Source organism: Oreochromis niloticus, linkage group LG14 (genome assembly GCF_001858045.2).
Source record: "Oreochromis niloticus isolate F11D_XX linkage group LG14, O_niloticus_UMD_NMBU, whole genome shotgun sequence".
In the NCBI taxonomy this organism is placed as follows: Eukaryota; Metazoa; Chordata; class Actinopteri; order Cichliformes; family Cichlidae; genus Oreochromis; species Oreochromis niloticus.
The window spans coordinates 2,127,757-2,271,935 of record NC_031979.2 but is presented as its reverse complement, the minus strand read 5'-3'; the positions used below and the strand labels follow the sequence as shown (position 1 = coordinate 2,271,935).

General features: G+C 43.0%; 1 protein-coding gene and 1 long non-coding RNA gene across 3 annotated transcripts; one reads left to right on the top strand and one right to left on the bottom strand.

The window, feature by feature from the left end:
• Positions 1 to 43,744: 43,744 nt before the first annotated feature.
• LOC106098842 (uncharacterized) lies at positions 43,745 to 49,196 on the top strand. The gene is made up of 3 exons (XR_001225156.3): positions 43,745 to 43,872; positions 44,685 to 44,749; positions 47,092 to 49,196. It is a non-coding gene; the product is annotated as an uncharacterized LOC106098842 (long non-coding RNA).
• Positions 49,029 to 139,557, bottom strand: sorl1 (sortilin-related receptor, L(DLR class) A repeats containing). Of its 2 annotated transcripts, none has more exons than XM_005474413.4 (48): positions 138,956 to 139,557; positions 117,044 to 117,160; positions 114,121 to 114,255; positions 109,297 to 109,458; positions 108,308 to 108,375; positions 100,568 to 100,748; positions 86,214 to 86,315; positions 84,671 to 84,840; positions 82,540 to 82,732; positions 81,149 to 81,266; positions 75,954 to 76,027; positions 75,304 to 75,392; positions 74,475 to 74,653; positions 72,530 to 72,716; positions 71,972 to 72,100; positions 71,303 to 71,388; positions 70,439 to 70,611; positions 70,151 to 70,282; positions 69,867 to 69,958; positions 68,978 to 69,224; positions 68,751 to 68,889; positions 68,495 to 68,668; positions 68,272 to 68,385; positions 68,057 to 68,179; positions 67,755 to 67,874; positions 66,447 to 66,572; positions 66,257 to 66,367; positions 65,958 to 66,089; positions 65,341 to 65,472; positions 64,971 to 65,105; positions 63,991 to 64,143; positions 63,471 to 63,638; positions 62,568 to 62,696; positions 62,270 to 62,396; positions 61,976 to 62,145; positions 61,242 to 61,357; positions 58,925 to 59,029; positions 58,779 to 58,845; positions 58,336 to 58,418; positions 58,167 to 58,257; positions 57,900 to 58,090; positions 55,266 to 55,385; positions 53,844 to 54,008; positions 52,687 to 52,861; positions 51,772 to 51,878; positions 51,406 to 51,595; positions 50,814 to 51,026; positions 49,029 to 50,301 (listed from the first exon to the last, which is right to left on the bottom strand). In XM_005474413.4, the coding sequence occupies exons 1-48, from the start codon at positions 139,274 to 139,276 to the stop codon at positions 50,234 to 50,236; spliced, it is 6,699 nt and encodes a 2,232-aa protein (XP_005474470.1). In that variant the 5' UTR covers positions 139,277 to 139,557; the 3' UTR covers positions 49,029 to 50,233. The 2 variants fall into 2 exon arrangements, with proteins under 2 accessions (XP_005474470.1, XP_005474469.1); XM_005474412.4 differs by having other exon boundaries at positions 63,471 to 63,641; positions 138,956 to 139,548.
• Between the last annotated feature and the right edge of the window lie 4,622 nt (positions 139,558 to 144,179).

Genomic DNA, 144,179 nt, shown 5'->3' with positions numbered 1-144,179 from the left:
GTAGTGGATACTACCAAATTTCCATTGCAGAAGAGGACAAGGAGAAAACCGCTTTCATATGTCCTTTGGGATTCTTTCAATTTAAGAGGATGCCCCAGGGAATCACAGGAGCTCCCACAACCTTTCAAAGAGTAATGGAGAAAGCGGCGGGATACATGTACATGATTGAGGTCATAGTGTACGTTGATGATTTGATCATGTTCCGAAGAACTTTGGCAGAACATGAACAGAGACTAATCAAGGTTCTTGACAGACTGGAAGAGACTGGCCTAAAGTTATCCATCGACAAGTGTCAGTTCTGTAGGCCACAAGTGACCTATGTTGGAAACATAGTGTCTGAGAAAGTTATTGCCACTGACCCAAGCAAAGTCAAGGCAGTAGCTCGCTGGAAGCAACCCACTGATCTTCCATCACTGCAGTCTTTCCTAGGGTTCTGTGGGTATTACCGTTGCTTCATAAAGGACTACTCCATCATTGTCAAGCCCTTAACCGAACTATGTAAAGGTTTCATCAACTCAGAAAAAGAAGAGAACTTTCAAAGTCCCAGAAAAGACCTACCATCGGGTAAATGAACTGTCAGGTGGGATGCTCCATGTACAGGAGCTTTCCAGAACATTATACGTTCTCTTACAAATAAACCTGTTTGGGCATTTGCAGCCAAGCCCTATGTGTTACACATAGATGCTAGCCTTCAGGGGTTGGGTGCTGTTTTTAATCAAGAACACCCATAAGGGCTGCGACCAGTTGCCTATGCTAGCCGAAAGCTGATCTCATCAGAGAAAAACTACCCCGTGCACCAGCTCTAATTTTTAGCGTTAAAGTGGGCTGTAGTTCACAGGTTTCATGACTACCTGCATGGAGCACAAATCACTGTGAGGACAGATAACAATCCTCTCACATATATCCTCACCACAGCCAAGCTCAACGCCACTGGTCATTTTCAGGCCCCTCTTCTGTGGAACCAGCTTCCAGTTTGGATTCGGGAGACAGACACTATCTCTACTTTCAAGATTAGGCTTCAAACTTTCCTTTTTGCTAAAGCATATAGTTAGGGCTGGACCAGGTGACCCTGAATCCTCCCTTAGTTATGCTGCAATAGACGTAGGCTGCCGGGGATTCCCATGATGCATTGAGTTTTTCCTTTCCAGTCACCTTTCTCACTCACTATGTGGTAACAGACCTCTCTGCATCGAATCATATCTGTTATTAATCTCTGTCTCTCTTCCGCTGCATGTCTTTATCCTGTTTTCCTTCTCTCACCCCAACCGGTCGCAGCAGATGGCCCCGCCCCTCCCTGAGCCTGGTTCTGCCGGAGGTTTCTTCCTGTTAAAAGGGAGTTTTTCCTTTTTCCTTCCCACTGTCGCCAAAGTGCTTGCTCATAGGGGGTCATATGATTGTTGGGTTTTTCTCTGTATGTATTATTGTGCGATCTACTGTACAATATAAAGCACCTTGAGGCGACTTCTGTTGTGATTTGGTGCTATATAAATAAAATTGAATTGAATTGAATTGAATTGGTGGTTAGCTGCTCTTGCAACATACGACTTCACTCTCTAGTATCAACCTGGAAGCAGCAGCATTGATGCTGACGCATTATCACGCAATCCCTTATTAACTGAGAACACTGATTGGCAAACCCTGCCCTTTGACAGTGTCAAAGCTCTGTGTAAGCAGATCTCCTGTAGGAAGTCAGCAGGAGGAGGGGTATTCAGCTTTCCTGAGTCTTTAGGGGTTTCCCCTGAGGCACTCCCAGAGTGTTTTGTTTTCCCCACTCATCTTGACTATGGGTGATTGACCCAGATATGCAAAGCCGAGCTTATCAAAGCACAAGACCATGATCCAGTGACTGCTCCAGTAAAGAAATCCATGAATGGAGAGATTCCCTTTTGTTTCGACAAAGACTCTAATCCAGAAGCCACGTTGCTTCACAGGGAGGCAAACAAGTTAGTAATCACTGATGGAGTACTCTATAGTATAGTACAGAGACAACTTGGAAAGGAAATACATCAACTTGTACTACCCCGAGAGCATGTTGCCATGGTGCTTAGATCGCTTCATGACGAGTCAGGTCACCTGGGGGTGGACAAGACTGTGGAGCTCATACGAGACGGATTTTGCTGGCCTAGGATGACTGCAGAAGATGAGCAGCACATCAGGAAATGTGTTTCAAAGCACCCAAACAGCGAGCTCCACCACTGAACCAAATTTACCAGCAGTGGGCCACTAGATCTCGTGTGTATCGATTTTCTGTCCCTAGACCCAGACTCCCAGGGATATGCTAACATTCTGGTAGTGACTAATCACTTTACCAGGTATGCACAAGCTTTTCCAGCTAAAGACCAAAAAGCCTCTACAGTAGCCAAGATTCTGGGTGAGCAGTACTTTGTGCGTTATGGACTTCCAGCACGGATACATTTCGACCAGGGACATGATTTTGAGAGTAAGCTGGTCCAAGATCTTCTAAGAGTGTTAGGGATCTGGAAGTCCAGGACAATCCCTTATCATCCCAGAGGAGATCCACAGCCGGAGAGATTTAACCGGATGTTACTTTCCATGCTGGGAACATTGGATCCCAAGAAGAAACATACGTGGAATCAATCCATCAGTCATTTTATACACTTATACAATTACACACAGAACAAAGCAACCGGTTACTTACCCTACCTGCTTATGTTTGGCAGGGAGGCCCAGCTGCCTGTGGACATCTGTTTCGGAATCAAGGATGAGACACAAAGCAGTCTGACGCATCCCCAGTACATAGCTAAGCTGAAAGCTGATTTGTAACAAGCTTACCACCTAGAGAGACTGCTGACAAAAGTCATCAGAGAAACAAGAAAGCACATGACAACCATATGAAAGAACAGAGCTTGGCACCAGGAGACCGAGTGCTGCTGAAGTATTTTGGTGTTACTGGAAAGCACAAGCTGAAGAATAAGTGGAGAACTGCACCTTACGTTGTGCTTGACAAATTGCCCCATCTACCAGTATACAGAGTGAAACCTGGAGAAAATGGTGCATCGTAACCACTTGCTACCCATTGGGTATCTAGTGAGACTACCAAATGATAGTGAACCAGAGTCGTTTGCTAGACCTGTCACTCGATCCCAAAGGGGATTTGCCAAGGCTACACCAGTTAAAAGTCAGGGAGATGCAATATCTTCTTCAGAGTCTGAATCCGAAGATGCATGTCTGACACGAGTCTCAAACATGGATAGTGAAAACCTTCCGTTACTGTCAGAACAGTTTTTGAGGCACCGAGGTCAAAAGCCAAATGCGTTGCATCTTGAGAGTTCAACCACTGATTTGGCAGATGTTGAAAGAAATCCAGATGATCATAACCCTCCAGATCTCCATCTGGACTCTGAGGCAGTTACAGTGACTGGCCCTGAGGAGGGAGCCAAAGAGAGTGGGATGTCACTGGAAGCGGAGGAGCATCTGGTGGGCCAGCCACAGAGACTAAAGAGGCCTGTGGTGAGACTGAGTTATGATGAACTCGGACAATCATCTGATCAGCCTGTAGTGGTTTTGAGCCGTGGGGTTTTGGTGGGAAGTGGTACTTGTAGAGATTCACGAGTTCACACTTGCCAGACTTCATGGTGTCACCCGCTAGCACTATGCCCTTCCTGTGTTAAGTTAGAGCTTGATGTACAGAGCACAGATTTTCATGTTATCAAATCTGTGGGGTTTGATAGGGGCATCAAACACGTCTAGAGTGGGGAAGGTGTAGTCCAGATGGGAATTCAGGAGTAGATACTCATAATTCCCATGGACTTAAATGCCACAGTAACATAAGGTCTTCACAATTAATTTCATGTGATGTAAATGTACCCTGAATGTAATTCGCCCTGTAATATGTCACAAGGTAATTGTAGGTAGAGCAACAAAAACTATGATGTTAATCATAAATTATGATTTCCTGGCATGCAACTCTGAAGGGAGTAGAAATAATGTTCAGAGTTCGAACTTTCCAGAGGGCCGTAAAGGTAGCATAGGACGGACCATGTGTATCTGTGGTATGGGGGAGGAGGACAAGAGAACGGTATGGAGAGATGCGCGGGGATTAGCATAATACGAGGGAGGCTCAACTAGTTTTTACTGAGATTAACTAGCAAAAACAGTGTGTGAGTAGAAAGTAACTGTGTAAAAGCTTAGCAGCAGAGTGTGGGTGAAGTAACTTTTCCCGATGCTCGCATCACCGTGGCAGACTGTGTTCCCAGCTACAGCCGCTGAGGCTAAAGGTTAGCCCAGACTCCTTGGCTGCACAACGGAGGCGACTATTATGGTAGGTCAGAGAGCTGTACAGTGACTGGCTAACGCACTGTAGCAGAGACACTTTTGTGTCTGCAGGGAGAGCGGGTTTCAGTTTGGGACTGATGAGCAGCAACCTACCGAGCAACTGGACTGTAAGTCACATTGTTTGTGCTCTTACTGGGGAGAAGAGGATGTCTCGCCATCGTCCAACATGAGCAACAATCAGGCCTGCAACAAGTGTGAATGTGAGTGAGTTTCCCTGATTCCTGTGTATACCAGAACCATTTGTGGTGTCTGGGCTGTAATGAACCTAGGGGGTTGAAACTGAGGTGAGTGGGTTTAGACTCAGTATAACCGGTGGGGTGCTACACAAACGAACACTGTGGCATCACTGAGAGTTAAAAACTATCTAAATTCTTTCATCTTTAACAAAATGATCAGCGTTGCTGCTTTATCAGGTGTAACAATTAAGTTTAACATCCAGGCAAGCGGAAAATGGATGGATGGATCCAGGCATCCATGAAAACAGAACTTATGAAGTTTAACGGAGTTAAAAGCTAGCAGGAAATTAGCTGTCTAGTTTCCTTCTAGACATGATATACCATGTTCTGACAGGGATTTCTGAAAAACTAAAATGTACAGCTCTGCTATCACTTCCAACATAAATGAAGACAGGAAACTAAACACCAGTGACTTTTGTAGGGGTAGTGAAGTTGGGCTAGTATGTGTATAATGATGTGCTACGTGGAGGCTAGCTAGTGAAGCTCGAGGATGAACGCTAACTTTTTTCCACTCAATTAAAGTTAACATTCCCGATGGTTAGGAACAAATGCAATGGCATGGCAGGATGCTGTGAACGGACCAAACGTCAGCCAAAACAACTGAGATAATCCATTCACAATACGAGGTTAGTCATTAATATACTGCTGCATGGGCTGGGCTGTAGTTACATCATAAGCTTTTAAAAACTGAGCTTTAAAATGAATAGTTTTATTAAAAACCGAGAGAGGCTGACAGTGATCACTGACTGTTTTTAGGGGCTTGATCAGATTAAACAGAACAAGATTCAAAGCATTAAAATATGACAGCCTTAATAAACGCAGAGTAATTGGACCCAGAAGCAGGGTTTATATATCATCAGTTAAAGACCGGATACTAACAGTCCATCCAGGAAGTCTGTACTCCAACTTCAGTGAGTGAACTTCTAGTATTTTATTGGTCTTAAGGTAAAGAGTAAAGCACTGTCTGAATATCTGGGTAAAAATGTGACTTGTAGTCTAAAGTGCTTTGAATGGTTGCCAAAGCTGTGTAAAGACTGAGAGTAATTAATTCACTGCACATCGGTTTGAAGCTGGTGACTGGTCACTTGCAGATATCCCAGGCTCTAGTTGCCTAGGTAACCCTCTAGTGTTTTTACTACCAGATCATGTCAGTTGCAGGTATTCTTCACTTTCACTTGTTAGTTGCTACAGTCACTCGCTTCGAAGTTGAGAAAGGTTTATTCTGGCTCCCTTACAACATTACCAATGATTATTTAGCCCATCATAATTGTAGAATGTCATTCACTTCATATGGTCTCTGATAACCACACTCCTGTGAATAACTTCCAGTAGGAGTTACAAGTTAGTTCAGTTAGCACTAATTATCAGATATCCATGTCTATACAATGGACCCATACACTTCGTTGGCCAAGCTCACGTAATTCTAACTAATAAAAAACTTTTTTAAAAAACCCACCAAGATGGCAAACACCATAAATGAGGGTCCATAAACCATGGATTGGACGGTAGAAGTAGAATTTTGTTTTTTACAGCCAGTAGAGATGACCGTTTTCGCCTCTTGTGTTTATTCTGTAGTTAGGGGCGTGGCTACTTTGACTGGCAGATGTTGCTACCTTTGGCATACAGTCTCTAATTGTTGAACACCAAAGTTACACCAAAGTATGTAACACTCATAGAGTCATAGTAACATGTAATAAAGGCTCTCTTGCTTTCTTGCTCTTCAACAAATGCACTGTATGCAAAACTGCTTTGAACAAAAGACCACCGACTTACTTCACGCCATTTATGACATCATCCCCTTTTCTGGCCAGATCAGTCATGATCAGTCAGTCCGACTGGTGGACTAGGGTAAGTTCTTGGGATCCTGGGTGGTTCTTTCTCGCCTCTTCAGCACTTATTATCTTTCATCACTCCTACTCTGTATTTATCTTTCGGTCCTCTCTCTATTCTGTCTAACCAAATCAGAAGAACACAGGCACTACTACTTATCACCCACACTGTTTGGCTTCTCTGACTGGTGTGCTTAGTCTGACCTCCAAAAAGAAAAAAATATTCTTCTTCACACTTGTGAGAAAATTTCCAGTTTATTTTAATTAGAATTTCAGTTTCAGGTAATAATTCAGCTTAGGAGCAACGTATAGAGGAGTGTATTTGATCGATAAAGTCAAGTTGAATAGTGTAACAAGAACACAAGATTATTATGTTAAAAAATAATAATCTTGAAAACAGAGTTAGAGTTTGAAGAATAAGATTAGGGTTAAGAATTACACAGTATACCTTAACATCATACCTGCGAAGACTCATTTATCAATGTAGCACTTACAATGTTATTAATGGTGATTTGATAAAAAGCACACTTTCAAACAACAAAGCTATTAACCTGATTGTCATGATCACAAACTCTTCTTTCGTGTATGATTATCCAACATACACAGTATATATATAAGGGCAATAGCTACTATTACAAAAGACCAGTGCTGTGGCGTGTCCAGCGGGGTGGCCTGGGGGGGCACAGGCCACCCCCCCAACCAGACTGGCCACCCCAGGTGCCACCCCAAAGCGAAAACAATAAAAGTCAATGAAATATCAAATATACGATTATGTTTTCACAGTGAAGCTCAGATATCCGAGTGTAAGTGAATGCAGCATCGGCTTCTGCGCTATGAGCGTCATGTTACCAAAGGTAGGAGAGCCAAGCATGAAAGACAGCATTGCAGAAAACAGTTTTTCGGCGAAAGATTAACAGGTTAACATAGCTAGGTTTTTTTTTTTTAACATTATCTGCAAATTACATCTGCCACCCTTCTCCAAATCTGTGCCCCTACCTGCCCCCCCCAACAAAAATTTTCTAGACACGCCACTGAACCAGTGTTGGGCAAGTTACTTTGAAAAAGTAATTAATTATAGTTACTAGTTACTTCTTCAAAAAAGTAACTGAGTTAGTTACTGAGTTACATGATTCTAAAAGTAATTACTTACTTGAAAAGTAACTATTGCGTTATTTTAAAAAAAAATGTTTAACCATAGGGTCCAGGGTATAATTGGCCGTTTTTAACCACTTTTGATTTTACCTCTACATTTCACCTTTAAAAACTATTTACTTTGCCTTGTTTGGTATCATCCTTTTCAGCACAACCTCACATGCCTGAATTTACAGTTATGTTTTTATTTTGACATACTGTATTAACACAATTGATCTAAAATCAGGCAAAAAACATAAAATCCGAGTAGAAAAAGTTATATTTTTTACTGTAACAACCACAAACATGTTTATTGAGTCATATTTCATAACTTTAAATGCAAATATAAATTGTCAATTTTAAAATCATATGCACAAGTTTTGCAAACAACAAAGTTTTTTTTTTTTTTTATAACCATTTCAAACTATTTATATAACAATCAGGGGTTCTGCATTAAATATGTACGTACTCGCTCTCTCTCTTTTTCTGCTGTCTTTCTCTCTCGCCATCACTCCTAAAACTTCCCCCTCTTCCTAAACAACTAAATGTCATGTTGCCATATCATTTTTTGATTGGTCGACATGGTGCATTATTCCACCAACACGAAAAGGTGGTTTTTTGTTTCGTTTTTTTATTTTTTGCTCATAAGCAGAGTGCTTGCTTGTGCTGTCCTTAGATGTTAAACAAGACGAAACGCAGCATATATCTTGTTTATCATCTACATCATGGTTTTACGTGGCCTATCAGCACAATTTATAAACTGGTATATGTCACCTTGTTGCTTTGTCATCTTGAAGTGGTCATGTGATTGGCTTACCACGACTACTTTATTCTTCCTCAGTCAAACAGCAGCACTCATGCGATTGTTTTGCCCCCTTAGCTCCAGGTGTTGTGCCAAAAAGTAATCGTCGGCCAGAAAGTGATTACCGTCCGCGGGAGCGCGCTCAGCTGCTTAAAGCTGTAGCGCCCAGATTACTTACAGCTACTTCCGTGCAATTGATATAAGATGCGGTAAGCTGAACACAGCTTCAACCGTCTGTTTGTTGAAAAAATGTAACGCAACCGCACCGCATTTTCCTGTTAGTAACGGTAACGGCGTTGTAACAATAGGAATAGTAATTACTTAGATTACTCGTTACTGAAAAAAGTAACGCTGTTACTTGTAACGCCGTTATTCCCATCACTGCAAAAGACCTTATATAGAAGTCTATTAGAAAGCCTGATGACAGTAAACATTTTTCTGATGACTTTATGGCATTTTGTATCACGTCACAAGCACGTCATTGTGCTAATTTTGTCAAATTTGGTCATTCTAAGAGTCAATAAGGACTCTTGTGGTTTATGACTGGGTGATATCACCGTGGTTACATCCACCTCTTTTACTCTGTATGATATCCAGTTGCTAGCTCGATAAATATTCTGTCCCTTCTGTCTTGTTTAAGCGCCTTGAGGTGTCTGTTGTTGTAATTTGGTGCTAGATAACTAAACTTGAAGTGAATGAAATTGTTTGCATGTACAGGCACAAAGTCAAGCTCAGCCACTTTCCTACCAGATCAGCAGGTTACAGTGCCACCCTGATGCCTACATGTATATTGGCTGTTTAAACCAACGGTCTGTCAGATTGGGTCCACTTTAGCCTGCCCACAGTCGCTGCTCATCTGCGAGCTGCTCTGAAACCACCCTCAGCCTTTCCCTCACCTATTTTCATGCTTTTTCTGACTTAATGTCATATCTGTCAGTTGGGTCTGCTCCATCCTGTGCTGGGATCTCGCTGCTGCTCTTTCCACCTCCAGCTTTCTAGATTTGCATACGGAAGGGTGAAGAGTCCCCGGGACAGACCCACAACACCACCGGCAATAAATGACTGTACACAGATATATCAGTATTCTTCTGAATAGAGGGACCCAAACTGAAGCGTGGCTTTGGTGTTAACATCATACTTTATTAAGATTTTCATCATATTCAAAGAAAGACACCACAAACTGAGCCGTATGGCATTTAACAAGTTTTTCAGTCAGTGCAGGTATCACCAAACACTAGAGCAGCTTTTCCTATCAACTGCGAATGTGGCAGTTCAGCAGCCTCTCTTCAGCTAAGACAGATTACAGTATCTCTGCACCTCTCTTTGAGGTATCCATGTTAAGTCATGTGCTCCATAAGCCTGTTTTTGGCACAGCAAATGAGGTGTGGGGTACTCTCAAAACCACAGAGTGCCTATTCAAATGTCAGTGGGAAAAGCCAACAGAAGGCTTCCATCTGTATCCTTTCATCTATATCCCATAAGCCTTAAAACTAATCACATCAACTCAAGCATGATGTGTCTGAGGAGACGCTTCCGAGAAAGTCCTGTGAGAACAAAAGAGGAAGAGATGAGCTAGAGCTAACTCTTTAAAACACAGACAGAGTGTCACATCGCTGCCACCAGGCAGAAACTAAATATTTAAACTGCACATTTAGATCAGCTCTGTTTTTATATACTATATTGCCACAGGTATGTTCAAAGGAAAAAGGATTTCACTGGCTCAGTTATTCTTTTTAGCTTTGCGCCTTACATCGCGTTGCATCCGGTGAAGATCAGCGTTGACTATAACACAGTACAAGAAGCGCTCGTGATTAACAAATACTCAGTATTTAGTAACTTTTCCAACAAAACAATATTGCTAAACACATCTGCCCGAGTCCCTGTTTCCTCTGTTGTGACAAAAGAAGAAAAAAACAGTCCTCAGTATTTGCAATTTTTGTCTGCCTCCAGCAAACAAAGCAGTCTGCTCAGCTAGCCTGATGGCAGAGAGTGCAGTTGTTACACCAGGAAAGTATTTGTATTGTTTTGTGTGCAAAGGGAAATTAACAGGCTTGTTGCTGGTTAAGTGGTAGAGGAAACTCTACCAATACGGTAAAGCCAGTACACTCAAAGCTAAATATACGATAGGCCAAGCAGCTTCTAGTGTTTGTTTTTGGCAAAGCAAAAGTGCTTTAACCAGGTTCTTTTCAAGGTTGGTAAGACCAGACCTGTGGGCTGTGTGGTGGTTAGCGCCACAACATTCTTTGTTATGGTCGCAGTGAGAAGGTGCTGGATTCAAATCCAGTTTGGGAGCCTTTGTGTGCAGTATTGGCATGTTTCTCTCCAACTACTCTGGCTTCCTCCCACAGTCCAAAGACATGCAGTTAGTGGGGTTAGGTTAACTGGTCATCGCCCATGAGTGTGAATGGTCTCTGTGTGCTAAGCCTGTCCAGGGCAACCTGTTCAGGGTGTGCTGCAAGGATAGGCTCCAGCCCCCACGCAACCCTGAATTAGACAAGCAGAATACAATGGATGGATATGAACCAGGTAACAAACGCTGTTAATTATTATTTTATTGTTTGTCATTGCAAAAACAAAAAAAAACCTGTAATAAAAATAAATGTCTAATTGTCTATTGGCCGACCCTTAAATAACAATGGTTACAATAAAGTGTTATCCTAAAATGTCAGTACTGTACTGCCACAACAAACAGTGTTCAGAGGCAGTCCATAGCATACTCAGCCCAGTGCTGGACGCTCAGACCACTGTTTGTTAGTTTTAACATCTAAAGGAAGTTCTTGCTCTGCAAAGGAAACAGTTTTCTTTTGTCCCATAAAGCAGACATCTTCACATAAATACAGGTGATAGTCATGCAACATATAATTAACTTTTTGAACCAAACAAAGTCACAATCATTAACAGATGCTAAAATCTGTGTTTGTACCACATCTAACTTCTAAATGTTACTGCTGAGTAAATGAGTGTGTGTGTGTGTGTGTGTGTGTGTGTGTGTGTGTGTACTAGCTGACTGGTGTATGTGCATGGGGAGAAATGTGCGTAGTGTTGTTGTGTTTGTGTGTGTCCGCGTCTGTCTGTCTGAATGTGCTGTGTTCCAGTAATGACATCGGAAGCTGGCAGGGCTTCGTGTCTCCCAGGCTGTATTCAGGCACTAGGCAGCCTCCCCAGACCAGGCTGCTGGGGAAAATAGACCGAACTACTGGATCGGCAAACACAGGGGGTAAAAAAAAAGGGGGGGGGGCAAAAGAATGAAAGGGTGAAAAGAGATAGGGAAGGATAAAGAGAGGAATGGTGGCAGGGATGAAGCAACGGGGAGAACAAAGATGAACGCAGCCAATAAGGAGAGTGGGGTGAGGGGGTGTCAGGAGAAAAGTAAATGGACTTCAGGAGATGTGGGGTTGGAGGGCCATAAATTGAAAACAAATTGAGGCTTGGGTAGGGGGCAGAATTTTGTCAGATGAGGGATGGGAGAGCCTAAGGAGGAGTGAGAAAGTGAAAGACAAGTGAATGGAGGCTGAGGAGTGATGGGGAGATAGAAGAAGCCCAGCGGATATAGAGGCGGGGAGCAGAATAGGTTTGGCTGGCATTCAGGCATGCGGAGGGCCGGGGGGGTGACAGGAGAGCATTGTAAATGAGGCAAGGGAGAGACAGAGTGGCGGGGAACAGAGGGGGCAGTTTGGGTGAGAGAGCAGGGGGAGGGCCAGCAGTTGATTTGGCTGGTATGACTGGGAGATGATAGGGATTTTGCCTGGATGGGGAAAACAGTCTGTTATGCTTTCATTAACCACAGGAGATTGTCAGCGAGGTGGGGCAGCGGTCACAGAGAGGGTCTAAAATTAAATGGATGAGGGTTTATCACTGGGGAGAACTGACACGGGCGGATCCATTGTTCTCTGGCATCTACTCCTGCAAGAGTATAAGAAGAAAAGTTGCTATTGAGACAAGCTGCTAAGTATTTACATAATTTTGGTTATTCGTTATGAACTCAAAGGAGAATATAAAAAAACAATACACCGTATGCTTTTGTTTAATCAGCCACGATACCTGACCCCACTGTCTACTATATGTCACTTTAGTTTAGACTATATCAAGTACTGGGATGGCTGGGTGACTTTTTTCCAGGTCCAAAACTCTAGATGTAATATTCCAGATATTTAAAGAATCTTCAATATTTGGAGTAGGAGTTGTAGCATAGCATTCAGGTCAAAGAGTTCAGGTCATATGAAATTCACGTCCTAATTATCCTCCCAAAACATCAGGCTGATCGCCCATTGTTTGAAAACTGAGCTTGTGAATTCTGACTCAGGAGTTTCCATGGCAAATACTTTAAAGGTACAGTGTGTAAAATCTAATTGCCAGCTATCAGTAGACTGACGATTGCAGTCAGCTGAATTCTGTTTGTTTACTTCTCCCAATTCAAGTGCATAAACCCAGCTGTGGTGGCCGAGTAGGACGAATACATTTGGCAGGCGTGTCTGGCCATTTCAAAAACATAGCACTAAACACTTAAATCAATAAATCAGAAATTAAAAACAGATATATGTGAAATATGTTGCCGTACTTTGGCCGCCGTTCATCTGTAGTGGGTGTTTCCGACATGCCAGGAGTGAAGCGTCCACGACTCTTTATCCCTGTGTCAGATTGACAATCAGTCCAGGGTGTACGCTGCCTCACGCCCTGTGGTAGCTGGGATAGGCTCCAGCTCCCCCGTGACCCCAATAACGTTAAACAGAAGTTAGTGAAACTCACTCCTGGGGACAACAGCGATACTAAGGTGAGCTCTTCCAGATATCTGAACTCTTCTGGTGGTGAGCTGTTTTTTTGATGCTGTTAGTAAAAATACATTTTAGAGGTGGATCAAACATTGATGATCTTGGTCTACGGAAGAGGATTAGGGCCACTGGAAAAAACAAAAGTGGGCACGTCTTTTTTTTCTTCTTTTCCAGAATTCTGAGATTAAAGTCAGAATTCTGGAAAAGAAAAAAAAAAAGACGTGCCCACTTTTGTTTTTTCCAGTGGCCCTAATCCTCTTCCGTACTTGGACACTTAGTAAACAGAAATGATTTTTAGGACACGCAAGCCCTACACAGCTCAGACAGACTCTGTCCACATTCTCTGAGACTGCAGGATTGTGGATCCTCGAGTTTCCAAACATAGGATGCAGGCTGAACCTTCAGCTGTCAGGCTCACAGTGAAGGCACGTTTGCCCAAAATTGGAATACACCTGTACAACAGTGCTGAATTTAGTTACTCACTAATTAATGTTGGCTATGATCCCAAATATGGACACAGTTTATTGAAATTTGATTGTGTTTTGGAATATAGCTCCCACCTGATGGTTCATTGAAGATGATTTCCTCACAAAGAAATATTATCCAAAGCTGATAGCAAGGAATTTCAGCAAACATTAAGCTTCTAAAACCATAAAAATAATACTTAATGTTATGTGGTGTAGGAAATTGCTGGGCTGTTATTTTGATAACTGCTAATTGTTCATAACCTCAACCGTACTATTTAAACGATTTAACTGTCAGCTGGCTGAACTGAGTGGACAGTGCTATAGCATAAAGTTTCAAAGGGAGCAACCACATCATTTCGATTCTTACTCGGGCATATAAGGATGATCCTACGGTCAGGTACATCAGAATGAAACTCCTGGCTGCTGAGTAATGTTGATTTCCAAACTAAGCTGCTATGTTAGGTGGATGCTTTCTTTTGTCACTGTGATATGAACGGGGTTGCTGACAAACATGAAGTTAGAGGGAACATTTCCTTTTATACAGAAACCACAAAACAATTATTTTCTGTTCAGTTCATTCTGAAAAGGCTTAGTGAGTATTACTCAGATTAGACAAGTATAAACCAGAATTTCATTACGGGATAACACACACGCACATTTTTATTACACAGCACCTGAGTTCCCATGTTTTTGGCTTTAGCTCCAAACTGCTGTCTAAACACTGCAGCGTTCCAATTACACAGCAAAACAATTGAAGCTTTGTTTTAGTGTAGTTTAGTTTTGTAAATGGTAAAGATGGAAATTCAGATGCAGGGGGAGCAGCAGCGAGACCCCAGCACAGAGTAGAGCAAGCACCACCTACAACACATTTAACATTAGATCAGAAACATCACAAAAAAGGAGGACTTTGGGTGGAGCAATGTGACTGCAGCCTTACTGTTGTGCCTAATATGACAATAGGTGTAGGTTTAGCTGAGCTATTGACTGATGTCAACTGTGGAATTAGGGCTATTTATCACAAAAATTAATTTGTATTTTTGTTTTTACGTTGTGAAGAACAGACCCGACACACACAGTGTTTCTTTGTTCAAGCGCGCGTTATTAAACACTCAGCAGCTGATTCTGTTGTTTTGGTACTGGGTACTCAGGAAACAGGCACTCCTTAGCTGCTGCAACCAACTGCTCCTCTGACTCCACCATCACTGCACAGAGAGGGGAAAAGGATCTTTAGGCTGAGCACACGCACCTGCCTCTTTGGCACGCCTTTGTGCCGCCCTGAGAGCTCACAATGCCACCCCTCTCCTGCAGCAGGCCAGAGACCACACCCCGGTCGCACACCCCCACCGCCCAATTGAGGATGGGGCTACATGCGGCCGAACCACACAACCATCGGCCATCGACCATCTGTGTCCCCGGCCTATGGATCACCTTGATCTTAAAGGGCTGTAAAGCCAGATACCACCGGGTGATCCAGGCGTTGGCATCCTTTATGTGGTGGAGCCACTGCAGCGGGGTGTGGTCTGAGCAGAGCGTGAATGAGCATCCCAGGAGGCAATAGCGAAAAGAGTCGACCACCCACCACCCAGGCACTCCTTCTCGACCTTACTGTACCTGGTCTCCCAGTCAGTCAGCTTCCACCTGATGTACATAATCGTCCGGTCGACTCCCCTTACCTGCGGGACAAAACGGCCCCCAGCTCTCTGTTTGAGGTCTATGTCTGCAGAAGAAAAAGGAGGGCAAAGTTAGGTGTGGGGAGCCGCTGCTGTATACGCCTAACTTTGCCCTCCTTTTTCTTCTGCAGACATATAATTCCAGCCCCTTGGCGGATCTCACCTTTCGGATGAGATCGTTTAAGGGGCTGGTCAGGTCCGCAAACCCAGGCACAAACTGGCGATTATAGCCGGCCAGCCCCAGGAACCGTCTCACCTCCTTCTTGGTCTTGGGGTCGAGGAGGATGCGATCACCGCCATTTTTACCTGCCCACTCCCCAAGTAGTACCCCAAATACTAATGGTAAATGGGCTGATTCTTATATAGCACTTTTCTACTCTTCCGGAGTACTCAAAGCGCTCTATACATGCCACATTCACCCAATCAAACCCATTCACACAAGCACTTTCTTCTAAACTTCTGAGTGCTTCCTAACTACATTCATATACATTCATACTCCGATGGATGCATCAGAGAGCAACTTGGGGTTAGTATCTTTACCAAGGATACTTGACATGCAGGCTGGAGGAGCCAGGGATTGAACCACTAACCTTCCAACCTTCCCCAGTAGATGATCTGCTCTACCTCCTGAGCTACAGCTATTAGCTGTATTACTGTACTTCCCTCTGTCCAACTGCGCACTTCTTCGGGTCGGCTGTGAGCCCCGCCTGCCTCAGGAACTCCAGAACCGCAGCCACCTGCTGCACATGCTCCGCCCAGGTGTCACTGTAGATAATAACATCAACCAAGTAGGCAGCAGCATACGCAGCCTACGGCCATTGCAGCCAATCCATGAGGTGCTGGAAGGTGGCTGGCCCAAACAAGCTTAACGGAAGTGTGACAAATTGGTACAAACCATACAGGGTGGAGAAAGCTGTTTTTCCCTGGACTCTGCAGACAAGGGAATCTGACAGTAGCCCTTGTTCAAATCCAGTGTCGTGAAAAAGTGGACAGTGCCTAACTGGTCCAAGAGCTCGTCGACCTGGGGCATGGGGTAAGCATCAAACTGTGACACCTCATTCACCTTGCGATAGTCAACACAGAACCGTATAAACCAGGGGTCGGCAACCTGCAGCTCTTTAGTCCTTATACTGCGGCTCCACGTGGTTTGGGGAAAAAAAATGATAAGTATTTAACTAAGGTGTATTTTATTTGTGTTAGTTCTTTTTTAACTTGTAGTTCTAAATTGGAAAATTATTGTGATCTTGAAATATAAAAATAAAATTATGTTATTCTTTTTCATCACTCAAATTAAGCGTCACACTCGCATAAACTATACCCGCCGAAATGCTGTGCATTTATCGAGACTTTCAACCCCAGACAGCCCAAGTATGGATCTTTGGATCCACATACGTATGTGAGCAGCTATTCTCCACCATGAACTGGTAAAAACAAACACCGCTCACGCCTCACAAATGACAGGAGCAGAAGTCCCATTGTAAACATACCACGGCAGACCCGACAACGCTTTTTAGCATTTCTTCATTGACCACTTTTCACACATGGTTGCTGTACCCACACAGCCGGCTGTAGCTTTTCAGCTCACAGCCTGACACACACCAACACAACAGCAGAGACAGCACAGACTTTAAGCCGGCAAGGCGTGATTGCGGATGCAGCTCAGGTGGGTCCGCCTCCCCTGCAGCAGCACTGCAGACCACGCCCCGACACACACATTAACCAGGTAAAATAAATATTTATGCAGACATTTTGCAAATATTTATTTTTCATTTTTTAGCAGCATAGTGCTTTTTTCCAATTATTTTTAAAATTCAGGTCAAGGCTCCGCTACAGGCTGCGAAATGGATAATTTAAGTTCAGCTTTTTAATTCATTTAAAAAAGATTTTCAACTGGGTGTCGTTCCTTTTTGTTATATTTTTGAAGAGTTCAAAATGTGTTCATTACATAAATAAAATTTAATTAATTTAATTTTCTCTGTAGCACTTCATGGATTTCATAAGCAACACACTTTAGTTGTTTATACAAAGCATAAAGGTAAAAAACAATAACAGCGTTATCTTCATTTTAGATGTCAAAAAGTATTTGGGTGTTAAAGGTTACTGACCCCTGGTATAGACCCATCTTTCTTCACAACCAGAACTATGGGGCTACACCAAGCACTGTGCGACTCTTCTATCACTCCCAGCTTCAGCATCTCAGCCAATTCTGTTCAAACTGGCTTATTCGCTTTAGTGCTGATTTTATCTGTTGTCAAGTTCTGTTTTGCAATTTTAACTTGTTTTATGTATTTTATGATTATTGCTCATTTTACTAATTTTGTTCTTTGTAAGGTGACCTTGGGTTTTTGAAAGGCGCACTCAAATAAAATGTATTATTATTATTATTATTATTAATTCCCTCTGAACCACTTGTCTCTTATGTTCAGGGAGCCTGTAGGGCCGTGAACGCACCACCACGCCAGGCTGCGTTTCAAAATGGTGCTCAATGAGCGAAGCGCGGCCAGGAAGGGGGGAGAACACATCTGCAAAACGCTGTTGCAATGCAGCAACATCCACTTTCTGTGCCTGTGTGAGATGGTCATCACAATGGAGGGAGGCGGGAATGCTGAATTTGGCACCTCTGGCCTCAACTCCTCTCTCTCCTTAACCAGGCTCACCAGAGAAACTGTTTCACCCTCTCTCCATGCTTTAAGGAGGTTAAGGTGGTATATCTGCATGGCTCCTCCCCTGTCTGACTGCACCACCTCATAGTCAATGTCGCCCACTCGCCATGTGACCACGAAGGGCCCTTGCCAGTAATTTTGAGCTAGAAGAAGGCAGTGATACAAGCACTTTGTCTCCCGGTGAAAATTGGCTGAGTCTGGCCCCTCTGTTATACAGATGCTGCTGATGTTGCTGAGCCTGGAGCAAATTCTCGCGTGACAACCTCCCCAAAGTGTGTAGCTTTGCTCTCAGCTCCAGCACGTACTGAATTTCATTTTTTGCGGGGCTTGGACCTTCCTCCCAGTTTTCTTTAATTCAAAGGGAGAAAATCCCTTGGAGGCCTGGGGCACATCCCGCACTGCAAACAACAGAGGGTCTAACCAGCGATCCCAATTGCGTTCATCCTCATGAATGAACTTCCGAATCATGGACTTTAAAGTCTTATTCAGCGCTCCACCAACCCGTCAGTCTGAGGGTTGTAGACGATGGTCTGAACAGATTTAATGCCCAGTAATTCATACAGCTCCTTTAGTGTGCGAGACATGAACGACGTGCCCTGGTCAGTCAGTATTTCTTTCGGAAAACCAACTCAACGACCTGAAACATTGCCTGAGCCACACTCTTTGCAGAGATGGCGCACAGCGGCACTGCTTCCAGGTATCATATTGCATAATCCACCAGAACTAATACAAAGTGATAGCAGTGTGCACTCCGGTGAAATGGCCCGATGAGGTCCATAGCAATGCGATCGAAAGAGACCTCCATTAATGGTAACAGGCGCAATGACGCTTTTGGAATGGCCGGCTGGTTAACCAGCTAACACTCCGGGGAGGACGCGCCCCAGATGCCTGGCCAATAAAATCAGGCCATTATTCTCCCCAGAGTTTTATCGCATCCCATATAGGGGTGGGTTTTTATAATCGATTTATCGATTAAAGTCGATTCTGGCTTGGATAACGTGAAATCGATTCATTAAAATCCTGAATCGATTTTTTAATATAAATTTATTTTGCCGGAAACACCAGAATCTCAGGTGAAATCTCACAAAATTTCAACAACCACCAAACAGCTAAGACAGTAAATGAGAGCAGGTACACGGATTCTGCACAAAGACGTAAACACACAGCGCGGACCCGCGGATCAGAATCAGTGAGATGTCGCCTTTCTCACCCGACGGCACGGACACAGTCAGGGCTGAAAGCCGACAGCTCGCTGATTTCCTTTTTGCGCTGATTCTAAAGCTGTTAGTTTTATCTCTCTCCAAACAATATTGACCGAACCAGCAGCAAAAGAAGATCCAAACTACGCTTCACATAAACATCGTCATGAATTCCCTCTGACTTTTGTTGTTTTGCTTCCACCACGATAAAATCACACTTCATGCACAGCTCTCTCTCTCTCTCTCTCTCTCTCTCTGTACTTCAAGAACAGTTTCCCGTCTAAAAATCTGTTTTCTGCATTATTTGCTTGCATGTTACGCACAAGTCTACTGTTGTTTACAGCGCTGTCAGCCGCTGTTTCTTTTTTTTCCTTTTACATACTTCCGAAAAGAAAACCTAATTTCTGCCGTTCAATACTGAACAAATTTAAACTTTTTAAAATTATACAAAACGCTCAGCCGTGTCTCTAACAAAACCGCTGTAACGTCAGAGGTAATGTTCATATGTTGATTAATGGTTTTCTTTCGTTTTTGATGTACTGCAGATACATATTTTTATAAAATCCCAGGCCAGGAAAACCACCTTCATGTTTTTCTGTGTTTTATCTTCAGCTACTTTGACACAAAGGCATCTGCTGTGACGCTCACACCTTTGATAAAGTCTTGCGTGTGTCAGCTTCCTTTTTATAGATACAAAAACATGTAAATGTACTGATCTGAATTATAATATTTCTGACTGTCAAAATTTCCCAGATTCAAATTGAATTGAATTGAATCGAATCGAATTGAATTGAATCGAATTGAATCGAATCGTGGATCGAATCGATTCGGGACTTTGTGAATCGGAATCGAATCGATTCTAGAAATCAGTGACGATACTCAGCCCTAATCCCATATGCCCTGCCATGGGGTTGCAATGAGCCTCCTGGAAAATCATTTCTCGACATCTTTGTGGCACCAACAACTGGGTGTGTATTTCCTCAGTGCAAATGTCATGACTCACTCCATACAGCCTATCATTCTGTAATTGGAAATGCAAGTAAGTCCGCGCAGCTTCAGGGCGCACCAAATGGCCATCAATATCTATCACTTGGTCATCGGCTGACCGTAGGGTGCCATCACGAGATTGCTCCAGTGGAAAATCTTCTGTGGGGCAAACCATCGGGGACGGCAAGCCCTCCATAGAAGGCTCTGCCGTCTCCTCCCCCCCCAGAGTCAGTGTCGGACAACCCCGCGTCACCGCTGAGTGCCGCACAAACATTACACACATCTAATGGTCGCAATCGCATCCCCACATACTGCCAGATTATGAAACCCCGGCCAATTAGTACCCAAAATCAGGGGATGCGACAGGCACGGGCTAACTACAGCCTTGGTCTTATGAAGTTTTGCCCCGCAACTTTAGATGCAACGGCACTACGGGATACTTGTGAATGTCCCCATGCACGCATTTCACCTCCACCCACTCAGCCTCCAACAATGCTCCAGGGCGACCCAAGCTTTGGTGGACAAGGGTCAGCATGCAGTCCGTGTCCACCAAAGCCACCGGCCAGCGGCGTATACCCCCTTGACACCTTATCGGAATGTGTCCCCTAACCCGAGTCCAGAGACAGAAAACAGTCCAAAAGACAAAATCCCCAGCGCAAGAGGCCAAAATGAAAGCAAAACAGTCCAGGGACTAGCCATGAGGCCAGAAGATCAGTCCAAAACTCACACTGTGAGTATGGCCGGCCAAGTGACCAGGGTAGTGATGCGTCCAAAGCTGAGTCCAACTTCACCAGTTCAGGGGGTCGACCAGGAGGCCAGTGACAGTGATGGAGTTCAGGAGTGCTGTCCGCGCAGTTGGCAACGGCGGCGACAGAGCAGTTCAGGTGGCCGGCCGCGTGGAAGGAAGTGGCAGTGGCGGAGGCGACAAAGCAGGTCCGGAGGCCGGCCGCACGGAAGGCAGCAGCGGCGGTGGCAAAGCAGATCTGCAGGCCTCCCACGACAGCGACGATGAATCAGCCAGCGGCCTGGAAACTGGCCAGTAATGTTGAGGTGGAGAGGCAGGACCGCAGAGGCAGGACCAGATGAGGAAGGACCAGACGGCAGCATGGCAGCTGAAGAACCAGACAGCAGCGTGACAGCCGAAGGACAGACGGCAGCGTGGCAGCTGCAGGCGACAGTGTGGTAGCCGCAGGTGGTGACCCTGCAGTGGCCCCTCGGGCCGTCCAGCGGGAGCAGCAGAAGGCTGGACGGGCCCCTCGGACCCTCCAGCAGAGACAGACGACGGCCCGGGAGCCGTGGAGTGTTGGATAGGCTCAGTCGAGACTCCAGCAGGAGCTGATGCAGGGCCAGAAGGCGTTAGGACCCCTGGCTGAGTGTGTAGCTGACCAGGTGGTTGAGTGGCTGACGGGGCTGAAGACTGAGCTACAGGTAGCGGGGTTGAAGACTGAGCTACAATTGAGCGGGGACACTGGAGACTGAGCTACAGGTATCGGTGACACTGGAGACTTAGCTACAGCTAGCGGGGACACTGGAGACTGAGCTACGGCTAGGGGGGATACTGGAGACTGAGCTGTAGTTGGCGGAGCTAATGGCTGAGCTGCAGTTGGCAGAGCTAATGGCTGACCTGTACACTGGGGAGAAGGTTGAGCTGCACACTGGGGAGCAGGCAGCGCTAATGGTTAAACTGCAAACAGGGCAGGTAACTGAGCTAAGGGCGACTGAGCAGGTGACTGAGCTAAGGGCGACTGAGCAGGAGACTGACCTACTGATGGAGCTGGTGAAACAGTTAATGATGAAACTATCTCCTGAGCAGAATACTGAACAGCTAATAGCTGAGAAGCAGGCTTTGCTAATGGCTGAGCTACGAGCTGAGCTACAGGCTGAGGGAGTGACTGAACGGAAGCTTGAGTGACCGAGTGTAGTGATGGTGGCAGTGGAAGTGAAGCAGATCGTTGAGTGGGTGGCAGAGCTAACGGCTGTGCTGCAGGCAGCTGAGCAGCTGACTGAGCTGGAGACTGGGCTAAGGACTGAAGTAAGGGTTGAGGTGAGAATGGAGCTGGTGGTGGAGTAGATGACTGGGCTTCAGGCCGGGCGGCTAACTGACCTTCAGGCCGGGCGGCTAACTAAGCTGAAGGCCGGGCGGCTAACTGAAGTGGTGGTTGTAGTAGAAGCAGAAGGGGGACACAGCTGGGGGAAATCAGGACTGACAAGACAAGCAAAGCAAAACTAGAAACACTATACACAGGCCAGGGACTATCAAAGAAAAACAGGAAACAAGAAACAATTCACGAAGGTGCAGACTTGACACTACACTAAACACGAGGGCACAAGAACAACCTAAGAACCAAACCCTTAACTAGAATACTGAAACATAGAAGTATAGGGGTTCGACATCCTATGTGGGTTTTGGCAACACTGTGAAGAACGGACCCGACACACACAGTGTTTCTGTGTTAAAGTGGGCTTTATTTAACACTCAACAGCTGATTCAGTTGTTTTGGTACTGGGTACTACCTTAGCTGCTGCAACCAACCGCTCCTCCGACTCTGCCGTCACTAAGGCTACGTTCACACTGCAGGTCTTAATGCTCAATTCCGATTTTTTGATCAAATCCGATTTTTTTGTCTGCTTGTTCACACTACAAATAAAATGCGACACCAAACGCGCTCTAGTGTGAACGCTCAAAGCGGCCCGCATGCGCAAAAGAAGACGTCACACACAACGCGCTCTGTTTAGACCCAGACCAACAGTATTGTTTGACTGATGGCCCTTAATATAAAGACTTCAGACTTTACGTTTCCCAATTTTTGCTTTAAGTTATTTTGTTATTTACATAATAATGTAAATAACCTAATAATGATCCTTATTGCTGTTTTAGAGGAGCGGTGCTTCAAAGGATAGCTGCAGATTATACAGTACAAATAAAATGTTCACGTTTCTCCAACGTTGTCTTCCCAACAGTTTCACTAACATCTACACTGGATGGCCAGGAAGCGTTCGCGATGTCTTCTCGGGCGCTTCTCCGGCGCTGATAATTGGCGTCTGTCTTGTGTCAGTGACGTAAAAGACGGATTTAATGCGACATGACCGTTCAAACAGCAGTCGCTTTCTAAAACATCGGATATGTATCGGATTCAGTACCACATACGAAAGTGACCCAGATCGGATTTGAAAATATCGGATTTGTGCCGTTCACACTGTCATACCATGATCGGATATGGGTCGCATAGGGTCAAAAAAATCGGATTTGATGCACTTTCGCCTGCAGTGTGAACGTAGCCTAAATGCACAGAGAGTGGAAAAGGATCATTAGGCTGAGCACACACCGCTGCCTCTCCGGCACGCCTTCACGCCGCCCTGAGCAGGCCAGATATGCCAAATAAAGGATAGTGCACGCCAGCTAATCAAAGGTAAAAACCAGCTTTAAACTTGAAGTTGTGAATCTTGCAACAGTACTACATTAAACCTCCATTAAACCTCTCTATAAAGACAATAAAGGGGACACAGATGCAAAAAATGACAGCCTCAACATGGCATTTAATCTGTTATTAGACTCAATTGGCTTCTCTCAAAATGTAAAAGAACCCACCCAGCACTTTAATCACACTCTAGATCTTGTTTTAACATATGGCATAGAAACTGAACATTTAACAGTGTTTCCTGAAAACCCTCTGCTGTCTGATCATTTCCTAATAATTGAATTACAAGTATTTACAGCATATAGCTCAATTATTTTCTTTACAATGGATCATAATTTAAAGAGTAAGTTGCTAAATCTGATAGTCTGACTACACTATACTACCACCATTTAATGCAGTGATCTGGCAGTGACTGAGAGAACTCTTTAGCCTTAAGAAGCCTGGTGAGTAATCAAGCAGATTGCACACAGGTGGGTCATTACCAGCTGCCTCCAGGTGTGCAGGGAGGGAAGGTGCCGCCTCTTAAACACACAAAGTTAATTCACACACACAGAGGAGAAAGAGAGAGATAGAGTGAAGAAAAGATAGAAAATATATGTTGGACCAGGAAGACCAGGAAACCCTGACAGAGCTGATGCTTGCATTAATGATAATATCCAAGACCAAAGGATCTGGAATTTCCAGTAAAGTAAAATCTAAGAAAAAAATGAGTAAAATATGCAACTGAAGAAGAGCCTGTGTGAGATCTGTCTCTGCTGAAAATGAACAAAACCTTCATATTCTTTTCAAGCTTGAGATCACATGACAGTATATGAAGGGTGCAGCTCTCTCTGCAACCTTTAGTCACCTCTTGTTTTTGATCTGAGAACATATTAGACAGGAGATGGCCATGTTGTTGGTTTTCTCTTCATACCTAATGCTTTGATCTTGTTCTATGTTTCCCTTTTACAACACTATTGGTAAATGTGCCTTTTCTCCTCTGCAGGAGCCGTAGCATTGCTGAACCTGAATCCCACTTTCTGCATCTTAAAAGAGCGATGACAAGACTTACTGATGAGATGACCGTGTTACTTCAGACCCTTTGCTGTGGGTCGGTCATCTAATCACTCTGTCATGTTTCTCACTCATGAGAAACGTGGTGTAGAGAAGCTGTAGACAACATGTTTATTATCCGTCAGAGTTGGGAGGTAACAAAGTTGAAGTACTTTCATACTGTATTTAAACACAATTTTCAGGTGCCTGTACTTGAGTACTTTTTCCCCCCGACTACGTTTTAAACTGTTAAATCCAGAATTGAATTCAAAATCCTGCTCCTCACATACAAGGTCTTAAATAATCAGGCCCCATCTTATCTTAATGACCTTGTAGTACCATATCACCCTATTAGAGCACTTCGCTCTCACACTGCAGGCCTACTTGTTGTTCCTAGAGTATTTAAAAGTAGAATGGGAGGGAGAGCCTTCAGTTTTCAGGCCCCTCTTCTGTGGAACCAGCTTCCAGTTTGGATTCAGGAGACAGACACTATCTCTACTTTCAAGATTAGGCTTCAAACTTTCCTTTTTGCTAAAGCATATAGTTAGGGCTGGACCAGGTGACCCTGAATCCTCCCTTAGTTATGCTGCAATAGATGTAGGCTGCCGGGGATTCCCATGATGCATTGAGTTTTTCCTTTCCAGTCACCTTTCTCACTCACTATGTGTTAACAGACCTCTCTGCATCGAATCATATCTGTTATTAATCTCTGTCTCTCTTCCACAGCATGTCTTTATCCTGTCTTCCTTCTCTCACCCCAACCAATCACAGCAGATGGCCCCGCCCCTCCCTGAGCCTGGTTCTGCCGGAGGTTTCTTCCTGTTAAAAGGGAGTTTTTCCTTCCCACTGTCACCAAAGTGCTTGCTCATAGGGGGTCATATGATTGTTAGGTTTTTCTCTGTATGTATTATTGTGCGATCTATTGTACAATATAAAGCGCCTTGAGGCGACTTCTGTTGTGATTTGGTGCTATATAAATAAAATTGAATTAAACAAATATCTGTACTTTCTACTTCTTGCATTTTTAAAACACCCTTGCTACTTTTGCTTTAACACATTTGGTTCGAGTTACTCTTTCGTCACTGCGAGCCTCCAAACATCAAACTGATCTGAGCCTGAACAGAAACACATGATTGGCACTCCTGTTCATTTATTAATCACCAGGGAATGTTGCATAAAAAGAGATGACGTGTGCCAAAGTCAGGGATTAAAAGTGGGACGGTGGTGTTTGTTGTTGTTGTTGTTGTTGTTATGTTTTTGCCAAAACAACAGAACCACTGCAGGTGTCCCAAAGTTGCAGTACTTCAGTACTTCAGCATCTAGCTAGCCCTACAGAGGAGGAGCGAGCATAAAGGGAGTAATGTTTTTAAGTGTCAGGTCGGTTCAAATGTAACGTTTCTTTCAGCTCTACAAACATCAGCAAACACACAAACTGTTTGTGTGCAGTTTGTCTCACAGTGTGTTGCAGCTAAAGTCCAGCTGCTGGATTTCACAGGGAGAGAAAAGACAGAGCGCTAACTTCACTCAGAGATGGAGAAAGATAAGAAAGACAGGCAGACTAACTGTGTTATTTAAAGACTGCATGGAAACCCTCTGCAGGTCAGTGCAGGATAAACAGGCGTGTTTGTTGCACTGTGATGGATTTGGAGTAAAGAACAGTGTGTGACTGCTGCACAGTGGCTGTGTTTCATGGTCACAGTTAGCTCACAGTGTAGCAGAGATTCATTCACTGAACTCCACCTTCACACCAACTTTATCCAGTCTAATGTAAAGGCAGCATAAACAGTTTACTGTCAGTGCAGAGGATGGAAATCATCCAGGACCACTCAGGAAACATCTGCTCACATCTGGTTGAATCCAGGTGTGTCAGCAGGTCAGCTGATCACAGCCTGTACACTAAGAACATCTACTGGAAATTAATGCGAGTTTGATTCTCTTCCCCACACTGAACCATTACAACCAGTTTAGTTTCCCCCACCTGCTGAATCCCCTTCAACCCCTGACTGTGCACACTTCCCTGTTGAGACACGAAGTCACCCTCTGTGTGGGCAACAGAACATTTCTGTTTATTTTCCTTCTTTTTCTTCAGATTCAGAGTATAATTAGTTTTTTTCTTAAAAGTTTATATTCCCATCTACTGATATTATTTTAATATTATGTTAATATAGCACAAGGTTCAGCAAAAATAGAAACATCCTCCAAGGAGTTATTTTTACTTTCTTACATTGAGTATATTTCAGTATTTTTTTACTTTTACTTGAGTACAAAACTGGACTGGAGTAATCCTGGAGTATTTTTTAACAGTAGTATTTGTACTTCTACTTAAGTACAGAATGTTGGTACTTTTGCCAACACTGCCGTCACAGCAAGTAAGAAATAAATGTGTTATGAGCGTCATAATTCTCCGACATCCCAACCAGGCAGGGCTCAGCTTTCCTCCGTCCAAGCAATGGATCCTGAACCCTTTATCAGGCACATATTTTGTGTTTTTGTTTGTTTGTTAAAAAAACCTTATTAGTATGTTACAAACCACATTGCTGGTTTCCACCATGCTTGTTCAGTTGGGTGTAGTTTATGTGGTAGATAAATTTGATAGATTTGAAATGTCAAATCAAATCGGAGAGTTCAGCCTCCGAGCTCATCACAACCTGTAAACATGCTACACAGAGAGACTCTGGAGCAATGAGTAAACACTCCCCCTGAGCCAGGAGATGGGTGCTGGGGCGGTGGAGCCAGCGAAGCAAGGCAGCAGTGGTTCTAAGGTGGCGCCTGTGGAGCAGGATCCCTGTCTGTCATAGTATCTTTGAGCAAGATGTTGAATCCCAACCATGCTGAGTGTGAAATATACCAACAGCTGTAAGGACTTGTAAGTGTCCTGTGTAGTAAACACTGTTGTGGATGCCGTAATGAGACAGTGTGATTCCCTTACAGTTGGCCACATTCACATCATCACATCTCTTTTTTTTTATTTCAAAAACTTTTTCCAGCTCTTCCTGCATATTTATTGCCATTTAAGTGTGACACGCATCACTAAGCTGAGAAGCTTTGTGCGCCGTGCCCACTGACTTTGAGAGATGTCTTAAAACAAAACCTACGTTTTCCCAACACAACGTTGTAATTTAGTGGTGATTTGCTGAAAAGAGATTCCTCGTAGGTGGCTTTTTTTTCTTCGTTTGACCTTAATCGCGACACAGTGTGAAATAATATATAGATCACAGGAAGGACATGTAGACCCACCGCATCCACTCATCCTTTCTAAATCCCGTCAGCTAAATCATGCCACTTCCTCTCAACCTTTGTTTGTTTAATTCTGTTTGCGGCATCCATCCCACGCAGCACAACATCAGACTGATCAATCACCACGCTCCCTCACACTGCTGCCATTGTCAGCACTCTCCCAGAGTCGAGGAACACACTGGCAAGCTCTGTTTGCATCCTTTCTCCGGGCCTCGAGCAGACTATATAGCCCTCTCTTTGTTTGCCCCACCCATATTGATGGAATCTGAAAGTAAGCAGATTTGCAACGGATATTAACAGTAGGCCTGCAGAACAATAGTGCAGAGAAGTGTGGCACAAGGTTGAGAACAAATGCGCCCTTTATGCCGAGTGGGGGCCGTGTTCGGCGACAGGAGGGGAGGAGATGCATGAGGAGGGGTGTCTTCTCACACTGCAGATGGAAATGAGTTTGTAGTGATGGTCGGACTCACTGAAGGCCTGTCATGATATACAACCATATACACACAGACACAAGCAGCTGGGGAGTCTGTGCTGTACGTCTGTATCTTCAGCTTCAGCAGTCTTCCCCTCCTCACTGCCAATAAGGGCGCCTTTACACCTCCTTCGATGGCTCCATCCTTCCATCCCTCTGACAGCGTCGCGGGGGGCATTATTGGTTGTAGCTGCAGGGAGTCTTTTCACACACATGCTGTCTTTCTAGTCTGCAGTAAGGCACCTCCATAGGGTCAAAGGAAAGTTGCGCTGACATGTTTCTATGTCTTTGTTTCCCATGCAGCAGCAGAGGGTTCAGTCAGAATTTCATTTTGGGTTTGAATGCATCTTTATCTGTGATGTAGGTGAAAAACGTAGCCTAAAAACATTCATGGACATGTTTGCTGTGTTTTGTTGCTCCACAGACACCAATCTGCAGATTCCACACTAAACCATATTTAGGTAGCTGAAAATGTATTCTGCATACTGTCTTTGGTATGTATTGTGTAGTAGGACGGTGAATTTGCAACTGTTTATTAAAATGTTTCACTATGAACACATTCATATGTATGTCTGAAACCAATTCAATTTGTTATTTATTTACAGTACGTAGGAATAACGAAAAAATCTGTTAAATCAGTTAAAAGAAGGATTATAAGAAATCATAGCAGACATTTTCATTGCCACACAGATGACACCAAGCTTTACCTGTCCATCAAGCCAAATAATTTTAGCATCGAGAACGTTCCTGTTCTCGATGCTAAAAATCTGAGAAATACGGTGCTAATCTTGGCCTCCAGTACTTCCTGTACAAAAGCAAGTAAAACTCCCTGAAAAGCCTTCGGTTGATTCAAAATGCTGCAGCAAGAGTCCTGACAGGGACTAGAAAGACACAGCATATTTCTCCCATATTGGCTTCTCTTTGTTGGCTTTGTTTTAAATCCAGAATCAAATTTAAAATGCTTCTCTTCCCATATAATTTCTTATCTTGAAGACCTCACAGAACCACATCAGAGCACTTCTGAGGTGAGGCCAGTCGAGTTCTTCCACACCAAACTGGCACATCCATGTCTTTAAGGACAAACTGTTCCTGAAGCTTTAAGAGTTCCTTTCACTGGAACTAAGGGCCTGACTCCTGAAAAACAGCCCCACAGTAAGTACTGTTCTCCTGGCAGCCACCAAACCCAGACTCATCCATCGGATTGCAGACAAAGAGGCGCTGTTCTTGAGCTAATCTGAAGGCCAGATGAATTAGTTGTGACGAATTTCACTGCTGGGCTTGTTGCACAGGTAGCATCTTATCACAGTACCACTGGATTCACGGAGCTCCTGAGAGAGACCCATTCTTTCACAAATATTCAAAGAAGCAGTCTCCATGCTTAGCTGTTTGATTTTATACACCTGCGCGCATGGAAATGACTGTAACACCTGAGTTCAATGACTTGGATGGCTGATGAAGACAATATAGTGTAGTTAGGGCTGAATCAGGTGGTCCTGGTGTTTCTTCCCAGGCTGCCGGGGGCTTCCCATGATGAAGTGTTTCCTCTTCACCTCTTTTCACTCTCTATATGTTTATACAACACTGCCTTTTGTGCCTTTTGTCCTTTCTTCCTCCCCTCACCCCGACCGGTCGCAGCAGATGGCCCCGCCCCTCCCTGAGCCTGGTTCTGCCGGAGGTTTCTTCCTGTTAAAAGGGACTTTTTCCTTTCCACTGTTTCCAAGAGCTTCCTCAAAGGGGTCATCTGAGGGTCATCTGTAGAGTTACAATTTAAACCACCTTTAAGTGACTGTTGTTGTGACTTTGCACTATTTAAGTAAAACTGAACTGAATATTTCCATAAAAAGCTTTCTGTTTAATTTTTGGTGCTTATCTGCTTAAATGTAATGTAAACAAGGGAGGAGGCCACACCTGAAATTATTGACCAGTCAACTGATGCGTTACTGTAGGCTCTGCCATGAGGCGGCTGTTGTTGTGATTTAGTGCTGTATAAATAAAAGTGAATTGAATCAACTGCCCAATTATGTGAAAACACTTGAAAACATAATTTCCTTGGGGATTAATAAAGCATGCTGATTCTGATTCTGAAAACATCTGAAAATATCTTGATTACGTCATTTAAAATCTACTGTGGTGTTGTACAGAGGGTATATACATAGCTGCAGCCGTGTGTATAGCTGTGCAATACATGGAACAAAGTTGCCTAAGGAACGCAACCAGATGACTTAATTGTTTTAGTTCTGTTGCATTTGCGGTAATTGTTGCTTACAAGCATCCTCACTGATGAATACATGGACGGTTTGTGGGATGGAAGCCTCCCAAATGTCTCAATAAATCCCAGAAGAAGCTGGCATTTATGGCAAACTAACATGTGTAGCTTGTTGCAACAAACAGAAGCATATTTTGGTTTGTGATTAAAACATAGACTTTATTCAAATAAGAAAAATAGTGTACAAAAAAGCCAAAATACTATACTATGTACAGATCGTTACTATGTACAGTCAAATACACCAAGATTTGATTTGTTTTTTATACATACATAAAGTACAGTGGGAATGATAATAATATACATGTGTGGGTAAAATACCCACACAGGATACCCACACTGAAGGAGCTGCTCAGGGCCTCCACAGTCTCTTGCAGGGGGTGGGAGGTGTTGTCCATGACAGACATTAGCTTGGCTAACATCCTCCTCTCAGCCACCTCCTCTGTGGAGTCTAGGGGACTGGCCAGGACAGAGCTGGCCCTTTTCACCAGTCTATTAAGCCGTTTCCTGTCCCTCTCCATGCTGCCACCTCTCCAACAGACATAACCTGTTGTTTGTAAAGGTGTATCAGCAGGTGTTGACATGAGGATTATATTTCTCTTTAGATATTAATGTTTATTTTCAAAGGAGGAGTGTGTGGGTGTTTACCGGCGTGATCTCTAAAACGACTACAAAAATCCTTTCTATGAATAAACAGTAAAGTTGGAAACAAACAGAGATTCCAAAACACAGGTAAGGCCAGTGGCTTCTGCCTCTTCAGATAACCAACTGAGGGGAAACTTGTGTATTTTGACAGGCAATTTTCTCCTTCAGTGTTGTTGCTGAAGAGGTGAAAATGATGCATCAGTTTGCCAAGAGCCCTCTTTGAATATTTACCATCATTAAAAAGTGCTACACGCAGACCTTTTAACCATGACTGCAGCTTGACGAGGTGTCTGCAGAATGAACACGCCGCAGAGTCGGGAGAAACTACGGGAGCTCCACCTGCATTTTGGTGAAGAGGCTGTAAATATAAATCAGAAGCATACAAACACCAGATGTAATGGACCATCCAGGGAGAGCAATGCACACTTACCGACACTTCCTGTGAGAGCAGTGAGTGCATGCTATCTGAGTGTGTGTTTGATGATAAGGATGGTGTGATGGTCAAGTACCGACACCTCAGCACAGACAGATGGTGAGCTCTCCCTAATTTATTTACCAGCCAGGGAAAGAAAGTCAGAGAGTGGAAGCTCAGTATTGCATACACTCTAAAATCAGTTGTGCTCTCAAAAGAAACAAAGTTTATATTAAATTAGGTGAGATTAGAAAAAAGTAATGTGTCGTGAAGCGCAGATGGTTTTCCTGGATATGCAGAAAATGGTCAGCTGGTATGTTATAAAGAAAAACTGGAAGCAAAAAACCTCCCATTTGGACATCAGATTAAGTTTCCACTGGCCCAAATCTATTCCAGAATGACTGCAGTGTGGCTGTTGTCTCCGAGAGGTGTAGAAGTGACTGTGTAATCACACCTGATGGCTCTTCTTCCTCTCTCCCCGGAGCACACAATAAAGAAACACACAGATGGGGCAGATCCTCTCACTCTCAGATTTCTTTTATTTGGACATTCAAAAATTACTTGGACAGGTTTTGGTAATTCAACTACAGTTTGTACCAGGAGTGCCAGTTTCACCTGCAAAGAGGTTGGTGATATTGCAGAACGCTGGCACTTGTTGCAGCAGGGGTGCGCAGGGAGCGACTGCTGCATGGAGTAAAAGGGATTAGATAAGGACTTGGTGCAGGTGGTGACTCTTGCTGCAGAGGTCTGAATAACGGTCCAAGAAGAAGCCACAGTATCAGTGTGCTCTTTAAACATCTTTGTGTCTCTGTCACCAAAAACACTACAACTGATGGCTGAGTGAGGGTAATAATAAGATTCATTTATAACGACTTACAACCAGTGTTGGGGTTGTTACTCAAAAAAGTAAAGCATACTTATTACAGTACTATTCATTACAGTACTTGCTACACTTTGTCGTTACACCATAAAATTACCTGAATTAGCAGTTAACAATATAAATCCCAAGCTACAGTCCCGCACACCAACACAAATCCCTGTCCTAATGAGGATCTTTCTCTTATGAACACAAAGCAAAGATGAAAAACAGCACAAAGAGACTTCAAAGCGATCACATCACAGTGATGCTCCTGTAGAAACACGAACAGGTAAAGCGGGCGGCTGCAGACTGACTGATCATCACTTTGTTACCTGTTGAAGTTCTGGCTGCTGGGCTGAGGGCAGCATTCACACTAGCTTAGTGTTAGCATGCTACCTGTGCAGGTGTTTACAAAGAGCCAAAGTTGTTAGCAATATAATGCAGTTGTCTTTGTCCTGGGCGCAGTTTGTGCTTTACTGTGGTAGCCTGTTCCATCATTGTCCTTTTAAAGAGTCAGTGAGGAAGAAAATAGCATGTTTGGGGTTTTTTCTTCTTTCTATCCGGCCAGCACGCAGATAACTAAAGTGCCTTTGCAAGTAACAGAGTAATTGTAACTGTAATGTAATAACTGAATTAGTATAAAAAAATACAATCCACTGAAATGTTCAGATTTTGCAAAGCCCTCCAACAGCAGGCTGAAATCTTCTATACAGCACAATCTGATATATTTATGAAAACTGATGAGAGAAGTACAATTAAAGGAAAATGCACATAGAGACAATGCACAGATAGACTACATAGTAACATGTGTTTGAACTTAGCTTTTATCTCAGCAGAGGAAGAGAATATCTTTCATTTTCAGCAGCACTCCGAGTGCTGACAAGGTTAATGAGCTAACATCAGTGAAATGAGAAATGAGGATATTTATATACGGTGAAAGAAGAAAAGCCACCTCAGTAAAGAGCATGTGTCCCACACATTTTCTCTGCTGGCTTAGACAAATTAAGGCACATATTACCCACTAGTGACTATAATCTCAAAAACATAATCAATGTTAATGTCTGGGTTTGACTTATCTGGGAGCCAGTCTGAGCTGAGCTCCCTTGAACACGAGTCTCAGTTCGTCCTCTGTCAAGCACTTTATCTCTTTTCCCTCTTATTAAGACGACCGTATTTTGACTGGCTGCTCCTCGTAAATTGAAGGTGTGGACAGCGATGTATGTGGTGCACAGTCGAATCATTATCCAAATATGTTTGTTAAAAGCACTGAAGCTTGGGTAGCTTGGAAGAAGCTTGTGCAAACCTTGTAAAAAGCCTTACAGGTCAGACTGAGTTTGGCTTAGAAGTATTCTTGTTTCATTTATCCATGAAAAAATATCTCAACTGATAGCCATCAGCACTGATTTTATTTGGTTGTATTTGGTGTATAGAGGGTGAGTGTTGCTGGTTCATGATAAAAAAGAGAGGGGGCTTCTGCCTAATAAGCAGTGAACACTCATAATAAGCACACCTTAGCTTATTATTTATTTATTAATCTGTACTCGTACTCACAAACCCAGGTTAGCATCACCACGCTGATGAAAGAAATAGCTTTTTAAATGGTTTCTCTTCTCTTGTTTTCAGTTATCCAGTGGCAATATACAGCTGCTGAACCTTGTTGCTAGGAGAGATGGAACTCCAATCACCGCTATTGGCCAGAAAGGCCAGGATGTTCATCCAATAAAAGCCCCGCAGCAGCAGGACAGTGATCGCCACCCAGACACAATTATTATGGTGCCCTGACTGCTGCTGTTGAAGTACCTGTTGGAAAGGTCAACACTCAAATTGTTGGTGGATGTCAGCTGATGGAGAAGAGAGCACGAGGGCATATGTACCCACACATGTACTGTAGCTGTGCTCGTATTAGTCAGTATACAAACCCTGTGTATAGGGAGAGTGTGGGTAACACTAGTAATTGAAAATAAATATACAATAATGTAAAAATTATATTTAGTCTTGCTGGTAAAGAGAGAAATATGTCCTTTTTAAAAGAGACGTGGTGTTAATCACCTCAGTCTAGTCCAGGCTCTACATCCACTGATAAAACTTATGATTGTAAATCACTGTCAATAATAAGGAATCTGAGAAGACTGTAAAGAATCTAACTGAATAAACAGTGCAACCATCCATCACTAAACTCCCAGACACCACAAAACCAGTCAGTTCATCAACTAACAAAATCAGTTCAATAGAATTAAAGCTCAAAAGTCAAAATGCAGACATCTTTCTTCTTCTGTAGGAATGAGCAGAGTGAGCAGCAGCCACATGCTGCTAATCAAATACAACTAATCAACAGTTATCAGCAAACGTGAGCACTGCCAACGAGAAACGTCATAATCAATGTTTACAGAGAAGCAATTGTTACTGCCAATCAATCAGGGAAACATTATATAACTATTTCCACACAATTTCAAGTCTGTGATTCTACAGCGAGAAAGATTATTCACAGGTGGAAACTGTTCATGTTATCAATCTTCCCAGGAGTGGATGTCCTAGAAAATTCACCAACAGGGTTAGACAATCCAGTGCTCAGAGAAACTACAAGAAACTGTACTCCCAAAAGCTGCTTCCAGTCTACAGGCCCCAGTTAAATGTTAAAGTTCATGACAGCACAAAAAGGACTGAACAAGTATGGCTTCTTTGGAGGGGTTGGCACGAGAAAGTATCTTCTCTCTAAAAAGAACATGGCAACGCAGCTGAGGTTTGCAAACTTGCATCTAAACAAACCACAAGACAGCATATCAACACGAATGCTTTAAACCAGCTGTGAAGAGCAGCGGTGAACGGGTGATGATTTGGGCTTGTTTTGCAGCCTTGACATCTTGCAGTCATTGAGTAGACCACAAACACCTCTGTATGCCAAAATATTGTAGAGCTAGATCATGCAAAAGGACAACAATCCCAAGCACAGCAGCAAAACTACAATAAAACATCTGAAAAGGAAAAGAATCAAAGTGCTGCCTTCAGTAAATGGAGAAAACTTTTATTAACAGCAAATATTAAATCTGTCTGAAAGCTGTGCAGGAACTAAATGTGACACCAATGTCACCATCATGCACCAGGCCATCAGCGACTCGGTTGGGATTTGTTTTAGCCAAATGATTAATGGATAGCATTTTGAGTTAAATTTTCAGTAACTAGTAGACTTTAAAGTTATTATGTTTGGTGCTCCAAAATGGTTAAAAACGATGAAAACAGCAGCTGACATTGACCAAACCGTACCCGGCGCTCTCACATTAGTCCTCGGTCATCAGTGATCTTATGGATGCTAAGAGGCTAACTGTAAAATGCTAACAGTATGTGACAGAGGATTTACACAGCATGGGGGTAATGCGTTCTAAAATTCTGTAATCACTTTACTGTTCTAAATTCAGTAATCAGATTACAGTTATAAACCAATGAATATTGTCATTACTTACACTGCACAAGAAGCCTCATGCGGAGGCACAAGGAAAATGGCAGAGCACTCTGCAGCTATGGAGAAGTAGCCATATAAACATTACATTCATGCTTATTACACAAAAAAACAAGAATGCGACCTTGAAGTGCAAAATATTCCCAGGCCAGAAGCTGCTAAAATGGTATCAACACATCACCTACAAAGACAGCATGCTAATGAATAGCATCAGTACAGACCACATGCTAACACTTAGCTAGTAGTGAAGACCCTAGAATGATGCTAAAGCTGACTGTATGCTGACCCTGCCAAATAGTTAAAGGTTCATTTTCAGCAGGTACCAAAAGAAGAGATAAGCAGTCAGGCACATGCAGTGTGTAGGGACGGTACCGGTGCTCAGGGGTACCTCAGGGGAGCCGTTCAGTGGATTAGAACCCCCGACTTTCCGATCATGGGGCAACCGCTCTACCTACTGAGCTATCCCTTCAGAATCATTCCTTCTTTTTTAGGAATGATGAAATCCACCCCAATTGGTCAGGCAGCTGAATCTTAACTCCTTTGTGCAGTACACTGCCCTGTCTGCGCCAAGCAAATGATGTTTACATCCTAAAACCTCTCTCCAAAGTCTTTTTCTTCATTTCCATTTATTGTGGCAGCAAACAGTTCTGTTTTAACTACAGTCCTCACCAACAGAGTAGACTCTCTGGACCTTAATTACATGTAAGTTCTTATCGTAATTTTCAAAGTTTTCCTTGAGGTTTTAGAAAAGACTGTTTCTGAAGAATAATTTTTTTAAAACAAACCATAGGTCAGAGACATCACTGCTCAGAGTGATACGTGATGTCCTTTCAGGCCTCTCTTCTGGAACCAATTTGGATTCGTGAGCCAGACACCATCTCTACCTTTAAGTTGAGAAATTTTCCTTTTTGATAAAGTATATATTTACAGTTGGGTCAGGTGATCCTGAATCCTCCTTTAGTTACTCTGCAATGGGTCTAGGCTGCTGGAGGATTCCCATGATGCACTGAGTCTTCTTCTTTACTCACCTTTTCTACTCACTCTGTAATTATACACCTCTCTGCATTCAGTCATTGGTTATTGTTAATCTCTGGCTCTCTTCCATGGCGTGCCTTCGTCCTGTCTTCCTTCCATCGCCCCCAGCTGTCAGGTGGCCGCCCCTCCCTGAGTCTTGTTCTTCCTGTTTAAAGGGAGTTTTTCCTTCCAACTGTCACCAAAGCGCTTAGTTATGTCATTTCTGGGGTTTTCTCTGTTTGTCTTTACCTTACAGTATAAAGCATCTTGAGGCAACCGTTGTGATTTGGTGCTATATAAATATAGTTGAATTGGATTGAAGTGACCAGTTGGCTGTCACTTACTCATAGTTGCTTCTCACCATCAGCCTGCCTGAGTCTTCTCACAGGGTTTGTTGACAGTAAAAACCATCTTGAGGAACAACATACATCTTTTTTACTAAAATGTTGGTGATTCTCCTTCAGTCCATAGATCCTGAACACCACATTGCTGTTATGAATGTGATGTGTAATGACCACTTTGATTGCTCATCAGAGCATCAAACACTAGATAAATACTAGTCTATTTATCCTCTTTATTATTCAGCACCCTGAAGTCTTACTTTATTCATGACAGTGTTATCCACTGTTATTTTAGCACAGTTCTATGATCAGTCTTTTAACAATATGGAAAATATGAAGGAGGTAGTAACTGGAATGTCACAAACCCATTTGCCATTAGATTTAGTTAAATAACCTCAAAATGTGAATGTCGTAGCAACGTTGCGTTTTCAAATGTGTCATGTAAGCAGAAACATTTTAGACAAGTGTGAAGCAGTAAGCTGTCATGACATGGAATCAATCTCAGCAGTATTTGGATTTCATTATTATTATAACATTATTGCAAAGAGAATAATATGCACACTGCTACCTAAAATAAACCGGTGGTATAATGTGCTATAATCTGTTTTTATGTTTATGTCTTTTGTCTTTTTCCTGTTTTGCAAGTATCAGTGATCTTAATTTTCAGTCTTTGAATCAGTTGTCTATGGAGGAGCCCATGGTCATTGGGTCTAACCACAAGGTTTGAGGAAAGACAAAAACTCTTGAACTGTCAAACTTTGAGACTTTACATGTACTAGTACAGCGGTCCCCAACCTTTTTTGTGCCATGGACCAGTTTATGGACCGGCCTTTAAGGTATCCCGGATAAATATAACAAAATAAAACCAGTACCAGTATCAAAAAACAGAAGAATTATTCATAACACAGGGGAAAAGACGCAGGGAAACTGAGTTAATGCTGAAAATGATTTAAAAAACCTAAAAAACCGTTAAAATCCACAAATTTCACACCCGAGCCTCAACTCTCGCAGCCCGGTACCAAATGACTCACAGACCGGTAGCGGTCCGTGGCCCAGGGGTTGGGGACCGCTGTACTAGGGTACACAAGGTTTACACATGAAACAATAAATTGGACTCGGTCATCACCACTATAGTGAAAATAATTTTCCCTTCACTTCCACACAGAGAGGTGATGGCATAAAGCAGCAGCAGCAAAACCTCCATACTGAACAGAAGACATCAGTGACCACAGATATAGAACAGTTCCTGTGGCCAGGCGACAGCAGCTGAAATATTATGCCCTATATCAGATCTGACAATATGCATGGAAGCATTTAAGGTAATATGAGCGGGCATCGTGAGATCAGCTGACCTGCTTGGGATTATTCCTGATAATGAATTCACAGCCCGTCTGAAATATTGGCGTGTTTGATTTTTTCATAAAATAGTAAAATAAAAATGTCTGTTTGCTTCAGACTATAGAGGGTGGCTGTAGCTCAGAAGGTAAAACAGCTCAACTATTAATGGGAAGATTGGTGGTTTACTCCGTGGCTGCTCCCAGTCTGCATGCCACATATCCTTGGGCAAGACACTGATACCAAGTTGCTCTCCAGTGCATCCATCGGATTGTGAATGTGTGTGAATGTTAAATAGAAAGCAGTTGTGTGTGCTTGTGTAAATGAGGCAAGTTGCGTAAAGTTTTGGAGTGCTCTGGTAAAGTAGATAAGCACTTTAGAAGAACCAGTCCATTTACCATTCAGGAGCTAATATCTTAACATTTTATTGTCCACAGCTTGAACTGAACCTTGAGGCAGACTGGCTACAGCAGCAGCAGCAGACCACATCAGGACTTCTGTGAGCTAAGAACAAGAAACTTATGACACATTTCACCTTGTCTCACCAAAACTGGAAAATAGAAGATTGGGAAAAGATGGTACGACCATGCAGCAGTTGATGGAAAAGATGGTTAAGTCAGAATTTGGTTTAAAAAAAACCCTGAAAGCATGGATACAGCCTGTCTCGTATCAACATTTCAGGTTGGTGGTGGTGATGTAAGGGTGGAGGGTGGAGGTCTCACATCCCACATAAGTCCTACATAAGTACTGCTGCTCACCGTGTCCGTTCCTTTATGACTATAATGTACCCAACCTCTGATGGCTGCTTCCAGCAGGAAAACACCGCCACAGCTGAAAGTATTGTTAACCTGATTAGTTAATATGTTTCCATTTCAGCTGCTGATTGGCTCTTTAGGGAGCACACTTTACCATTAGAGAATTCTCCAATGGAGAAACTCTGGGAGCCACGCCTCCTCTTTAGGCTCTCTGTGGCGTGATAGCATCGCTCACTGAGGTGTTTTGGCAGAGAAGTGTTTTCTTTACAAATAAACTTAGCAGTTTCAATTTGATCTAATCATATTTTGCTCACATGATCTCCTTCAGGTCAAACCAGTGTCATTCTGCTTTACTTTAACTCTAACTGCTCTTCAGTGGAGCACGATGCTCCAAGGACCAGGAATCTCTGCTTTGTTCACCTCTCTCCTGTGCTGTACTGTTGTTCTCTCTCGTAGCCATCCACCTGTTCTTGACCCCATGCTGTTGGCCTCCAGTCTGATGAACTTTGACCCTGGTCAATCAGTAACAGTCAGGAACCTCTTGACCACCTCTTGACCTCGAGAGTGAAATTGGTAATTTATTTTAATGTGTGTGTGTGTGTGTGTGTAAGTTTGTATTTATGCTACAGTCTGACCCTATCTGACCTCTGACTAGTGGCTGGAATAGTAATTAGTTGCGTGTGTGTGTGTGTGTTACCTCATACTGATCTTTGTTCTAATTCAGTTGTTTGGTGGTGGCTATGGCGGAGCTTCCACAGAGGCCAGCAGGTGGATGAGGGAAGGGGAGGCAGGAGGAGAGACCCGAGGCAGCCGCTGGTCCGCGTGTCAGGTGAACTGAACTTCAGGTAAGAAGTTATGACCTGCAGTCTATCTGGGTCAGATATAAAACAAGTTTAGGTGGAGTTTATTTTCGTTGTGCTGACTTTTTACAGTCAGTTACAATAACTCGTACTGCGTGCTAGCTAGCATGACGGAGTTTCTATACAGTTGGGTGGGTGCTATGATGTTATTGATAGTGAACTTTATTCATAAGTTTAGTTAGTAGAGTTTCCAACAGCTCCTTAAAAATGGAATGGTCCCTCATTCAGAGAAAATATTACACGTTTGGTATTGAGCGGAGAGAGATGCCGTTTGTCCCGTACTTTAGCTATAATGAAAAAAAGACACAAAGCTGGAGTTATTCTGTCGTTATGCTGCAGCTGCCTCTTCTTCTCTCATTCTCTCCCCTCTCTCTCCTGTTTCTACTTCAATCATGAAACTGATCAATGATCAGCTGATCAGCTTTTCTCTCTTGTTTGTTTATCGCCCACTTTGCGCCAGAAAGAGGAAACCAGCAGATGTCGCGCTAAACAACAGCAGCACCTTTAAGCTTGATCAGCTGTTGTTAGAATTTATTTAATATTAATTTCTAGTATCAGCTGATGTTTGCTGGAGCCACAGCTGTAAAAGCTGCTGGTCATGATATCGGTTTGGATATGTGGTGAGAGGGAAACATGAAGATGAAACCAGGAGATGTCCTTACTGAATCATCAGAGCTGAACAGGTGATGGAGAAACAGGTTTACCTTTTAGGTGACATGAATGAGTTGAAGGGAAGTTATGAACTGTTTCTGAGAGACAAATAACACCAGGATCCTTTTCTAAGTAGCTGACAGCTGGTAACTGTGCAGGGGCGGGTCTAGCAAAGTTATGCCAGGGGGCCAGGTAGGGCATTAACAGGGAAAGGGGGGCACAAAGAAATACTTTATTATTCTCATTTAAAATGTCTGGCTGTTATTAAATAATTATCTGAATCTTGCGAACAAAGTTTTTATCTGACGTAAAATTTATAGAGATCATACATATACCAACAAGACAGTGTACATCACTGTCACAACAGCGTTTGTTTTCATTCAAAGGCTTTATGGCTTTAATACCTGGTGGGCCGGTCTGTAGTCAAAATGCCCGATTTTTTTGTCCCAGTCCAGCCCTGCAGGTTAATACTGGCAGTGTCACCATGCCAGCTGACTGTATTTCATCATCAGCCAGTGTTGTTCTTTATACATCAATATTACCAAAGTTTACCATAAGGCAGCATAGAAAGTATTTACTTGCTTTCAGGTTTCATTCAAATGTTAGTCTTTTCATTTGTTTCCCCACTTTTTTCCTGTTTCAAAATCAAACACCAGTTTGTAAGAAGATTATCTTCTTTTTTTAATAGGCAGATAAAGTGAAACACTGACAGAGCACTGATTGTATCTCTTGTACTTTATCAACGCAGTATCTAAATATTTTGCACCGTAGTGGTTAAAATCTCATTCTAATAAGAGTTAAAAGCGCATTCGGTTATTAGGTTTATAGGGTTATTGAATTATGGTTAACGGTTGGTAGATTTTTTTGTTTTTTACATTATCTGCCAATTACATCTGCCACCCGTCTCCAAATCTGTGCCCCTACCTGGCCCCCCCAACAAAACATTTCTAGACATGCCACTGCACCTTTGATGTTCTACGAGGAAGCACAGGGAGGAGCAGTCATGTACCAGGACCAGGTGGGTTTGAGGAGAAAGAGCGCACAAGAAGGGCACAGAATGACCTACGAGGTCATTTTTCTAGTTGTTTCTTCATTTTAGACAATGTTTTATTGTTGTATAATAGTTCAAAGTGGTTAAAGTTCATAATGATTTTATTTTCTGCACCAAAACTCTGGAAACTAATTAATTTCTTTTGTTTGTAAACTATAACTCAGAAATATTGAAATTTCATCAATATTCCCTGAAGCATTCAGGAGGATTTCAGGTATTTTTGCTTAAAAACATAAAATTAATTAGCAAATGTTGTTTTCACCAAATTACCTGATGTGAAGTTAAATAAACTGTGACCCAGCACTCCATACATGGCCCACAGCCCCCTCTGTGAGGTTTCTCTGGCCATGGTCAACAACATGTTTTGCAACTTTTATATGGACACAAATGTGCCACCAAAATACTCACTTTACTTGCACACAGACATACTCACAGACTCTAATCTTTTACTGCATTTTAAACAGTATGCAGGGTCCTTTGATTCAACTGGAAAGAAATCAAATTTAAATTAAGAATCTTTTAGTTTTGGCATCTGCTGTATGGATGTGGTGCACATCTGTGTATCAGTTTAGCATCTATGTGAGTGCAGACAGATCTAATCCCATCACAGTGATGCTGTTACTGAGGGTCTCATCTCCATCAAACATCTGTTGATGTAACACAATCCTCATTCACTTCAGTTATGTGCAAAAGTTCATTTTACCTTTTCCCACTAACAGAAACTCCTCTACCCCGTAAACACTGAGCTGCAGGCGCGAGTAAAGTACAGACTACAACAGACTGAATGAAATGCATTTTAAAACTAATGACAGAGCTGCTGCAGAGTCACTCCTGCCCCCTGGTGGTTGTCCCTGACACTGCACACACACACACAGCTGAGGTGAGTGCTGTAGTGTGTGCTTGTTCCTCAGCAACCCGAGGCCCGTCTAAGGGGCCTGATGAGAGGAGCATGGCCCAGCTTCAGCTCCAGTGCCAGCAGCATTAACACAGTCCCAGCTGTGACCTTCACGCCGAGTCGACTGGCCCATGAAGAGGTCAGGTGGTTTTATGCGAGTTTCTTTTATCCAGTGGTTTGCCCTGTAGTTTTTGAGCGGCCCTGACCTCCACCTCCAAACGGTCAGTCTGTGTTGGGTAGATAAGGTGCTGCTCTCAGCAGTAACATGGTTCTGCAGGACAACTGTCAAAGCATTGCTTAAAAATCAGTTACACATAGGAAATGAGAATGAAATGTTTACATTTAACACATAACTTTAATCCAAATATGAAAAGTTATCATTGAAAGGGATCATGCTTTCAGTTTATCAGTTATTTGAGAAAATCCATCTGTTCTTGAAAGACAATCATTCTTCCTCTCTGTTTCAAAGTTGGCAGGTGTGTGCAGTGTTAAGTTGGGCTTGTGTTTCTCCAACACTCACTTCTGCCTGGATCAGAGACGCTGCACACTCATTGGCTAAACTCTGGTTTATTGTCCATTTGTGTCTCTAATGGGGGATGATAATTAATATTGTTGTATCCAGTAAGGAAAGTGCTGTATAAATGCAAGTATACTACATTATATTACATCTGAAAACTGTTTCCTGGGGTAATCGGTCCAAGCGCAGATGACTTTTTCTCACAGATTTCCATACAGCCTGTTTTCTTTTTACAACCACAGAAGAGGCCTTTAACAGGAACGCAGTGATTCCTGCAGTGACTTCACTCTTTCAGCCCCGAAGCTACATCCATCTTTTCTCTACAGCAGGGGTCCCCAATCCCAGTCCACGAGGGCCGGTGTCCCTGCAGGTTTTAGATCTCACCCTGGGTCAACACACCTGAATCAAATGATTAGTTCATTACCAGGCCTCTGGAGAACTTCAGGACATGTTTAGAAGGTAATTTATCCATTTAAATCAGCTGTGATGGATGAAGGACACATCTGAAACCTGCAGGGACACCGGCCCTCGTGGACTGGGATTGGGGACCCCTGCTCTACAGTCTATAGTTTGAGTGGCATTTTAGCAGACTGCAACCCACAGTGACAGACGTGAGTGTTCATCAGGGAGAGGTTTGCAAGTTGTAAAGACGTTTTTTAGGTTTGACTTTAAAATCAATTAACTGTTAAGTCCGTGTAAACTACTGCCAACAGTCACTGGCATTTCTGCCAAAGGTAAGTTGTGGGTCTGTCTGAAGTCACCAGATTTCTGAGTGATGAAAAATAAAAAGGTCTGTTTCTGTGTAAAATGTTCATTTGTTTCTAATAACTTGAGCTTCTTTGGTCAAAAGTTGAACAGTTCAAGAGTTCACTCTGAACTTTGTGTGATGACTAAAACGTTATCTGTCCCAAGTGATAGGCCTGTCAGATGTGAACACTGTGCACAATCGTGTATTGCTGTGCTGTTCTTTTCAATTACAGGAATCAATACAGACACGTCTTTGTTCTAAAACAAAGGACTGGACTGGAAAGTTAGCCAGAAGCTCACCAAGCCATCGCTGAGTCACTTGTGTGGTTCAGTAATCCTCTCAGCCTTAGTCATGTTTCCACCCAGAAAACTGAAATTAAAGCTTCTCTGATCAATATTTTCGTTTGAGCAATGTAGCAGATGACTATGTATAACGTAAGAGGGGTTAGTTGTAACGGTGAACTCACTGAGAATTATCGCCCGAGTCTGTGGTTCCCGTCAGTCCTGTTCACTATTTTTATCCTGTTTTGCTTTCCTGGACAAGCCTTGGATCTTTTATTGCTCTGCTGCACTGTACAGCTGTACGTTACCATAACATCAGTGATGGCATTCTTAAATGTTACTTTATTCATGTGGTGATTTTCATTTAACTGAAACACGTTTTCTCATGTCTCAGATTTCTCATGTGTCGTCTGTGAGGAAACAGCAGCAGGCCGACTGTTCTGTTGCATCTTTATTGATGTAAGTGATCGGATAACTTTCATACTGCAGTATTTCTACACATCAGCTGAAATGGGGCCTTCAACAGAAATGATCATGTAAATCATTTAGTAGATTATGTTGAACGGCAACTTTAAAATATCATATCGCAGCTCTAAATTTGGACAATCGGCATTTTCCATAAAGGCCTGCCATCTGTGGAATAGACTTGATTGATTACAGATATTAAATGCTTTACACTGAAGGTCAAAGGTTGGTTGAAGGCAGGGCTGGACTGGGACAAAAAATCGGCCCGGGCATTTTGACTAGAGACCGGCCCACCAGGTATTATGGTAAAAACCATAAAGCCTTTGAATGAAAACAAACGTCGTTGTGACAGTGATGTGCACTGTGTTGTTGGTATATATGTATCAATCTAGAACTTAACTTAAACCTACACCATCCTCCCTATTCTGGTATTCTAAACAGTACTTAGCCGAAACCCAAAGACTGCTTGGTTTACCTCCTGAACTTTCTACAACACATGGAGGAAACCTGAAATTAAGACAGAGAAGACTAGAGGTGAGACATGATCATTACTGAATATTAAAAATAATAAATGACAGATTTAGTGATATTTTCATAAACTATTTATTTACCACATCAACAAACAGCATGGCAGGGCAAAATATTTTTTCTAACATGGCAACCTTTAAAAAGTGAAAGGAGACAAAAATAAAGGTGAGAAAGAATAAAACTTCCTCACTCAAAACTTACCATCAAAACTTAATTTTGATGGTGTTTTACACACAGTACTGGTACAGTATCTAGAAAATGTGGGAAAATACTGGCATCATATACAGTACTTACTTCTGAAGAAATTATGTTGGGACCCTGAAAAAAATTACTATGTACAATAATGGATTTCTGTACATTTGACATCAGATGAATACTTTGGTTGTAAGATTCAGATAATTATTTGTTAAAAGCTAGAAATTTTAAATGAGAATAAGAAAGAAACGTATTTTTTGTGCCCCCCTTTCCCTGTTAATGCCCTACCTGCCCCCTGGCATAACTTTGCTAGATCCGCCCCTGCACAGTTACCAGCTGTCAGCTACTTAGAAAAGGATCCTGCTGTTATTTGTCTCTCAGAAACAGTTCATAACTTCCCTTCAACCCTTCATCCCTCCAGCAAACATCAGCTGATACTAGAAATTAATATTAAATAAATTCTAACAACAGCTCATCAAGTTTAAAGGTGCTTCTGTTGTTTAACGCGACCTCCGCTGGTTTGCTCTTTCTGACGCAGAGAGAAAAGCCGATCAGCTGATCGATCAGCTGATCGGGACAAATCGCGTTGCTTTTCACCTCAACTTTAAAGTTCGACCTCCTCGGCTGTAATTGGTCCAGCCCAGAGTCGATCATGACCAACTGGCCAATACACCACTATTCATTTATACCGTTGAAAAAATAAAAGAAATAAAACCCCATCGGCCCATAAAAACGAAAAATCACGAGCGGCCCACCGGGCAATGCCCGGTATGCCCGATGGCCAGTCCAGCGATGGTTGAAGGTAAATCAGAGCTGTAGTCATTTTATCTATTTTTTACATTGTTTATTAATTGTAGTTGTATTCATGGTGTATTTTGGTTTCATGTAATTGAATCTTGTAATGTTGTGTATTGTGAATGTAAGCCCAACAAGGGACAATGGCTGGAAATTAGCAATAGCTATAAACTATGTGCAGTACATCACTTTCATGTTTTACATTTGGACTAATTTGAACTGCCCTGTCCCTTTGAAATGAAAAATTAATAATAATGTACATTAACCAGCAGGTACATCTGTTTGCCTGCTTATTAACACAGATATGTAATCAGCCAATCACAGGGCAGCAACTCAACACATCTAGGCACACAGACAGGTCAAGATGACCTGCTAACGTTCAAACTGAGCAGAAAGTTTAAGTGACTTCATGCCATGGTTGCCACATAAGCTAGCCTGAGTATTTCAGAAGCTGCAGCTCTGCTGGGATTTTCCTGCACGATCATCTCGAGTGTTTACAAAGAACGCTCCAAAACAAGGAAATATCCAGTGAGTTTTACTCATTACATCTCTGGATGCACAACATGTCAGACCCTGAAGCAGAGAGACTACAGCAGCAGGAGACCACACTGGGCTCTACTCCAGTCTGGAGGAAACTGAGCCCATTTTGCACAAACTGGGCAATAAAAGATTAGAAAACCTTTGCTGGTCAGACGAGTCTGAAGTTCTGCTGAGACACTTGGCTGGTTGCTGCTGGTGTGACGTTGTGACATTAATTGAGCATCATTTAAATGCCAACCTGAGTGCTGTTATTAACCATGTCCATCCCTTTCTGACAGTGGCCTCATTCTCTGATTGCTGCAACGATGCTCAGGTAGGTGCTACGTGTCAAAGTATCATCCACATGGATGGTAGGACCCAAGGTTTCCCAGCAGAACATCGCCCAAAGCATCACACCGCCTCTGCCGCCGTGCCTTCTACCCACAATGCATCCTGGTGCAAGGCGTTCCCCGGGTAAGCGACACATACACACCTGATGTAAAACATGACTCATCAGACCACCTTCTTCCATTGCTCCATGGTCTAGTTCTGATGCTGATCATTGGTGGTTTTGGTGGTGGGCAGCGGTCAACACGGGCACCCTGACTGGTCTGCAGCTACGCAGCAACCAAACTGTTGGAGCTACAGCACTACTGACGTTATGCTTTCCCCTGCTTCTAATATCTACTTTGAGGACAGCATGCTCACTCGCTCCCTAACACATCCCACCCACTAAAAGGTGCCACGATGAAGAGCTAATCAGTGTTCCTCACTTCACCTGTGAACGTTTAAAATGTCATTCCCGATCCGTGATTACAGTCACACGTGCAGCACAGTTAGAGAACATGTTCATCAGTTTGATGTGTTTTAACAACAGTCCACAGGTTTGCTGCACTGAAAGAAACTCGGCCACAGTTTTATTTTTCAGCAAGTTTATTTTTTTTTTTTGAAACAGCTCACGTTTTCAAAACATTTGACTTTCCTCACAATCTCCGACACGAGCAAGCAAGACATTAACATCTTCCAACATGGTCAAAGTCGTCACCGAATGACATTTGGAAGCAAACTATTTCACGAGAGTCCACTTTAAAAGAAGTGAGAAGCAATCGGGCACATAACAACCAATAAGAAGACTTTGTACATGTGTGAAACCTGACTAAAACACTAAGAGGCCGTCTTGCGGCGCAAAGGAGCAGTGATCTGACAAAATTAACCAAATGCCCTAACAGTGAATTACTCCTCAGCCTTGCATGCGGGTCAAGTGTGCGTGTGTGTGTGCGTGTGTGTGTGTGTGTGTGCGCGTGTGTGTGACTGTATGCATGCATGTGCACTTGTGTTCCACTGTACAAACAGTAAATTACATAGAAACCTAACGTGTTCTAATAAGGCATTATGTGGCAAAAGAGAACACCGAGTCCACAGAGCAAAAAACAGCATCGATGCCAGAAAATCTGTTGTTAAGGCCAAGAAACGGAACAAAGTGCCTCATGAACAGGACGCAGATCTGCGTGAAATCAAGCTCCAGTCTTGAGGAAAAATGTCAGCACAGACACCGTTTGATGATCCAAGCCAGGGATGTGATGACGAAAGGAAACATCGGTTTGTCGCTCTGGGTCAGTGAATGGGAAGGTTTCAGAACAGCTGCAGTTTGCATGCAGAGACATAAAGGCTGTGTTTCCCACTGCAGAGGGGCGAAGAGCAGAGTGTGTGCACTGACTTCACAGGTGGGGACAGTAGCATAATGAGCTGGGACCATAAAAAGAACAGATACATAATACATTCATGAAGACGTCTTTACGAACAAAACGAGCAAGGTCAACAAAAAGCAGAACACCATCGGCTCGAAGGCTCCACGGCAACACGCCGACGTCTGCTAACCAACTGCGGCACAGTCAGGCGAGGAGGGCGGGAGCACAACTCATATTTAAAGCATCCATAACACATTACTCTTTCTGCCCCTGATGCAACGCCGGGCTCGGCGTGCTAAAAGGAACCAACTAGCGGACCTCTGCGTGCAGATGAAAGTGAGCGCTCAGCTCACTGAACGTGGGTTTTAAAGATGTCTGTTGGATAGGATGAGCTCTCTGAGGGGATCGCTTCGGTCTGTTTACATCATCTGGGTCACATCAGTGTTTGTCACCCAGGCTCATTAAAAAATGAAAAAGGAGGGACGCATTTGTCCATCAAAGTGACAAAATACTAACTGCTCACATGTCAGACGTGAAGCCCTGCAAACTTTCTCTGCATGGATTGTTTTATTTTCTCATGATAAAATCCACTATAACTGTGTGGGACCACCCACAGGGACACAGTTCTCTCTAAAAAAGATGCCAAATGAACAATAAAATGACGAGATACAAAGTGAGCCCGACTCTCACTCGCAGCAGTCTGTGCCCACGGTCGACCCGGTACCTATTCAGCAGACGGACGGCGCTGCCGAAGCCATGGCCGCGGTGATGGACTGGTGTCTGCTCCGACACAGTTCCCTGAGAACCCCAAACACGCTTCCTTGAGCACTACAGCTATGGCAAAATGCTGCGGACAATAAATCGCAGTCCTGAACAACACAAACGAAACACAAAAGAACTCAATTTTACCGAACGACGTGGTGCAGCATTACAAGAAGAGGACGTTTTAAAAGCCGATATTTACAAATTCATTCAGATGATCTCGGCGATGCTAGCAGGCTAGGAGGGTGTCAAAGCCGGGAATCGTCCAATCGCGTGCCGCCTCGACTGACATAACACGGTGCTGCTGGTGGAAAAGAAGAGTGTACCTATGTGATGCCACCAGTCAGTAAAGTCACCTGTGTGCGTCCTGATCCGTCAACAGGACAAACAGGAACCACGATCCACAGTTAGCTCCTCCCACAGGGCACCAACGTTACATCCGCCGCCACAGGACAAACCGTACTCTTACCAAAATATGTTTAAACATTGTGTATACAGCGTAAGTCTATATGTTTGTGTGTTTACATGTGTGTTTTTTGCATTCTATATTCCAGCCTCGGGATGCTTATTTTGGCTTTAAGCAATGGACCCCTCCTACGGACGGTGAGTTTGCGATAGGGTCGCGCTTTCCCTGATGAGCTCCACAAACTCAAATCCTTCACAGTTTGCTTCAGCGTCCACCTTTTCCTCCCGCTCCTTTTTTGACCCCCGTATATATTTTTAACATTATAAAAAATAAGTTATTGCGCATCCAAAAAAAGTGCATTGTACATTTGAAAAATATTTCTCTCTTTACACGTTTCCATTTTTTCTCGACATTTTTCTGCTAATTGGGGTGGATTCCCACGGATGACTTTGGGGTGGTGGCGAACTTCCGCCTGGTGGCTCTGCGCTCCGTCGTGGCGCACTGCTGACGGAGAGCGAAGGGGACTAAAGGGTTGAAGGAGAGAAGAGAAGGGAACAGAGAGAAATGGGCAATGGGGACGCCACGCTACGCGATAACCATGGGAACGTCGTCTGAGAAGCCGCTGATCATGGGAGCGTCTTCGTCGTCATCACCTGTTAACAAAGGGAAAACGCGTGTTTAGAAAGCTTCAAGTCTGTTGGAATGAATTTGTTCAAACGTCAACACACGCCAGAGAGAAGTGGACCCGACTGCACGCTAGTACAGCAGCCATACGGCGGTGCGCCCTGCTTTAGTGGCTATTTCACTTTAGAAGAAGTTCACCAAACTGTACATCTGCAAGCAGCCAATGAGAAACTCACATACTGAGGTAAGAATTCAAATCAGAATTATGGTCATTTTTCACATTGGGCCATGTTTTTATTGCAGTCAGAGCAGGAAGCTAGCTCCAGCTTAGCAGTGTGTGTGAGCTAGCTATAACAGCTTCATAAAGTGATAGCAACCATGCTGCTGGGGTCAAAGGTCATGCCATACTGAACAGAAAGGTGAAACTTTGTGGCAGATGATTAAAAACGTGTTTATCCTCTCTGCCAACCTAAAATTTAAACGACTTTTATAAATAACCTCGTTTTCCAATTCAAGTCTCGTTTCTCGAATAAATAAATACCCAGTTCATCCCCGGAGGAGAAGATGGCCGAGCCGAGCCGAGAGTTGTAGTGGGAGTTGGCAAAGGCGGTAAAATTGTTCTGCAGCCGCCGGTGTCGGAGGTAGAGGACCACCAATCCGCCGCAAACAGCCAGCAGCAGCAGGAAGAGGACGGGAACCACCACGGCCGCCGTGTCGCCTGAGTGGGCCTCACTGCGGGATGCATCGCTGGTCCCTGTGCAGCAGGGAACAAAGCATTTGTAGAAAGAAATGAAGCGTCTGTAATCCCTGGAATACTGTCAGGTTTCTCTGGGCTTCTAACAGCCCAGGATTTAGGATTTGGAGCCGGGACGCTCCCACGAAACAACTTAAACTCACATTTGTGGATAACTTTAATTCATTTGAACCTTGTAGTGATTTTATTAAAAACAATGACAGAGCATCAAACTCAATGCTAAATGCTAAAAAGCTGGTGAGTGCCTCAAGCAGCTCGAGACTGTCAGATTCAGTGTTTAGGGTTTCTTTTGATTCATTCTTTAATGGAGCTACACCTGGAAAAGGTGTGAATGGCAACAACACAGCTTTAATGTTCAACAGGTGAGTGTGGGCGGTACCTATCAGCTGGTTATAGAGCAGCACTGCAGGCTCCCCGCACAGCTGCCCGTTGAGCAGGCAGCGAGCCTGGACAGAGAACGTGTAGTTGTGTCCCACCAGCAGGCTGCTGATCCTGAAGAAGGTGTCTGTGGTGTTTCCCAGGAACGACGTCTTGTTGGTCACGCTGTCAAACACATGCACTTCGTACCCCTGTGAACAGCGCCCCCGGCAGTCAGAGGAGCGCCACAGCAGCAGAGGAGCAGAGCATAAATCAACACTTGGAAAAGCTCATTCTGCTGTAAGAACAGTGGCACCTCTCACGTTATTATCAGTCACAGTAGCTGACATTTGGTTTCAAAAGCAGTGGTTAGCTGTAGGTATCTCACCCTGCTCTCATTGAAGCCCTTCTCTCGGACAGCCAGGCTCTTCCAGAAGAGATATATGTGATCCTTCTCCGTCAAAAATTTCAGGGCTTCGGGAGCCGCAAGAGGAACTACGAGCACAAGAAACACAGAGTTTATGGTAAGTAAGTACAGGGGAGTAGAATCTGCTCTGCACGAAGTGACATAAGACATCATATTTAGGGATGTGTGCAATCAGCCAGATGATTAAATGATGCCGAGTTCATCTAGTTGGTAAAAGAATATTTAGATTTGAAACATGCATAACGCCGGTCGGCATCGCCGGCTGCTGCAGCTCTCTGTGTGTGACGGGAGAAGAACCAGAAGACAAATAAAAAAATAGATACTCGACACTGTGTCAAAGTAATCACAGTACTGAGATTACTACTCCTTAAAACAACAGCAACAAGCTATCAGTCAAATTCACCTATAAATGTGTTTAATGTGGAGGTGTTTTTTTATTGCTAAACCTATTCAAAAGGAACAATTAGACATTATTTACAATTGAATCATATCTACATTGATGACACAGTAACTATTTTAGGCCAGTCATCGTGTTTCTGTCTGATCATTTCAAACTGAACAGTCAGTGTTAACTAGAACCGATGTGCACCTCTGTAACAGTAACAGTTTCCATCCAAACAGAAGCTTTGGTCATTTATAAATTACAGGCTAAAGATATTCTGCCTTCAGTGAGGTTAGTTTGTAAATGTGTGTTTCTTGTTTGTTTGTGATGTACTCCATTTACACTCCACGATGCTCATATGGCTGCTGGCAGTCACAGCTCAGTCACACTAGAGCAAGAATATGAGGACAACCTCCTTGGATTAGGACAAGTTGGTGGTTGATCAGTGACTGAAGTGTTTGAGGTGAGTTTGTGATGAAGTCACACAGTTATACCTGTGCTGAGGGTGAAGCTGGCCTCCTTGCTCATGTTTCGCAGGCGCACAGAGACGCTGTATCGCCCTCCAGGCTCCAGGCCTTTCAGCACGTATTCCACTGTGTTGTTCTGCGTGGTCAGCTTGTAGTCCCGCTCCACCTTACGAATCACATCCCGCATGTGTATTGCATATGTCTAAAGAAACAAGAAGGGAATCCACGATCAGGTGGATGTTAAAAGCGGTGACGTATCAGGTAATAATATATTTGTGAGGTCATTCTTTTTTATCGGCTGAGTTACAGGATTGTGTTTCATACATGTTGCCACAGCAATAACTCACTGCCGTGTTATGTGTTGTTCAGAGTACGTAAAAAGTCACCGTCGACATCTCACACTGTTATCTCTACTCATGTATAAGTATTATTAGAATGACAACATGGACGAGACAAAAGAACAAATACTGTCATGAACATGTTCTGTAGCTAATTTATAGCTAGCTAGCAGCAGTTCACTGCAATTGTAGAAACAAAGGCAAGTTATAGCTAATATTATACATTCATATGTTGTAGTATTGTCTTAAATTAGTACAGTTTGACATGAAAAATAAGTCCATGTCATAAACCAAGTAATTTGGCAGCTAATGTGGTCTGTCTGCTAAGCTAGCCACTCAGGATTTTCCTAGCAATACAGCTAGCTAGCTGTAGCTTAGCTTCACTGGCTCTGCTTATGTTCTGACATCAGCTGATAAAGTCATTTTAAAAAGAGCAGATAAGACACCAGATCAACTTTGGATGATCGTATGAATTAGCTGGCTTTACTCACCCAGGACAACTTTTGCTACAATATGTTAGCATGCACAATCACTAAAACCTATATGGACTGAGTGCCCCGCTGATTTCAGGGTCACTCACTGACACTGAATCTGACCACAGTGCTTCAAAGAAATGTCCCCCCACATGCTGGGACAGGAAAAAAGCCAGTTGTGGTCTCACTGTTTAGTTAAAATAACAATGCTTCCAGAGCCTCGCTGTAAAATACATGTTAATACAAGGAAAACGTTACCTAATATCTCTTCAACTGTAAATATGAACAAGTTACAAAGTGTGAAATGAGTCCTTTATATTCCTCATGTTCTGATCATCTGACATCATCACAATAAGGTGAGACAGGTGTGTACCAAAGGTTTGCTCGGGCTGTCATAGGGGGGCTGCCACTTGAGCGTAGCCTGAGTTTTGTCGACTCGCACACGGTGGAGGTTCCTGGGCGGCAGCTTTTCATTGGGAATCATTTTCACCACAGCGTAGTCCGAGGGAGGACCCAGGAAGGGAGCAACAACCCGCACCTGAACAGAGAACACAGATCGTGGCTAGTGACCGAGTCATGTTACTCATACATAATATGACAAAGCCAATTCTGAAAATGCTGGAATGTTCTGTAAAATGTAAATAAAAGCAGAATGTAGCGGTCTGCAAATTGCTTAATCCCATTTTTCTTCACACTAGAAGACATCAAGAAAATATCAAATGTTTAAAGTGAGAAAATATGAGCTCATTTTCAAAAAGCTGGGACGTGGGCCTGATGGGTTCTTCTACCATGAAGCCATGCTGGTAAACGCCTTCCATGAAAAAGGCATTGGGAGCAGATGTTACTCTAACACCTGTATACTTCTCTATCCCTCTCACCTGTGATGCACCACCATCATAGATGCAGTGCTGAATACGATGTGCAAGTATCTGGATGTGCAGTGTAAAAAGTTCATTTACAGAATTTACAGAAGAATAAATGAACAGAAATGACCAGTTTCAGCAAATGCATGTAAATGAAACTGTGTAATAAATACGATCATTTTTACAGTGTTTCATTCTGCTTTTCAGTTTCAGTTTGGTTTTTTCCTCCTCTATGAAATCAGAGCAGATGTCTCTCACTGTTTAAATTTTCAGGGACAGCCAATCAACATAACTGAGCTTTAAGGGGAAGGAGGCCTTACGGGGTTGAAAGCTCGTTTCGGGTGGAGGATAACCTGAGGGGCTGTACCAAGGCCCAGATCATTCTGCATTCAGGGTTGGTGACTCTGAATGTTCACGTCCATGCTTCATAATAAAGAGTAACGTGGGCCGGGAACATATTCCCCTTCCCTTCACACTGGGAACAGCAGCCTACGCTGCAGTCACACAGCAGCTTTAAACCCTCGTTATTATTCCAGTTTAGTCTGAAAACTGTGTTTGCATTTAAATTTATTCTTCACTACTAAGCTTAGATCACCTGCTCGCATCACCACCTTCAAGCACAAACGTGACGGCACAGCTGTGGAGAAGATCGCGGCTGCATTTGCACCTGCGGTCGTTAAACTTATCGCTGAATAATTTCCACTCCTGTGCCGACTTTTTGTGTTTTTAGGTGGGAGATTTCGCCCTTCCCTTTACTCTCACATGTCACACTGACTAGTTCTTCTGGAAGTGATCTGGCTTCACGCCACGAGCAAACGTTCTCAGAGCAACAGCTCAGACACGGCAGGTATTCAAACACATGAAACACACACGTGTGAGATTCTGGAATGTTCTTTTAGAGAGGCGTGTTTAAGGACGGAGGACAGACTCACCAGGAAGAGGAACTGCTCATCGCTGTCTACGGTCACGGTGAGGCCGACAGAAGGTGTGCACACCTGATGAGGACTGAGGTAGAAGTCCAGGAAGGAGGTGGCATAAAACACACCGTACACCTGCGCGCACACAGACACACGCAGTTACAATGGTCGATGCGTACGTTCAACAGAATGTGAAATAACAAATGTAGGAGGATCTGGTTGGATCTGTATGATGTCGTTTGTTCATTAATGTGGTTCCATGCACATGCAGCGTGTGTGCAGTAATGCATGACTGCATGTCACTGCCTGCCACACTCCGTCTCCTCAACAACTGCCACCATGACAAACATGACAAAACAGAGCTCCGAGTGAAAGCACACTACTACACACCATGGTATGTTTTTAACATATTTTTGAACACATATGACATAATATGATATAAGCTGAGTGTTAAAGGGTTTGTTATGATTGCGATATCAGCCAACACTCCACGTCATGACTGAGTGACATCATCTTAATGTTAAAGAAAACATCATAAACCCAGACACTGTTCTGGGTCCTGGCACTCAGACTGGACTCTCAGCCTCTCTCTCAGTTACAAAGCCAACTCCACAAACATGGGATGTGGTGTGAATGTAAATACAAACAGGATGCAGTGGATCTCACATCTCATGAAAACAGATCATAGAAAACATATCCAACATTTGAAATGAGAAAATGTACCATTAAAACATATATATACCATTTTTAGCTGGCTCTGAAGCAGCAGCAGGGTTGGGTCAGGGTCATGTTTACTGCTGTGCAGCAACCTCTCTGCTGTTACAGAGGAACTCAGCTGCTGGACTTTCACCAGAGCAATGCTGTCCCGTGTCTGATTTAGGATTGTAGCTGCTCAGTCCAGTTCATATCAAATGTTTTCAGTCGGTGGACGGTCTTTACCGCAGGTTTGATGTGTCTGACCTGACAACAGTTTGTCTCAGACGACTCTAAACCAGCTTCAGCACAGATCATGTTCACATCTAGCTTCTTATTTGAATGACAGAGCTTTAACCTGCAGTTGTGGATGCCACAGCGAACTGTGTTCACATGCACTGATTTCCAGAGATGGGCAGTTACTGTAATCTGATTACTTTTTTCAAGTAACGAGTAATGTAAGGGATTACTATTGCAAAAACAGTAATTTTTACTCCCACGTAAGCATGCTGCGTTACTGAGTTACTAAAACCGTGATTTTTTGCGAGAATGTCTCATGACAGTGACGTAAGCGAGTGCGACGTTCGTGACAACAGCTGTGTGCAGATCAACAATGGATAATATATCGAGTGCGGGAGAGAGTATGAGCGTGCAGTGTTTAAAGCGTGGAAGTACTGACCTTACTTTGAGTCTGATTCCATAAAAAGTGACAAAAACATTAGCGTCCACTGTTCACTGCGTGGGAAGAAAACTTCTTTTTACACCCCTTAACGTCCAAGCAAGCAGCGAGTGCGCTACGACGTAATGTGAAACTCACAGAGAAACTCGCGGATTCTTCCACTGACCGCTGCAGCACACCTGCACCAGGGCAAACATCCGCCTACCCCAGTCCTGCTTTACAGGTGAAAATAGAGCAACAGGACCGCTAGTCTTTGATTTTATTTATTTTCTGCTGTGTTTTACTTGCATCTATTTGAAAGAGTGAGTGTAAACACAAAAAACTATTTTATTTTATGTGCTGAAATGTGCAGAAAATAGGTTTAAATGTTAAATGTTAAAGTTAAAAGATTAAAACTAATAAAACAAGTTTTAAAAAGAGACGTTTCCATTTGATTACATTTTGTATGATGGATTATGCAGAAAAAGTAGAATTGGGCTGAAAGATCTATCGCTTTATCACCTATTCAGGTTGTAAATCGTGTTTTTAAAAAGTAACTAAGTAACTAAGTAATTAATTACTTTTGAAAATAAGTAATCAGTAAAGTAACGGGATTACTTTTTGGGGGAAGTAATCAGTAATGATTACTTTTTTCAAGTAACTTGACCAACACTGCTGATTTCACAATACAATCTCGTTTTTAATGCATTCAATTCAGTTTTATTTATACAGCACTGAATCACAACAACAGTCACTTCAAGGAGCTTTATACTGTAAGGTCGACCCTACAATAACACATACAGAGAGAAACCCAACAATCATATGACCCCCTATGAGCAAGCACTTTGGCAACAGTGGGAAGGAAAAACTCCCTTTTAACAGGAAGAAACCTCCGGCAGAACCAGGCTCAGGGAGGGGCGGGGCCATCTGCTGCGACCGGTTGGAGTGAGAGAAGGAAGACAGGATGTGAAGATCGAGCCCATCCAATATTTACTTCCTCCAGATTCTCAGAATGTTTTGATGATATCATAAATAATGAAATATTCAGTCTTCAGTTTTTTTGAAAATGTTTCCAGTTTTTGTCAGCAGCTGCCATCAAATTTAAAATGAGCTAATATAAGTAAAATACTTCAACATTTCGAATGTTGAAGTATCAGTGACTCCACTCACATTACATTGAACTTTTAGCTCCACACTTTTCCAGAATCGCATTTGAAATGTTTTTAACTGCTGGATTTCTCTGATAAAGTCAAGGCTGCACAAGTCATTTTCTATGAGATTGTTTGTGTGTGTTTTACCTGAGCAGGTGATCCACTGACAGTCCAGCTGCACTCCACAGCTGTCTGGTTGACAGCCTTGGCCTTCAGGAGGGGCCGCTCTGGCTGCTGGCCTTTGGTCTGCTGATGTGTCAGCGTGGTGGGGCTGTCTCCGATGCTGGTGTGAGCCCACACAGCCACCTCATACACCGTCCCTGCTGTCAGGTTTGTAGCTGGAAACAAACAGCACACGTCAACACCCACACTGCCAGAAGAATACACGTGTGACTAAAACGTCTGACTCGGTACCTTTGAGGACCCCTGATGTGACCGTGTAGTTTCTGTTCTCCTTCACGTGTGTGTCAAACTGCCAGGACAGAATCACAGTGTACTGTTCCACCTGAAAGAAACCAAGCCATCAGAGACGTTCGCACAAACGTGAACCACCAGCTAAAAAACACAAGAAGAAAAACCTTACTTTGTACTGAGAGTTTAATGTAAAGGACAGGCTCATGGAGTCGTTGGTGATGCTGTCGACGTTCACAGAGGGAGGAGGCAGGGCTGCAACACAGGAAGGAGTCAAAGGTTTGCCTGGTTTCATACGGCTGATGACGAGATATTTTTAGGACAGGCGGTGCAACGTTAATGTAAACTCAACTCATCCTCCACAACCTGCCCCACTGTTCATTATTTGGGCGCGATTGGTCTGGGAAATGATTCTGAAAATATTTACTGCTATTTAAAGTTATTATTTATATTATGTGTTCATTTCTGACAGGTCTCAAACACACTTCTCCTTTGTGCTCTTACTGAAGGAACTATCACACATGAAGCTTCAGAAGCCTCCACCTGAAATGTTTCCTAAATACCAGTAGATGGCAGTGGCGAGCAGCTTTTCAAACTGCAGTGAGTCCAGTGTACCTTTCTTAGGGGTGATGGATTTCACCTCGGACCAGTTTCCCACGCCTCGACTGGTCACCGCAGCCACCTGGGGAAACATCAGTGATTACACACGCTGCACGTGACGCTAACACAGCGGATGTTTCTGAAGCGTGCAGGCGTCTTACCCTGAAATTGTACTGCGTTTCTGGACGCAGCTCGTACACCTTAGTCGTTTCAGATTTGGATCTCTCCGACGTCCAGTCAGCGCTTTGAAACACGCTGTACTCAACCTGTGACAAACACAAAAAAAGCGATGTTTAGCCACAAAAATGCACGATTAGTGAATGTGGAGCCTATAAAGAGCCGAGTCATCTTCTGGCCCAGAGATGGGTCATTTTATTAAAAGATACAGGGCTGCACCAATAAGCTGAACCGCTACAGGTACAAGCAGATGTTACAGTCACTCAATGAAAGTGTAAAAACATCAACACTGCATCTGTTTGATCAACAATCTCAAAACTATTGTAAACAAAATGTGCAAATTTCAGACTTTTAACGTTTTGTCTGTAGTTTAATTACTTTGTCTACTCTTTTCACTTCTTATTGTTCAGTGAGAGAAACTTGTGTGGATATAGATCAGTTGGAGCACCTGCCAGTTTACAGCCTTTCTTACCTTCATGAATAAATCACTCCCTCTAAAAGTCCGTCTCCTCTGTAATCTCAAACTGTCCCACATACAAGGACAAAGATCTGGGCCATATCATACGGTTCACGGTAATACCGGTATAATGTTAGGCAATGATAAGAAAATGAAATATGGCGATAGAATATGGGGGAAACGTGCATGTGCAGTGCCTTTGTTTTCATACGCACATGGTGGAAAAAGCATGGCGGCGACGGAGAATGAGAAGGGCGAAAGTGGATCGTTGAATGAAACAGATGAACCAGAACTGGTTTGTAAAAATGCTGCAACTTCACTGGTGTGGAACTGGTTTGGCTTTCGTCCGTCAGATACACAACAAAGCACATTTTTTTTGGTAGAGCTTACAAGCGGGCCGTCGTTATTATTATTATTAATCCTTTAATTTTCTCAAAAATCGACAGTGCCCCTTATAATCTGGTGCATCTAATGTATGAATTCTGGTTGTGCTTACTGACCTCAAACTGATTTTATGTGGCACACGGCGCTCAAAAATCTGTCAAAGTTGTTTTAGTGCGACTTTGCTAAGCTACGAAGCTGCACCGCTTGATGGATTGTCGGAGCATTACAGCTACCGTAGGCAGGAGCCTCGCGGAGTAATATTACCGTATTGTGTGTGTATAAGGAGCCCAAAATGGCTCCTGTTAAGAGACATGCTCGCGGTCACGCAGTAGAACATGGGAATAGAGGAGCTGTGAGAGAATTCAGCATTAATGAATCAATGGTACAGAAGTGAAGGAAGCAAGAAGACTGAGTTGAGTAAAGTTCGACTTCTCTGACTGTTTGGTTTTGCTTAATGCGCCTTATGGTCCGAAAAATACGTATTTGACTTATTTATTTGGCACACTGCAGTTTCATGTTGCAAAGCAGCTCTTTTGAACTTGTGTGGATATTATACATGGTTATGTTGAGGACATGTCGGCCCGTTTCCACTGGAAATGCCTTTTGGTTAAACTGTCAGTGAGGAATTTGCACTGTTACATTTTTATATAACTTTAATGCACATAAAAAACAGCTGCTTGTTTAAGTGAAAATACATTGATGGCTTTTTGCACTAATAAAGTTGTGGCATTGTAAAGTATTTTGTTTGCATCAATTATATTATCAGTCATATTGTTATCGCAAATGTTCAAATACATATTGTGATAAATATTTTTGGCCTTATTGCCCTGCCCTAGTTTGCACATTCTCAAATTCCTCTTTTTTCTTTGTAGCAGTGAACTAAACACTCTTCCATGAATTCTCCATCAGAATGACAGTTTTTTATGTTTTTGTGAGAAACTGTAAAGCTGGTCTTACTGCTCCCTCCCTTTTCAAAAATGACTTGTTGCTTCTGCAGCTTTGCTAGAAAAGGTTCAGACGTCCGTTCCTGCGTGTTTAGCTTCATAAATGCTTCTGAACTTCTAGGCCTTAAACTCTCCACTAACCAATCACACGGCTTTGCTTCAGTAAACAAACACTTGCTAAAAAGTCAGTGTTTCTTTCTCTAACACGAGCCTCTTTTGGACTTGGAACACTTACATCTCTGAAAAACATCAGATCCAGAGTGTTTATAGTGAACCTGTGTTCACATGCACACCATAAACTGTCTGATGACAAGTTTATCAGAGTGTGTTTGCTGCCTGAGACGAGACAAACTGCACTGACGAGGCCAGGTGAGGCCTGCGGCCGCTCGGGTCTATTTTGATTTCTAGACTCGTATTTTGAACTCTCCGTCTTTGTGCTTTACCTGCTGGGCTGTTGAAGCATCATCATCATCATCATCCTCTATAAAAACAACAGTTGCTTAGAAAGTGACTTACGATGTACTCCCTGATGAGGCCGTTGCTCTTGTCAGGGGAACTCCAGGAGACCACCACTGTCCCATCCACACCATTATTATCACAGGACAGCTGCAGATTCCTGGGAGGGTCAGGCACTAAACCACACACACACACACACACACACACACACACACACACACACACACTAAGCCACTGGCTGAACTCCATTAACACCAATATTCATATTACATACATATTTTATAAATTTTATAAATGGGAGTTAAGCCCAGACAGTCTAGCCTGTCTCTCAGGGGCAACCACTGGACCACAGTCTCCACCACAGGGTGGACATATGGGGGCAGCAAGAGATCTGCACCATAGTTATGGGGACAGCGATGGAGAGCTAACATCAGCAGGCAAACAGCACCAAAAGCAGAGGGTGAGGGACAAAAGCATCTGGAGGCAACAGTTAATGGCACTCCACAGGTTTAACCACAACTTCAAATTCAAACTTCTACACAGAGCTGACCAAAGTCTCTCTCTCCAGGGTGAGCACTGCTGTGAAGGAAAGGAGGTGCTGGGTTTCTAGCACAAGGCTTTATGCAGATTCTGCGTTATGCAGAATTGCATGCTTATGTATGACTTTTGCTGGCATTGCATCTGAGAGACCACGAGTGTACCAGAGAGCGCAAACACATCCAGATTTAAGTTGAAATGAACAGAAGTCAGAGCTGCTGTTGGAACCTGGTGTAGGGTGAGCACGTGATACTCACATCCCTCTGGTGTCCTGACTGTGATCACCTCATTGGTCTTGTGCAGTTTGCTGAGGCACTGAGTGAGCACCTTCACCTGGTACGTGGTGTCAGGCTTCAGCACCATCAGTTTGTAGCTGGTCTTGTTGCTGTGGGTATCCATAGTGGTCCACTGCAATGTGCCCACAGGCCTTAACACAAAGAGATCACAGGTCACACTGGCTCTTTAATACAAACCCTATTACCAGCTATAGTGGTGTGTAACACAGCTGGCTGACAGCAGCATGACTCTGGGATTACTGAGCAGGTTCTTACCTGTAGTAGATGAGGAAGGAGCAAGAGTCCTGGGGAAGGTTTTTAGGCCGGGTCCAGGTCAGAGTGATGCCACCCAAGAAGTCTGGTGTCCACTGGAGGTTCTGGACTTTATAGGCCAAGGTGTCCGCTGTCAGAGAGAGAGGCAAAGTAGATTCTGATGTCTTAATATTTCGACATTAACATAAGCTGCAATACTCCACAACCGACAGCAGCTGGCAGCATTGCACTGGACAAGCAGGCAGACAGTTTCTGTCATTTTAAATAAAGCAAACTAAGAATGAGGTTAGAGTGGACCTACCGGTGCAGCCATCTTCATCACTGTGGTCGGAGCAGTCCAGAAAGCCATCGCACTTCTCACTGTCCAGCACACAGGCTTCACCATCAGAACAGCGAGTCCCATTAACACAGGACAGAGGGCCGTGGGTGGCTGCAGACACACAGAGGTTTTAGATGAAATGCTTGCTCACTGCATAGCCTGCATAGAAGCATGATGCTCATGCAGATGACACCTGAATCTTAAAATCGTGGCAGAAAGAAGAATGACGGCCTCGGCCACATAAGGACTATTTCAAAGTTGTTTTCTTGGTTTAATGTTTCTCGTCACATTTTTGTTTAGTTGGATTTAGATATTAATGAAATGTTCAGGCTGAAAATGCCAATTTTATCCATTTATCCATTCAAAACGTATCCATTTGAATCCTTATAAGCACATCTTACATATAAATATGTAGACAAAGGACACGTGTTCTGTTCTGGAAGCTTTCTGCTTTCAGTTCAGTACACTTGAAGCCCAGACATAAAATATGCATGTCTGAGATTATTATCACAGCAGAGCTTAAAAGTGCCATTACACAAAACTTTAGTTCCAACTTCCTGTTTTATGTCAGACCTGTGAAATGATCAAAAATGGTTCAGCTCAACACGGAGATTGTCCCATGGTGCATTTGTAGGAAGAAGTATTGAAACGACACCTGTGTACTCCACAGGGAGGTTTACAGCCATGGAAAAGCCCAACAGAGTGTCAGACAGGCTTGAACTCATGAGCGAGGCTGTGGGTGAAAACTCGGCGTAATCCTGCTAAAAATCCTTTTGATTATCTTCTTCATTTAAAACGCCGTCTGTTATATGATTGTTCCTCCGAGGTCCAAGTTCTGTGTGTGTGTGAGACAGTATTTTGCAAATGCATTGCACAGATACTCACGGCAGTGGGCTTCATCAGAGCCATCCTGGCAGTGGGCGTGTCCATCACAGCGCTGCCAGTCGGGGATGCAGCGGGCGGGGCGCTGACACAGGAACTGACTCCGGCTGCAGCGATCGGGGGAATGAGGGTTCTCAGTGGGTACCGAGGCGGGAGTCACAGAGCCATTAACTGCTGTCAGAGAAATGAGAAGCAAACAATGTTACTCAGCATTATTTCCTGTCATATACAGTGTGGACACACATCTCTACCTGTGCGTGCTCATTACTGAGGTAACAATAACTCAAATAAGCAAAAAGTCCAGGCTTCAGACAGTTTTGTGTATTTTCAGTTCGTGGATGTGTGGGTGGGATAGGGTGGGTACACAACAAATAAAGGTTACTTTAAACTTGCATCTTGCAAAAACACAGTTATGTGGACTATTTCAGGAAGATGTTGATTCAGTTTGGCCAAAAGCTGTAAAATATAAACTATTATGTCTTCTGCAAGACAACTTGAGCCAATCAGCAGCAAGAATCAGTACCTGTCGGACATCCAAACTCATCGCTGCCGTCGGGGCAGTCAGCATAGCCGTCGCACACCCAGGTGTTGCTGATGCAAGCCCCTGAGCCACAGTGGAAGCGGTTGGGCGCACATGTGGAGGGGCCGGGGGCCACAGTGTGAGGATCGGCACCACCTGCAGTGATAAGAGGCATAAACTGGTTCGTTCAAGAAGCAAATTTAAAACCCTGACTTACCCAGATAGAAACCAAATACTAGAAAGCAAGATAAAATAGGTGTTCAGGCTAATAATCAGACAGGATGGTAGTGTGGCTCTTCTCTTGGACCTCCTCAGCCTCCCAAAAACATACATGGGAAACCTAAAGACAGGAGATTAGCAGCAAAGAACAGTGGCAACAGATAAAGATCCTCGCCTCAAGGCACTGGTGTGCAGGTGGGTTGTAAAGTGGCTTGCAGAGGCTGAAACAGCTTAAAGAGAACAGAAGGTATGAGATTTGCCCTGAGCTTGTGCAGAGAAGTGTCGCCATCAGCTATGGCTCAAAGTCAGGCGTCGGAGTGACGTCATTCATGAGTTTCAATCCTCGAATAAACGACTCACTTTTTGTTAAGTTATAGTTTTGCTTTTGAGTCCACACCTCTGACTCCACAGTCTGCAGTGTGAGACTTTGACAAGAAAAGCAAGGGAAACAGGATTTGTTCTGCTCCTGAAGGTCGTTGAATGCATCCAGACCTGAAGGTGAAGACGTTCTAGCATCACTACAGCCTTAAAATCCCCACTGCACGCGTTCATGGATAGAGCCCGATCAGTGCTCTGTATATGGCTTATTTAAAAAAAAGTCACAAATACACAACTGCAGCAGTACACATTACACATGCTACTCATGTTTATGTTCACTGCTGCCATCTTGTTTTGTTAAATCAGGGGTGGTGAGCTGCTCGAACTCTGAGGTTTCAGAGGATCTGCTGATGGAGCTCAACTGCCAGAACTAACGATGTTCGTACCTGAACATATGTATTCATCAGACCAGTCCCCACAGTCATTCTCGAGGTCACACTTCCACCACGTGGGGATACAACGCCCATTTTTGCACTCGTACTGGAAATACTTGGAGCAGCCTGGGACCTCGGTCGGAGCAGCTGCAACGAGCAGAGAAACAGTTAGCCTCAGATTTTGCTGAGTAATCATAAATGTATTTGGTCTTTGTGGGAAAACAAAAAGACTGCAGGAGTACAAATATAACTTATATATTCAGTGTGTGCAATCAGTGCATTTGTTCCACATGATTTGATAGTAAACATTGTGAGTGTGTGTGTGTGTGTGTGTGTGTGTGTGTGTGGTCTGGGCATTTCTCCATAAGCTTTTCATCCTCACCACAGTTGGCTTCGTCGGAATAATCCCCACAGTCATCCATGCCGTCGCACTTCCACTCCAGACTCACACACACTCCGTTGGCACATTGGAAGGTATAGATGTCACACACTTTGCTGAATTCAGACGGTGCGGCTGAAAGAAAACATACAAGGAATCTACTTTCCAACCAGTCCTGCACAAGCTCTTATTTTCTTTGGATCCATGTAACGCATCTGTACTATTCATCTTCATTTATTGTATTTGGTCACAAAAAGCCAGCCTTCTATGTCATCATAATAATTACAGGGCAGAAACAAGGAAATACCTGGAAAAGCTGGGAGTGTGACAGCAATCAAAGCAATGACTAAAGAGCCTGATGCAAAACATAATTGGAGGGATAAACCGATCCAAACACAAAGCACAAATATAATGATCCACTGTTCAGGTGCACAGGTGAGTGGAAAACAAACTAAGCAAAAACAACCCTCCGCCTTTCTCCTTTCCCCTTGTTTGGGATGATGATCATACGACGCCTCTGCTTTATAAAGTGGCCTGGTCAGGTGTTACAGGGTGACGGGTGGGCACAGGAGGGCTGCTGCAAACATGCAAGTGTCACAGTGGAGATGCTTGTTGCTCACCACATTGTGCATACTCGGCGTCCTCATCAGAACCGTCTTCACAGTGTTTGATCCCATCACACACCAGAGACTGAAACAGGCACTGGGCTCGGTTCTTACATACAAACTCCATGTAGCGAGTGCACAGGGGATCTGTGGATGACACAAGCAAAGAAAACACAACGACTTTCACAACAAATCAGACACGAGATGGGGGCAGATCAGCAGAGCAGTCAGATGATTATATTCTCTGTCATACTTACGATTGCACGTGAGGCTCTGACTGCTAAACTGTCTCCTAAACCAACCGGATCACTCACCGCAGTTGTTCTCATCGGCGCCGTCTGGACACTCCTTGATGCCATTGCAGTGGGCAGAGGCTGGCAGGCAGGTGTGATTGGAGCACAGGAACCCTTTACACTGAGTCCCCTCTAAGAACACAAATCAATAAAGTATTACTGCTAACAGACAATCTCTGCTTCCTTTGCAGAGGTTCTTGTGTGAGCTTACCACAGTGTTGTGGATCTTCATCCGAGTCATCCTGACAGTCATCATCGCCGTCACATTTCCAGCGCTGAGGTATACAATGACCTGTGTTACACTGGAAACTGCTGGGCTCACAGGTATGGTGGCCCACTGAGGACACACAAACAGAGATTAAAGGAGTGGAGAAGCTTATAAATGTATGACAGATTTAAACCTTGTTAATGTGAAGTTTTCACAGCTACACACACTTTGTTACTGGCACTACTGATTATGCATTTATGTATGTCAATGTTTGAATATATGTCTTTCCCGTATATATGTAGTAAATATATTTTCACCCAGCACTTTGTAAATGTCTATCTTTAGCTAAATTTGAAACCAAACATCAGAATGGGGAAGAAACGTGCTTCAAGGGACTCTGCAGCTGGCATGGCTGGTTGGTCTGAGTGTTTCTGAAACTGCTGATCTACTGGGATTTGACCACAATACCATCTCTATGGTTTACAGAGAATGGTGAAAATAGTAAAAAACAAGGGAAAATATCCATTCGGCAGCATTTCACTGTGTGAAAATGCTATTGGCACACAAGGAGCCCCTTAATGCCAACTCAGCAACCCGAAAGAGCACCTCTGAGAAAAAAGTGTGCAGCCAATAAAACTGTAGCGACTGTGTGATGCTGTCATATCAATATGGACAAAATCTCAGAGAGATATTTTTGAACAGGGCTCCAAGCTGGGACTAACAAGGCGCACCTAATAGAGTGAGTGTTGAGCGTACACAAGCTAGTCTCGGAAGAATAATAACAGTTCTCTTATTGTGTGGGTACGACAACAAAATTATTATGAACTGAAGAGTATTACAATAACTTACAATTTACTGGATTTCTGTAATTTAAAAGTAACTATCAAACCCCAAAACTCACTAAAGCAGCCAGTGAGAACCTGCTAAGCTAGCTAGCTTTAGCAGACGTTTAGCCTTTTGTCCTCATCAGGAACGGATTCAGCTGCTACCTCATTGAATTATGAGGAATAAAAAACTGAATATCCAAAATAACACTATGACTATTGTGCTGTACATTTCAGTGACTGTAGCTGAGTCGTTGTTTGTTAGCTGTCATTCTGTGACTTTAACTGTGTGGTTAGCGGTTAGCGGCTGTGTAATTAGCTCTGTTTTTATGACTTTAACAGTGCAGTTAGCGGTTTTTTAAAGGCTGTAGCTTTGTAGTTTTATTTTATGACTGTGAAGTTTACTGTAAGTGTTTAGCGCTTACAGCTCACACCTTCTCTGATTTAACTTTGTGGGTCATCATGTATGATGCTGAGTCTTCCTCACCAGTGCAGTTTGTTTCATCTGACCAGTCTCTGCAGTCATTGTCTCCATCGCAGCGCCAGCTCTTGCGGATGCAAACACCACGTGCACACTTGAACTCATCGGGCCCACACTGATGAGACTCTGAGAAATACATCAAAGTGTTAAACAATGTTGCTAATATAAACTAAAATATTAGTGTAATGACCATTTTAGACCCTAACCTAATTATATAGCCCTTTCTAGCCTTCCTAACCAATGAAAGCGCTTTAATAAAAGTCACATTTAACCATACAATCACACAGAGCTTTATTAATGCGTCTTACCACAGTTCTCCTCATCACTGTTGTCTCCACAGTCGTCCTCATGGTCACATTTAAAGGCCAGAGGGATGCAGGAACCTGAGGCCACGCAGCGAAACTGGTTGGACGGGTCACAAGTCGTAGTGGCTGCAGAAGGACGCCAGGAAAAAAGAGCTTTGTTTCTATAGCAACAGTTGACTGTTTCTGTCATGAAGGCAGCAACGCTGCTGAATACTTACGACACTCTTGTTCGTCACTCATGTCCCCACAGTCGTTGTCGCTGTCACACTTCCAGATGCTGCTGATGCAGCGGCCATTGGAGCAGCGATACTGGTTTGGCAGACAGCTGTGCTCTGGAGTCGAAGAAATATGCAAACAGTCAAACTGTTAACCGTCGGAGGCTTCGTGTCCGTAAATCTTACGACACGGCGTCTTTCAGAAGCACTACATGCTTATTCTCACCCGTCTTGATGCAGGTGTTGTTGTGGAGCTGGTAGCCTTGGGGACACTGGCACTGCAGCTCTCCGCTGGGCGTCGTTAGAGTCGGAGCGCCGTCTGGGCAAACGCAGGTGTGCCTGTGGCCGGGCTGAGGCAGACACAGCAGGCTGCACGGCTGGTCGGCACAAGCGTTATGTCCTAACGAGAGCAAGAACGCAGTTTATTTCATTTAAACCTGAAGAAGACTTACAGCATCGTCACCTCCCTCTCTGGTCCTCACCTCTGTTCTTCCCCTTATAGAAGATCTTAAGGTCCATGACTCCAGTTAGCCTGCCAACAATCAGCTCGTTGTTTTGGGAACCAGCCTTTGGAGCTTTGAAGATTCCCATTTTAGACCAGTCATCCCAGTACAGGTCATTCTGAACCCAGCATACACAGCAAAAGTGTGAACAATCCACCCAATCCATCGAGACTGACACACACACACACTCATAAACATGTTGTTACCTTGAACACAGCTATAGCGTAGGGGTGGGGCAGCCCCTCCATGAGGACGCGCCTCTGCCCTCCGATGAAGTCGGCCCTCTCGATGCGGTCGCTGTAGGCTTCGGTCCAGTACAGCCAGTGGTCGTCGGCCGTGATGCCGTTGGGCCAGCGGACACCCTCGGACACGATGCGGGACACGTTGGTTCCATCCATGTAGCTCCGGTAAATGCCAGGTGCTCGGTCTCCCCAGTCAGTCCAGAACATCAGACTGGACATGGAGAGGATACAAGATTAGGAATTTACACCGATTGCGCCCTTTGCGTACGCTTTGACTGTGATTGAGCGCCAGGTCAAATATTTCATACAAGCTTAAACTCTAAGAGAGTGACAACGTACGCAGAGAAGGGAGGAAGTGAGTGCAGTGAGTCAACCATACATTCATTTTCTGAAAAAGTGGAAAACGAGGTCAGCAGCAGACCACAGGAATCCTCATGTCTGCTACTCAGGAAAAGCAGAACTATGTTTGCAGAAGTGAAGCCAGATCTGTTTTCAGAGATGATCTTGTGGTCAGTTTGTCTGGTCATCCTTTTTAAAGGGTGATCGGAGAATTGTTGTGTTTTTACCTTAAGATCAGGTTTAAGAAAATAGTCAGAACCACTGATGTGTGAATGATGCATATTTTTGCTCCTGCTCTGCAGGTTTGTGTTTGCTCTGCATGATTCAGTTTCATTTATCTCGTGCTGCCTGTTATGGAGACACTCAGCTTCTGCCTGAAAAAGGCAATATCAGCAAACAATATATTTTTTATAATTTCTTGTTCTTGACTGGAAAAGTCAGATTTTCAAATCAGCCTAAAGCTGCTTGTTGCAGATTCACTCTGTATAAAACTCGGTTCCTTTAAAGGCTTCACCTCTCTCCGGGCAGCAGAACCAAAGCTCGCGGGTGTTCGAGGATGGAAGAGTTGAGCAGAGTGTGCCGCAGATCCCCATCAGGGTTTGAAACCTTCAAACACAACAAACAAGTCAATGGTAATGAAGCTGTGACAAGAAAACAAATTATTGTGATTATATGAATATAATCTGACAACCAAAGAGGAGAGCTGGGAAAGAACAAGCAACTGTTTCAGTTTGATAACCTTGCAACTCTGATGTGTCTGATATCCTGAGTGACAAACACTGACAATGTTTTCTATACCTCAATCTTCTGTGCTCCAGCATCCACCCAGTATAACAGTCTACTGATGGGGTCAAAGGTCAGAGCCTCCACATTCTGCAGGTCTTTCCTCACGACTACCTCCTGACCTGTGCTGCCATTCAGACACAGGCGCTGCAGGACCAAAAGACAAACGCAGGTTAGTAACAGCTTCAGTAACTGGATGAATCGTTAAACTCCCTCTACGTCTCAGCCCCACAATTACCACCACGCTGTCCTTCTGCTGTCAGAGAGCACACACCGACTGCATCTTCTAGAGGAGCCACTGACCTGTATGGTGTCCAGGGAGATGTCGGCCCAGTACAGACAGTTGCGGTCATAATCAAAGTCCAGAGCCACAGCCTCCCTGAGGCCAGCCAGAGGCAGAGCCTGGTCAGTGCCCGTGGCCAGGTCGTAGCGATGGATGGAGTTTCTCACAGCGTACAGGATGAACTCATTACTCTCTGCAAAACCACAGAAGACAGGCTGAAGACAAACACAAACGTGCACCGACACCGAGCTGCACAGCAAAGAACCTGAATGACTGACACATAAACCGATTGGCTGCTTTATGCAGAGTAAATTCATTTATTCATTTGAAAACATGATCCCTTTGATTCATTTAACACGGCCGTCATGTTGTCATACATCCAGTTAGAAACGGCCCAGCTGCTATTACCTCTCAGACAGCAGGTCTATAATCGAGACTCTACCACTGACCCATACTCAATAACTACGACCCACAGCTAGCAGAATATTCAAAGTCGAGTTGAACTGTTGGACATGATGGTCCAAACATCTTGAGCCGCCCCTCATTTCTTTTTGTTGTGAGGAAAATGGGTGACAGGTGAAGCAATGCCAGCACAAATGGAAGCTCAACTGTGTCGAGGTTGATCACGATTTTTGCGCAGTGCTGTGCATCTACGGTTTTTAGGGTCTCTAATGTATTTATATGTAGGGTCGGAAGCAGAAATGCATAAAATAATGGATGTTTATTTGGATTTCACCTTTCTCCCACAAAAAAGCCCGACAGGTGACCAAGTCTGTGTGCCAGTCAGTAAACTGGATGGAAACAGTTGTTTGGAAACGTGACACCTTGAACTGTTCCACAGCACGCTCAGCTGCATGTTGGAATGTTTGGAGAAAGCAGATTACCTCCGACAGGACAAGGCAGCATCTCTCCATCCAGCCGGGCCTCCACATCTCCGCCGCTGCAGCTGTCTCCCGGTACCTTCCTGTAGCTGCAAGAGGGAAATAAAAGAGCTTTCATCTGTCAGCAACTCGGTGGCGTCCAAACAAAAACAGTGAAAAAAGGGAAGAATAACCAGGAAGGACACATTCAGTTACATTGGTGTCGTTACTGGATCAACAAGGTTCTAATATCAAGTGACCAATCACATTGTAGTGATGTCATAGTTTTGTGACGTGGAAACATCGTCGCCCACCGTCCCGCGACCCCGACCCTAACCCCCTCCTTTTTGGGATTTTTTCTTGAGTGGACATCGGAAGGTTTTTTCCCCAAGTCGCAAAACTATGACATCATCACAATGTCCAGGATCAACATTGCACGTGACAAATCACAGACGTCATCATGTTGATGCAGGAACAACATGAGGATATCTGACAGAAGCACTACAGTGTTCATAGCATGGGAGTTTTCATACAACACAGTTTGATTAAAAATATACGGTTTAGTAGATTTACGTTCCTCTTTAGTCTGTAGCTGTGACTCCATTACTGCTGTGGACGACGGCATTATGCTAAGAAACTGCAGAAGAAGAACGGCAGGCTCTGCATTCCTGCACGTTAATAACAGCAGTTTACCCTTTGCTGCGGCGGTAGGTAGTACCAACAGGACAAGGAACGGGTGGAGCGTAGAGGTCGCCCAAGAACTCAGGGTCAGGCACGCACACCTGAAGGGACAAGTCCTCACTCAGCTTAAAGCCATAGTCACTGAAAGGAGGAAGAGGAGGGGAAACAAACAATATAGTGAGTTTCAGCACGTCCCAATAAAGAATAACAACACTGTATTTAACCCACGTATACACAGGGGGGTAGTCCTGCTTTTCTTTTCATTATTCTTGTTAATGCATCCTTTCAAATGAAATTTAACCTCTGCATCATAACATCAAAGAAAATATTAAAGACTTGAATAATAAGCAGTGCATATAAAGAGCTGTTCACCTACACCTACACTGATATTTTAATATGTTCAGTACTTCCTAGATGGATCCAAGTCCTGGTGATTTATCATTATGAACTCAATCACGAAAAACCCGATATGTTCAGATATGCAGTAGAAAAAGAACTGATTAAATAATGAAGACTTCTGAAATCAAAGGCCTGGAGATTTTGTGGACTTTGCAAAGGCGTTCCCCTCACCACTCGTAGTCCTGGCGTGTGCAGGAGCAGTTAGAGATGGTGACAGGCCGATCAAAATCTTCTCCATTAAAACACGTAGCGTGAGGCGCTCGCCTTTTGAACGTTATCTCTCTGCCCAGCAGACACTCATTACCGTGCTCGTCAGATGGGGACCAGCGCTTGTAGTCCTTCTCAGAACAAGGCACACCTAAAGAAACATCCAAGGAAAAGTAGACATGATGTGGATCTGACAAATGAGTTGAAATATTCTTGATGGTATATTTGTAAAGTCAGTATTTCTAGATTGAACTTTTCTGCTAAGTAATTATCCTTTGCCTTTCTCCTAGCTTTCGTTTTAAGTTACATATTTACTTTTAGAAGTAAATCAGCATTACAGTTATGTTCTATTATTAAATTGGGATTTTAGTGATTAGAAATTACTTTGTTTGTTTTTGTACATCTTCCTTCTTTGAATTTTATTTAACCTTTAATTTTATTTGTTACACAGTAACACATTTTTAAATGATAGAACTTTTTCTACTGTTAGCTGCTACTAGAATTTGGAGATTATAGATTAATTTATTCCCAAATTAATAATCGTGTGTCTCTGTAAACCATTACTCCTTACTAGCCCTAGGGTCTTCTGGAATTAACTAAATGTAGTACTCTTAGGCTACGTTCACACTGCAGGCGAAAGCGCATCAAATCCAACTTTTTTGACCGTATGCGACCCATATCCGATCGTAGTATGACAGTGTGAACAGCACAAATCGAATATTTTCAAATCCGACCCGGGTCACTTTCATATGTGGTACTGAATCCGATACATATCTGATGTTTTAGAAAGCGACTGCTGTTTGAACGGTCATGTCGCATTAAATCCGTCTTTTACGTCACTGACACAAGACAGACGCCAATTATCAGCGCCGGAGAAGACAAACGAGAAAGCATGGCGGCGGAAACTGGAGACAGAGCAAGTCAATGGACAGAAACTGAGGTTTTGGACTTGATTAGCATATGGGGAGAAATTGATAGACTGCTGCAATAACACCTACTAGCTATGTAGCCGCCATTTTTACTTCCGTAAACAGAGCGCGTTGTGTGTGACGTCTTCTTTTGCGCATGCGGGACGCTTTGGGGGCCGTGAACTGTTCGCACTAGAGCGTGTTTGCTGTCACATTTTATTTGCAGTGTGAACAGGCAGACCAAAAAAAATCGTATTTGATCAAGAAATTGGAATTGAGCATTAAGACCTGCAGTGTGAACGTAGCCTTAGTTAACAAAAGCAAACAGCTAGCATGTGCTTTCAGAGTGTTTCAGCTAAAGTACAATCTTTGCAACAAAAATGTAAAGTGAGTTTATTTTTGGTACATGAACAGTAGTTGTGTGCAACATTGCTACAGTGTATTACATTTTGTTACAGTTCATCCTCCCTAAAAACTCTGGATGCTATGCTATCGCTGGCTACTGTCATGACATGCTAACCGAGCGCACTTTGGCTACATACATGAACTTTAGGTGCTACAAGCAAATGTTACAGATTTTATAACAGTTTTGTGATTGCATTCATCAATTAATTAATGAAATTAATTTCTGTCATTTTAATTATTTCATGTAGCTGCTGAGTTCTGCTAGTTTTAGCTACAGTTACTACATGAAGTTATTAATCAGAGAACTAACCTTCTGCAAGCATGCATCATCATCACTCTACAGCCATCTGAAATATCTCTGGACACTTGTTTGGACGATTATATGGAAGCACTATATGAATTGCTTGCTTATTTTCAGTTTATATAGGAAGTACATGTATAAAATCACAAGTTAAAGATGGTTACAAATCACCCCTACAGTACTGGCTTTAGTCTAAATTTAGAAATAACTGTTTCTGCATTTAGCCGTTGTTGCTAAGAGCTGAAGATCTCCATTCTGGGAGCGCTCCAGCCCTATTTCTCAATCGTGGACCTACCCAGAACGTCAGAGGTGTTGACCTGCAAGATGAGCCAGCTGTGTCTCTGCTCGGCATACGAGCCAAAAATGGTGAAGATGGTGCTCTTCTCTCCGGGCTCTGTCAGCAGCTGGTAAACGTACACTTCCTTTTCTGAGAACCGAAAGTCGGTCCACGTCTCGCCTTCATTGGTGCTGAACCTGACAGGGGTGTGGTATTATTATGACCATATCTTCTAAATATCTTCTCACGTACTGTTGACTAAACATACTGAGTAATGTTTGATCACCAAGGTTACCAAGTTATCAGCTTATCTGCTGCATGCCCACTCACTCACCGAGGGAACAACAGCAAGACAGAGAAGATGATCAGATGAAACAAACAAACATGAGTTAATATCAAATTAAAGTGGGAGCATGACGTGTATTAAAAGTCAGGTGTAACCCAGTAATAGTGACATTTGTATGTATGAAGGTAAAATCAGGTTACTGAGTAATCAGGGTAAGATAAAATGAATTATGGAAATGAAGCCAACTGGATACATATTGTTATAATACATCACTTTCATGAATTACAGCTGGCTGCAAGGTAGGTGTTGGCACAGAGGTGTTTTAATCTAGTTCTGTTTATTAGTGGAAGGATTATTCGTTGTTCAACTACAACAGGCAGCTTCACATTCACACAGTCTGCTCCTGCTGGCTAATGGGCACGACCACACGGTAGGTGCCGTTTATGTGCTCCGCCTGCCAGATTTCTTAAAGCCGTCACAAGTTAACCTCTCTGGGTTTGAAGCTCCTGTCTGATTCATTTCCTCGGCTAGAGGAAGTTTAGGAAAGCCATCTGGACTTACTTCAGTTGTGTGGTGGGGCCTCCTTGTGCAATAGCCATCAGGATGCCGCCATGGTCACCCCAGGTGTAGAAATGAGGCCCTGCCAATGCCTAGATTACCACAAGCAGTGTCAGTGAGACATACTGTGCTTCACAGGGTTGAACAAATTTAGTGTAAAGACATCAGTGCTGTTGTGTGGACTAAAGGATAGAGCTTTCAGCCACTGTAAGTGATATCGACGTTCATCTAACACAAACAAAAAAGATTCCCAGTTTGATCCTGGAGGGAGACACATGTCAGATTCCCCTCACACATAAGGAACCTGATTATAGTGATGTGTCTGATGTCAGGCGGCACTAAAACTACTTCTAAATAATCAAAGTCATAACAATCCCCATCAATCTGCTACTAAAACTAAGGACTATAGAACATGAGACTAATGAAGCACTAATTACTTTTTTTAAAGTATCATCGATGTCCTTTGAACACTACATGAATTAACAGTAACGTCCTTTCATGACATGTGGGAATGAGAACGTCAGTCGTCTAAGAAAGCTGAATAAAGCTCGACCCTGTCTACAGGACTGAGCCTGAATGTTGACATTTTTTTTTGACACACAGTTTAACCGTCTGCACTGTTCTTGTTGTTCTGTACCAGACTTTGCACTGACCTCTCTCCACTGGGCTCCAGCGCTGCTGGATACATACACATTGGGTTTGTTGGCCAAGTTCCTGCCAACAGATCCTGCAATCAGAAGACAAAAAAGGTCTTTAACACACGCTGACTCCATATGGTCGCTGCTTTTGTAACTCTGGAGTTTAAGCCAGAACATTTTGAATCTTTTCATGCATGTGGCATTTGTATCTGCTGGAAATGAAATCCTCCAGGAATGATCTGCTTAGAATATTTTATAAAACAAACTACTAAAATAAAAAATTATAAAACATGCAACGTAAGGATGAGAGGCCTGCTTGATGCTGAGATCCATCTGTAACATCCACTAGGGAGCCAACATTGTTGTCCTGTGTTGGGGCATTGTTCTGCTACTGAGCGTCACACAGAGGCTGACATGTTTTACTTTGTCGTAGCCTAACAGGCCGTGATGAAACTAAACGTTAGAAAGTTAAAATAATTATCTGCTTAGCTAAAGGCATTCCTTTCACCATGTAGCATGTTAGCATTATGGGTGACACAAGCAATGTGACAGCTAATGCAACCTCACACAGCTGATACAGCGGCGGCACTTTTTAGCGTTTCTTTAGATAACAACTTTATGACAGGGCTAATAACGAGGAAGCAGAGATTAGAAGTAGAGTAGATTTAGAAAATTTGAATATAGAGCAATATAGAAAAAAAGCAAGAGTTTGAAAAAGAAAATGTGAAGCAGACTGAAAAGACTTTTTTACGCCTTTTTACACAACGTTTATTTCCTCCAGCACTCTTACACATTTGCACGGCAGGTAAAGTATTTACTTTGGAGTTTGGAAGTTGGGAAGAAATTTTTATATCTCAGCCCAAATGCCCTCCAACATGTGTGCTAGTGCATCCCTCCATCTATCCATCAGGAAAAACAGGCTGTGTGGACTGGATCAGGACCATCATTCTCTGTGTTTGACACTCGAGAACAGACAACAACTGCTAAGGACATCAATCACATTCAACAAATATTTCAGGGTGAATGACAGAAGCGCAGATGAGAATGAGAGCATGGCTGATGTGTCTCTGCTCAGGGCTGTAATAATGCCTCTAACGAATGTGGTACTTTCTCCCTGTAAAACAGGCTGATGACACTAAACATTAAATATCATCACAGAAAGTGTCAGAGAAAAAAAATAGCTGCCACTGATCACAGCATCCTGCATAATTACTGCGACAGAAACACATTGGGTTTGAAATCAAACAATCAATTTGTGCTTAAAGTGCAGATTTAATTAAAACGGTTTTACTAAAGTTTTACACGACCTGTATAAAAATTACAATTTTATACACAGCGCCCCATTTTCACAGGTTCAACATTAATGTGAGAACTGAATGACAAACAGTTTCATGACCTGCTGTCTTTTTGCTCCATGACAAATGAAGCAGACATAATATCTGAAGTTGAAGTGTTAAATTTATGTTACAGTGTTTCACTGCAATGTTATTTACGAGGTGTTAGCGCACGTGAAGGCTGGAAAACCCAAAATGAAGGAATGAACCGAACAGCTCAGCAAACCCAAAAAGTCCTGAGAGACCAAACGAGACAACTACAGGACTACTTCACCACAGTGGCTGCACTCTTCAGGAGACCAGTGTATCACTGAAAAGTCTACACGATCAAGAGACACCTTCATCAATAGAAATAAATCCCAAGCATGCTTTCAAAAACTAAATAAGGTGCAAACCCATGAATACACTCAAGACCAGAACAGGAAGAAAACGAGTCCATGAGGATGAAAGAAACACACGACCTGCACTGACTGAAGGTACGTCTGACAAGAGAGGAAAAAATGTAAACATCGAGTGGAAAAAGGACTTCCTGTGGCTTTTATTTTTGTCAGCGCTGCTCTGAAACAGCAAAGAGTAAATCAGACAGTCCTTATGTCGTGAGACACGAGATGTTTAAAAGAGATAATGTTAAAAAACAGCACATTTCATTCTTGTGCTTCTACTTTTTGGTCAGTGCTGCAAAACCAGCAACCTTTGTAGCACCAGTGCTATAAGCTAACACAGTTAACATACAGTCCTGCGCGCAGACACACACACAAACACGCAAACCCATTAATATGAACACAAACCAAACCCAGGAGATAAAACACTCGTTAAATCCTATTAGCCTTCAAGAAGACAGAATAAAGGTCATTTTTATGCCTTTGTTTAGATTGCATATATATGCATTTTATTTTATTTGACTTTGATTGTACAAGGAGCTGGAGCACTTTATTATTTTAGTGTGAAAGCACCACAAGGTAGAGGCTTTCCTCGGAGAAGGGAGGTTCCCCAGCATCACTTCTTTGACCTGTAGGAGACCAGATTATGCCTGGACTCTGCCATGAGCTCTGATTATTGCGTAGAAGACAACCTCAATGAAAACCACTGGAGATTTAAGACAGAGCAACTAAATACGATACAGGATTTCAATCCCATGAAGCTCGATACATAAAACCTGAGCGTAACGATGACCTCGAACTACTAATGAAGGTTTTAACAGGACCCCAAAGTAGGACCAGCTGGTCAGCTTGATTAAATGGATACTGGACTTGGATGCAGACCAGTGCATCACACCCTTGGAGGTTCTCCAGCTTCACTTCTTTGACCCTGGACTCTAAGAGTTCCCCCTACATGGACGGGAGTACACAGGAATAAAACCCTGTGATCTGTCAGCAATCGTCTTTGTTGTTCGTGTTTGCTATACTTGAGAGGAACCAGCAAATCCTGTGAACATTATTTTAAAAAGCCTTAAAGAAAGCCACCAAACAAATATAGTCTTGAACTTGGGCACAATTATGGTGAAAATCTATCACCTAATCACTGCGTCGAGGTCTTAGCAATATCAAAGGGAACAAATATTCCTAGGAATTATTGTGGGACAGCCGGTCCTTCGGCCAGAACTTGTACACAATGTTAACAGAGATAAGGTGGATACAAAATACATCTTAAATAAACCAGCCTTCAACATCAACTCATTCTTCAAACATACTTGTGGCCGTCAGAGCTACTCCTCAGCCTCTTAGCATTTACACCTGTGGTAGGAGTTTGCGTATTTTCAGAAAAGTTTACCTCTGACTCGAACGTATCCCGGATTTTTAGTAGCTGCACCTGTGGTATTGATTTGAAAATTCTATATCGCCTCGTTCTGGAGTTATTGCATTCATAAAGTAGGGTGTCCAAATTAAATCGCACCTATGCGAGTCGTCTCGTTCACAAGATTTTCAGAAAACCTGGCCTCCGACATCATCAAGGTCACTAAGATTTGAACACCTGGTGTCAGTTTCAAAGTCCTATTTCACCTCACAAACTCACAAATCTGCATGACCACCCACCTGCCTGGCGGAGTGAAAACACAGTCTTGTACAGCTGAGAGGGTAAAAACGATCCGAGAGTTTTCCAAGGTAAAGAAATGAGATATTCTTCAGTAGCCAGGATGTTTGGTTGTGTACAGCCGCAATGTTTCTGTGTTAACTTTAAAAACGAGGTGACCTTCATGATCATTTTAAAGAGGAATGCACAACTTTGTCATTTAAAATTCAAACTTTCCAACATTTCTATGTTGTGTTGTGTTTCATCTTGATTTTATCATTTTTAGGTTTATTAAATTTTTCATATGGCGTGTGTTATTCTGTAAGCTGTATGTTAAACTCTGTGGTTTTTCTTGTTTCAAGTCTTACTGTTTACTTTGATAGTTTATGCTTTTTCTAAACATTATTGTATTTTATCTCAGTTTTTTCTGTTTCTGTTTTCTTTTGGTTTATCTTGATAGTCTTATGTGTTTTGTAGACATTCTTGTGTTGTGTAAATGTTCCTGCATGCATTTTAAATATCATTACAATATCTTTTCTTGTATTAAATAAATTGTGATAAACTACAAAGACAATAACAGACCGACCATAATTGACACCAATCGAAGCCAATAATAAAACAATGAGAAACTTCAACAGTGAAACAGGACGGATGGAGCTGGGATCCAGTTGGGATCTACAGCAACTGAAGGATTTGTTGCCAACATCATGATTCCATACCAGGAAAACTGCGACGGTTCCATGTCAGGACTTTGGGCTCGGAGACGTACCCGATGTCACTGAGGTGGTTTTAATGTCGGTGTATACTCACAACACAGACTAATCAATGATATTTAATATTTTGTAAATAAGAAGTTAAACTGCATGGAACTAAACTGTTTACTGTGGTGGTCGTGCATGTCAGTACTGTGTGTATGTTCATCCCTGTACTCAGGACTGTGTTTGACCCGTCAAGTGCCCACCGGGTGCTGCAGCAGCAATTAGCCCATCTGTTCGAGAGCGATAATGAAGCACATGGTGGCAGCAATTGGCAGTTCTCCTCTCCTCCCCCCCTTTTTGTTGCATTCTTTCCATGCCCATCATCTAATAAGAATTTAATTAAAGAGACAGGCTGGTTGCAGTCTCCTAAACACTGCAGAGTATCAACAAATCAGTGCTCTCGACCAGCTGTGACGAGGCAGAGACAACTCAAACTGCAGCCATAATTTCTCTGCAGCACTGAGATTGTTTCCACTTCGCTCTGAGGAATTCATCAGAATTCAACATGTGGTAACAGTTTTCACATTATTTATGTTTTGCAACTGTGTAACTGTGATGAGAAGCAGGACAGATGTTTCAACAATGACGCATGAAGCAAGTTTCTAACACATTTCTCACAAGGTGCAATCCTATTTCCTGTGTTTTCAGCAATACAGGAAGTGGCCACATACTAAGAGAGACAGATGCATCTCAAACATCTCAGACTTGTTGGCTTGTACTAGATATTTGTATCAGTGTTATCAGAAACCAAGAGGAAGTTACTGAAAAGTAAAACAAGCCATCCTCCAACAGATGGCACTGAAACTCTCCCCATCTAGCTCTTACACTTTCGTCAAAGCTCTGGGACATTTCTTCTCTGTTCATAAGAACCCCAGAGATTTCTAGTAGTACAACTATAATTTGACTCGAGTTTGAAAGTTCAAGGTCACCATCTGTAAACTGAGTGTGAGACAAAAGTGTTAGACCCTTTAAAATCTGTAAATGTTTGACTTCACTGCTTGTAGTCTACGTCCTACACAGGAAGGTCGAATGAGTTGGGGGAAAGAAATCTATTCATATTGAGGAATCCATGAAATCCAAGAACAACTTTTATTCCGTGTTATCCCACCTGTGGCCATAATAAGTCCAGGTGCAGAATCCTTGGATAAAATGGGTATTCTTCTTAGCTGGATGTTGAACAACTGGCTCCAACGCTGAGCCAGGTGAAGGGAGCAACCTTTACTGAGCTACAAGGGAAAGGCAAAGGAGAGAAAAGTTAGATGACACTTAGCTGTTCAAGTCACAGGATTCATATCTACCCGATTTTAGTTTTCTGCAGTCAACATCAGCAGTTCACTTTGGGGGATTGAATCTTACCCTAAGCCCTCCTGCTCGTGGTTAAACTTAGCTAACACTAGTATGCCTGCTAACACAAACAATTCAATTCAATTCAGTTTTATTTATACAGCTCCAAATCACAACAACAGTCATCTCAAGGTGCTTTATATTGTAAGGTAGACCCTACAATAATACATACAGAGAAAAACCCAACAATCATATGACCCCCTATGAGCAAGCACTTTGGCGACAGTGGGAAGGAAAAACTCCCTTTTAACAGGAAGAAACCTCCGGCAGAACCAGGCTCAGGGAGGGGCGGGGCCATCTGCTGCGACCGGTTGGGGTGAGAACAAATTCCAGTTTAGCTCACCAAGCAAGTCTTTAGTGGTTAGCTAACTCCCAGGGCTGACCTGGTAGCTTAACTGGCCTTTTTCAAATTGTTTTATTAACTAATATTATGAACTAACTATCGGCAAATTCATGCAAAATATATTATAACTAGCTGGCAAATCTTCTTGTTTGCTAACATGATCAATACTGAAATCAAGCGTGAGTGGAAATTTTAGTTGGCTAACCCACCAAAATGTTTCACCAGCTAACATGAGATGCAATACAAACTTGTGTTTATTGATTTTAGCTAGCAGTAACTGGATGCTCAGTCATTCATGTAAGGACATCCCAGAGACTTCAAGCTGTTCCTGCAGTCTGCCATCTGACATGATGTTTGCTCTCATGTACTTGCTTCAGATAGTTCTGGACTGAAGAAGTCAGTGAGTAACAAAACACTGAAAATGCAACGTCCATATAAACAGCTTCAGCTTTCTTGGATTATGACTGGGACATTTTGTCTAACTTGGGAAAGGAATTGGACTGAGAAAAATAATTTTGTGGCAACAGGTCAAATTTTTAGTTCAAATCATTAGCAAGACATACAGAGGACGTCTACAGCCATCTGTGAGACACGGTGGAGGCTCTGTCAAGGAATTATGAACACAAAAACTTCCAGCAGACTTGAGCTTATTGGTTCTGTTACTAGTTAGACAATAAAGTAATGTAGGACTATTAGTGGCAACCAATCAATCCATCAAATGGAAATCTACTGATGATGAAGTAATGGAAGTTTATGTTCCGTGCTTCAGTGTGAAAGAAACAACTGAAAGCAGTAAATTAAACTTGTTGTACCTGGCAGTCTATGGTTCCGCCCAGGCTGTCGGCAGAAGGCGACTGAAGCAACTCCCACGTCCCTCCCTTGTCGAACGTGATGACAGATCGCATGTTGTCCTCGCTCACAGAGCCGTTGATGAGCGTGGCGATGTAGACGCCCCTCAGCCCCTCCACACGATGCAAGTCTGCAAACGGCTCATTGGCAAAATACCTGCACAGCAAATGCAAACATGGTGGCAGGGTCAGAGAGGAACATCCTGGTGATTCTGTAATATTTAATGTCAAGGTAATTATTTATTTCTACAATACAATACAACAATACAAATTATCTACAATATTTAAAAGGAAGGAAGGAATTATGTTTTTATTCAACGTGATCATATTTTCATTATTTTATTTCACTGACAGAGCTCTGGTTTGCCCTCCCACACCACCACCACTGAACACTGCTGTCAGTTTGTTTTTCTTAACTGTAACGTCTGTACACTTTATCCTACCAGTCGTCCTAACACCTAATCCCAGGACCACCCTTTGGACCCTTTAAAGATGATTTCAGTCAGAACCACAGAAGCACAGAAAATAAATTCACCAAGTTGTTCAAACGTAGAACATGAGGCAACTTTTACACACAGCAGAGAGAGGTAAACAGGAAGCATGAAACTCACGGTCTGATGCTTTGTTTCAGAATGAGTCATGAGAAACAGAAGACACAGAGAAGTGTTAACAGCAGACGCTGTTGGATAAACAGAAACAATCAGCTTTGGCAGATAGCTAAGCCAACACTGGGACTGCCTCTGCAAAACTTACACGAGATCCTCCTCGTGATTATGTAGAAGGCAAACAATGACTACAGCTATCAGTTGAATACACTATTAGAAAAGGATGTACTGCTTTCAAGTGTTTGCAAAACCTATACTGTTACCAAGCATTTGTAAAGGGAACAAGAGGCCTTCCTGTCAGTTCCTGTGGTTTCTATGGGAACAACTCAATTACTGGCAAGGCTGCAGATAGTGCTCGATTTGTCCTGCAGGTACAGACTGCATTCATTTTTATCTGCTGGTACAATTTGATCTGCTCATTTACTTATCTAAAGGAAAAGGGAAAAAATTCACTAAAGCATTAAAGCAAAGACCAGCTGAGACGGCCCAGGCGCCTGTAAGGAGGCAGACTGGATGCAGGTGTTCCAGACACATTCAGCTGTGGGACCCAAACCCCTACAATGGTGAGCAAACGCATTCAGACCATTACATTAGTACCTTGTAGAGGCCCAGTTACAACTTTGAGTCTACTTACATCGGTCTGGATACGATTTTGCACACCTGGCTATGGCAAGTTTATCCCTCATGCTGTCCACACACTCTTTGTGCTCGGCTCATTTCATCCTCTGAAAACCATTAATTTCTATGGCTCACTGCAAGTTTACTGCAGTGTGGAGTAAAGTGCAGTGCACAACCAATAGAAACAAAGAGTGGCAGGGAGCGGGTGCAAAAAAAATAAAAAATAATATGACATGGTTCATATAAGGACCCAGCAGGGACTGAACAGATCTCAGTATGTTCCAAATCCACTTCAGTGCCCTCAACAAAGGATTTTATTGAAACTGGTGTATAGGAATTTCTTTTACTTATGTATTAATCAGATTATTTTATTGTATAATGCCTTGGTGCCACTGGATTTAAACATGTTTCACACCAATACTGTAAGACAAATGGTGGGGGTCTAGTAAGGAAGTAGACAATACCACAGGAAGAGTCTTTTGTCTCTTTGAGGACTCTGGGAGGTAGCAAGGGAGTGTGAACCTTAAGGTGTGAAACAGCTGTGTACTGCCTTTTGTTCCTGGAGAAGGTATTTAACCGAGAGCCATGTTAGGCTCAGGGAGACTCTGCTGACCGTCTGTCCCCCGATCATGCAGGCTCTCCACCAAGCTTGGTTGTCTGTTCTTTGTGTGCTTTGATTAAAGAATGTTAGCTACCGCTCACCGCTCATCTGCAGGCTTTATTTAAGTGGAAAAACTTCCACAACACTGGATTATGTGTTTTTAGTTAGCCTGACAATTTGTTAATGAGAGGTTTGCCCTTTTGTATCCAAACAGGTGTGTGTGTGTGTGTGTGTGTGTGCGTGCGTGCGTGCGCGCGCGTGCATGCAGTACCTGATGAGTGTGTTGCTGCCAGAGCTCTCAGGACTGTAATACAGCACGTTCTCCAGCGACAGAGAGAAGGCGAGACCCTGTGTGTCTGAGATGTAGAGGTGTGTGACGTTGTTCAAGTGGTTCACACACACGAACACTTGGTCCTCAGATGCATCTGCTATGTAGTACTCCTGTGGGGGGGAAGGGGAGAGGGTCATCTATAGTTCACTGACTTAAGGTCCGATTAGACTCGATGCTCTGAAATGGGAACGTGTTGTGTAATGTTTTATTAGAAACGGGAACAACGTTCAGCTGTTATGTTTCAGTGTTTTTATTGCTGTTGCTGTCTGTGTGTGCTCCTCAAACATATACGGAGAACACATTAGAGCATTTAGTCAGATATTACACAGCCTTGGAAGTCTTTATTTTCAGGACTTTCACCTTAATGAGTCAGCTTCAAAGGTGTTTTCTAAGTTTTGTGCTTACAGCCTGAGGCCTTTGAGTAATCGGTCACATGGCTCTCTGATGGATCAGATATGCATTAGTATGAATCAGCATCAAAGGCTGCATGCATGTAGCTGCAACCTGGAGCACAGATCACACATCCTGTTTAAAAAGACAGAGCTGAGCTGCTTTCTTAGCAAACCCTGTTTATAGCTGTGAACACACACCGAGTGGAAGTGAATACTAATTCAAGGACTCTCTGTAGCAATACCTTCTAATATCTACAGTTATTTAACCAAAGATCTCATAATAAAACATTTCATGAATTAATAAAGAATATCCTTATGTTTGTTCAAACTGACACTGTTGCTCAAACTGAATTTCCACAACACTGTTGCCATCAGTAGTAACAGCATAAAGACTTCGCACCACAGACTTTATATAAAAGCTGTAGCTACCATGACATCACACATAGTTTCAGGATGCATGTGTTGAAGCCTCAGCAAAAAGATTTTGGTTCCCAACATGTTGGTTTTTGAAGTTCCTAGTTATTAGTTACCAGCTGTATCTACAAACTGTTTCAGGTTAACTAAGTTCAATCAAAAACGTCTGAAACAAACAGTGAGTCATGTTATTTATCAGTTTAAAATGTTCCAGCACTACAAATACAGTTCAAAGATACGAGTTGAGTCCAAGCAGCTGCATGTTCCAGCCCACTGGTCGGTTAAATCAACCACTCCCTTCATTTAAGCATGACAAATTTTTGAGCGAGTTTATAGAATGATAAAAGCCTGTACAGTTGTTATAAATTGGGAAATTAGCTAAAGAGAACTAAATGTTTTTTTTCCTACCAAGTTGTAAACATGTTAGCTTCTTGGCTAAGGTTGGGTATTTTAACATGACAGTCTAAGGTTTCACTTTTGGAATCAGCCTCCAGTGGCCATTTGAAGAACTGCACGTTTGGAAATGACACATTGGCTAACGTCTGCAGTCCTCAGTATTTGCTGTTTGCTTTCTACTACAAAACTGATTTAAGACCATCTGACAGGACTGTACCTTTGCTTTCTCACAGACAAATCTGTTGGGTAAAGCACTTCTGAACACAAGAAAAAACACTCACTGTGATTGGATGGCGGGTCATAAACTGGGCTGCTTTCATTGGCTGGCGGTTGTAGGACACCCAGAGCTGAACAGATGACGGTTCATGGCTTCCCAACAGTTTCTGGACACAGATACAAAAGAAATCACTCAACGTCTCCTCAGATTTAGTTTCTCGGCAGCTACAGCTCGGAGTTGGCACACAGGCTTCATTCTAACGTAGAACTTCATGATGAAATCCCAACAGAACAAATGTAAAAAGCTTTGACGGCTTTTGGAAGACTGAGATGAACTGAAGAGGCTCTTCAGCCCCCGTGGAACTCTGGACTATTTATTTTGCACTAGTGCCGTGTGTGGGCAAGGCCTGGAAAATGACCTGAAATTAGGAGAAGAGACTCAGGATATGTGGACTGTCCTGATAATGTTTTGCTGCTTTGACATCCCCGCGGTACAGAGCTCAACAGCTGAGAGACAAATCATTAAAATGAGCTGATTTAAAAAGCCTCTCAGTGTGAGGGAGAAACTCCAAGGGCACATCTTCACTGTCATTACTGTGCCTACGTGCATGCGTGTGTGTGTACGTGTGTGTGTGTGTGTGCGTGCATGCGTGTGTGTGTGTGCGCGCGTGCGTGTGTGTGTGTGTGCATGCGTGTGTGTGAGTGCGTGCGTGTGTGTGAGAGAGAGAGACTGATGTACTCCAGATTAGTGGCTCAGACTTTATTTCAAACTGAACTACGCACCTTACAAAGTGACGACAGCATGATGCACACACACACACACAGGCACGCACGCACGCACACGTACACACGTACACACACACACACACACACACGCACGTATGCACACACGCACGCACACACACGCGCACGCACGCACGCACGCACACGCACGCACACACACACACACACACACACACACAGGGGTGGCTGTAGCTCAGGTAGCAGAGCAGGTCAGCCACTAACCAGAAGGTCGGTGGTTCGATCGCAGGCTGCTCCAGTCTGCATGCCAAATATCCTTGGGAAGATACTAACCCCATGTTGCTCTCCGCTGCATCCATCGGAGTGTGAATGTGTATGAATGTTAGATACTTAGCACTTAAGCTTAGAAGTGCTTGTGTGAATGGGTGAATGAATTAGTTGTATAAAGCGCTTTGAGTGCTCAGACAGAGTAGAAAAGCGCTATATAAGAACCAGTCCATTCACCATTTGCACGCACACACACACACACACACACACTGGATTAAAGTGTTATTGTCCTGATTCCTGTTGTCATAGTTGGTTTGTTATCGATTCTGCCTTTTTAGGAATCACACAGAGAAATCAGCATCTTTCTGTCAGTGATTTCTTCCTCTGTCTGAAAGGAGAAAATAACTTCATGGACGGACTAACAGCATATTTTACATCCCACATAAAACTACTGGCTAGGGCTGCGTGATATTAGGAAAACCTGCGATGTGCGATAACTGTGATCAATATTGCGATAACGATATGACTTGCGATAAAATAAATAGCAAAAAACCCCAAAACGAATACATAATTTCCGTTTTACTGCAACAGTTTTATTTAAAGAAAGCTGCTGTATTAGCAGTGTAACAACAAAGTGCACTTTAACATTGAAACATTGCCCCCATAAAAAAATTTCTGAGGCTTGAATTCTGAAAGACATCCTTCCCGGTCTCTGTAATCAGTTTTAAATAAACATAACTTAAATTATACTGCAAATGATCTGAATGCAGTTGTTCATCATTTTACCACTCACCAAGGAGTTATGATGTAAGTCAAAACTGGAGAGGAAACTTTACTGTAGTGCTTGTGTAGTTTTCAGCTTGGCTCAGTTCAAACATGACGGTCTTGCGGCATGTTTCGTACATTTGTGGAATGGCGACATGGGAAAAGTAGTTTCGTGAGGGGATGCGGTTTCTCCGGTCCACTTTATGTAGCAGACTGGTGAAGCCCTCTCTGCTAACTGTATTTATAGGCATCATGTCTTTGTCAAAAAATGTGTAATGGCCTCTGTTATTTCTTTGTAGCGCTTCGACGTTTTCTCATAAGGAGTTCCACTTGAAAAACTCGGATACAGAGACGGCTGTTGGACTGCTGTTTTTTAGCCACGAGTTCATAGTCAGTAGCGTTCTCGTCATGCATCTCGCTCTCAGCCATTACAATTCTGACTCGTTGCTGCAGCGTTGTTCGCTCCCCGCCTCCTACGTAGGCGGGCCTCTAATCCATTTGATTGGTTAATGCCGTGAAGGGCTCTATTCGACTGGTCAAATGTGTAAAGGGGTTTCTTTGATTGGTAAATTCTTTAAAGCACGTGTGTAAACATTTTAAGGTACCCAATTATCGCAGTTTACGCCGTCTTTTGCGATGGGCCCATCGCACAGGCTGATATCGCGATGACAATAAATTTTCGATTTATTGTGCAGGCCTACTACTGGCTACACTCATATTTCATAGTTTTTCAAAATAATATTTTGCCATTATCTGTGTTAGTAATGTGCACCTCAGGGCTTCTGTAAATGACTCCACTAACATCTGTACAATATCAGGACTCGAGTATGGGCTGCTGCTCCAAACACAGCACTGACAGAAAGCTTCACTTCTGGATGTCAGTGCATTCTATTCTATTCTATTCTATTATTAATCCTATTCAAAATGAACAACTGAATTCTACACTATACATTTCTTCACAATGACAGTTTTTTTACCATCCTTTCCCGATTATCTCAGGTTTCCCTCTCCTATGTTCACTAAATCAACTGTCCCTCGATACCTGATGATATCTTTGTTCTTCCAGGGAATACAGATCCTGCTTTGTTTTTCCTGTGGTAGCAAACAGAATGATCTCCTGTTTGCTCTAGTCTACGCTCAGAGATGTTTTCCTTTCTGTTAATAACCCAGCCCTCTGTGCCTATTAACGTTCCACTCTGTACTCCTAATTTCATTGTCTCCACAGCTCATGTACCCTGTACCTTTCCCGTCTCAGCCCCCGCTCTCCTGGCTATAAATTCAGTTTGCTGATGGATGCAGTTCAAGCTTGCGGAGAGCCGAGCAGCTTCGTTATATTATTTCTGATTAGGCTGGACCACCCTGTTCAAAGCTATAAGAGAAACGTCCTCTAGAGAAAGAAGGTTTTAAAAGAATAAGGTAGCTGCAGCAAGAGAGGCAGGGAAAAAAGATTCTGGAGTTGAAGAGAAGAATAGTGGGAGAGAAGAGCGAGCAGGAGCTCAGCTTTAGAAAGCAATAAAGACTGAACAAAGAAGTCAGGATGGAATTTAGAGAGCCGAGCTGCACATCCAATTTTCATTTTGTCTGGACGGTCAGAATCCACGTCATGCACTGCTGCACGAAAAAAGAGTCAATTCTAGATCTGTACCTGCACGGGATGAGAACCTCTGACATGTTTTTGGGGACAAAAAACACTGAATGACTCATCACACCAAGTTACCAAATGACAGATAACTGTAGCCTAGCTTAATGTTCATAAGCTGGAAATGACATGAAAATCATAAAATATAAGCTTATGCATACAATATAACATTTTCTAATATAAGAGCTAAATACTCAATTTAGCTCAGCATGAAGATACAAGGAGCAGGAAGCCTGGCTTTGTCTGCAGGTAGAACAACAAATAGTTCCTCAGTGATAAAAGGACTGATTTATGCGGCTGCCCCCTTAGACTACATGTGTAGATATTTGTATCTTTAAAACAGTGTTTAAAATTGATTTTGAAGAAAAATTATAAAATAAATATGTGTATCTACCACAATCAATTATAATAAATGATTCCAATCCATCAAAACTTAGATTTTTGTTTCAATTGTGGGTTTGGAAATGAATTTAGTTTCCTTCTTCACACTCCGTGTAATCACAGTTTTAATGTCAGTTTAAGAGGAAAATTGGACTGTAGAACGTATTTTCACATGTAAGTGGCATAGCAACTATATATTTTTCCACTGTAACCACATATTCCCCTCCAACAGCAGCTGTCAGCAAGCTTTGCATTCCTGTTCTCTCAGATCCCTGAAACGAGAGATTCTTGGACCTGAGATCAACTCGGACCGGATGGCAGACACAAGGACAGTTTGAAATGCAACACAGTAGTCTACCAGAAGAATCAACTGTGAGATACAGGAAGACTAAAATGTTATCCAAAAAAAGCTAAAAATTCACAGGAATTCAATATTGTGCCACATGTGTAAGGGTGTGTTTTAAGGATGGTGGCGGAGTTCCACAGGGCTCAATTCTGGGTCCTCTACACAACACAAGGACTCGACTGTGTCCATCTACAATCGGTATGCTACCCAGCTATGAGCTTGTTGGGTCAACAAAGGGGAACAAAGTGGGGGACCAACAATTTTTCTAACTTCAGAAAACCAACAATGTATCGTGTTACGATACTCAGCAGTTCTCATGCTTTACCCGACTTTTTTGGTGGTGAGATATTCACCCGCCTTCAAATTCATTTTAATGAGCTGCTGTTCACCTCAGTTCACACTGAAAGCCATCATCAAAGGGACAAACTGGAAGGTCAACTGAGCTACAAGCTAATGCTACAAGTGGCAAGCTACTCTGATAACATACTGTTATTCAATATTTTATTATTTAAAAACACTAACAATAAAACAAATAACAGACCAATAGTCTTGTCTACTAACAATGTGTTAGCCCAAATATAACAGCTTTTATATTCATTATTAACTTTCAGTAATTATAAAACCAACATTAAAATGCTGTCAGCTAAATACCATCCAAAACTGCACTGTATGAATACTGATGTAGGTGTTTGTGAGGTCACAGTCTCTATTGTGTTTACCTTATGATTACTTTTACATTTAAAATGTTATGGTATCATTGGTCAAATAAGGTAACAGAGGACAGGATCCTTTTATCCAGGACAGTCTACGCGGACAATCTTATTATTAATAAATAAATCAGCACCGTTGATTCAAAGCCTCTACTGAGACCCTCGAATATATATTCAGGTCATGTGAGCCTGACCTTGATGAAGCAATGCCCTTAGAATCAGAAACTACCCTCTGGTATTAAAGGCCTTGCAAAATCCCAGATGCTGAAAATGTGTCTGAGTTCTCAGTTAAGTTACTGTATTTGGCATTTGTGTTAAATCTCACAATTTTTCATGAACCTCTCTACAAATAACACTCAAGTGCAGCCCTAACATGTCCTCGTACTTCCTGTGTGAGAAAACAGCCACAAGGTGACGTTTGTTAAAGACTAGGTCAGAGAGAGTGAGAGAGTGAGAGTGAGAGAGAGAGAGAGAGCACATGTTCACTGTTGCGTTTTTTGTTGTTGTTGTTTTAAGGCTGACATTTGATTATAATGAAGGCACCTGCACTGGCTGTGAAACGAGCTGGAAATGTCACGAGGCAGAAAACCTTCTGTTTGTTTCTCCCAAACGCTGTGCACCAAGTCAACCACAAACTTTGCTGCTTTGCTGTCCACCCTCCCCATGATCCATCAGCTCGGGCACCGCCGTTATTCAGATTACACAGCGTAAAGCCAACATGTTTCTCCTTTTATATCTGCAAGAGGTTCAATATTATGCCCCTGTGCAGTTATGTGCTGTGTAATGCTCTACGCTTGGATAATGAAGGTAAAACGAAGGGTTTTCCCAGTTTACACGATATAAAAACTTGAGCTGTCATTTGGTACAGCATGCCAAAAACAAAAGAAATGACGATGCTCACAAAGCAAGAACTGGACGAGACGCATCATCAACAAACTAACTATATAACAAGGAAGTGAAAGAATTCAAATTTCTGGTGAAATGTGTTGAAAGACCCTGGTGACTGACTTAGCCAAGGCAGGAAATTATAGTCTCAAAGGAGACAATCACAGAGACACAGACTGAGAGGTTACAGATCGAGAAAAACTGCATTTCTGCAGCAGAGACACTTTCAAGCCAGACTGAAGCACGCTAAGGACAAGCTGGAGAAAGATTATGCACACTGGAAGCACATTGCTTGGTTAGATGACTACACTAGAGTTTTTTACTGCTTATTTTTGGAGAAAGAAGGGAGAGGCGTATAACCCAAAGAACACCCTCCCCACACGGCGGTGGGAGTATTGTGGTGAGGTGCTTCAGTGGTCTGGATCCAGGAATCTTGTCAAGGTGGAAAGAATTACCAGCAAAGAAGCATGCGTGCAGATTTTGAAAGAAAACCTTACGGAAAACTGGGCCTGGGTGGCTGCTTTGTCTTTCAATGCGGCAACAATCCAAAACATCCTGGTACAAAAATACCTACAGAAGATCAAAATGGGAGCTGTTGACTGGCCTGCACAAAGTCCTGACCTGAAATCAACTGGGATGATCTGAAGACTAAGGTCTCTGCCAGAAGACCATCAAATCTGGAGGAGAGACTCAAAGAACAACAGGCTGGGATTGCTCTGCATGAAACTTGTTGGCAACTATAACAGCTGACTGCAGGCTGCTGTCCAGCAAAAAGGAAATCCAGCTCTGTGTTTATTACTGTAACTTCATACGACGCACGACTGGAATAATCCTTATTTATGTCATATTGTGCCTTGGTGTAGCCTCCCAAGTAAAACATTTGGAACAAGCTGCTTTAGCTACTTCCCTTCAAGCTAACTTGCTCCTGATTGGCTCCCCCTCACATACAGCATTTTTGAACAGGCGGGCGGGGCTTGTGTGCTCACAGCCTGAGATACGTGCCTGAGAAGACCGATGTCTACTCTGTGCCATCATACAGAGACGGGTAGAAAGACCAGCCTGAAACAGAGCAGTCTGAGCTTTTGGCTAATGGGGGTCATTTGTAAATATACACTGATATTAATCACTCAGTATTGGCCACTGTAACAACTGCACATGACAGAGAGTAAAAAGAAAAGCATAATGTCCGTGATCCAACACAGCTGATTCAAATGGCTAAATTACCTCCTCAACATGTCTGAACATGTCGGGAATGAAGTAATCATTTGATTCAGGTGTGTAGACCCAGGGTGAGCTCTAAAACCTGCAGGACACCGGCCCTCGAGGCCTGGAGTTGGGGACCCCTGCTCTACACTGTCAAACTGAAAGTCAAATAATAGAAACTGATACAACATATTGAGATGAAGGGTACAGAGTAATGTGCAGACACTTAAACATGAGTAATGCCAGTATATTCAGAGGTAACATTCAAAACTGAAACACAGCTCTGAACAGCAGCTCATCTCTTCTGTGAAATTCCTGTAGCGACTACACTGAATATGAGCTCAAGATTTCAGAAGTCCCAGCTACCATGAGCAGACTGGGTTGTAATGGGAGGCATCATTCCTCCACCAGGATCCTCTTCCTGTTTCCTCTCTCTTTTGTTCCACAGTCTTTGAACAGAATCTGTGAACTGAACGAGTAGCACTATGGTGACCAGATAACCGCGGGCCTTATCGGTACTGCCGTTACATCTGCTAAACCAGTTATCTTCCATGGCTCTGCTCAATGGGAGCAAAGGCTGAGGGCTCTAAGGTCTGATTAGCACTCTTTTGCTCAGGATCCCTATTGTTAAATAAAACCTTCCATTTCTGCTTCTTCAATTAGCTAAAGCAGCTTGGTACTGCCCAAAGCACTTGTGACATTCTATTAATTTAATCCTATTAGTGCCAGAAAAAGAGAGAAGAGGAGAGAAAGTAACTGAGACAAGACCCAAAGAGCGGCCCTTTTTATAGCAAGGCGAAAGATTTCAGATGCTAGCAGCGAGGGGCGAATAGAGCTGATGCTTTGTGATGGATTAGTCTGCATCTCCTCCATCCACATTATCCCCAGGGGTAGTGGCTGTACTCGGGCCAGTGCTAGTCTATCTGACAGGTCCCATCAGCTCTGGAGGTCAGATGTCAGATACAGAGCTCGGAGAGGAGGGAGGTCACAGACAGTTCAATCACAACAACACAGGGCACAGCCCACTGTGGTGCTGGGAGAGAGTTAGTGTGTGATATCTGGTTAGAAGGAACAATAAGGAACAATCTTTACTGCTTCAATTCCATAAAACAGCTGGGTTGTAGAGTTGGTTCAAGTATTTCTCTAATAAAAGCAAATAGTTTATTAATTATTACCTTGACCGGTCGCCAGTGTGTCACAGGGCTAACACAGACACAGATGACTATTCGCACTCACACTCACACCTGTGGACAATTTAGAATCACCAACTGACCTTAGCCCACTAGCTGCACGTCTTTGGACTGTGAAGCAACAGCCCTAACCACTGTGCCTAACTCATGATCGTGACTCACTATCGTCACACCTCTGAACTGTTGGGTCAAGCATTCTTGAGCTTATCAGGAAGGATATCAGGCACATTAGTCAGGCAAGTGGTCGAGAACATCATGAACATCATACTACAGCAAACACGCCCTACTAGCACTCCGACTGATGGCAACACTAATCTGGCCTGTTGTCCTCAAAGGCTTTCTTATCTTTTCCATGTCAGCAAATCCCACATGGATCAGAGTCGGGTCACAGACTCGTTTGAGAAAACTTTGTTCTCCAATCTGAAACATTTTTTGGATTTAATATAATCTCTTTTGTCAGATGGGGAGACGCTGTTAAAACTAGTTCAAATTAGGCATCTGTTGTTGTCACTTGTTGACTTACTGTGTGACCACTAACGCTTCAGACAACACAGCCATCTGCAATCCTGACTTCCTCGTCTGAATTCATGGTTACATGCAAAGATGTTCCAGATCGTGGGTCAGAGTTCATCCTCGAAACCCTGAGTCTGTGCGATCTGCATAAAATCAGAAGTGAAAACGAGTGACACAGCGTCTGTAAAGTGTTTAAAACACTAACTTCTTTTTTTTTTTTAATCAGCAGTGGTGGAGATCTTTTTCAGTGGCAGCCACAAGTTTTATTTAGTAGTTTAGGTTAAAAAGAGTAATTGGGGCAATTTTTTTGAAGAAAACCACGTGCATGGCTTTCCCCCAAACTCCTGTTTCCCATTCAGAACAGTAAATAAACCAAAACAGTGTTTGAGGTTAACCCCTGGCCCTAATTGGACCACATCAGTAATTAGGAATAAGCATTAATCATTAGTTTTGACCGCGTTTGCCATGGGGAATTAATAAAGGGACTCTACGCTGTTGTATTTGATCACCTATAATCTGCATCAGATGCATCTGTAATAACACAAGACACAAACAGACTGCGTTGCTAAGATCATTTCATTCTCAACCAGTCGTTAATTTTAATAGCAGAAACCTTCGTACAGCTGCCCACAAGACCGATTCATGCTCACCGCTGCATCGACTGACAATGAGCACGCAGAGAAGTGAGATTACAGATCAGAACACCGAATTACAGCAGCAGTGAGGCCTTGTGTAACTCTGAGGTGCAGCTACGAACATTAACTCAGTGATGAACCATCTGAAATCCTTCATGCCAACCTCCTTTGACAATCAACAGTTATCTGAACACTGCAGCTACAGGCTGCCGTCAGCCCACGAAGACGACACGGGACAAAGCCAGTCTGTTAGAGGCAGCCTGCAAAACTCCAGATCATATTCACCATCTGCTCTGCTATCTGTCATCAAGGCTTCCACTACACAAACACTGGAGATGAACAATGACAAACATACTGCGCTTCACATGCACCCACAGCCAAATATTGGTTGACAGCGTGTCGTTATGCTGAGGTGGGAAACTGGCTGCTTAGTGCTCAGTATGCTGCAACAATTGTATGCAGGTGCTGAACAAGTAATGCAGCAGCTACCTGCACCTGATGCATGTCTGCCTAGTGTAGCCTAGCTTGCATAGATAGATGTAGATGTTAGTTGTTATTGGATATTTATAGATGAGTGACTAGTGTAGTCTGTGGTTTTCACAGTGTTAAATGACTGGTTCACATTTCCTGCACACACTGTAGCATCATTTCCTGCTTTTCTTTCATCTACGCTCTGACAAGTACAGAGAAGTGCTTTAATCAATACAAATGATCCAAAATGTAGACAAAGAGTAACAAGATCTTACCATTTATGTCATCACTAACACAAAGGCAGATGTGCATACTACGTGCTATCAATGTGGGATAAAGGTCTTTAAATGAGAGATATGTCATGCATCTCTCAGGAGACTGTAAACGTTTAATTATTCATCATTATTATTATTATTGTTATTATTATCATTATCATTAGTAGTACTAGTATTTCACTCAGAACCTTCTCACTAGAACTACCACAAGGTTCTGGGTTCTGTCTTTGTGGAGTTTGCACGTTCTCCAGGTACTGTGGCTACCTCCCACAGTCCACAGACATGCGTACGAGTATATACTGTACTGTCCATAGGGGTAACTGTGACTATGAATGGACTGTCTCTGTGTTAGCCCTGTAATGAACGGGGATCTCTCCAGGTTACGTAATTTCTTGTCGTGAGCTGGGATGGGACCTAACCACCCAACAACTGAGTTAGGAAATCGTTTCACGCCCAAGCCGAGTTGGTATTCGGCCTCTTCAAAATGAGCTAGCTCAGTATGACACGTGAGAAGAAGCGAGTCAAACAGATTCACTGTGTGATTTAGGGGAATGACTCACCTCTGCTAAAAGGCCTGATAATTAAACGATCACCTTAAGTGTAGGTTCTCTGCTTAACTTGTTTAAAGCATCGTTATTAAAGAGACCCACAGCCCTCTATGTGCATTAGTAATGAGACTACATTGTTGTATAAACTCTGTGCTGTATAGTTACTGATATACTCTATATTATACTAGCCATTTAAGAACAGCTTATAACATGGGACCTGTCTTATTCTTGATTAGAGTAAAGAAAAAATACTGGAGTTGCCTTATGTAGATCTATGTATTTCAAAATCCTGCGTCACCTTGTTCTTAATTTATTGCATTCATAAGATTTTAAGAAAACTTTACCTCTGACCTGTAACCTTGAAGCAGAGGTCATTGAGATTCAAACTCCTCTGAGATTTTAGTAGATACTCCTATGATATATATTTGAAACTCCTACGTCGCGTCGTTCTCAAGTTATCGCATACACAAACTTGGGTGTTGCCCATTCAACACATTGACGACAATACCCCATCAGCCTTTTACGGCTAAATACTCGTTAGTGATTTGCCTTTGCTTTGTAGGGTTATAGTATTAACATACTGTTTTGCACTATACAGGGTGGGCCATTTATATGGATACACCGTAATAACATGGGAATGGTTGGTGATATTAAAGTCCTGTTTGTGGCACATTAGTATATGTGAGGGGGCAAACTCCTCAAGATGGGTGGTGACCATGGTGGCCATTTAGAAGTCGGCCATCTTGGATACAACTTTTGTTTTTTCAATAGGAAGAGGGCCATGTGACACATCAAACTTATTGGTAATGTCACAAGAAAAACAATGGTGTGCTTGGTTTCAACGTAACTTTATTCTTTCTTGAGTTATTTACAAGTTTCTCTTTGTTCACAGTCATTGACATGTCGAAGAGGTTAACACGTGAGGAGCGGATCGAAATCGTGTTGATATCTGTTGAACGCAGTAACCGGGTCACTGCAGCAGATTTCAATGCAAGACACCCTACGAGACCACCCATCTCCCATGCTACAGTCAGCAAACTGCTTGCTAAGTTTCGTGAAACTGGTTCAGTGTTGGATTTGCCAAAATGTGGACGCAAGAAAACTGTCACTAATGAAGAAACATCAGTGGCTGTCCTCGCTTCATTCAGCAAGAGCCCACAGCGTAGCACTCGCCGCATGTCACTGGAGAGTGGCATTAGTCGAACATCCCTTCGGCGGATATTAGCTACTCACAAATGGCACCCTTACAAACTCCGGCTACTGCAGCATCTCAACGAGGATGACCCAGATCGGCGCACAGAATTTGCAGAATGGGCAAAACAAAAATTGGAACAGGACCCTCAGTTCACGCAGAAGAGTTTGTTCAGTGATGAGGCAAACTTTTATGTGAATGGTGAAGTTAACAAACAAAACCACCGCTATTGGTCTGACACTAACCCACATTGGATGGATCCCTCCAAGACTGTTGGAACAACAAAAGTGATGGTTTGATGTGGTATATGGGTACAACGATAGTGGGTCCATTCTTCATCAGTGGAAACCTCAAGGCCACTGGATATTTGAAATTGCTACATGATGATGTGTTTCCTTCTTTATGCACTGAAGCTGGCACGTTCCCTGAGTTTTTCCAGCAAGATGGTGCACCACCACATTATGGGTGCCAGGTCCGAGCATTCCTAGATGAACAGTTTCCTGGAAAGTGGATTGGTCGTCGTGGGCCATTTGAATGGCCCCCAAGGTCTCCCGATCTGACCCCCTTAGACTTTTATCTTTGGGGTCATCTGAAGGCAATTGTCTATGGTGTGAAGATACGAGATGTGCAGCACCTGAAACTACGGATACTGGATGCCTGTGCTGGCATTTCTCCTGCGGTGTTGCTATCAGTGTGTGAAGAGTGGGAGAAGAGGGTTGCGTTGACAATCCAACACAATGGGCAGCACATTGAACACATTTTGTAAGTGGTCAGAAACTTGTAAATAACTCATGAAAGAATAAAGTTACGTTGAAACCAAGCACACCATTGTTTTTCTTGTGACATTACCAATAAGTTTGATGTGTCACATGGCCCTCTTCCTATTGAAAAAACAAAAGTTGTATCCAAGATGGCCGACTTCTAAATGGCCACCATGGTCACCACCCATCTTGAGGAGTTTGCCCCCTCACATATACTAATGTGCCACAAACAGGACTTTAATATCACCAACCATTCCCATGTTATTACGGTGTATCTATATAAATGGCCCACCCTGTACATTAGCTGGCACCACTAATCATGCTGCAGATTTGCAAACTATCAAACTAGCACATCACTCATTGATTTTGGCAGCGATTATATTAGCCAGCTATCTGTAACTTAGCTATGCTACGCAAATCTGTTTATAGTTGGGTAATAACGTTAGCTGACTGATTTGAAAACTACTAGCTAATTTAACAGCCGGATCAGCTCTAGCTTAGCTAAACTAGTTCATCTTATTGAGTCAACTCAGTGTTACACTACAATAGATGAGTTATTGCCTTGATGGTGTTGTTATCCAAACTTTGTTCAGATTCTAGTCTGACTAGAACAGCGTAACATAAGGTTAGCTTTCCTGCTAACCCAAACAATCCACTAGCTACCTAGCACAGCAGCTAACAGGCTAAACTTAGCTTGCTTCCTCTTTAACGGTGTTGCTATCAAAATAAAACCTGAAGCATCATTAATTCTTTTTCTTATAAGGATTCCGTGTAAACTCCTGAATAATGTTAACTAGTATTGTTCGGGGTACCTGTCAGGAAGAAGGGCAGTGGTTAGTTAGGCAGCTGCTAAAAACACCCAGAATCCTTGGGGGAAGGTCTCAAGTTTAAGCTAGAACCAGAAGCTTCTGTATTGTTAATGTTCGATGTAAAATGACTCTGTGGGGGAACACTATAGCAAATGATCAACTGTTTTCTAAACAGCATGAAGCCTGGAAACAGGTGGAGCAGCTTGCCTGGCTCTGTCCAGCCTGAAAGACATACACCAGCCAACTCTTTTAAATTTGTGCTGTGCCCAGAGCTGACTGAGAAAGGATAAGGTGGTGGCAGGAAACAGTATGGCTGTTTTTAGCTGGACCATCTTACCAGGTTGGCAGCAACACCCGAAGAGAACAGAGCCTCCCGCCTGCTACCGCTCTAACATATTGTCTGCACGGTGAGCCCAAGGAGGGAAACTGTTCCACCAGTCGGTTCACTGTTTACGGGAAAAGACTTTTCTACCTCATTTAGTATTGACATGCAATCTGTATGCACAGAACAACATCAAAACCTTTTATGCGCCCTGGAAAACACCATGTTTGCTCATGTGTCAGCCCTGACCAACTCATCTGTATGTAAAGATTAGATCAGGCACAACTGACCTGGTACAGGCAGTCTATACTTCTAAAGGGCAATCTGATGTGCCTCTCCACCACATTATTTACAGTTGGTCATGGTTTCACTGCCATTCCTTTTGTTATATTAAATTGGACACGTTGAGGTTTTTTTAAAACTTGTTTCATTGTAGAGGTATAGTTTTTTGTCTCAGAACCTGGAGATTCTGTTCTGTCGTATTCATAACAAATGAATACGATAAGTACAAATCAGAATGTGGTCAGTTAGCCAGACCTTCTGTGGAGCACGTTTCCTGCCAAGCCAAACGAGTATAAGACCATTAGTAGCAGTAAGTCTAGCTTACAAATGGAGGACAGTTACCTGGATTATATGATGATGTTTGCTGACAGCTGAGCCATACTTTCATCCGTTTTTTATTGTTATTTTAAATATCAAACTGGTATCGCTTCTCTGTCCACTAACAAACCAGTTAACAATCACTGGAACACAATGGTCTCCTTACCCGTGTGGTGGTGGCGAACATGTACTTGTCTCGCAGCTGGAAGCTGTCCACCTGCTCCAGGATCAGTCTGCGGTTCTGTTCACTCTGGAAGAAATCAGTGCTGCTGAGTATAGTGGATACACCCTGGGGCTCATTTCTCTGGACCAGCACTGTGGTTGGGGGGTCGTAGGGTTCCACACCCCTGGGTTTAGGAGACAAGAGCAGGAGGTAAGAGACAAAGATGTATCAGAGGGAGATATTGAGAAAAAAGGTGAGGACAGGCGGGGAATGGAGAAGATGAGAATAACACAAACACTTTTCATACTTAAATATATCCATTTAATATTGTAAATAGGCCTTAACAGATGCACATCAACCAAAGGTTAGGCTGGCCCTGTTCTGAAGCCTCACGCTCAATCATTTACCGATGATAGAATTACAGTTACAACTGTTTCTGAATCTGAAACAAATTCATGTTCAGGACAACATTACTCTTCAGAGATGTCAATCAGAAAAGCAAAAACTAAATTCAGCTTTCAACGAGTGGTCTCACAGGCTTTACACAGACAAATGAATCCTTGTCAGTTTGTCATTTAATAATCCTGCTTTCAGGATAATAAATGTCAACACAAAATACTCTCAGGCTCTCAGGAAGTTCAAACTGAAAATATCCATCTGTGCGCCAACCTTGAAAAACTGCGTGGTCGAGCTATTTACGGCCGTTTCTGTTCCCAGCTCGTGGCACAGAGAGCCCGAATGAATGAAGGAGGTTCACTGCATCTTATCGTCTGCCTTCCAAATCAGCGCGTTTCCTGCCAGAGTCTCGAGAACTAAACAGAGAGAGCAGTGTGTCGGCTCGGCTCTGCCTCTGTGGTTTCATTCAAAGGTCCCTGTTCAACTGATGGACACTGTCTGGCCTGATAGTGCGTGAAGAGCTATTCGTAGTCTGTCTCTGCTCCTTCCTTGGAATTAATCTGTGCCCTTTCTAAACACTTCCTAAACATCATTCTTACCCTGTTTTGGTAGTTTCTCTCTTTGTGCCAGGTCCGTATGGCATTCAAACCAAGCATTCGGAATGACGAGGCCACTTTATTTCAGATACCGATGCCAACAGCAAAGGTTTCTTTTAATAACAAATCTTTTCTCAGACCAGATATTTAGCACTGCACGCCCAATTGTGAGGTCACTGTCCCAATTCTCCCACTAACATTAATAAGCCAAAGTATGATTGTACACACTGGATATCCCAGGAATGCAGCATGGATATGGACCCACCACACAACCTCCATTGGCGATATTGCTCAACTCTCAAAAACAATGAATTACGACATGTAGTCAACCAGACTGTCAGGTTTTACGAGTTAACCCTAAAAGAAATTCCAGTTCAAGCAAGCAAGCAAGCAATTTATTTATATAGCACTTTCAGATCAGCCCCCAGCTGAACACAAAGTGCTGTACACTTGACATGCCAAAGTGATACATTGAACATGTTAAAAAATATAAAAATAAATAAAATATATATATAAAAATAATTATTAAAATGACATTAAAATAAATAAAATTAGCATAAATAGCAAAAACAATAATAAAATAGTATAAAAATAATGATGAGAATTACATTTAAAACAATAAAATCAATAAAATCGGGTCAGACTGTGTCATATGCCAAGGAGTAAAAATGGGTTTTAAGATGTGTTTTAAAAGTGGACAGTGAAGGGGCCTCTCTAATGTGCTGGGGCAGATTGTTCCACAGATTAGGAGCAGCAATAGAGAAGGCCCTGTCCCCTCTGAGCTTCCTCTTGGACCTGGGTACCTCCAGGAGCAGCTTGTCAGCTGACCTGAGAGACCTGGGGGGTGAGTAAGGATGCAGAAGCTCAGAGAGGTAAGTTGGGGCAAGACCGTTTAAACATTTAAAAACAAACATGAGGATTTTAAAATGAACTCTAAGTTCAATCAAACTTTCATTTGATTTTAAAGCCATTAAAAATGCTTTAACAATCTGGCGTCATAGGTCACCGTGGCTTGTTCTTCTATCTCACACCGGTTAGATTGCTGAGTGAGTAACAGTCCACATAGTGGTGAACATTTCAGCTGGTCTGTTTCTTTGTTGGTTTTGTTTCACAGGATATACTTTTTGGTTTTGTTCTTGTAGTAAAATTTGCTGTAATTTTACCTGAAGAACTTCAGACAGTTTATGGAGTCTGGCATTGGCCTTTCTCACATATGGCACACTAGATGCAATTACACTGCAGAAAACACACATCGCAGGTCAGGTGGCTCCCCTGATAGAACTCACGCCAGCGGGAAATGCACCGACCTTTAGTTGCACTATTTATTAGCACAACCCGTCATAACAGAGGGGGGGGGGCAGGTTAAAGACCATCCCACTAGAGACCGTGGATACTGCTCACCTGGTTGAGCCTGTGACCCACGTAGCAAAGGTACTTTAGGGGTCCAACCCAGACCAGCTATAATCTGCACTACTGTCGGCCTAAAAATGTTCAGAGCTGCAGTGCTTCCATGTGTTATCTATTCAACGCCCCCCTTTCTCCCACAGATCCCTGCTTTCCCTATATATAGAGTTGATACTCCTTTTATGTGGGATTTGTATCATTCGCTGTAATCCATATGGCAGAAGAGATTGTACTTCTTATTGTACACAACGGATTTGGCCTCTCAGTCTGTCTTCTGGCAGTGACATCATAGGATTATCAGTTATGTGAGAGTGTGGGGGGTCCCACTGGTTTGGGTGGTTCTGAGCACATCCAGCAGTAGACTGACAGTCAGGCTCAGATCACTTTGGCTTACAGAGCCTTCAGACTGATGTGCAACACAAAAGCAGCAGCCTCTGTTAAAGCCACAACAAACAGGATTAAACCCAAATTGGATGGAGCACCAGGGGCGAGCGTAAGATCAATCCTTATTTGTCTTGCTTTGGTCCTCAGATAATTTGCAGTTTCTTCTGGCCGGTTTGTACCTTTAGCAGCATTTTCAAATCTTATTTGCTGACTTTTAAATGCATCAGTAGTGAAATACATCTAGAAATCTAGGGACTAGATCATTTTGGCTGTCAATGATAAAAAGATGACTCAGATAAAACCATTACCTTTAAGTTTTGTATTGTGTTATAAATCAAGCACACTGCTGCTTCTCCTTAAAAGTCCAAAATCTTTCACAGTTTAGTTCAGCTCAAACTAAGGTGACGGAGGGAGAGCCCTTGGTCAACAGGAAGTAGAAGATATAAAGGACCCAAGGAAGGAAGCTGGCTTGTTTTCAGTCCATGCAGCACATGGCAGATTCAATTCAATTCAGTTCAGTTTTATTTATACAGCACCGAATCACAACAGTCGCCTCAAGGTGCTTTACATTGTAAGGTAGAGCCTACAATAATACATACAGAGAAAAACCCAACAATCATATGACCCCCTATGAGCAAGCACTTTGGCGACAGTGGGAAGGAAAAACTCCCTTTTAACAGGAAGAAACCTCCGGCAGAACCAGGCTCAGGGAGGGGCGGGGCCATCTGCTGCGACCGGTTGGGGTGAGAGAAGGAAGACAGGATAAAGACATGCTGTGGAAGAGAGACAGAGAGTCAGATGTGTTGGTTTACTTTTTTTGCCTCAGCTCACCATAACTCTCCCCACAGCTACTGTGCTGCTCTGTTAAGGTTGGCCAGTCCACACCTCCTGGACTCCTGTTGGTCTTACTAACTAACTGACACTCCCTGTTATGGTGGTCCAACAGAAGCCTCAAATGCTTTAACTGTTCATACTTGTACTGATATTAAAAGTCACTTGCCAGTTCAGCTGTTTTTATTGACTAGCCATCAAACCAATTAGCTGCTTCTTACCAATAACCAGCAAACAGTTGAGCTGCTGCTGACAGAAATTCATTCACAGAGCAAAAAGGGTTTTTTTCCTCCACATAGACAAGCGGTGAGGGCAACCTGCCTAAAAGAGTGTCAGTCTAGCATCCACTCAGAGTGGAGGGGAAGCATCACAGATCAACAGAGTGGTCTGACTGCATTGTTCAGAAATGCTTCCACTGGTCCCTCAACCCCACAGGACTCCAGTTGTTTCTGATTCTAACTTACAGCAAAACTCTGAGAGTGCTGAAGCATATGGAACAGATAAGGAGTACATAATGACTTATTTCATCATGACTGCTGGCAGCAGCATAGTACAAGGGCTGCAAAGGAAAGGATACTTCTGCACCAAAGCTATAATTCAGCTTTTACCAATCACCATGAAATGTAGTTAAGGGAGGATATTGATTACATATTTTGGCACACAGCAAGTATAATTCTCTTTGGAGAAGGCAAACATTAGTGCTCTGTTTATTCTATAATATAAATCAGTCCAACAGAGCTTGAAACCAGGTTTCACTGCAGCGTTGCATGTTGTGCTTTATAAAAAAGAACTAAAGGAGCACTGCATAAATCACTGTTAATGACACCTGCAGCCCTGTAATGATCTGCAGTCAGCATCCTGTTACTCACTCTTACGTGCAGCTCTTGGTTAGTGTGACTGATTTATACCACAATCCTGATGATCGTAATGACAACAAAGCTGACTTGCATATAACTAAGCAACCAATGTCAGATGTGTCTGTGTAGATTCTCAGTCATCCAGGTCATGGTAGTCTAAGGAAATTGGAAAGATAACAGCTGGACTGCTAAAAGTTTCGTCGAGATCCTTCACCTCTTGTCCAACGTCAGTTCTAAAACCAAACAGTGAAGAGTCCCAGGTACATATGGAAGAAGCTGGCTGCTATTAGTACAGAAAGAAAGTGTTAGTTATGCACATTAGCTTAATGCCAATACAATATTTATGATGACTAAGATTCTATAGGTTTGACAGAGTCATAAATCTCTTTAGCTGGAGAATTAATTTGGTAAGCTAGCCACTCAGCATTTACACTAAAAGGGCATCCGCGCAGGAAGTGATTCACAGCTACACATACCAAAGAAAGTAAATCAGATTCAGCACCTTCGATTGGCTTGAAGTTCTCAATTTTAAGGCAATTGATTAAAGCAACTAGCGAGAGGAAAGTTTACCGCCCTGCATATGGCAGGGTGGTAAACGCATTAGGTCAGACGCCCGCCACCCCTAAACATCAAAGAGCTATTTTATCCTCTCCTACCAAAGGATGGGAGAAAACCAGCTGTAGACGTTGGGTGGGGGTGCAGATGTAATCTTTATTTTGTTTAACAAACAAAACAAACTCAAAACATCCATCTGTGTATTTTAGCTTGTATAACCCTCAGACGTGAGGCTAAAGAGCTGCACGCCGTTCGTGAGCCGCGAGGTCTAGGCAGTCGGAGCCTAGAGCGTCTGCTCGTGTCGGTGACATAGTGATGCACAATGCTTGTAATGTCACACATCTCAAATGTGTCCACATAGGAAGCAACACACAATTTTGCTAGTAACAACATTAGCAACCATGCTATATTAGCTGAGGAAATCATTTGAAAACAGTCAGCTAAGCTACCAGATAAGCATCAGGAGTTGGATGAATTGGCTAACTGTGGATTTTGCTCCATTAGATGGCTTGCATTCTTATATATTAGCAGACATGCTAGCATAAGCTAACAGTAGCCAGAAAAACAACAACAAACAAACATGAAAAGGTTAAAACGGTTAAACAACATTATTTACTTGATACCCAAGTTAACAGCTGGCAGGCTAACACTAGCTTGGTTACAAGTTAATGCGAGAGATTGCCAGCAAAATGCAACCTGAAGCCATGTTTTATTGGCTGACTCGTTTGTTTAGTGCTGGGAGTTGGTCATTTGTTGACTTTAGCGATCAGTGAACTCTGCCTTTCTTTCATGGCTGCTGTTGCTCACTGATGATGCTGGGAGCAGAAGCACTGAGTATTTTACCAGAAATTAAACAGACTGTTAGAGGCAAATATGTGTACCTTTCATGTTCACACTGAAATAATGAAAGCACTAAATACTGTATCAGGTTTCCATAAGTAACAGTTATCTTGGCAAACCTGATGTAATCCAGTCACTCAGTTTTCTGCCTTGGTGACAACATGTTACTCTGCTCAATAAACACTTAACATCTAAAAGCTCCTGGCTGCAGAGAACAAGGACCAAGATAGCCAGAGTAAAGTGTTGCCTCATACTGTTTCACTGCCTCGGTTAAAAAACTACAAACACAACAGGGGAGGTTGCCGTCTCTCAGCCACTTACATGACACTGTGAATTTATCCAAACCGAAGCTCACAGTACAAACCAAAAGTGTTAAGTCATGCACTTAATAACAGGACAGCAATGACTACACATTTTTCCAAGGTGCAACCACTAATGTTCAGGTTTGACAACTACCAACAGCTACACAAACACAAGCTTGAAAACGTGCAGGTCTACAACAACTGCTTAGCAGAAAAATATGTATTCTTGTAATCAAAACGTATAATTCCAGCATGATAAGAGTCCATCCTGAACCCAGAAAACTGACAGAAAACCCTCAGAGTCATGTCAGGAAACAGTTAAATGGAGAATCGTGGTTCACTGAGGAGTTCGAGTGATCTTGATGTGGAAGAAAGTGAGAATGCCTGGTGTGGGGGCCAAGAGGCTGTCACAAAGGTCTGCTTTACACAGTGGTGTTAGTGAGGCTTCCTTTATTGTTCAAGACAAGTTTGCACAGCCCTCACAGCTGAATGGAGACACCAGCTAAGCCCAGATGTTCCAGACTCGGCCTCACTATGCTCACTGGATCCGTGATCAGCCTTACACGTCTGAATGACTTTATGCAGAAAAGCTTAAACTGTTACTTCCTCTTTGCTTTACGTTGGTGCATTATTGATCTTTTATCAAGCGCACAAATCCAGCCAGTAGCCAACAAATGTTAGAGCTGAGATAAGGTGAATTGTATAAAATCACAAGAAACGCTGTGCAGACAATCATTAAACTGCCTACAATTTGTTGGTTGTATTTTCATATTGATCAAATATGAACAGCACAAAGTTGAGGGACTTGGTTTCCATGACGATCCAAGCTAATCTGGGTCAGGTTCCATCTCGTCTGCTCCCAAAGCTCAACATCTAATTAACAGTCTTAACTTTATCTGAACTTTATCTTTTACAACAGGCTGTTTACTGTTGAAACTATTTATATTTAATTACTTAAGATTTTGTCAAACCAATCACTGAATAATCACAGACCTGTGATTATAAATGCAGCCACAACTCTGAGTTGTATAATTTCTAATACAGCTGTGAGTGTTGTCACATCCACAGCTTCTGAGTGTGGGCTCTCACCTGTTTCTCTATAGAAACACCAAACTTTGTGCTTCTTTTGGATAATCCAACGATGGAAATGACAAAACTAAGCAATTTATTTTTTAATGAAGGTGTTTAATTTCATTTAAACTGTTTTAATGTTAACTGACTGTCCTGACACTGGATTGAAGCAGAGCTACTTTGTGTCAGATAAAGAAGAAAAACACACCTTCCTTAATGTGTCAGTCTCTGTGTTATTGTGTAAATGTCTTTCATGGCACCAACGTGCTATCGAGTAAGGATGAACTCATCTACGTATCAGAATTGTCAGAAATATCAGACAACGCAGCGATAACTGGAGAATAATTCATAGAGTATTTATTTATGTGCTTGTAGCTAACGCCTGAAGGCCGAGGAGATGCAGATTTAACAGGAGGTTATATTTCCTCAGCATTGTGTTGGTGACAGTTCTCCCTCACAGGATAGATACACCCTTTGATGCCTGTTGTACTGTTTCAGCCTCCTTACCAAAAGTAGGTCTTCACGTGCTCTTGGATCAACACCCACGTCTCCCCAAAGTCGTCCGATTTCCATAGCTAGAAAGGCAGGAGAGGAGAGACGGTGTAAGGAGAGAGCAGGAGGAGGAAGGGGAGAGGAGGGGGAGGAGAAGAGGGGGATGGTGCACTGTAAAAATGTAGGTCAAGCTCATTCCTTCGTTTTGGCTCCAGCACACATGTAAAGGAGAACACTGGAGAGACGTTTGCCACTGTTATGTTTGAACTCAGGAGAGGAGAGCCACAAAAGCTACGATGCAAGGACATCACTTCCTGTCCTGGTTAGAATATCCTGCATGTCAATTTCTGAATGGAACAAGCGACGAGTACTTGATATCACGCACACGTGTAAGAAACAGTCACGATTTCAGCCTTCGTTTTAGGATTTTAAAAATTCCAAGGAACAGTCGGTGAATGCTTTGGAAACAGCAAAGCTTTCACCGACTGTTCTCATAAAATACTCATAAACTGTGGTTACTGTGGCAGCAGCAGCTAACTGAGTTTTCAAATACATCCCAAGTTATTTACCTGGCACACACTTTTTTACACGTTTCCACAGAGCTGTTAGACATTTGTAAGGAAGACATCGTCCTTCTGTTTGTATCAAAATATGTAGAATACTATCAATAACTGCATTTTTATCAGTAAGCACCACAAGTATTCACATAAGGACTAATAAAAATCCACATTGTGTGAATACACAGTGCAGAAAGGCTTCATGAAATGTTTTACCAGCACATGCACATGATTGGATAGCTGAAGTCATTTGAATGCAAACCTACAGTCATTTTATCAGGTCAAATTTTAGCTGTAACAGGAAGTCAAAATTACACTACAAATGCTTCATCATATCTACAAGCACCATTCAGTAAAAGGTGTGCAGCTATCACTGTGGCTTCACACTAAACAAAGCGCCTCATTCTTTTAGTCACACAGCACTGAAAAGTCAGAGCATCGCTTTACCTGTTTGTTTGGATGGGAGCCGTCATAGCCGAGCACCAGGTTGGATCGTCTGCTGTGGAGCAGCAGGTCGGTGGGTTTGAAGGGGAGGGAGAAGCCCTGGACGTTCCTACAGAAGTCAAAGGCGTTCCAAAGGTAGTTGTTGGTAGAGTCCACAAACAGGTACTGAGGAGGCAGACGACAAACAGAACCATTAAATAATAAATCTGACAAATCCTAGAAAAGTGTTTTTGAGGGGAAACAAAGTTTAAGGTCCATCTGACTTTGTACAAACTCAGCTCCAAAGAAAAAGATGGGAAACGTTTTATTAGAAACAAAATGCTTAAGCCCGTGTTTACTTTACCATCGGGCACCAAGGTTTAATCCTTAAAGAAGTATCAGTGAAGAAAACAAGTTTGCAACATAGGCTGCGTCCACACGTACACGGGTATTTTTGAAAATGGAGATTTTCCGTTTTCATTTTAAAAAATAATCCCGTCCACACGTAAACGCAGAAATGAAGGAAAACGCTGCTAGGAACACGCCAAAGCGACAGGTGGCCATATATTCCTAACCGTGTAGAAATGTTGGCCAATCAGAAGTCTAGAAGCCTCGGTGGGAAATAGTAAACAAAGATGGCGCATAGAAGCAGAACCGAGTCGTATGTGTGGAGGGACAGTAACTGTGTGTGTATATGTAAGCATTTAAACACTGCAGAGAGTACAATTAACAGTATTGTAGAAATTCATTTCACTGAAACAATAACGTGGCGCACAGTGTGACGTCAAAAAAGGCGCACACCTTTGACGCTGCGTTTTCTCCGTTTTCCTCGTCCACACGGAGTTTTCGAAAATATCCACCCTGGCAGGCGTTTTTAGACATCTCCGTTTTCAGTGACTGAAAACGCCGTTTACGTGTGGACGAAAGGTGCAAACGCATAGAAAAATACCCGGGTACATGTGGATGTAGCCATAAAATCATCAAGAGCAGAGGACTCAAATGAATCAGCTGATGGTGCCTTTCCAGATGTGCTAACACTCCTGATGGTCCCACCACGTTCACACAAGGATTCGTCGTTGCATGATTCAGATTTTACCTGCACCATGTGCGGTAAAATCTGCGGTGTGCGGTAGCAACACAGAGCAGAGCAGCTATCTGAACGCTACTCCAACAGAGGTCGATTATCTTGTTAATAATTTTACCTCCTCACTACGTACGACTCTGGATACTGTAGCTCCTGTGAAAACTAAGGCCTCAAATCAGAAGTCCCTGACTCCGTGGTATAATTCTCAAACACGTAGCCTAAAGCAGATAACTCGTAAGCTGGAGAGGAAATGGCGTGTCACAAATTTAGAGGATCATCATTTAGCCTGGAGAAATAGTTTGCTGCTTTATAAGAAAGCCCTCCGCAAAGCCAGAACATCTTACTATTCGTCACTGATTGAAGAAAATAAGAACAACCCCAGGTTTCTCTTCAGCACTGTAGCCAGGCTGACAAACAGTCAGAGCTCTACTGAGCCAACAATCCCTTTAACGTTAACTAGTAATGACTTCATGAACTTCTTCACAAATAAAATTTTTATCATTAGAGAAAAAATTACCAATAATCATCCCACAGATGTAATATTATCTACAGCTACTTTTAGTACCATTGATGTTAAGTTAGACTCTTTTTCTCCAATTGATCTTTCTGAGTTAACTTCAATAATTAATTCCTCCAAACCATCAACGTGTCTTTTAGACCCCATTCCTACAAAACTGCTCAAAGAAGTCCTGCCATTAATTAATGCTTCAATCTTAAATATGATCAACCTATCTCTAATAATCAGCTATGTACCACAGGCCTTCAAGCTGGCTGTAGTTAAACCTTTACTTAAAAAGCATCTCTAGACCCAGCTGTCTTAGCTAATTATAGGCCAATCTCCAACCTTCCTTTCATATCAAAAATCCTTGAAAGAGTAGTTGTCAAACAGCTAACAGATCATCTGCAGAGGAATGGCTTATTTGAAGAGTTTCAGTCAGGTTTCAGAGCTCAGCACAGCACAGAAACAGCTTTAGTGAAGGTTACAAATGATCTTCTTATGGCCTCTGACAGTGGACTCATCTCTGTGCTTGTCCTGCTAGACCTTAGTGCAGCGTTCGATACTGTCGACCATAATATCCTATTAGAGCGATTAGAACATGCTGTAGGTATTACAGGTACTGCACTGCAGTGGTTTGTATCATATCTATCTAATAGACTCCAATTTGTACATGTAAATGGAGAGTCCTCTTCACCCACTAAGGTCAATTATGGTGTTCCACAGGGTTCAGTGCTAGGACCAATTCTATTTACATTATACATGCTTCCCTTAGGCAGCATCATTAGAAGACATAGCATAAATTTTCACTGCTATGCAGATGACACGCAGCTCTATCTATCCATGAAGCCAGGTAACACACACCAATTAGTTAAACTGCAGGAATGTCTTAAAGACATAAAGACCTGGATGGCCGCTAACTTTCTGCTTCTTAATTCAGATCAAACTGAGGTTATTGTACTCGGCCCTGAAAATCTTAGAAATATGGTATCTAAGCAGATTCTTACTCTGGATGGCATTACCTTGGCCTCCAGTAATGCTGTGAGGAACCTTGGAGTCATTTTTGACCAGGACATGTCCTTCAACGCACATATTAAACAAATATGTAAGACTGGTTTCTTCCATTTGCGCAACATCTCTAAAATTAGAAATATCCTGTCTCAGAGTGATGCTGAAAAACTAGTTCATGCATTTATTACTTCCAGGCTGGACGACTGTAATTCATTATTATCAGGATGTCCTAAAAACTCCCTGAAAAGCCTTCAGTTAATCCAAAATGCTGCAGCAAGAGTCCTGACAGGGACTAGAAAGAGAGAGCATATTTCTCCTGTTTTGGCTTCCCTTCATTGGCTTCCTGTTAAATCCAGAATTGAATTCAAAATCCTGCTCCTCACATACAAGGTCTTAAATAATCAGGCCCCATCTTATCTTAATGACCTTGTAGTACCATATCACCCTATTAGAGCACTTCGCTCTCGCTCTGCAGGCCTACTTGTTGTTCCTAGAGTATTTAAAAGTAGAATGGGAGGCAGAGCCTTCAGTTTTCAGGCCCCTCTTCTGTGGAACCAGCTTCCAGTTTGGATTCGGGAGACAGACACTATCTCTACTTTCAAGATTAGGCTTAAAACTTTCCTTTTTGCTAAAGCATATAGTTAGGGCTGGACCAGGTGACCCTGAATCCTCCCTTAGTTATGCTGCAATAGACGTAGGCTGCCGGGGATTCCCATGATGCATTGAGTTTTTCCTTTCCAGTCACCTTTCTCACTCACTATGTGTTAATAGACCTCTCTGCATCGAATCATATCTGTTATTAATCTCTGTCTCTCTTCCACAGCATGTCTTTATCCTGTCTTCCTTCTCTCACCCCAACCGGTCGCAGCAGATGGCCCCGCCCCTCCCTGAGCCTGGTTCTGCCGGAGGTTTCTTCCTGTTAAAAGGGAGTTTTTCCTTCCCACTGTCGCCAAAGTGCTTGCTCATAGGGGGTCATATGATTGTTGGGGTTTTCTCTGTATTTATTATTGTGCTATCTACTGTACAATATGAAGCGCCTTGAGGCGACTTTTGTTGTGATTTGGTGCTATATAAATAAAATTGAATTGAAAATTGAATGTGTCCCAGTTACTTCCTGACAGTTAATGCAGTGCTGCGTGAACTCTGCCTCTTTGATACGCTCTTTATACACGATGTTACCGACCTGCTGACAGTTAACTTAATTAGTTTCAACATGTTACTCCAGCTGTTTCCTTTTAGTAACAGTTACTAGGGCTGTGCGATATGACCAAAATCTCATATCCTGATATAAGACTTTTACCGTCCCAACAACGATATAAATCACAAAAATTTTACATTTTCTGTAAATTCTGTGAATCTCAGGCAACTCAACTTGCATGAAGTGTTTTCAGCTGGGCGTCGTGTACTTGGAGTCGAGTGTTGCATAAGTTGAAACGGCCGCAATTTTCTTTGTATTTATTACACAGCGTGCTGCGGGGAAAAGCCTGTTTATTTTTTTTAGCACCTGACGGCTCTTATTAACTTCTCCGTAAACACTCTGCATACTATTTCATGTGATTCAGTTCATTTTGAACAATCTCAACAGGATCGTCAGCTTTATTGTGAAAGGTTTATGTGGAAAATAAACAAGCGGACGGCGGAGCCACGCGATTGTCCGTCCGTAGTGTGGTTATTTTAAATATAAGAGAAAGAGAGAACTTTAAGAAATTCTACAGTAACCATCAAAACCATGAAAAAATATTGCCGTAAACAGTTTATTATCCGGCACCACGAAACAAACGATACTGTAATATGAAATGAAAGACGTTTTCATATCATCATCCGATATATATCGTTATATCGAACAGCCGTAACAGTTACTTTTCCAGCGTTTTGTTGCCTGTTTCCCAACTTCTTTTGGGAATGTGTTGCTGTAATCAAATTCATATGAGCTCATATTTTTCTTAAAATTGTACTTTTTCTGTTCAAATATTTGGATGTTTCCTGAGTTTTTCAGCTCTACTTGACAGAACAGTTCAGCTCCACTAAAAGACGACCAGTGACAAATCCACAGACACTGAGATATGTGCAGGAGGAGAAGCTGGATTAGCTTCCACAATTCTACCATTGGATCTTAAATTTCCCATAATGCAACCAAAAGCATTATTTCATCCCTGACAGTATACAGCTGACATCACAATGTGTGCAGTGCAGAATACATACAGGAAACTTTCCACTTGTCTCTCGTGTTAATATGGATCCGTGGGACCAGACTTACCCTCCTGTTGTCTGCAGGGCTGTGGTAGAACTGGGAGATGACCTGCTTGCTGCCGTCCTTCATCTTAGCCCCCGAAAACTTGAACTTGTGTGAGACGGGTATGAAAGTGGTGCCGTAGTCATAGGACACGTAGACCTGAAGACAACAAGGGAGGTATTAATGCCTGCACCCGGCGGTCCCTGAGAAAAGGCCTGGATTATATTTTTTTATTCAAAAAATTCACTCGGCAAACTGCAAATTCTGCTATTTTAAAAACAATAATCTGAAAGGTCTGGGGAAAGTGGATACTCTCTTTGTGATCCACAGTTTCAAGGAAGACAAATTTCTGCGCCTGCTGTGTGTTGGAGAGGATGAAGGGGTTCATTATTGACTGAATACCTACGGAAACATCTTACTTTATAGATACTTTGCTGGTGAAAGATGGTAAAAGCAAACTAAGTGTGGCATGTATGGCAGCCTTTTTCAGAGAAACAAGAAAACAAGAAAATATCTACCACACGTCCTTAAACACAGAGTTTCTCAGCCGTGTATTTACGAACCTTTAGACGTCCTAAATTTAAACAAAGCCTTGTTTCAATCTTACCCTGTTTCCTATCTTAAAGTAATGCATCACACTCATAATAGCTAACTCGATAATAATAATTTCCTGAGGTACAGCGGTAACTTACTGGGGATGGTTAATCATGAAAGTTAAAGCTCTGCTCATTTCATCTGTGAGCCCACGTGGACACCACAGTGCCAACTTAAACCCAAAGGTAGACGATCTGCACGCTGTTAGCATCCTTCAAAAGCACTGTGGTGGAAAATCGTGTGAAAACCACAGCCATGCATCGCTGTTCCCTGACACAGACTTTACTTGGTTACCTCCTTTGGACAAGCAAGCACGCCGACATGCGAGACATGACCGCTGTATCCAAAAATGAAATCAATCCATTATAATTAACAGAAAAGCACTGAATGTCCTCAGGAGACAGTTTGGCATTTAAAAGCAGAGCCCTGTCCGTGTGGGTGTGTGAGATAGGCCATAATTAAAAAATATTCATTTTCATTTAAGGCTTTATGCCCCAATTAAAACTCTGTGGCATCTTTAAAGGACAAGTGTTACTGGTTGGCTGCAGAGCCTCTCAGTGTTTGTAAATGGTGACGTGTGCTTGGTGGGCGAAGATGAACTGAATGCAGACACGTAGCACCTCCTTGTAGAAAACTCAGCATACATGTGAAAGGAAGTCTAAAGGTGTGAAACTCTGTCTGCACTTTGCACACATGCCCCGGACATTTCAAAGCAAACGACCTTCAGTCAGACGCACCTAAACTTGAATAACTGAGGGGACCAACGCATCCCCTATAACCACAACGTTAGCTTGTGTTTGGCCACAGCAAGAGGTCAAAGGTCCCATGTCACATATATAACACTACCATATTAAATCCCTGGGTTTATGGAGAGATGACAGAATGTGTCTTTTAACAGTATGTTTGCCTCCTTGCTGCCAGTGCACACGCTAATGCTCCTAACATAATATCTACTGAAATAAGAGAGCTTTGCAGTTCAGCGGCTATCAGAGTTATCTTTATTAACTCTGACAGTGACTTTGAGGCCTGAATCATTTCAGCCCAGTTTGTCTGCTTTGTGTCACAGGGCGTCTTCAAAAACCAGACTGTGTAGAAGTGAGAGTCAGCTTTTCTGGATTTCACCAAAAAGACGTTTTATTTGGATTGTGTCCGTTTCCTTTCACTTTCACCAGAACACAAGCAGAACTGCAGTGACATAAAAACGAGCTACACTTCAAAACACGACCTCGCATGAGTTCATGCAATTTAAGAGAATAATGGAAATTAAACACATTTTAAATAAATAACAGCCAATAACGTATAAACCGTTGCTATCAGTATTTACAATTTTTGGCTTTAGAAAATTGTTCACCCAACACTTTGCAATCACTGGGGAAAAAATCCTTTTTAGATTACATCCATCCATACATCGGTATTATTTATATTCCCCTCTGGCTCTGACAGCACACGGACACAAATACTCGTAACCACAGTAATGTCTGGTCAGGTTAAGTGGCCGTATCCTCACATAGCTGTGCTTGGTAAGTAGTGAGCATGGAGGAAATATTCAATGCTGAGGTCCTAACTGTCCTACCTGAGGTCCTAGACCTGCAGTCTAGGCCAGCTCAGCATGAAGGTGTTTGAGTAATAATGAGTCATTATTCCAACGAGCTATTTAAGGTTGATGGTTCTGGCCAACGTGGTCGCTGTTAAGGAACAACATCCATCCCATAATGAGACAAATCGAATGCAGAGACAGAGAACTCTCTTTTTTTGTCCACATGCAAACCCTGAAAGAAAGTTTCTAAAAACCTTTATTTTGGAAAGAATTTTTCAAAGGAAGTTTTCAGTGATCTGAAATGTATGGAAGAAAAACACACACACACACACACACACACACCCATGCATGTGTGGACAGCGCCTCAGAAACCCAAAACAAAAACACTCACAAGCGAAGCAAAAGCAGTGTTCCCCTCAGCTGTCCGTCTGAAAGTGCTCAGTCATCCCAGGAAGTGAAAACAGAAGCGGCGTGCTGTTTAATGACTGTGTTTGAGGCTTTCAGTTTCTTTTTTCTGTGTGTGTGTGTGTGTGTGTGTGTGTGTGTGTTGAGGGAGCAGATGGGACCGATTAATGTGTAGCTCAACACTCGTACCATCATGAGAAACATGTTAAACAAGTGTGAACACAAACCTTCTGCCACGCTGCTAATTTACACAGACAGTTTACAAACTGGGATTTAACTGGAAAACCAGGCCTGAGACTACCCTGAACACAGTATGAGGCTACTGGAAATAATCCTGGGCCTTCTGGTTTTAGTATTCCCAGGTTTCCTACCCTACATGTTACATGCATGGATGTTTTCAGGCGTACTTACCGAGCTGGTTTTGGACCCAGTGGTTCCTGCACTGTCTCGAGCCAAAGCTACAATGACATTACTCTTCTCTCCAGCCCAGTGGACCACCATCTGGTTGTGAGAGTCATTCAGGTTGACCTGCAGAAATAAAAAGTGAACATAAGGTGCAAGAAAACCTTTACAATCTTAAATTTAAGTGGGCTGAAATATCCACCGATGACACGGATACAGAGCTGTGACGGGACTGAAGGTCGGTTTGGAGGCTTTTTCTCTTTAATAAATTAAATAACCGTTTAAAAATGTACTGAAGTTCTCTTTGTCTGATATTAAAATTTCTTTGAATATTAGAAACAAAAAAAATGTGACAAATATGCAAAAAACTGAAATGAGGAAATTGAAAAGGGGCCATCATTTCAAAAGCTTCCCCCTCACCCATCACCCGGTCACAGTTCATCTTCCCCACCATCACCAGTGCTGCTCACAGGAGGTGGCCTGACTGCTGAGGTCCACTCTGTGATACTGTAGAGGGTTTACCTCACAGTACATGAGGAGACAGCTGTTGCTGTGAAGTGGCGCTATGCACAGAGCTGACCCAAGCTAACAGCTAACTGCAGCAGCAGTGAGGGCCCTAAAAACACCTGAAAGTACTCACCACTCACTTCTGTCTGTGTGTTAAAGCCATCAACCGTAACTATACTTTTTTATGACTTGTAATCTTATGTGCAGCACTTTGTGATTCTGTCTTGAAAGGTGCAATATAAATAAAAAATTATGTATTATTTATTTATACAGATCTAAATGAATTATTGAGATTAATATGTTAACAGACCAGTTTAACCACAGCCTGTGTCAGAGCGTGAGCCACATTTGTGCACGTTGTGACTGTTTGCAAGTAGATCGCAACGAGTAGTTTTGAAATATTTTAGAAAAACACCGCTGCTTAGCTCGGGACAGCTGTAGTTATACATTAGGGTTCCCATTTGCACAGGCTGGTGAGAACCCCACTGTTTTTATCCCTGTGGACACGTGACACTCGAGGAGACGGATGAGTTTAACACAGCATCCTGATCTGCTGACAGTCACAAAGATGGATGCAGACATCTCTTCAGGCCAGCATGTGGTTTGAATCTGAGGCGCTGAATTAAAGCCAGGCACAGAGTCAAACTCACGTCTCTGACTCCTCACACCGAACACCGACTTTCCGTCTTCGGTGGCCGGACTGTCAAACGATGCAAAAAGATAAGGATCAACGAAGCTCACAGATCTGAAGCCGCTTCCCAGTTTTATGACAACTCGGTAAGGAATTCAAACAAACCAGGCCGTGACCTGAGATAACCCCAGGCTGTTGAGTCCGCGTCTATCAGAACATTTCCAAAAATGAGACAAATCACATCTAATCTCTGAATCCAGCTACGCTGTGCACAAGCTGAATGATTTATTTAGCAACAACATCAAAGTAGCACAAGTCAATATTTCATGGAAAAAACTGGCCCAGTGTTCATGTGTAATGTAACAGGAGTCACCGGGCTGATTTCTTAGTCTCCGTTTCTAACACACTGGAATTATTTATATGTATTTATCTGTATTTAACAAAGAGTCGGAGCAAACACGGTTTCCAAAAATGTATTTTGGCCACTCCTGACATGGATGTGCATCTTTGGAAAGGCTGCTAACAGTCATCATCAGCACACTAGCTGTTCTGCTGTTCTCATCTTTCAACTGACAGCAGAGCAAACTGCAGCTGCAGAAGAAAAGGACGCAAGAGAAGCAACAGGGGGAGCCCCGCCCCGTAGCAACACACAATCCCAAAGCAGATTCAAATTCCACCAGTTTAACCAGTCTAGTTTCCACTGGGTGTTTTGGGAGGTTTTTGCAATTGTTTCTTTTAATAACCTTGAAGCAGGACGACGGTCAGCGTGTCTCGTCGTATCTGCTGCCACCGTGTGTGAAGGAGGGACAAAGTTTTTGTCCGTGGTCACACAGGTGCAGGACCACCGTCCCAAGGACAGTCAGTCCAGAGAAAAAGTGGCCGCTGCACGTCACAACTTTCAGGACACGCATGAAGTTCTGCTCTGCGAGTCAGTGTCAGGACAGTGAAGCTACTCGTGATTTTTCATCCTCTCTGTCCGTGCATCTCAAAGTAAGGCGCTTTGGGCTTGAACACAACCATCCATCACAATTCTTTTGTGCTTTTGGGAACACTGTGGACAGCAGGACGGTGTATGTGGAAGCACGTTAAAATAAAGTACGGTGGGCCTGTTCGTGGTGCTGAAAGAACACCCAGCGAGACGGCGTGTCTGAACGGTGTCTTGGAAGACGTTGCGGCAGCGTGGCACAGAGGACGGAGCTGCAGCACAGAGCAAAGCACACTTTTCTTTTGCTCGATAAACATCTGGCTGATCGTGCTCCAGCAGTGCGTCTGCACAGGAACGATAATGCAATAACTCGCTTTAACACAAACTCCATCTCCTTCGGTGCGCCTCACGTCGCGCCTGGATCAATGATAAAAAACAGGCGATTTCATCTCTTTCTTTGTCGCTGGCTCTGCTTTCCTCTTCTCATCTTTTATTGATGATGTTAAGCAGGGCCCGGCTGCCTGAAGGGCTCCTTTTTGCTTCAAAGGTCTTTCTCTGCAGTTTTCCAGCAGTTCTCATTGTGGAGCAAACAACAAGTATCGCTGTCAGCTGTGATCAGACACGACCCTCCACCCAGTCTGCCGTCACCGCCGCAACAACGGCGAGGACGACGATGCCAAAAAGGTAAAATTATGACTGCACGAGGGACTCGGGCCTTATGAAATATTCAGCCTGAGACTTTTCAGCAGTAAAGAGCGACTGCTGGCAGTGCAGCCCGCACTGCTGCGCCTCACATGCTGTTAATATTCACACGTCTGTGCCAGTGTTCGACGGTATTCTGCCAAACGCAGCGATGCTAATATCTCCACCTACAGCGGTCTGAAAAATCTATAGAGTGATGCAGCAACAAGGCTCGCTGTGCGGTTAAGGGGGCGGCCTCGAAAGGCAGGATGTACGAGGATAGATTTGTCCTTTAGCGTAATTTAACCAGAAAAAAGCAGAACAAATGTCCCCGAGGGCTAGACTGCATGTCGCCAGCAAGACACAAATTTAACCTTTTCCTGATGTAATGGACCTTACATCAGGAGAAGGTTAAATTTGTGTCTTACTGGTGAGTAGGGGACGACTATGAGGCGCTGCGACGCAGTCAGCTTCACTGAGACCCGCTTTAGTCATCTCCTCCTCCTCTCAGTCTTCTTCACTGTGTCTCCCTCAGTCCGTCTCTGGAGCCGAGGTGTTGCAGCGATAAATCTCTGTATTTTTGGCATCGCTGGCCCCTGTGAGGGGGTGAAGGGGCTCTCCGGACGGACACATGAATCCAGAGAGCAGCGATGAGTCCAGAGATAAATGTTATCTGTCAGGTTGACCGTCAGCACTGCGGGTGGTCCCGCCATGGGTGGTTACTGCTGTGCAGCTCCACTGCACATGTCGCACCCACCACAACCACAACACCGTATACACTCCCAGCTACATTTTCAAGCACACAGTGACCCGTCACACATGCTTCACCTCGCTGATAGAGCAGGGCTTCACAGCCATATTTGAGGGATCCCAGAAACTCACAGTAAAATGTTTTTATAGTGTTTTCTAAGTGCAGACGATCCCTCCACAGAGCTCCCCACTGCCATTTCACCGCATGTACAGCCGCACTGTTTACCTCCAGCTGAGATGGTGGAGATCGTTGATCTGACTCTGCGACAGGAAGTCCAACAATTTACACCAGGCTACAAAAATGTTGTGGAGCTGCCAGCTGACTGATTACACGTGAGCGGGCTGCAGTCTCGTGAGAACTTCAAGCTTTCAAAATTCTTATGGCTTCAGTGCTGACACTTCAGCTTAAGCTCCTTTTTACACAACAAGAACGTTGCTAATTGGGCAGCTAAGTTAATTCTCCTGATCTGACCCATGTCAGTTTTCAGGGTTAGCGGTAAGAGTCGTCATAGCTGTTGCGGGTCACTCTGTCATTGCCCTGCTGTAGCTCTGCTGACTGTGGGGGCACAGTGTCACGTTTTTTTCCTACAGAAGAAGAAACAGCTGATGGTAAGTGTCCTGCTCAGTCGCATCTGTCCAAGAAACAAAAACACCGTCAGCACTGCTTCAGAGTTTTGACAAGGGGGCAAGCTGTAGCTTAGTAACAGGAGAAAAAAGACATCCCAGCATTGTGTAGTTATTTAGGACACTGATGAAGCCGCCCTGAGGTCAGTGAAATGTCACGATTCACCGCCTGTTCTGTTTTTTCTTCCTCACTGCAACACGGCCTGCAGTCTGAAGCGTGGAGCTCCTTAAATGCTCGCGTCCATCAATCTTTCTGACAGTTATGTAGCCACTTTCTGTGGGATGGAGAGGAGAGGGCGTCGCAAGCAGCCAACAGAGGAACTGTACTGCAGCGCTCCTCGTCTCGGTGTTTCGCAGGCGTGATGTTTTCCATATTTAACCCTCCACATTCTGTGAAACTGGATCCAGTAAAACCAGCAAACCAAATCATCGTAACGTGCAGAAGGGAAGGAGCTCTCGCTTCTCATCAAGGTCCAGCGCTCCAAGGTGAAACCCTGAGAGCTAACAGACCGGAGCGGCTCCGTCACTCACCCTGCAGCATGAAGCACCACATTAACATCAGCACTGCAACGTTTTACTCACACTGCAAACCAGCGCTTGAATCCGACTGTGCTACTATTACCAGAGCTGTGTTTAATAAGCAGAACCAGATGCATCCTCATTTATTCCAGAACCACTTCTTACTCATGCCTACATTACCAACAATTCAATTTGCCTGCACACAGTTATGTCAAGGATTTGGGTGTGTTAGCAGAGATGATGAGCACGCTCCAGAGGTCTGTTGAACTCACTCACTTTTTAAAATAAGGCCCCAAAGTCCTCCAACTCAAGTGACAACACTCACAAACACCCATAAGGCTTCAACTTTGTTTTCCTCATACTCCACAATACTCTGAACAACCTGGATTTACTGCAGCTGCTGCTGAAATTCATTCTTTACATTATCCACACACATATACACATAAACTGTGGTTCAATAGACCATCTGGCCTCAGAGTGCTGTCGTTAGTGCAGGGAAACAAGCAGCACTGTATCCTGACACACCTGTACTGGCAGCAGACAGAGTGACACAGCAGGAAAAATGTGCCAGCAGCTGTTTTTCAATGTGCTTAAACACACTGAAATCTGGGAATTAGGAGGCCTGTTCCTGTCATGTTCCTCCAAACACTCCTGCCTGGTTCAGTGTGCCACACATCACGCTGCTGAATGAGGCCATCAGTGAGTACACTTACTACGAGGCCCGGTTACATGTCGAACGTTCACATGAACATTGCCCCGAGCATCACACCGCCTAATCTGGCTCGCCAACCTTCGTAGCACACTCCTGCTGCCATCTCATCAACTACACAACACACACAGCCAGCAAGATGGAAAAATGTACTTTGTCCTTTAGGCCAGCCTCCTTCCTGTCATTGCTCCACGGTGAAGTTCTGATGCTTACAGAGGTGTCAGCAGAGGAACATTTCTTACACCGTGGAGCACATCGGCCTCTGCTTCAAGCTTTAGCCACACGTTCCATGTTTTTCTGTGTTTGTTCATTTTACATCTGAATATTAATCAAACTGGTTTTGACCTTTGACCTCACATGAATGTTTGAATGTTGGATAACCTCTGTAGAGCAGCAGGTTAGAACTTGGACTGAAAGTAAAGTTGTGTCACTGTTTGTCTGCACACCTGTCTGACCAGAAAAACCAGAACATCTGTATATAGTAATGTGCAAAAGTCTTGAGCCCCCCTCCTTCTTCTTTTTTCAATATGTTGCTTCTAAAGAGTCGGACTTTCTTGGATTTCTTTTAAAGAGGCCTTAACAACAGTTCTTTAGGCCACTAAACACGAACCTGTGAATCACTAAGGTGGGAAAAAGGCATCCAACTCAAGCTCTGTGTCAGCACATAACAACTTTAACAGGCTTTAAAGTGACTGCCATAAAAGATCTATTAGTCAAAAACTTTGCACGGTATTGTTGGAGTGAATTGTTAAATGTTTGTCATTTTTATGCTTACCATCCATTTCTACATTGTTTAACTGGAGGATGAAAGGAATTCCACTGTCCCCCTCCCCAGATTCTCGAGGTTCTGGGTGGGGGGCTGTAGTCCTTTATTACAGGCAACATCCTTGTGAAGGTCTTTTTGATGTAAGCTTCCTGCCCAGCAGGAAGTCTCACACACACACACACACACACACACACACACACACACTCCTACTTACATATACAAGTTCACACATATACATACAATGCCTTAGAACCATGTGGGCGTTGCTTTGCTGTGTTTTGTGTGAACTGTCTCTCAATAAAAGGCAGCGAGAGGAGGCCATCGTCGGGGTCATTCGTGATGAGCTAAGATACCAACGAGGCCTCCCTTGCGCAAGCAATCGATCGAACGCTGTTGCCTTGTTTTTCTTTCATGGGAATAAGTCCCGGATACAGCGGGGTCTGAGTTTAGACCCAACAGTATGCAACGTGTTCTTGAGAAAACTGAACAGAAGCAGTAACTAAGCTAAAGACCATCAACAGCAGATGAACGGTATCTAAAAATCATGTTCTGAGAGATGCACCGGGCCCTTCAGGTTCACTGAAACATCATCAGAAATGGTCTCAGTGGAAGGCCGTGCTATGTGAAATTACACCAGTCTATATCCTTATTTATTCATTTACCTGATAATGCCCGGCCTTGCTACTGCAGCGTGTCATCATTAATTCTGCTGAAACACTGTTGTATTCCTTACTTGTGCTTGGACCTAAATAAACCACCTCTGGTGTTGTGCAGATGCGCGAGCTGCAGCTCAGTTGTGTGTGTCAGTGAGCTTCTCGTGATTTGGCCTCCCCACAGAGCCTGGACCTCAATGTGGGGTCGTGTTGACAGAGAATGGAACAAATGGCAGTCGGCATCCAAACAAGACCTTTGACCTTCAAGAAGCCTGCAGAGCTACTCCTGAAGCCACTAGAGAGGAAGTACCAGGAAGCTCGCCTCAACAGTCATAGCGAACAGCGACTTTCAAACTCCAAGAAGAAGTGCAGAAAGCCTGCATACTGCATTTATGTTTGCACATTTTCCCATATAAAGAAAGGAGGAGTGCACATTGTTTGTATGCATGCGATAACATTGTGAACTCACTTGTATTCAGTTGATGCAAGCAGAGAAAGCAGGAGAGACAAACATGTAACATTAGCAGCATTAGCCGCTAACCCTAAATGCATGCTGGTTTTGCTGTTGTTGTTGGAACATTAGTGCCAGAAATAAAAGTTAATCTACGAGGTCTTCAGGTCCTCAGACACTGGGAGCGCACTGTTTGGTCTGAATCTTGCACCCCTGCTAAATATACGACTGTGAAATCTAACAGGAGTGCCTGGTACTGCCTGGCTTTGGACAATGACCTAACAGGAAGCGTTTCCCTTGGCGTGCTGGGCCTTAGACTGCACATATACTGAGACCCAGTTAAAACCACCACAGTACAGCTTAGCTTCCTTATTCAACACAGCCACTGTGAATAAGCACCATCGAACACGCTCACAAGCTGCAAAAAACGACAAAAAAACAGGAAGTGAGGCTGGCATTTCACCCACAACTAATTCCACTTACAAAACTGCAGCGCTTGATTATGTTTGTGTTACTGCTGCTTTCTGGAGGAAATTTTCTAAGAAATAATATGGTATGCTGCGTGGTTTCTAGTCTTAAGGGTCAGTATTAAGAATAAAACACCATCTTTTCCCTGACCTCCCTCATACATACCATAGCCATGTCCAGCTCAATATACAGTTTATGCTAACCACAAGGTTTCATCAGACTGTGACCATCCCCTCGGGATCTAATGCTGCAGTGCAGACAGCGCAAACATGCAAATCCAAAGAGTGCTAAAGCTGTCAGGCTGCGTATCATAAGTCTGCCACCTCTAAGCGTTCAGATGTTCAACAGTCTTGCTCGTTTTTCCTGCCTCCAGCGAATCACCTTGAATCCATCAGTGACCAGAGTGAGTCAATGCCACAGTAGTTCTGTTGTGACATTGATTATTTTAATTCTTTAATTCACGTCACGAGTAGTCGTGTTTACTCAGTCACTCGCTTTATTTAAACCTATCACATTATTCTTTTTGCTGCCATGAGGTTTTCTATAAACGTGAACAGTGATGGATGTTTGAGTACAGACGAGACATTTGTGGCTGAAAGCACAATAAACTGAAATTAGATCACCAGCCGAAGGTTTGTGAAAACACTGAAGAGAAACCTTCGTGTTCTTCAGCTGCTGGTGATGTTCAAAGCTGTAGGCCCAACCCTGAACCTTCAGGAAACGTGACTCAACCTACTCACTGAACTCATATTTTTGGATCACCACTCATCTGGAAACACGATCAGTCCTTTCCATCTGACACTTTTTAAATGGATTTGCTTTAAAAACATGTGCTAGTCTGTTTGTGCCACAACATTAGGAACCAAGCAAGCCTTTCCCTGCAGACAGTGAGTTAGGATGCGACTGTGACAGTCGTCAATCTGTCGAATCACCTCCAAAGCAGTCAGACAGACTCCAACGTCACCTTCTTAAACTGCAAATTCTCACAGTAGCCCCTGCTCTGCTCAGAGATCCTCTGAAAAGAAGAAAGCCGGGGTGGCTCTAGCTCAGGTGGTAGAGCAGGTCACCTACTGGTGGTTCGATCCCAGTCTGCAAGCCAGATATCCTGTCTATGTTGCTCTCTGATGCGTCCATCAGAGTATGAATGCGTGTGAATTAGGGCAGGGCAATATTTATCACAATATACATTTGAAAATTTGCGATAACGATATAATTGACAATATAATTGACGCGAGACAAAATACTCCACAATTTAGTGCAAAAACCCCATCAATGTATTTTCACTTAAACAAGCAGCTGTTTTTTATGTGCATTAAAGTTATATAAAAATGTAACAGTGCAAATTCCTCACTGACAGTTTAACCAAAAGGCATTTCCAGTGGAAACTGGCCGACATATCCTCAGCATAACCATGTATAATATCCACAAAACTTAAAAAGAGGTTATACACACACAATACGGTAATATTATGTTGAAGCACAGTACGTATCACTCCGCGAGGCTCCTGACTACGGTAGCTGTAATGCTCCGACAATCCATCAAGCGGTGCGGCTTCGTAGCTTAGCAAAGTCGCACTAAAACATCGTTGACAGATTTTTGAGCGCCGTGTAGCACATAGAATCGTTTCAAGGTCAGTAAACACAACCAGAATTCATAAATGAGGCGCACTGTCAATTTTTCAGTGCGCCGTATTTTCCAAAAACACGGTAATAACGACGGCCCGCTAGCATGCTCTACCAAAAAAAAAATGTGCTTTGTTGTGTATCTGACGGACGAAAGCCAAACCAGTTCCACACCAGTGAAGTTGCAGCATTTTTACAAACCAGTTCTGGTTCATCTGTTTCATTCAACGATCCACTTTCGCCCTTCTCATTCTGCGTCGCCGCCATGCTTTTTCCACCATGTGCGTATGAAAACAAAGGCACTGCGCATGCACGTTTTACCCATATTCTATCGCCATATTTCATTTTCTTATCATTGCCCAACATTATACCGGTATTACCGTGAACCGTATGATATGGCCCAGATCTAGTGTGACTGTTAGACAGGAACACTTAGAAACAGCGTAGATAAAGTGGTTGTGCGAATGGGTGTACAAGTTGTGTACACATATATATGTATAAACCAGTCCATTTATCACATCAACCAGGTGGAGAAATGGTTCATGTGGCACATGCTGTTGCAGTGTTTGGTGCTCTGTATGAGACGTGTCAGCCTCATACAGGCTGAGGTGAAATACAGCAAACCAGGCTTATGCATGAGTCACTGGGAGCAGGCCACACACACATCAGCAGAGCAGGATTAGCACCGAGTGAAACATTAACATTCAAATCAAACAAGATCCAGACAAAGAGGTAACCCAGTGTAAAGACTGCTCCCTGGGTAAATGCAGACACGTGTATAGACTGCGCTCTACCACCCAACATCTGACTACAGGACACAGCTCAACTTGATCTCTTTGCCTGTTTGAAAAGCCTCTGTGCAGTTTTACCCCACTGTAGTCGGGCATGGTTTCATACATGAACATAGCTCTGCAACCCTACACCAAGAAATCCATCTTTAACAGTCCTGACAAAAGCTCCAGGAGCTGGAATGTACTCAAAACAGCACCGTAAGACACAAGCGGTTCACACGGAGATCAGGTTCAGTTACTCACTTCAGCTTTTTTTTTCTGTCCCACTAAAGATATCATCAACATCGTTCCTCATGAAAGCTCAGCAGCAGCTGAACATTCTGAGCTTCTCCTGGACAGACGATCAAGACTCTGATGGAGAAGACTCTCGTCCACTGTTAGACAGAGTGCAGCTCCACAGTCTTAAACCGTGGATAGAGACAGCAGCTCTGGACAGAGAGCTGCACTAACCAGAAGCTACAACAGTGGATAACATCCTGTGCCACTATACTGAGGTCGAGTGCTGCACTTCAACATGGTGGAGCTGGACGAGACCGCCGCTCTGTTAGTTACGGTCATAAAGTGAATGCTGACGTATCTAATTATTACACCGCAGGGCCTCGTGTGTGGGCTTTATCACAGAAAGCAGTCTGAACAGCACTGATATTCTTGTGGTGCTTGTACATACCTCATCTTTTCAGTCAAAATTTGGATTAAGAAATCACACACACAAAAACAAACTATTAACTGATCCAAGTATCTCGCCACCGTGAAAGAAAAACATGAAAGATTTCTATTAAACTCTTACATTTGCTTCTCACCCTTGTAGTGCTTTCCTATTTATTTGGATGGATGGAGGCGGTCGGCTCGGTATCTGGTACTACCAAGGAGTGGATTGCACCAACGATATGCACGGGCATTCAGCCCATTCTCCACCCTCCCCACTCCTCAGCTCAGCTGTGTGTGTGTGTGTCGGGGGGTGGCAGCGTGGCCAAGAGAGTCGACGAAGCCCGACTGAAACAATGACATCATCTCTGCAGGACTGGCAGGCAGAGAAGGCCCGCTGCGCTCTCACCACGAGCTGAATGTCCAGTGCCCATGCTCAGGCTGGCCGGTGGTTTAGTGCAACAGGGACGAGACACAACTGAGCCCCTGTTCTCCTCCCAGTGTGACTGCAGACCTCCGAGTTCTTTGCAGACTCACAAAGCAAAGTGTTCCAGAACTTGCACACTTGCATAAATGCAAACGAAAATGCAGGCAAGTGATAACGTTCAAAATCCTTGTTACTGTGTGGCATGCTGCCACTGAATAGAAAAATGACGAACGCTATAAAGATCTACTGAGACAAGGGCCCAAGTTGGTCCACACCGAGAAGGCTCCTCTTGATATGTCTTACAGCAGCTTTGCAAACTCGACTAGATAAAAACCCATGAAGTCGTTTTCATACCGGAGCAGCACAGGTACACACACAGTGGGCTGCTTGCAGACAGCTCACAATCAGAGAGTGTGGTGAATTTTAAAGAGGGTTTGAGCACCAGAATCAGCACACGAGCATCAGAGCAGAGCGCGCTGTTCCTCAGAGGACAACGTCTACTGCTTTCAGGGTGGAGAGATCGATGCTGCTGTAAACACGACACCACCTCCAGATGATCGGGCGGCTCACATGCACCATGCACGTTTCTGTCACACACTGGTGCAGTTTGAAGACATGGGTGGTGTGGGGGCATTGAAATGTACGGGATGTCTAAAGTGAGAAAGTGAGCGCCCGTCAGTCGGGTTCTATGACATATTTATTGGTCTCTCTGTGCACATCGGTCCAGCTGTGCTGGCTCCCACTTCTCCATAAACAGAACAGTCGTGTAGAGCAAAGTCTCAAAGATCATAACTGTGGTTATTGTCCCTGATTGTTGTTTTTTTGAATTATCTACGCTCAAAATACCCACAAATCACTTCACAAAGCACATTCCTTTTGTGCTGTGTGAGATAGAGCACATTACGTTTGTCTGGATCAACTCGAGATGGAAAATCCACAATAAATATCAAAAACTTTCAAGGACATTTGTGATAATTATATTTATGATGACACAGAGAAAGAATTTGCAGTGACTGCAGCTTGCAGATAGCAGCATTGATTTGTGCTAACAAAACAAACAGCATTATCCATCCTTGGTTTCCACTCTCACTGATGCCACGAGGTGCCGGCAGCAACAGCAGCGACACACCATAAGCTAAAGTTAGGCAGTGTTTTCCCTGGAAGGGTTGGTAAATCCTGTTTTGCAATAACTAAAGTAGTTTAGCCTGTAATTCTCCAGGAGCCTGCACAATGTTGCTTCATAATAAAAGTGAGAAATATTTTCTACCTGGGATGTCGCCAGCTGCTTTTACCACCACGTAACTGCATCAGTAATTTCCATCTACCATTTGCTCCAACTGTGACTTAGAGTGTAAATAGTAAACGCTGCAGCTATGTTTGGTTTACTCTTCAGCCTTACATCACCAGCTGTTAGCATCGCCTCCTTCCTAGCTTGGTTGTCTTTAGTAGTGTTTTTTGGCTCAGCGGTTGTTGTTTCCTCCTTTAGCGGTACGAGTTTTCTTGCATGTTTTGTGCTTTGCCACAGGCTGTAGAAGCAGCTCCATTTTTACGACACTGAAGCCTGAACCATAGCTCTTGCTCTCAGACATGCCTGGGCTGGTCTTATTGTGTGGCACTAGGTAACAAAAACACACAGCACCACTATTTCACTGATATCATCATTAGGGATGGGTATTGATAAGATTTTCACGATTCCGATTCCATTTTCGATTCTGTTTAACGATTCGATTCTTTATCGATTCTTTTTAAAAAAGGAGAACACTAAGGTCGATTAGCTTAGAACTTTGTTTCATATCTTCTCTTTGAACAAGATAGAAATTTAGGAGTAACATGGCCTTACAAACCCAACAGTGAGATCTTAAGAGATCCACAGCCTACGGCTCGTCAATGGGGTGTCACAGGGTCCCCAGGAAAAAAATTGTAAATGTAAAATAATAAAATAAATATTCTTCTGTAGCAATAACAAAGTATAACATAAATTATTCTGTAGCAATTACACAAGAATATCCAGTAATGTCCCTGCCTACAATTAAACACATTCACTTACCGAAAATCGGGGCAAATGGGTGCAAGCCTTTTACCACAAACTTAGTCACTGCTCGGTGACATTCGTCTATCCTGGCCTGAAAGGAGACGCTACCGGTAGACTGCAGCGAGAACTGCCAGCCAGACTCTGTCTGTCTCTCTCATCATGGTCAGCTAAATGCACAGTAATGGCAGGCATTACTGTGCATTTAGCTGACACCTTAAATGACCTTAAATGAACACGACATTCATTTAAGGTCATCGCGTATTTTCTGAGCAAATGCTTTTGCATATTCGTAGTGTTTCCTCCTTTAAATGAAATATCTACTTTGCAAGTATTGCAAGTTGCCCCGTTGTCATCCGTTCTCGTAAGGTATAACCAAACTTTTGAGCGTTTGAGCCGCTTAGGCGCCCTGCCAGGTAAATGACGCTCCGCAACGTGGTGACGTCATTCGGGGCGACTGGAATCGATAAGGGAATCGTTTGCAAAAATGGCAAACAATTCCAAGGAATTGAAACAGTGGGAGCCGGTTCTCAACAAGAACCGGGTTTCGATACCCATCCCTAATCATCACCATTGCTATCAGCGTGGATAATACAGGCCGAGGTGAAATACAGCAAGTCCAACGTCCAGTCTTAATATATGAGGTTTAAAATTGTCTGTACAATTTTTATGTGTGCATTAATCAGAATTTTAAGCAAGTCCTATCACTGAAACGCAGGCGGCTCATTGGTCAGATTAGTTTACTGAGTGTGACTAGCATGAATGCTAGCAGCAGAAGCCTTCTTTGCAGTTTAGCTTCCAGCACTGAATGAGCACCAGCACTGTGCATCACTTTGGTTATGTGGTTTTAGTTTTGTTGACTTTGCTGCAGCCTACAAAGAAAGGTTGATTTTCTACATCAAAGCACCGCCGACCAACACTGGTTACTGTGGTTCTCATCTGTTTTACTTCACAGTCTTTTTTCACGACTTCCTGAGACTGAGGATGCTGCATCCTGCCGTCCAGATACATAACAATCAACAGACATTAAGAAAATATGAATAATCACTTTAACTGGTGAATATCTCAGGTGAACACCAACAACTGCATCTGATCATCTAATGGACTGGCCGTGCACACCACCAGACAGTAATCTATGAAAACATGTTTTATTTCCTCTCTGTGTCAACGTCTCAGTGTATGTTTAAAAAAAAAAAAAAAAACCTGTGACATGGGTGTGGGAGAGCCCCACTGCACCTCAGTGGGGTTTGTAAGTTTGATGTTTCCCTTACGCTCAGCCTGAACTTCAAACTAACGATCCAGAAAGTGGATTGCAGGTTGCAGTGCATGCTCATGTCAGTCCTTAATATTCTGTAATATTAGATAATATTAGATGTGTTTTTAACAGTCTGGCTCATTGCTGTGCATTGAAAATGAGACTGTTGGTGGGAGCATCAAGTTAAAAATGATTCTCAGCAGACGCAACAGCAAAGCTGTTCAGAGAAGAATAAATGCAGGGAGGCCTGTAAGGAAAACCAGCTCCAGAGTGTACAGGAATCACACTGGACCAGTCACGACCAGCTTAGCCATTTCAGTATCTGATGGGTCCTTTATCTTTGTTAAACTCTGCTGCATTGATATCCCCTGAGAAATAAGAAGCATTTGAGACTCTGCCCCTCTCCAGGCAAAGCATAAGACGGATCGAGGACGTTGCAGGAAATCTGGAGCTTTGTTTAAAAGCCAAGCAGATCATTTTGATTTTTTGGGGGGCTCTGGACGAGACCTGTGAAGTCCATGACTAAACCCAGTTACTCATATCCCAGTTAGCACATGTGATAACAATGAGTTTGAAATTACAGGGAGATGGCAGAAATGCACTGACTCAAAGGGACTATGACAGCATGCTTGGTTACGCCTGACAAACTGTCACGTGTTACAGCCGACGGGTGAATGTTGGACTTTTCAACCACATGAAAGATAAAGAGACTGAAATGAACGGAGAAACAAAATTGGTGTTTTTGAACCGTATTATACATGAGGAGGTGCTGTGTCAGTCAGCGCTAAAAATTAACCATGGTGTTGGTGTTGTAATTATAATAATTCACTTGATCAGGATGGGAGCACTGAATCACAGTCTGGTACACTTTGGGAGGACAGAGGCTACCCCTCAGCTGTCAGACGGCTCAGCCTGGACAAAGTGTTAAACAGAGAGCCGAAATTTAAGAGCTTTGTGAGAAGCAAGGTCATGACATCATCTTCTGCTTCTGAGCGCTATGCAGATTTGGCATTTCCTGTTGATACGACTGTGCTTCGAATTTCCACATCAGACAATGAAGCGGACTTTAAAGCACTTGTTCGAGCCCAAAACAGACTAAAGAACGTCGATAGCAATAAAGCCTTTTAAAGTTAAAAGCCATTAAAATTTTACAGCTTCGTTTTGATTAAATGCTGATAAAAAGTTGGCATTTTACTTTCATCGCCTAATCGTAACATCTGTTCTTACCAGTAACACTTTATGTAGAGATCAAATTAATATTGAACAGAATTGAGTTCAGCTTATTGGTTGTGCCCTCCACAACATTCGGGGTTCATCTTGTGGTCCCTTAGAAAAATTAAATGCAAACTGAAGCTCAAGCCTTCTTAGCAGTTTCAGACCAATTTCAACAATTATTGAAACATATCTTCTTAGAGTCTCCAGCGACATCTCCATGTGAAAGGATGCACGATAATATTCTGTTTTGCTGATGTTGGACTTCTGCCTTTGACACCATTACACCATTACACCATGCTTTTGGAAGGCGGGGTAACGGGTGGGTGCATTGAGGTCTACTTTCAAATGGGTCCCATGATCTCTTTCTGGCTGCTTCTAAGTGTGGCTCTTATTCACTTCTCTTGCATACGGTGTGCCACAATGTTCTGAAATGATCACTACTATGCAGATGACATTCACTTGTATATATTTTAAGCCCTAAGATGTTTCTAAGCTGCAAATTTTACACCGGTCCCTAGATTTAATTACAAGGGACCGGTGTAATACAATAATTTTTAGTTCAGTCTTGTTTTTAAATCACCTGAGAAATGCTGCCAAATTGAGTCACTTATCACATCTTATTCATGCATTTATTTCATCTTGTCTGGAATTTTGTAATAAACCTCTGTATAAAGTCTGCAGGTGGTTCAGAGCACCACTATAAGCCTCTGGCTTCCCATCAGCGTCAGAGTCCACGTTAAGATTGTGGCTTTGATTTTTAGAGCTCTGCATGAATAAGCACGTACAGCAAAAGGACTTTCACATCCATGTGTCCACAGTAGGAACCATGCCTGGGATGGGAATCGATAACAATGTAGCAATTCTGATTCCATTATTGATATCACTTATTGATTTGATTCCTCATCAGTTCTCTGATTGACTGTCACTGGCTGTGCATTGAGAGTTAACACCATCACTAAGCAGCATATCAAAGACATTATAGTTGTGCAAATAACTGCATACGCTGTGCTCCAATGTTTGTTGGATGTAGTTCCCCTCCTTGCTGTGATCAGTATTCTGGTCATTATTCAACAAGGTAATGTATTACACAAACATTTTTCTTTAAAGTAATGCAGTACACTGCTCAGTTACTCCCATAAGAAAGTAATTTGTTACTCTACTCGTTACTTTACTTTAGTGTTTCTCTGAAAAATGACCTGAAATGCATCGTTGCACAATTTAGCAATATAAACCTGAGGCCACAAACTAACAAATCCTTATCCTAATGAGGACATGCATATGTTCGTTCTCTTAGTATTTAGGCATGAACGCTAAGTTTACAGCACAAAGCAAGAATGAAAACCAGCACAAACAGACTTCAAAGCCATCACCACAGTGATTCTACTTTAGAAACCAGTAGAAACAGAGGCTGCAGCCTGAGTGCTCATCAGTTTGTTACCTGCTGAAGTTGGACGTGTGTCTGCTGGGCTGGCTCAGCATTCACATCACTCTGGATTCTTGGCTAGCTTAGCCTCAGCATGCTGTCCCACTATTTTCCTCCACTGGTACGTGAACTGAAATCACTTGTAGTGCATAGTGAAGTGCAAGTGGAACTGATAAATCGATAAACAGACTAACAATTCCAAGAAACTGAACTACCGAGAACTGGTTCGCTACAAGAACCGGTTCTCGATTAGCATCCCTACCTAGGACTGGGCGATATATCGAGTTTTTAAATATATCGATATATTTTTATATAAGATGTGACCATATCGTTTATATCGATATAGTCTATGTTACGTTATAATTACACTCGTGGAGCTGCAAGTTTGCGTCTTTCGTCCACTTTTGTCTCTACGCTGCGTTACTCGACCTCGCCTCTCCTTCACTGAACACAACTCCCCCTCCCCCATCGCTTCATCTGCAGGCAATGACAAGATGGACACGGCAGCTATCAAAGAGGAGCTGGTCGGTAAAAACAAAACATTTGGAGATTACTATTTTAGTGCTGCAGCGTTACTGTCATTAAAATGACGTTAACGCCATAACTGCATTAACGGGGCAAATCTCCGTTAACGAGTTACCGCGGATCGCCCCGTGCGTGGGGCTGCATGGCGTCAACGTGTTAACGAGCTAACCGGGCTAACACGTTGACACCTAAAATCCTTTCATTTTCTCAAAAGTTGACTGCACGCCTTATGTATGAATTCTGGTTGTGCTTACTGACCTCGAACCGATTTTATGTGGCACACGGCGCTCAAAAATCTGTGAAAAAAATGCTTTAGTCCGACTTTGCTAAGCTACGGAGCTGCACCGCTTGATGGATTGTCGGAGCATTACGGCTACCGAGGAGCCTCGCGGAGTAATACGTACTGTGCTTCAACGTAATATTACCGTATTGTGTGTGTATAAGGACCATAAATGGCTCCTGTTCAGAGACATGGTTACGAAGCAGATTTCAAACTCCAGGCTGTCAGTCACGCAGTAGCAGTTGGGAACAGAGCAGCTGTGAAATCTGTCTTTGTTATTATGCTGAGCGTCTGTTAGTTTACATTTTGACTGCACAATTGTGAGCTCTTTGTTATGCACAAAACAACATAGTTTTATTTTATTTATGGATCATTATTTAATAAATGCTGATAATTTATTTCTGAGTAATTTTTTTCTTGTACATCTATGCTGTATGTTAATAAAAGTGTCTGTGTGACATCTGGGACACAGCTTTGACTAAGAACTCTCTTTTTGTTCTTACTTTATGGCTTTAAAGAAATATCGAGATATATATCGTATTTCGCCATCCAGCTAAAAAATATCGAGATATGAATTTTGGGTCATATCGCCCAGTCCTATCCCTACCCCTGATGTCATGTGATCAGGGTCCTGCTGGCTGTGCAGCATACGAGGCTGAAAACTAAAGGAGACAGAGCAACAGTGGCCCCCAGACTCTGGAACTCTCTGACAGCAGTTTGTGCGCTTTTATTTACTTTAACTTTACTTTTAATCCTGACCTAAAGCAAACAGCTAGAAGAAGAAGAATGGAATAGCTTCAGGACAATGAGTCAAAGTCCTTGAGTGGCTGAGCCAAAGCCCAACCCACAGAGCATCCGTGGAAAGAAGGGTTGGCTGATTTAACCTCAAAGTTATATCAAGTTAATTTTGGCAAAATCAAATATTACTATAATGACATTTTGATACGACACTTTTCTATCATGTAAAACGCCGTAGTGCTGTTACGACGGATCATAATAACAGAGACGTGACGAATGCTGTTCACAGACAGACACTGCTCAGATCCAGCTGTGTGAACCATGTGGAGACCTGCAGCGCCTCGGGTGCTGAATTACGCAACATTTTTTTTTAACTTTGACAAAAGTGTAATCCTACATTGTTTAAGTGTCCCTTCAGTGGTTTTAAAACCAAACATACTCTAGTTCGAGGTTATTAAATGAGAAAAAAACAGAAACCCAAAGACTAAATAAGTGATAGTCTGCAGATCAATGAATAATAAAAAAAATACCTTGAACACGTTTGCAGCCTAAGAAAATCTTACCATTTTCTATTTTTTAATAACTTGAGTGCTATCGTGAACTTTTGGGTGTTTCTGCACTTTTATCAATTATCTGATATCAATTTTATCAAATCAGACAAACTGCAGCTGTTTGAAGTGTTGCACTTCTAGGACAACACACTGTTTCAAGAGAGCGTGTGAGCGCTGAAGCAGGTTGGTTGTGTAAGAAGTTCAGTAGGAATTTTGCCCAGTGAAGGTCCTTAGATATGAAGACTTACTAAGACTGGGAAATAATGATAGCACAGCAGTCAAGGTTTCACCATTCTAGCTTGGTCATGGCTGACACAATGAGGGAAGCTTCCCACATTTGGACACAGAGAAAATACATTGAAACATCCTGCCATAAACTTTGGTTTGACATAAAGCTGCCATCGTCCACAGCTCCATCTGACCTTCACATTACTGGCGTCATCCAAACCTGTGATATTCTCATCTTCCAACAGTCGAGGCTGATTAGGTGAACAGATTCATGATTAAGTATGCACACTGCACCCAACTCAGACCAAGTCATTACCTCTAATTATAATGCCTGCTCGAGGTCCTTAACAAGTTTAGTCATACCACTACAAGCCAACGGGGACAGCGAGCTGAGGAGCAAACACTCGACAAGCCAACCTCCTCCAGCCTTATCGTTCACCAGTGACGAAACATGATCCTGATGTGACTCTCTGGAGGCTATAGCTGTGTTTTGACTGCAGGCATCACCAGAAGTGTCAGTCAGCACGAGACAGCAGCTCGATGACAACTCATGAACACGTGCACTTGCCTCTCTTCTCTGGTACAAAGCATTTGTTGGCTTTTTAAACAGACACAGATACTTTTGTCTGATCCTTGACAACCAATATATAAATTCTGCCACCTATTAAACACTAAACAATATTTGTTTTCTTACTCCAACTTTTTTCTGCTGCTTTTCCAAAAGAGTAACTTGACTTGTTTCCTAAATTTATAGTCATTTTATAGCCATTTAATTCTCTGCATCTTTTACATTTACCTGTATGCCTCATTGAAAAATGATCCTTATACATCTTATAGTGAGCCTTAGCACAGCCCCTCAGTTGATCCACTGTCTGACCAAAGGTGTTTTAGCTCTCTTCCCCTCCCTTTGTTCTGATTGGCTGCCCCTCACAAAGAGAAGAATGACGTGGCAGGTTGGTGAAAATATGGAATATAATAAAACATTTTCTTTAAACAATGATGTTATGTTGGTCATCTTTCAGAACTGAACCCATAGTTATCCTGTTTACTATCATACTGCAGGACAGCTGTCTACAGATTTTTACCTAAAGGTGTTCACACTCCTGTTGTATGTCATGTTTAGCATCGGGGTCTCAGAGGAACGCCGTCTCGTCTCACTCTGTACTGCACCACTCTACATGGTTGAAATGACAGCCAGCTGACTTGAAAAGGTTTCCAGCAAAGTTCATCATACTTGAAATAGAGAACCACGATGATGAATTCCTAATTCTGACTTCCTTTTTCTTTAGTTGGAAGTGAGCTGTTTTTTCCTGTCAGTTGTGTTCCCTTGGCACGGCTGAAGCTGTAATGCTTCATTAAACAACCTTCATCATGCTGTTGTCTGTGCGTGCTCAACAGCTGTATAATCCCACAAGACAACAAAGAGTGCAACAGCAATGGTACAACAGCATTATATTCATTACAATGCATTGTAATGAATACCAATGCTATAATAGCACTTAAGAGCACTGTAGTAAACCATTAGTGGGCTCCACCTTCTCCTCAGAAAAGAATACTATGAGCGAGGGGGGCAAGGACATGCAGCAGCTGTGGAAGTGGCCCAAAGGTGCAAATCACCAGGAAAACATTTGCTTTAACATTTAGCCAAACTGAGGTCAGTGACCTGGAGTGTGGAGAGCTCCACATAATTCCACTTAAAATGTGGACATTTTTATTCACTTTTCAGCCAAAATCTTTGGTTTGTTGTTGTTTTTTCCAAATTAATCTCTCTTAGTGTTTCACATTCTTTAACACATTTTTGGACAAACTGCACACTGGGGCATTATTAAAGGAAACATGTTTCATGCACCGTTTTTGCTAAATAGAAATGTTTTCATTCACTTTCTGTCTTGTGTGCAGCATTTAACGATAAATACGGACCCTCGCGTATGTTTCTTGCTCTGTCTGCCTCCGTGGGCTCTTTGTATGGGATCCACGTTTGGTGATTTCTCTTCAGCCCACCCCCCACCCTCCCGCACACGGCAGGTAAAGAAACGGACATTTGTTTCGCACCTAGCGTTAGCCCCAGTCCCCTTACACTGACACCAAACCCTCTGCCTAATTCACTTTTCTGATCTTGTTACGCTTCCGTTCCCTAGCACGACAAAGGAGATGTTTTCGGGAACTTGGCCATCCGTCCAACATACGCAGTGTCTTACTTTTGTCTCGTTTCTTCAGCGACAGTCGAAAGCGTCGCGGACAGGTTGCCGCTGACCAATTACATTCATTTGAATGAACGTTTAGTGAATTGTAATATTACAGTGCCAGTGTGACGTTTAAAGGCATCAGGTAAACCGACGGGGTTCGCGCCCCCCACACAACAGGAGCCTGGTTCAAGCATAAGGTGCAGGAATTGATGCTACTTCGGAAACAACAGTGCGTAATTTCTTTACGCCACCCATACCAGTAAGGTCAGGCTGAGGTGAAGCTCAATGTGCGCGGTATCACGCAGTTAATGCGTTATATTACCTGGCCGTACACCTTTGGCATCGCCGGTTTACCAGCGCTCCGGCGACTTCGATGCTGCGGGTAGACGCTGGAGACCGACCCGCCTTCGATTCCACTGCGAGCGGGCAGATGCAGCGCTCGAGCCGCGGAGCCACCTCCATCTCCGTGCAGTAAAGCCTCACTTGCTTCTATTGTGAAAAATCCTCTGTTTTGCGGCAGCATGTAACGCTGCTCAGGATGAAGACGAAGAGTCGACGAGTTTATTCCTGCCACGCCGAGGACTAATAAATACAACAAACAGCGAAGAGAGGACAGCATCTCGCCCGCTCGTGATAACGCCATGTTTGTGTATGTTTTGCCTTTTGGATTAGGTAAGACCGAAGAGCTCCTTCTACTGGCAGTCACCGCTACATTCGCAAACCATGGGAAATTTCAGGAAGTACCACATTTCTCAGCTTCAAATATGCTTTTGCTGGATCACACGCAAAGGCTGTGAACAAGCCTCCCGGTGTCCACGCCATTTCTTTAAGGAGGCAAACGAATTACACAACGACAACTCTGACAAATACAAATAAAAAACAACGCAACAACAAACGTTATAGCCTGCCTAGTACATGAAAAAACTGGTATTGTAAATGTAGACAGCCCGAGCCAAAGCCGTGCACATATAAACACAGACTGCTATGTAACACGTATCAGCAAGCAGTAATATCGTGTAAATTCTTTACTTCGCACAAAGACATCAACATCGTTTTTATTACTGAAAACGGTGTTTTACAAAGGGGACATTTATGACGACGTAGCTGAAAATTCACCTTTACTAGGATCGCACACAAACATTACAGAAATACAACCAGACCGTAGAGATACCACATACACCTCAACAATAAATATATTGTAGCTGTAGCAGATAACAGGTCGTTCTGGTGGTAAATTAATCTGTGACTAGTTGAGCTCTCATTAGTGACCCAGTCTCACATTCACATTGTGCTTGTGGCTAAGGGCTTTGCCAAACATTCAAACACACTCGCAGCACCCAAAGACATTCAGTGTAATTCAGTTCAGGTTTATTTGTATAGCACCAAATCACAACAACAGACACGTCAAGGTGCTTTATACTGTAAGGTGAAGACAACAGTATTCTGGAGAAATCCCCCAACACTCAAATGAGCCCATAAGCAGGCTTTTTGCAATGGTGGGAAGAAAAGGAAGAAATCTCAGGCAGATCCAGGCTCAGGGAGGGGCAGCTATCTGCTGCTACTGGTTTGGGGGGTGAGGGGGGAAAACAAGAGAAGAAAGAGAGAGAGATGCAGACTTGCATTCCACGATACCATCCACACGACAGGCCTTCATCTTTTGTCTTGTTGCTCTGAGTTAGCTGTAGGGATCATTGCTACTCTCACATTTACATATAAAGCTCCATGGGCACCCAGCAATGATGACCATTGTCCTCACGCTAAGCAGCCATTGTTGCCACACAGTAAGAAGGTCCTGGTATTGAACTCACACAGACAGGGCCCTTTTGTGTAGACTTGGATGTTCTCCCTTAGCTTTCATTTTATGCAGGAGTTCCAGTTCTCCCACTCTCAGTGAGTATACTTAAGAAGTGAAACTGAGTGGGGGTAATCTTGAAGGAAGAAAATGTGAACAGTACTGTGGAGGTGAAGAGAGTGTCGGAAAGGATCACGAGTTTGAAGCTGGAAATTGAAAGGGTGATGTTGAATGATGTCAGCATGCGTGCTCCGCAGGTTGGATGTTTGATGAAACAGGAATTCTGGAGAAATCGGATGAAGTGAACAGAGGTGATGAGAAAGTGTTGGATAGGTACGGTGTTAAGGAGAGTAATGCAGAAGGACAGATGTTTGTGGATTTTACAAAATGGGTGGAAATGGTTGCTGTGAACACTGACCTTAAGAAGAGGCAGAGACATAGGATAACATAAGAGTGGAGGAGGGTGCACACAGGTGGACTACATTTTTATGCAGAAGATAAAATCTAAAATAGACAGGAGACCGCAAGATGGTATCGGGGAGAGCTCGCTTGGTTGGTAGTCTGTAGGATGGCTTTTAATTCAAGAAGTGAAAGTGAATGAAAGCAGAGGAAAGGAGTAAATGGTGAAAGCTGAAGAAAGACGAATATTACACAGAGTTCAGGGAGGAGCTGAAAGGCTCTGGGTGGAAAGAAGAAGTACAGGAAAGGAAAGAAAAAGTATGACAATCAAAGAGATGAAGAGAGTAGACGTGAGTACTGGGAAGCTAGGCTAGGTGTACAACAAAGAGAACAGTGTCAAAAGCAGAGGCTTATAGTGAGATGTATGTTAGACTGACACTAAAGAAGGAAAATAGGAATCATTGGGTAGGCAGAGAGATTAAGCAGGTTAAATAGATTAATGATGAAGATGGAAATATGCTAACAAGTGAATAGTTCAAGGAGCTGATGAATATAGAAAATGAGAGAAAGAAGGATGGCTGACAGACGAGGTCAGGCAGGCGTCTCTGTGGAGGATAATATATGAAGATGACACTGAGATCTGTAATGAGCCTAAGGAGAGGATGGAAGAGAGTCTGGAGAGGTGGAGGTATGCTCTGGGAAGAAGAGGAAGGACAGTCAGCACGAGCAAGACAGAATGGAAATGTGTGAGTATCTGGGAGAGTGGTGAAAGGTGAACACGCAAGGATAAATATAGTGAAGGTCTAAATAAAGTGCCCCCATGAAGTTTGGAACAAAGACGTTATTCTTGTCCTTCTGCTTTTGTAAACCTCTACAGTGGATTTTAAGTCAAATAGTCAACGTGTGAGCAAAGTGCACACTTTCAGCTTTAATTCATTTTGCAAATATTTTGCAGAACCTGTTAGAGCAGGGGTCCCCAATCCCAGTCCGCGAGGGCCGGTGTCCCTGCAGATTTTAGATCTCACCCTGGGTCAACACACCTGAATCAAATGATTAGTTCATTACCAGGCCTCTGGAGAACTTCAAGACATGTTTAGAAGGTAATTTATCCATTTAAATCAGCTGTGATGGGTCAAGGACACATCTGAAACCTGCAGGGACCCCGGCCCTCGCGGACTGGGATTGGGGACCCCTGTGTTAGAGAATTACAAGAATCCTCATACACAGTGTTCCATTTTTTTAGGGGCTCAACATTCAGTGACAAGCTGTTTGATGGCCCGCCCTCTTGTTTCTCATGACAAATGAAGCAGACATAATATCAGAATTTAAAGTGTTGAGTTTTGCATTTTTAAAAACCCAAATAAACCTATCAGAGAGACAGCAAAAACTTTAGATTGTTAGAAAGAATGAAGACAGTGACCAGCTCAGCAATGCCAAGAAGGACTGAAAGACCACAAAAGACAACTAAAGTACATGATGACACAATTATGGTTAAAAAAAAACATCTAACCAAATCAAGAACACTCTTTAGCAGAGGAGTGTATGCCTGTCAAAGTCTACACAATCAAGAGACACCTTCACGACTGGAAATGCAGAGGATTTTTACAAACCAGTGATTAAGACCAGGAAGGTCAGACTTTGCAGTGAACATCTAAAAAAGCCTGCACCGTTCTGTAAAAGAAATCTTTGGACAGATGAAACAAACATCGACTCGCAGAAGAGCAATGGGAAAAGAAAAATCTGGAGGAGTGAAACGGCTCATGGTCCAAAGCAGACCACATTATCTGTGTAACACAGCAGCAGCAGCATTGTTGCATGTATGGGCATGTCATGCTGCCAGTGTAACCAGGCCACCAGTGTTTATTGATGATGTGACTGCTGATAAGTAAAAGGATGAAGTCTGACGTATACAGAGTTAAACTCCAGGCTCAGGTTCAGCCAAATGCCGCAAAACTGAAACTGAATGCAGAAAGAACCACAAACAAGGAGCAGCTCAGGGCGACTGAAGTAAAGGTGTGGCAGAGGAACTCAAGGGAGGAAACAACATTTGGTGCTGACCATGGGTTCGAGGCTTTAGGCAGTCATTGACTGCAAAGTTTTGTCATCCAGATATTAAAGAGTTTTTATATTTAAAATTATGTTTAGTCTGGCTCATTAATTTTGATCTTCTAAAAATGGAGGACTATTTATAAAAAAGTCTGCCTTAAACAGCTCATGAAAAACAGTTCATTGTAGAGTTAAAGCTAAAAATTGAATCACATATTGATTGATTTACAATCCAGTGTGTCACTGCACCAAACATTACCGAGGGCACTTTACCAGGGTCATCCATCCCAAGCAATGGACAGGACACTAAAGAGTTGAAGACAGGTGAAGAAGTGCAGGTAGGACAGAGTGGGTGGAGACGAGTGTTATCCAGAACACTGAAGATGGGTTGTGGACTGCACTTCACGATGACATGAACCCAAAGCATACCACCAAGGCAACAATGGAGTGGCTAAAGACCTCAGTCCTATGGAAAGAAGATGAAGTTGCCGGGGGTCAGCCAAGAAACCTAAAGGATTCAAAGAGTTTCTGGAAAGAGGGGTGGACCAGAATCCCTCCTGAGATGTGTGCAAACCTGGTGACCGAGGACAAGAAATGTTTTACTGCTGTTAGAAAAGAGTTTCTCAACCAAGTATCAAGTCATGTTTTGCTTTGGAATCAAATACTTATTTCTCTCAATGGCATTCAAATCAATTTATAATTTTTATGTAATATCTGGGTGATATTCCATCTCTCCTCATTAAAATCAAAGTACCATAAATATATAATATTCTAGAGACTGTCCATTTCTTTGTAAGTAAACAGTTGATTGTTTCCCTGTAAATCATGTTAGTAAATTACTTTTAGATGTGCAGTTGTGGTTAAGCTGCTTTAGCTCTCAGCTGTACCTTCATATTCTAAAATGAGCAAACCATCCTTACATTATCATCTTATAATTTACCTGAATTTGGGATTGTTCCCAACACCAATAATATTGCCAATATTAGCTAACAGTAGTACAGATTGTTTAGGGACTGCCATTAAAGCCTACAATACATTTGCTGTGCCATCGTTTAGTGTATATGCATGTTAAATTGTCATGTTCACTAGAAGAATTCAGGTTTATGTATGGCCAGAGGCATTGTGTTGCTTCCTATAAAAAGAATGCACAATGAGCAAATCAGTTTACATGTAGACTTGTAGATGTTACCAACAGAAAGTCTCTGAGACGCCCAACCCTGAACAGAAGGTGCACAGACTGAGTCACTTCTGCAGATCCTTACATGGCCATATCCCTCTGAATATAACGTGGCTCTGTTCTCTCTCTGGT

What these genes read in the sequence shown, in the direction of transcription:
- sorl1 (XM_005474412.4), bottom strand. Translation starts at nt 139,276, where the DNA reads ATGGCGTTATCACGAGCGGGCGAGATGCTGTCCTCTCTTCGCTGTTTG. An exon ending in CTGGAGCACAGAAGATTGAG is followed by an intron (nt 69,959 to 70,150) that starts GTATAGAAAACA and finishes TTGTGTTTGAAG; the next exon opens with GTTTCAAACCCTGATGGGGA. An exon ending in TCAGTGGATCACCTGCTCAG is followed by an intron (nt 55,386 to 57,899) that starts GTAAAACACACA and finishes GTGTGCGCGCAG; the next exon opens with GTGTACGGTGTGTTTTATGC.